At 43.2% G+C, this 144,179-nt stretch overlaps 3 protein-coding genes across 3 annotated transcripts; 2 read left to right on the top strand and 1 right to left on the bottom strand.

Moving 5' to 3' along the window:
* Positions 1–26,901: 26,901 nt before the first annotated feature.
* ASCL1 (achaete-scute family bHLH transcription factor 1) lies at positions 26,902–27,558 on the bottom strand. The gene has a single exon (XM_059473168.1). The coding sequence runs from the start codon at positions 27,556–27,558 to the stop codon at positions 26,902–26,904; it is 657 nt and encodes a 218-aa protein (XP_059329151.1).
* Positions 27,559–36,438: 8,880 nt separating this feature from the next.
* PAH (phenylalanine hydroxylase) lies at positions 36,439–72,872 on the top strand. Its single transcript, XM_059472509.1, has 13 exons — positions 36,439–36,600; positions 40,560–40,667; positions 51,302–51,485; positions 56,852–56,940; positions 59,519–59,586; positions 61,952–62,148; positions 63,039–63,174; positions 64,742–64,811; positions 66,428–66,484; positions 67,492–67,587; positions 67,908–68,041; positions 70,185–70,300; positions 70,864–72,872. The coding sequence occupies exons 1-13, from the start codon at positions 36,559–36,561 to the stop codon at positions 70,905–70,907; spliced, it is 1,341 nt and encodes a 446-aa protein (XP_059328492.1). The 5' UTR covers positions 36,439–36,558; the 3' UTR covers positions 70,908–72,872.
* Positions 72,873–74,694: 1,822 nt separating this feature from the next.
* LOC132073585 (tyrosine 3-monooxygenase-like) lies at positions 74,695–102,923 on the top strand. Its single transcript, XM_059472703.1, has 12 exons — positions 74,695–74,900; positions 75,778–75,952; positions 77,853–77,941; positions 79,956–80,023; positions 80,698–80,748; positions 84,358–84,503; positions 89,993–90,128; positions 90,697–90,766; positions 92,446–92,502; positions 95,448–95,543; positions 100,606–100,739; positions 102,764–102,923. The coding sequence occupies exons 1-12, from the start codon at positions 74,706–74,708 to the stop codon at positions 102,921–102,923; spliced, it is 1,377 nt and encodes a 458-aa protein (XP_059328686.1). The 5' UTR covers positions 74,695–74,705.
* The last annotated feature ends 41,256 nt before the right edge of the window (positions 102,924–144,179 follow it).

Below are 144,179 nucleotides of genomic sequence, written 5' to 3'. Positions count from 1 at the left end.
CTGGGCTTTTCAAGCACAAGCTGCATCTCTTGCTGCTCAGATCTATTGCCTGCATTCAGCCTCTCTGGTTGATGCCATGAATTAGACCCAAATGCTGTTTGACAGCCACAAGGCTGAAAATAAAAATGCAGTAATAAAGCCAAGCTTTATTACTGCAAGCACTATGCACAGTATCTGGTACTGTGTTTGTCATGGAGGATGATTGCAAAGAAATCTAAGAAGTTAGGATTGGTAATAAATGACAGGAGTGTCTTTCCCTGTCTCACATCTTACCTCACAAAACAACCAGCAAGCACAAAGGGGAGTGACAGTGGAGGGTCTTTCACTCTGCATGCTTGGCTGAGCCTCAGATAGGGTGAGAGAGATCATGGCTGAACTGTCAGGGAGCTCAGTGAGAGCACACACACCCTGTTGGCTCTGAATTTGCTAGTTCAAGGCCAGGCATGTGTTGACAGAGTGCTGAGCTGAGCACAAGTGAATTCTCCTGGCTGAGAGGGAAAGCCCCTGTGTGTGTCAGGCTGATAAAGCTGCTCATCCTGCTGCATGTGTGCCTGCGTGGCAGCAGGCTCTCTCACAGAGGAACAGTCCCCCAAGCACTGGGCTCTGCTGGGCTCTGCTCCCACTCCAAACTGATTTGGGAAATGAAAAATTTGCTTCCTGTAAAAGGGCGGCTGCAAATCTTTCTTTATCCCACCTGGTGCCCATTTAAACTGTCAGATCTATTACAGCTGTGAAGGGGTCGTATCTGGCACATCTTCACCCTTATTTCACATAAGCATTGCCAATCCAAGAGATTCTGGAGGTGTTTATGGGTGGCTGAACACCACAGAGCACTCTGAAGGGTCTCATGGTGACTGGACAAGATCCTTGCTCTGCACAGCATATTCACCCTTTCTATTAGATGTGTTTTAAAAATCCTAGAGGAATGACCACCCATGGTTATCTGGGAATCACAGCTTAACTGTTCCTTTAGTCCCACATCCTCAATTCTACAAAGCTCAAAGCTTGGCTGGGTGAATACTGCTGTGTAGCACCCAAAATCTGTTTCTGCTGGTATCAGGAAAGGGAGTGTTCATACACCAAAGAGTGTCTGTATAGTTGATCAAAAAAGACATTGAGTGAGTACTTGATGCTGAAGATGTTAGATTACATCTGGCATTGTCTGAGCTCTGTGAACCTTGCAGTACATCCAGACCAATGCAGTATGAGCAGAGCCTACAGCCAGTCACTCCCAGCATGCTGATGTCTCTCAGACCTGCCTACCAGCCATGAATTTCTACACATATACTGTATGTCATCCATCTGTGAACCTGCTTTTCCAAACATCACCAGCAGGCTCAGCCCATTCAATCTTGCTGCTGAGGCAGCCTTTTTAGAGCCCAAGTGGTGAGCACTGAGCCTGGTGAACTCCAGCTGTTGTGTCCCAATAACACCGAGCATGATTTAACTATTGCACATTCAGCAAGAACCACAACCACATTCACCTCAAAGAACCACAACCACATTCCCCTCAAAGCTAGGAGTGTCATCTCACCCAGGCCATCGCTTTTGAAGTCTTCACTGGCTAAGGGAGAAGCTGTTTTTTGGGTTCATGCTGGAGCATGGGGATGTACAGTGTTGTTATGGCTTGTATCACCACGCTGCTTACAAAGTATTAGAAATGTACCTGAGAACACATGGTCATCTCAGGCAAAATGCCTGTGCCTTTTCTGTCCTGAGGTGTGTGGAAACCCAGGCACCAGGAATATTTCTCTGTCTGCTCTGGGGTGCCCTGACCCCCAGGGGAGCACTGACTTTGCATCTCATTCATGGAGAAAATTTCCTAGACTTCAAGATAGACTGGAATCCACAAAAGTGTGGAATGGATTATAGAGAACAGTGTAGGTGCATCACTTGGGGAGAAATTTATGTTTTGGGATTTTTAGTATGTTGTGGATGGAAGCAAGATGGAAGGCACAGGGTGTCATCCTCGGTTTCTTCTTCATGCTTCTTCTTCCTCCTTCTTCTTCCTGGGTTTGGGTGGCATTTTGTAATTGGGCAGAAAAGTCTGCATTGCAGCTCTGTGGGATCAGTTATTGGGTTAAAAGGGAAAATAATCCAGGTGCCAGCTCTTAACTGGATAGTTTAGTCTTAAAAGACCTTGTAACAAGAGATTGTTGGCCATTTTGTGCCTTCTAATGAAAAGCTGCCGAACTCACAGTAGTGAGACTGTTTTACTGATAAGAAATAATAAACACCTGAGTCCAAACATGAACTACCATCTCAAGTGCCTTCAGTCCAGACCCAGAGCAACCCACAACGTGCAGCATGGAAATAAAGCTTTTCCTGACGTGCTCAGCCATAGGAATATTTTCCAAGTAGGCATGTTTCCCTAGTGTTTGAACCAGGTGGCTCTAAAAACATTCCCTTTGATACCAAAAGGGCTCGGCAGGGATTTTGACATCTGCATTTTGCAGGAGCTGGGGGCGTTTCCAGCGGGTTTCAGCCTGTCGCTCCCAGAGGAATTTAGGAATTTCCATGCTCTCCAAGCACGGCTGCCAGCCCTCCGGGCCGGGCCGGGCCAGGAGCGGGCGGTGGCGCTGTCCGTGGTGCTGCCCGTGCTGCGGGAGGCGTGCGGGTCCGTGCACAGGGTTGAGCGTGAATGTGCAGACGGGTCCTGACGGGTGGGGAGTTATGTGTTAGCAGCATCGTGGAATCACAGAATGGATTGGGCTGGAAGGGACATGAAAGATCACTTAGTTCCAACTTCCCTCCTATGGGCAGGTATCGTCCTTCAGGATCCTTCCTTTTCCTTCAAGAAACTCGGTCCAGTGCATCACCTTTTTATGATAAAAATTTTAAAATTGTATCATTGTGACCGTGTTCACAGGGGTCTTAGGATGAGGGAAGAGATGAGGATCTGACTCCATGTTTCAGAAGGCTTGATTTATTATTTTATGATATATATTATATTAAAACTATACTAAAAGAATAGAAGAAGGTATTTCATCAGAAGGCTAGCTAAGCTAAGAATAGAATGATAAAAGAATGAAAGAATGATAAAAGCTTCTGTCTCGGACAGAGAGTCCAAGCCAGCTGACTGTGATTGGCCATTAATTACAAACAACTCTATGAGACCCATCACAGATTCACCTGTTGCATTCCACAGCAGCAGATAATCATTGTTTACATTTTGTTCCTGCGGTCTCTCAGATTCTCAGGAGAAAAAATCCTAAGGAAAGGATTTTTCAGAAAATATCTTGGCTACAAATAATTTTGATATAATTGCACACAGTTGGGATCTCAGTGCAACTCTCACAAGCTCCTTGGAGGCCTGCAGTTTTCAAACCATCCACAAGGTTTGAAAGTGACCTTTATAAATCAGTATGGACAAGAGAAAACTGTATGAATTAGTATTGTCTTCATATCCCTTTACTTCCCCTGTTAGAAATACCATAAGAGACTGTTTTAAAGGAGATTGAAATATTTCATAAACCTTTGAGTGATTCTGATGTTTATTTTCTTCTCTGCTTGGTGCTTGTAGAGAGCAGGATTTGTTCCATTAGTTATTGTAGTATTTCTGTCATATAATAGTAATGTTGCTGGTTATTTTGAAACTTCATGAAGAAAACCACCCTTTTTGCTACAGTGTCCCAAGCTTGATTCATTCATGTGATTATGGGCACAGACACCTCTGCCAGTTGCAGCCCAAGTATGGAAATCTATATTTAATATTTCTGGGGTACCAGAGAAACCAGTAAAATTTTTGGGCAGGATGATGAGATATGTCCCATTGCTTCATTTCTGAGCAGCATTTCTTTTGCTACTCATCAGCTAGAAAACTATTCTGGATCTATTCAGGAGGTGTGAGCCGCTCACTCTGTCATGTTCTGCTGGTGGCAGGTACCCCTTGATGCTCATGCTCTTTTATAAATAGGTAAACTGTGAAGAATAACATTTAGCCCAGCAGGCTTTTCACTGGTAGCAGAATAATGTTTCCCACTGTTAGAATATACAAATGTGGATTTTCAGAAAAAATTTCTGAATTTTTCTGAAATTCCATCCCTCCTTGGGGTGGTAGGATGGTTCTTTGTGGAGACCTCATGATTCCCAGTGTTCCTTGGCATGTCACCCCAGGTGGCAGAGTTACCCAAATGCAATCACAGCTAAACCTCAGTGGAGAAGCCCAAAGCCTTTTGCTCTGTGTCTCTCCACGTGTTTTGATGGTGTCCTGAGAGGTACCAAATCCTTTCCCAGGATCTTAGTGCAGGGACAGAGGCACCGGGAGCTGTTTTGGCTCACAGGATGCCCACAGCAGCTGCTCCAGCTCTGGCCAGCTCTGGAGCACCACAGAGGCAGCTGCTTTGCACTCCCTGAGGATCTGGGGATGTTGTTTCCATTGCCTCGTGCTCTTGGTTTGAACCTTTCAGTGTCTGCACGCTGACCTTTGCGTACTTACCCTCCTCTTACTGGAGTGAAAGGGACGAGTAGTTCTTGCCCCTTTGTTTCAGAGAGCAGTTCATTGTCCACTCTGTTTTCTAACGCAAAATAAATAAGGAAATAATTTCATCATTACTTGTTAGTTTGGCTGTTTTTTAATGGGGATGTAGGGCAGCTGCATGGAGCTTTGAGAGTTTCCTTAGAAAACCCCAGGCCTTAAATACAAGAAGTGAACTGTTGGAGAGGGTACAGAATGACAATGTACTTTGCTCTCTGTGTTTGGCAGGACTGGCAAATGGATATACAATGTGTTGCCTAATCACAAGGAAATCTGCTGTGTGATCAATTATTCTTTAATTTCATCACTTTAATAATATGTCATCTTGGATTTGTGACACTGTTGGGCAACACAAATGGCCAATGAGGGGGATTTAGCCTGTGTCAGTGAACAGCATCTGCTCAGCCTCATGCCTGCAGAAATGCCTGAGGCAAGGTGAGAGTTTAACTTTGCTCCCTTCCTCAGCAGATTCATGTTTCTGGGCTGAAAACAAGTAGAGGATGTAAGGGAAATCATACAAAACTGAAAAATCCATTCTGATTTACAATTTAATTCAGTTGTTTTGTTTTGTTTTTTTTTTTTTTTTTTGTTAGAAAACAGGAAAAAACCAAAAGAACAACAAAAAAAATCCCAGCTCTTCTAGGATCCCTGAATACAGGAAAGGTATTAATTTAGCTGCTTATGTGGCCCATTTCCTAGAAACCTCACACTCCAGTGTTTGCTTCTCCACCACCACCAGAACACAAAATGGGTGGTTATCCTTACTTTACCAATGGAATCTGAAATACAAGGAGGCAAACTGTAAGGTCAAATTGGAGGCCAAGGCCCCATCTACTTGACTTTGCAGCTTGCCTTTCACTGTAACACACCTCAGTTTATGCCAACAGGAGTCTCTTATCTTCCCCCTTTTCCCCTTCCAGCTGCAACTCCTGTCAAAGGTTAGTAATCAGGGTATGAAAGGTAAATAACGCTTTCTACCAAAGATCTCTGTCGAGATAAATGCCTCTCCATGAATCAGATTGACATCAGGAAAACAGCTGAAGACACATTCTGAAGCCTCAGCCCCACAGGATCGTTAGGAATATTACTGTCCCGACCTAATGAGCTACCACTGATCCTAAACAATGTCTGGGACAAAAGACTAGAGGGGGATTGGCTCCCCTCACCCTGCTGCCTGCAGACTTCTGACAACCCATTAAGGTTATAGCTATTCAGCTCTGTTCAGACGGCCCTTTTTTCCTTCCTTTTTTTTCCCCCTAACAACTCCCAGCTAATGAGCAGACAGCGTTACTTGTATTTTGTGCGGGGAATGTATGGCTAAATAGGTGTCTGAGCATGGCTCTGGAAATTGGAATGAGGGAAGCAGAGCAAGGCAGACTGCAGGTCTTTTAGAAATGTCCCCATCGCCTTCATCTGTCGGGCGGAGAGCCTTGGCTGAGGAATCCTTCTCGCAGGGATGGGTGAGGGTTTGAGGCTGAGCCTGTGACACATCGGGCCAGCACAGACAGCAGCCCAGTCCTGCTGATCCCTGGTTTTGAGGAAATGGGCAGGGGAGGCAAAGCCAAAAGGCATCTTGGCATGTGCCGTCGGCTCTAGACACTCCTTGGACGCTGCCCTTGCCGTGTGCCTCCATCTATTTTTTCTATAAAAATTCCCGAAGGCGCCAGCCTCCCTCTGTCCCTGAGCCTGCCCCCCCCTTTCCCTCGTACTTTACTAAGTGATTGGAGTTGCCCTCTTCCTTTTGCGCCTTCCCACCTCCTTCAAGCTCCCTCTTCAGCGACAAGCAGCATCACTAATTGCTTTTTAGGGTCTCTTTTCTGCTCTCTGTTCAAAATTCATGGGGCATTCCCTGGCCCCATTATGCTCCTTTCTGAACCTTTTCAGCTTCTTTTACAAACTTAGCACTTTCTGTGCTTCTCTTAGCCTTTCCAAAAAAAAAAAAAAAAAAAAAAAAAAAAAAAAAAAAAAAAAAAAAAAAAAGTTTAGATTTTTTTTTTTTTTGGCAAGCAGACCCCCTCCCTCTGCGGCCCCCCCTCCCTGCCAGAAAAGCACACGCACGGGCCCACCTCCCATTGAATGGGGGGCTTTGTGCAGGGAATTTCCGGAACACAGCCCAGGGCTGGAGGCGCAGTGTGAGTGGAGGGGCTTTGGGCAAGGAGCCTCCCTTAAGCCCACCCCATTACCACGGTCACTGTTTGCCCTGGGCTCTCTAAAAGGACTATTGTTGCCTGTTGCCAGGTATTCCCTAGCAACACTTAAGCCAAGCTGCCTCCTCTATTTATGGCAGAAACTTTTCAATGGTCTCCAAAACACGTGCTTGTCAACTTCAGAGAATACCTTCAAACAGACACAGAGGGGGAAAAAGTAATCCCAAGCACTTGCTTTAGTTGAAATATGTGTGTTGGGGGTGTTTTTCGATTTCTTGTCATTTACCTTGGATCAGAAACCCAAACAATCACAATTTGAAAAAAAAAAGATCCCTCCCCATCACCTTCTCGCAGCCCCTGTCCCCTGCACTGCTGAGCCTTTCCACTGGCAGGTGGGTGGGGGTCATTTATTAGATGGATGAGCTTTTGCTGCACTTTGAATCTTTTTGCACAAAAGATTGCTTCATTATTTTGAGACAGATTTTGATTTCTTTGTGTGTGCCAGAGCCCTTACAAGAACCACCATACTTCTTGTGTTGTCCACCAGCAAATGACCAATTGCCAAGGGGGATGGAAGGTGGGAAGGAGGTCACTAATATAACTGTACAGCACAGACATGGCATCAGCAAGTCACATCACAGAATGGCTGAGGTAATCCCATGTAGTGGATGCACACACCTGTGGATTTATTTCAGGAATTACGTATTCCTGTGCTTGCATTTCTGCAGTCATTTTGTCAACTGCAGACAGTCAGCGGTTAAGTCAAGTTCAAACAGGAAACAAGCTGCTTCATCCCAAAAAAAGTTGTGTACGTATTTTGGTGATCAAGTGTAATAATGTGAGAGAAAAGCTTTTTACAGCAAGTCTCACTTGATAGAAATAGTCTTTGTTCTTTGTGTGATGTCATACAAAGAGTTCCAGCATAAATTGATGTCTTTGCTTCTATATCACATTACTTGCAGATTTTTACTGTTATAAACTACTGAAGGCATTGACACTTTTGGGGAAATCTTATCAGATTACCAGATAATGTAAGCAAGACCAAGATTTACAAAGACAGGTGTAGCACTGTTGCGCCCAACTCATTGTGAATTTCAGTGGACCATGAGCACCTCTGAGCTGCCCACCCACATATCCATGATAGCAGTGGGTGCATTCCCAGTGCTGTGGAGGACAACACACTGGTGCAGTATCAGCACCATGTCAGGAGTAATAATCTGAATTTTTCCCATCTGCAAATTCATACTGTGTTTCCTGGCATGTCCTTTAAAGCTTCGGTACATTAACATGACATCCTGACATTGGGACTTTTTTGTTATCTGGGACTTTTTTCTTACCCTCCCTGCTGCCGTGGTGGCCCTGAGGGCTGAGCTTCCCAGGGTCATGCAGGAGGGCAACCTGAGGCAGCTGCCTGTGTTGGGAGCACCATGGAGGCCTTCAGAGCTGAAGCAAAGCCCCAGGAGTGAAATGGGACTGACTGACAGGGAAAGAAATGCTGTGCTGCTGTTTGCTGCTCTCTCTCTCCAGTAGATGGCTAAGGTCAAAGTTGCCTTTCTTGTTCTGAGAAAGAATCTGAAAATATTGTATAGAAGAATCTGAAAATATTGCATAGATGCAACTCATTCTGTAAATGATTTTGGGTTGTGGCTCTCTGATCATCTGTGTCAGGCTTTTAGAAAGATTAGGGCACTTAACTACATAGTTCTCTTTCGTGACCTATAACTACAGAAGCTACTCAGTCAATGACAAGGTGTTCTTACTCCAAAATTACAAGCAGGTTTTATGATTATACATCTTTTCCCAGACATGTTGCCAGTGCCTCCACAGAGAAGTGAAATAAGTATGGTATACTCATCTATCTGCCCTGGTGCTTCTGCATTCCCATCTGCCATGGAATAGTTCTTCCTCTCAGCTCAATCATCCAAACTCAGTTTTGTTTCTGTTTCATAGAAGTACTGTAATTAGAAGATGCTAGATTTCCTCTGTTAACATGTTCCCCTGCAGAGCTTGACATTACAGTGAATGTAAATGGTTTCATGAAGTGCAAGATTAGGGCTGTTTAAATAATTGTTGTAATTGGAAATATGTGTATTATTATCTCTCAAGATGTTTTAGATTAAATTAATGAAGTTCACATCTGGAAGAGCAGATATTAACCCTTTATGTGTTTCTGATCCTTTATCTAGGTAATCTGAACCTCAGATTTCTGGTCCAGCCCCTATAACACAACTGTTCTTAGCTTTGAAAAATACTGTGATTTAGCTCTTGGTATTTATTCTATTCATCTCTGGATTACACTGCTTGTCTTAGAGCAAATACATCAAAATCCACCAGCTTGGTCTGTGGAAAGTCTGTCCTATGGTTCCTACTAAAACCAATGGAGTACACAGGACACAATAGAGATTTCTGCCTTGCCCTGAGTTTAGTCAGCAACTATATAGCAAAATTTTTCAGAAGGATGAGATTTTTATTTCTGGAACATTCACTGTTGTCCTTCTGCATGACCAGAGGCAGTGTAGGAAAGAGGCATTCATCTTCCTTTCCCAATTCTCTCCAAAGTTCTTAGCTATTTTAGCCTATGACCCCATTTAACCCATCTTTAGCACATAAAGGTGCTCGAATAACTTTAAAAAAGGCATGGAGAAAGGGATTCTCTATAGAGGGACTGATCACTCAATACTTTCTGTTTATTTAAAAGGGTTAACTTCTAGCTCCTGCCTTTGCAACTGGCTGACATGCATCCTAAATGTGATTCTATAAGCTGGGTGAAAATGATGGTTCCCAAGTGAACAGAGGGATACAACAACTCTGTTGTATACAACAAAGCTGTTCTTCTGTGGACAGGCTTACCTGGGAATAGCTGTGGTCATCCCTGCTTGCCTGTCTCAAATGATACAATTTTCACTTAAAAAACAACCCATAAATTGGTGTTTGCCATTGTCAGCCACTGTTTGCCAGTGGCCAGCACAATTGTCTCTTACACCATTTGAATCAATGATCTACTAGCTGAGATAGTCACTGTGTATTAGTTTGGCAACTACTCATTGATATATATGCCAGTGCTTGAATTGATTCTGGGTGAATCTGGGGCATATTTTTCAGTTTCTGATGAAATTCAGTGTTCTTGTTTCACTGCCATGTGTAAAATTACACACTTGCCCAAATTCTTGAGGGTACAAAATTTACTTTCATCAAAGGAGAAGTTTGTTTGTTTTTTTTTTTTTACTTCAAAGGAGAAGTATGCCTTAAATGATTCTCAGATTCCAAAACTCACTAGTTTGTGCCTGTAAAAGTCTCCAACTTCTTTAAGACTTGAATCCCCGTGCTTGAACTCTAGCCCTCCAGGAATACTGAGGCACCACTGAAGACCACAGTCTTTCCTCCTGAAGCACCTGGACTACAAAAAGGTGAGCAAAGCTGGAGTGATTCTTGTTTCTCCTGTATCTGTATACAAGTCATTCTTGGAATATAAAGTGTGTTTCTTGCATACCCAGACACCATGGTCTGCAGCCACCCAAGATTTCTGGGATTCTCCATCCAGTTCACCTTCAAGCAGCAGTTCAAACTAAGGTAACTAAAGAAACAGAGAAGGTGAGAGGTGTGAAATAAGGTTAAGCTCATCACACTGCCCAGCAAGCAGTTCTGTCTCACAGGAAGCACGTCCCACATCTGTAACAGCTGGTTCCAGTGGAACAGCCAAGGATGTGGCTGTAGAGGAGACTCTATGTCCATCTTAGTGCTGTGTTTTACAGAGGATGGGGGAGTTCTGATGCCAGTGGGGACCCTGGCCTTGTTCCCATCCAAGTTATTATCCATATGGATGGAAACATGCCGAGGAACTTTCACACACAGGAAGCAACCCAAGATGCTTTTAAATTAGCATTAATTTTTTCTTGACTTTTCCATCTTTCTCAGAATCACCTGTGGGCTCCCAGACAAAATCATTCCTCCATATAGGCCTGCTCTGATCCTATCTTTACCATGTGGAAAGTGCTTCTTGTTTCTTTGTTGCTTCTTGACTTCAGTGAAGTCAGAAGAGTCCCAAACAGACTTGGAGAGTCCATCTACCTGCGAGGACAGTCCCTGGTTTTCAAAGGCACAGGCCAGGCTGGGAGCCAGAGGCCATGGCATGCTGAGAGTGAAAGGTCTCTCTGCTGCTGCCTTTGCTTCATCCCCCGAGTCAGGAGAGTGGTTGTCTCACAGAGACCAATGATCCCACTGCAGCAGCAGGTTTTTGCCTCTCTGAGGCACTATCTTCCAGCTAGCAATGGTGTCTGTCTGTCCTGCCTAACCATAGGCTAGAAGAGCACTGAAAGGTTGTTGACCCTCATCTAGCCCAATCCTTTGCCCTGAAGGCAGTGTCAGCTACACAACCATTCAGAGGTTAATAGACTTACATGCACAGCAACACTATCATGGCTGTACAGCAGTCTGCTCACAGCTGATTTTATTTATTTATGTACATATTTGAGGCAAAGATTAGTTTAAAACCTATAAAACAGTAGGATATCCACAGTGCATGGCTGTGGGTTGACTCTTAGCATAAGGATGAAAGCCTGGATAAATAGAGGGCAAATGCTGCTTTACTTGCTTGTGCTCATAGCTGGGTGTTTCTTACTCCTTCCCACTACCAGTAGGAAAGGATTAGGAAACTCTAAGTGCTCTGAGTCTTCAAGTTGCATATTGTATTTTTCCTGTTTGTGCTATAGTGTTAAAAAAGTTTCTTTAGACAGGTGTCCTCTAATACATTGGGCTCTGAGGCTTGTTGTTTCCTACAATGGAATCAGAAAGGCCTTCTTCCCAAAGGCTTGGAGACATCTCTGTCTTCTCTCTGGACAAACTAAACTGTGGTTTATTTGCTTAAGCCTGGATGCAGAGAATCACTTACACTTGTACTGAAATCTGGGACCATGAAGCCTCTCTGCAGCCAGGGTCTCAGGGCATTATGAAACAGACTGGGAGACAGTGTTCTCATGGAACTCAGTGTTGTTATGAGGCTTCAATATTAGCACAGTGTTTAAAGCTCCCAGGCATTTCAATAATAATAAAAACATCAACAACAATAGCAATAACATGGACATGGATGGACATGGGTGTGCATGGATATGCTATATTGCCCCTCTAGTTCACAGTCCCTCTTGCCTACAAAAAAGACAGAAGCTAAAACTAGATTAATTATTAAACTGAATGTGAGTGTAACCCAGCCAGTATGAAAAATCTTTTCAGTTGTGGTAGAATTATTTGGGCATCATGTAATAACTAATAATGGAAACAGGAACATATTTGTATTATCCTAAAATTATTTTTCGGAAGAAAACTTATGTCTGAAACTCATATATAGATAAAGATAACTTATGTCTGAAAGATAACTTATGTCTTAAGGTAACTTAAAGATAACTTAAGTCTGAAAGACTCCATCAGTAGCTATCTTCACTTTTCCTTTTTCCATTTACTGTTATTTAAAACAACCTTATAAACAGAAACTGGATTTTCCAAACTCATGCTTATCAAGGCCTATGCTTTCAGAAAAATGTTTGTAAAGCAGTTTTCTACAGACAGTTTTTAACTGAATACAGATCCAGTTGAAGTCTATAAATAAATCCCGTAGCCTATTTTTGTGTAGAAACTGAAATGAAGACAAAGCTTTCACTTCAAAATCTGCTTGGATTTTCAGATTTCATTTATGGCATGGGTTTTCTAAGATTAACTTTTTTTGCTTTCAAACTGCATTAATAGCATTAGGCATCGATTAATCAGATTCAAAATTTGGAAACAAAGAAAGTATTTTGTCTGTATAATCACTGAGAGGCCATATACCAGGATCTTTTCTTACCAGCCTTTTTAATGATTATTTCAGTCCAGATTTTTTTTTAAAAGGAACCGCTAAAATCTAGGCTTTGAATTTTGTAAATGAGCCTGCTGCCCAACGCACTTCTCAGCAAGATAAGGGCAGAATGGCATTTGCAGAAATGTTTAGCTATCTCTCTAACAATCCTGCTTGGTTGTGGGCCCCTTGGTAACAGCTTGGCAAATCTGCAAAAGGAATGCGACTATATAGTTTGTGTGTGGATTGTTGAGTCATTATAGCCTCCAAATTGCACAGCAGATCATTAATCATAGGCCAAGATAGGCAATCACTGCAGAAACCTGATGAAAAGGCTCCAGAATAATGCCTGCTAAATCATGTTTAACATGCAGACCTTGCCTGTGCAGATATGGAAAGGGGGAGGTAAGGAAAAAAATTATTCCCCTTTTAGGAAAGAAAACTTCTACTTATCTTTGATTTGCATTCAGCCCTCCCTCAATAGTCCTTAAGCCTGTTATTTAATTCATTTTGGTGCCAGGTCCCATCACAAAGCGAAAACCCTAACCAGGACCTATGCAGTCTATGACCTCCAAACCCCCTGTCTTTTCTTGTCAGTTCTATGTCATTTGTGCAGTTGAACTCCACCAATTTGAAATGCTGACCTCTTCCATAGACAACCTTATTCTCCTTGAGTGAAAGAAAGGGCCAAGGCCTACAAACCACTCAAGCGAGAGATGGCAAGAAAAGAGAAAAGTGGTTGACTCGTAAATCAATTTCCACAGCCCACCCAAAACCCACACGAACAATAACGATGGTATTTTTTAAAAGTTGTGCTGTTGTGGTTTTCTTAATTGAGCTTATTCTTTTTAGAAAAAGTTTCGAGCAAAGCAAAATTGTTTGTTCAGGGTGGAAAATTAGGCCAGATCTTGCTGCCCATCTACTTCAGACCAGGGCATATTTATATCAAACCTTCATTCCCACCTGTCATCTGCACAGAAAAGGAGCACAGCCTCACAAGAGGTCTTTGTCTGTGCTGGAAGAGATGGCAATATCTAAAGAAAGGGAAATGTTTGGGGCATAATTATATCTGTGCAGTACCAGTGTGCAGGCAGAGCGATGGTACCTGCCTTTGTGCTGCAGGACAGCCTGCCCACATGGAGGGAGCTGTGCAACTCTGCTTTTGGGCCCTGCCTGCCCCACATGTGACTGTCCCAAGCCCCTGGTGTCCTGTGAGCAGAGGAAGAACATGCACGTGTAAGGGCTGCATCAAGCCAAGCACACACACTGTGCCGTATGGACACGTGAGCAGGCATGCAGGCAGAGAAGCCAGCGAGAAACCTGCCACCACACAGTGAGACAAATTTTTAAAGACCTATATTACACTCCCTGGGGGTCTGATTCTGCCTGTGTTGCTCTCTCAGGAAGGTTTCCTACTCCTCAGGTGGTCTCATTGGATTCAATGGCTGTGTCTTTGAAGAGCAGATGCAGAAATTGCCTGGAGCACACCATGCCCCAGGCCCCCATTCCCATTAGCATCTTTACGCTTTTCAGAGCTTGAATCTGGCTGTGCCGATTCTTACTGCATAGTCACATCTATGGCTTTAAGTCTGGGACATCCTTAAAGAGCATTACCCATCTTCTCATTGGGAAATAGCCCCTCTTCCCTGCCAGACCTGCATTTCTCAGTCCTGCTATTCCAAGATCATAATCTTTTGTAGCATGGAATGATTTGTTAGTCTCTCAGCAGAGGCAGGTCCAGCCCTTAGGTTGAACTTACAAATGAATCTTTTACATTTTCTCATTGACTGGGTTTAGTTTTATATACACACAAAGCTTAGAGTCACAACATACTTATGGCATGGCAGAAAAAGTCCCAGGGAGGAATTAAATACAATATCACTGCCTTGGCTCTTCACATCCTTGAGCTGTACAACACTAAAGGTAGTATCACCATGTGCTTCCATTTTTTTTCTTTTTTTTCCTTTTATCTCTGGCATTGGCTCTTTCTGGGCTATTCAAACTTTCCTTCCAGCCTCACTTTCTTGAAACAGAATGATGGTACTTTATGATCTGAAAATTCTTGATACCTTACAAGCAAAATACAGTGTGATGTCTTGTTTTGAATGTAGGAAAGTTACTCTATCAGAAAAGAAATACCTACAATGGCAGACTAACTCCCCCAAGGAACCTGGCCTATTGCACTGGATTTTCTCAACATTTCTGTGAAAATGCTGGTGGGATGTGGTAAATGGGAGGGATTTCTCATCTGGGAGAACAGATGCTCCAAAGGAATCTGCCTGTGGAGCCTGCTCAGCCAACATGCCCCCATCAGGTCCATGCCTGCTTGCCCTGGGGCTTACCAGCTCTGAGCCCTTGGGCAGAAGGGAGATTTGGAGCTGTTTATCCCACTTGACCCTCCATACAGATGACCTTCCATCATCTGGGGCCAGCTGATGCTAAGCAGTAAATTAAATTCAGTGGCATGCTGTCTGGGCTCTCAATGGCGTTTCAGAGCGAGCGCCGGGGCCCATAGAGCCGCGCTCATTACACGCTGCTGCAGCAGCTGGAGCTGGAGGGGTGTCAGGCTCATTACCTTTTATAATGTGCCCACCGATGGAGCTAGGTGTGCTCTAGATGGATTTGTCAGAGGCCAGCACTTTTGTCTGGGGGTGAAGCCTTGCGTTAATCTGACAGGCAAGGCTCCACATTATGCAAAGGGAAGAATTCAACAGGAAACAGATGCGTGGGGATAAAAATTAATCAATGTTTTTTTGCGACCTGCACCTCTGAATGCAGCGTCTGTAGCAGGAAAAAGAATATATTTTCTCCTCCCTCATATCTTTTTCTCAGCAAATCAAAGCTTATGGTAAGCAGTTTGCAAAGTTTGACTCCAGTTCTGTGAAATCCTTATGTGTTACTGAAGTTTTCAGCAATAATTCTGTTTATTTTCTTGGTACATCATTGTCAAGCCCAGCAATAAAGAAATTATTTTGCTCCTGAATTTTTGAAGTAATGCACCAAAATATGTATTTTACTGCTCTTCTCACTATTTTAGCATACACTTCCATTCCAAACTCACTTTCCAACACTGTTTTGTTTAGAATGCATTGCAACATGTTTCAGTAGTCAATGTGTGTTCACCTTAATTGTTGTACTCCAGAAAAAAAATACGATATGCCTGTAAGGAAGAAAAAATGGCAAAATCAGAGAAGAAAACTGTTGGTGCCCAGTCTCCCTGGATAGATAAGGCATATCTTGAATCCATTCATTAAAATCTAGATCTTTGGGGAAAAAGAACCTCGGATGTATAACAATGAAGTCAGAAGAACAGGGCCTGCAGAGAGTGCCTTGCTGGCTACTGTCTGTACAGCACAGCAGTGGAGAGCTGAGCTGGAAAATCTGAATATAACACATTTGTCATTGCAGACTGTCCTCCTGTGAGCTTTTTCTTAAGATTTTTAAGGATAAAAAGCTCTTTCTGAAATTCTGAGCTTGTTAGTACTTATTGATTACAGCCACTGGGTTACTGATGGTATACAATGTCTCTGCTAGAGTGAGAAAAGTTTCCAGAGCTAGGCGGAGGCGATCTCAAGGGAATGCACTGACATTGTACATTTTGTCCTTCCAGTGCCCCCTGCTTCACATTTCTCACATCCCTGTTAGAAGAAGTAGGCTGCTCTATCATAGGTGGGAACCTTACACAGGCCCAGCACTGGGGCCGATGATTTTAATTTCCTGTTTTCTTAGAAAGGAAGATGGCAAGGATATCTGTGAGTGGTCTCAATTACAGCAGCAGCAGCTAGCAAGCATGCATTTAACAGTGGTGTTAATAAGGCACATGCTCCTGGTTGTGTCTCACAGAAGTGGCTGCTCAGCCCCTGCTTCTTTTCATGCTGTGGTGTCATCTGGCACAGCTAAATCCTTGTTTGGGTTATTTAATTGCTTCTTTGCCTGCCTTATGCAAACTCCATTTGTAGCTGGGCTTTTGGGCACTCGGACCCATGACTGCACTGCATTTAGTAAGCACTCTGCTCTGTCTGTAGGCAGTATTTCACACAGTCACCCAGTAACTTTATTCGGTTTGCTGGTCCCCAACGTTATTGTCACTCTGCATCATTTACCAATACAATTTTCACAAACAAAATTAGTCATTGCAATGTAGGTGTATGGAAGCTGTCCCACTCTGGAAGGATTCATTAAAATTCTCATAATAGTCTCCTTGTCAGGACTCTTGCCTGCTGTCTGGGAAGTATTTCAACAAGTCTGTCCTACTGTTGTGTTAATTAAACATTGTTCTATTTATAAATGCTCCATTGGTCAGTAGCAGTTCCCCACACAGAGAGAGAGGAGTAGTGGTAACTAAAAGTGAAGTGCCAAGAAGATGGGGGTTGGCCATGCAGAGAAGCCAAGGGACAGCCCAGACTGAGCAAAGTGGCCCTCTTGGATGTGTCATTGTCCTCCTCAGCTGCCCTGGGGCTGCACTGGTCTTCTGGCATTTAACTTGGAGCAAGGGAGGAGGGAAGGAGGTTTGCTCACTGCTTTCTCCAGCAGCTGTTTTGTTTCTGTTTCTCTGTACAGGGTAATCTCTTTACAGTGATTTCCACAGGATCTTGGAGAAAGTGAAAATAGATCTGAAAACACACTCTATCTGCCTTCAGATAGAGACCAAGTAGCTGAAGTAAGGATAAAGCCATTATTATCCTGTGTTTGTTTCACACCCCTGCCAGCCTTCTCTACAAGCATCTCTACCTGCACAAACACATCTCCTCTGACATATGCATGAACACAAGAAGAGGGACCTGTGGGAGCCCTGGGGTGCTGCTGACTGCTATGGAATAATCTCCTGGGGCTAGGTGGCAGGAGGATCTGACACCCACTGCCTGGGTATCAGGAGGATCTGCTCAGCGTTGCTCTTCCTATACATGCTCCCATTTAACTCATCACAGCCCTGCTCTGTGCTGTACACAGCACTGCTGTTCAGTAGGGCCCCTCTCCCTGTCATGATTTCTGCCACAGTATCTTGCACTGCATCCTCTGGCACTGCAGGTCCATGCCATCCTCCTTTCTGCACATGTAGAGACAATTGCCAGCATTTTTACCCAGCATTATTTCCTACAGGCTTGCTGGATTCAGAGGCAGGAGAAATTGGCCACCATCCTCACCAGAGAGTCCCTAAGGGGCAGAACCCAAACCTTTGGTGAAGACCAGAGGGATTTGGGACTAAGGTACGTAGTACCTGCTAGCAGATTCTTCTGAAGGCTTCATCTGCGCTTTCTTCTTGGTTTGCTGGTCTCCTTCCAACCCACACTCATTCTCAATATACTGTGCTAGGGAGAGATGTGAGAATGTCTGCCTGAAGCGGTTTACAAGTGAATGAGTATTTACTCTGGGAGTTGGTTCAGGCATAACTCTCAAGATGGTGCAATCCCAGATATGAGAACTGGGAGACTAAAGAGGTAGAAGAGAAAGAAGCAAAACATTGAGAGCAGAAAGGATAAAGTGCTGCCAGACCTCTCCATGGGGCATCTTCATCTTCTAGAACCTTAATTGGCTAGGTTTGGCTCAAATCATTGAGCATGCAAAATCTGTGAACCACATGAAGCTCTGGAGTTCAACTGAGCAGCAACACAGTCAGGAAGAGATGGAAGTATGAAAGTTGTGCCTCTTTTTTTGTTTGATCGTAGCTCCTATTTGACAGGATAGGCACTGTAAGTGTCCTTGCTAAGTCAGGGCTCATAACTAGGCAGACCCACATGATGTACATTAGAGCAACCTAAAATGAGGTTTGCTATGAAACATAACACAAGATGAAGCAAAATGTGTCCCACTGCCCGTTTTTCAGACTTTTGAGTCATCTGCTCTGAATGGAGTCTGTATGGCATGGAGGAATATATGCACATTTATATATGTGTAAAACAAGTAAAAGAAACTGCGAGTAAAATGTGGGTCTTTAAAGAATGGCCTTCATCTGAAAGTCTCAAAGGCCTGGTTATTAGTGGGCAAAGTGACCCTTTGCTCGTAAACCAACAGTGTGATACCATTCCATTTATTCTCTTAAAGCTACTGCTATCCACAGAGACACAGCAGTGGCTGTAGACAGGACTGTGGGTTTTGTGTCAGCTGGCTCTGCCATCATTTGCTGCTGTATCCCCTGAGATGCAAAAGCAAAGCTCTCCAGTACAGAGAGACACTAAAGTATGTGCTTAAATGTGACTGCCATTTAAGAAGCAGGCTGGCTTCCCACCCTGCTCAGGGAAATCTCCATCACCCTCTTGCAGGGCCTTGGCAAAGCAGGGTGGGAGCCTCTCTGAGCTGTTGCCCATGCTGTGTTTGTCCTGGATGTGATGCAGGACTTTGCTCTCCTGCACTGTCAGTCAGGTGCCTTTCAGGAGCCCTGTGTTCACACCTACAAGGGCACACATGAATTATTGTTTACTCAATAACAAATCAAACAAATTCTCTTCTATTCAGACCAAACCACAATGATAAAAGGAAGCTGATTTCCACTATTATGAGCACCAATTGATGTCTTCCCTTCTCTTGACTGTCTTTATTTCACATACAAGTGGCTTTTCTTTTTCTTTTTTTTCTTTTTCCTTTGGAAATGTCATCACCACTTAATTAGCAATGTGTTGTTACCTGAAAGTAAGAACAAACCTATCTTAGGCCATATGGCAGGGTTTTAATCTGCACTGTCACGGTATAATCATGTCGAAATGGCTTCCCTTTTCAGTCAAAACTGCATTTCACACTTTACTAATATGGGGCTTTTCCTTTCCTCTTCCAGAGTGATGTAGCCCTGACAGTCCAGCAAGTGCAAATTAAAATAGCTCCAAGCTGTGGCCAGCAGCAGGCGGGGAGAGTGAGCAAGAGAGTGGTGTGACTGGTGGGGAGGGAGGAGGATCTCATCCCAAAACTGGAACCGGTGCTCCCTCAGTGATCTGCTTCTGCAAAATTGAACCAAATGAGTTTGAGCTCCATTTGGGAAGACAATTCCCCTCCCCTATTGCAAAGGCCTGGGTTATGCCATGGGAGCTGGTTATAGGGAGTCTTTGTGAAGTTTATCTTTCCTTCCCCAGTGCTATTGGGAATATATAGAAGCAGAAAGCAAGAAAGCCACATGTTTGTGCAAAGCAGCAGTGACCAGCAGAAAACTTTGCAATTGACTGCTGTAGTTGTTTATAGGGTCTAAGGAAAGATTGAAATACATGGTTTGTTGGGTAACATTTTCAAAGGAGTTTTACTCCTAAGCAACCCACAGGTCACATATGGTGCAACATACAGATGTTTAGTCTGATGTTTTAGGATATATAAGTGTCCTTTTCTGGGTGTTAGGTAAGGACCGAAAACTGGATTGAATCTTGTTTGCAATGGGATAAAAGGAAGCATGGATTGTCTGTCCCCCAGGAAAATAAGGCAGACTATTAGAATGCACTGGCTCTTCCCACAGCACCTTGCACGAAGCAGAGTCTGGATCACAGAGCCCCTCTCCCTTGCCAGTTTTCTCGGGTTCTCCCCAGACATCTGTGAGGAACTACTTGTGGTCTCTGCTTAGCACTTGTGGATCTCAGGCTGAAATGGATTGAGTCAGGGCAAAGTCACAGCCAGCAATGAACCTAGATAGCTTCGGTCCATGATCAATGCCCTTAGCTTCCAATGCCTGCATTTTTACCCATCTTACCCCCCTGTAATTAGGATGGTAAGTACCAGAGAGCCAGACAGAGGGACCCCTCTCCTACCAGTTGCTTGTGTTTCTCCAGGACAGAAGTGTCAGAGCCAATGAAAGTCCCAGTGTTCTGTGAGGCTTTTCTTTTGCATACATCCTCCAAGGGATATATTGGCTCCAAAGCCAGATCCCTGATTTCTCTGAAGGGGAGCAGCAAGTACCATTTTGCCTGGATGTAGTGTGCTGCTCCAGGGTGTGTATGGATTCCTGGGAGAGTTCCTGTCCCCAAGGTTAGAGTTTTCTCCCACAGGATGTATAGGAATCACACAGCTCTCTAACCATGGGTAGTCTGATGTCTTTCTCACGCTGTCTGAACTGTGTTTCTGTATCCCTTTACAGACATAACCCCTGGAACACCTCAGATTGGGTGGTTGGAGGTACTCCTTCCCTTCAGTTACTTTGTATTTTGCTGGAATTTCATTTTTTCAGCCCCTGTATGAAAACTACAATGCACAGAAGTAATCTCCTCCACTCTTCCCCACCTATCAGAAGGCTGAATGTAGAAGCTGCTCAGTGCTGATCTGCTCCTTATCACTTATTAACATATACATGTCTTTGCAATGAGACAACAGAGGCAACAAAGCAAAAGAAAAAAGAGTTTAAGTGGTGGTCTGAGGTTTTGCTCACAGTAAGAGATGAACCAGAGCTCTCTTGTTATTGAAATTACTGGTAAAACTCTGTGCTTTGGCCAGGAAACTCAAAGTCTAGATATTCACTTACAGAAATCAACATCAGTGCAGGGGAAGCTTTAAATATTTTAGTATCCTTGTCAGCAGGTATTTAACTAGGGAAAGTGGCTCAAGCATACAGGTAGTTGATCTGCTAGTTAAAACTGTACATTTGAAACACATTTTCCTAAAAAAATCCAAAGAGTAAGATAGCTCTGGTGCTGTACATAAGCACAGCTTCTCTGACATGAACTCCTTCAGCCCAGCTGCAGGTTGGCCACCCTCGACATCTGCATGGTAACAGAGGTGGAAACTTAGACATGAGACTGGAGGGAGAAGAAAGCAGAAAGTGGTAACAGCTCTGCTGGGCTGCTGTTTCATCAGGTACCTGGTGTGCTCTGCAGGGTTGATGCAGGAAAGGGCTGAAGGTGTAAAGGGACAGTCTGAGTGCATGCACGCATGTTTGTGTTTTTGTGTTTGTGTGTGTCTATTCAATGGTCCTGAGAACAAATATAATTCTGGGGCATGAAACAGAAGGATGAATATCAAGCGAGAACATCCAGCTGCAGGTCCTTTCCCCTTCTTTTTCCAGCTTTTGGATGAACTGCAAAGCCGAGGGGGACTGTTAACTGCCTGGGCCTGTCCATTTGTCTCTCTTTACTTCTCTGTCCCTAATTCCCCCTCCCTCTCCCTCCTGCAGCTCCGGAGGGTGGAGGTGCGATTCGCTATGCCCGTTTTTTATTTCCAGCACGCTTGACAGGCTGGGCGAGGAAGGCGTTAATGTTTTCTGACAGGCCCCCTCTAATTGTTGGAGCTTTTCTTCTCTGCCTTTTCTGTGAAATTCTGACTTAGGCGAGCAGCATAACAAAATGCTCTGGCATTGAAATGTGCGCTTGCACTACACTGGGCTCGGGGAAACAGCATTATTCATGAAGATTTTCAGCTGTTTTTGTCTTTTAACTAACCTTTGAGTTTGATCAGAGGCTAGCCGGGCTCCCTTTCTCAAAAGGCAGTCTTGGCAACCCGACAATGGAGCCAAACTGTTTTCCCTGTTAAAGAGATAACTATGCCGTTGAGTTGGTACATGGGGGAAATTAATCTTCAGGCGCATACAAATGATAGCTTTACCTCGCTCTGCAATCGCCTGCATGGGATTATTGATAGGACGGGGGTAAGGAGCAGGAGAAATTCAGGCTGGGGTAGGGAACTTTTAAAAAAAAAAAATTTGCAACCCCAAGCCCATCATCCCTTTTGATTGTATAAAGCCTGCGATTGATTCTTCACCACTTGCCTTTTGCAGCAGGAATTAGCCCCGCATTGTGCGGCCTGACACGCTAAGAGCCCGCTCGCTTGGGAGCTGAAGTCGCTGGGACAAACCGGGGTGGGGGGCAGAGAGGAGGCGACCGGGGGTGAGCTGGGGGCGCTTCTCCCCTCTCCCCTTTCCAAGAGGCGAGGAGAGGCGCAGAGTCGCCCCGCACTCCAAGCCGAGCTAATCCCTGAATGCGCTGAGTAATACGCGCTGCGTTATGGTGGAGCAGAGGGCCAGGGCGTCCCGTGTGTGTGTGTGTGTGTGTGTGTGTGCCCGGCTCTCCTTGGGCAGGTGCCCGGGCATCGCGGGGCGGGCGCGGAGCGGAGCAGGGCGGGCGGGGAGCGCGGGGCGCGGAGCGCGGGCGGGCGGGGAGCGCGGGCGGGCGCGGAGCGGGGCGGGCGCGGAGCGGGGCGGGGAGCGGAGCGGGGCGGGCGGGGAGCGCGGGCGGGCGGGGAGCGCGGGCGGGCGCGGAGCAGGGCGGGGAGCGGAGCGGGGCGGGCGGGGAGCGAGGGGCGGGGAGCGCGGGGCGGGGAGCGGAGCGGGGCGGGCGGGGAGCGCGGGCGGGCTTGCGGCAGCTGCGGCGGGCGCACGCCGCCCCCGAGCCCCGGCCGGGCCCCCGCCGCGCCGCCGCCGCCGCGATAAAGGCCGAGGCTCGACACGCGCGGGGACAGCGCTGCCCGCTGCCTGCCCGGCCCCCCCGCCCGCCCCGGCCGGCCCGCACACACAAAAGGCAGGACCTGCCCCGCCGCCGCCGCGGGGAGGGGCGCGGCAGAAAAAGGAAGGAGGAGGGGGAACAAATAAACAAATAAATTAAAAAAAAAAAAAAAAAAAAAAAGAGAGGGGGGAAAAAAATTAGAACAGGGGGTGAACCCCCCGGGGTGCTAGCGGGGTTGGGTGCGGGTCGGCGCCTCTCTGAGGGGAAGGTGAGAGCAAGGCTGGGCTCAAAGCGATGCCCACAGCCCTTCCCCACACAGGGCCTGGGGGGCTCCCCCTCGCTCTTACCTGTGCGGGACGGGCGGAGGGCCCTGCTCACGCATGCAAAGTTTGTGCATAAGATATCATCACGGGGGGCTCTGGGCAGCGGCGGAGCAGGGATGGGGAGCGAGGGTGAACCCCACACCTCGGGCAGGCTCCCCCCGGCTCCCCCCGGATCTCCCGGTGGGGACAGCGCTGCCCACCCAGCGCCGCTGGCCTGGCCGGGCTGCCCCGCCGCCCGTGGCTTGGGGAGGGCACTCACTCTGGCAATTGTTGGCGGGACAGTTTTCGTGTATCACGAGAAATAAACACACAGGTAGATAAATTAATAAACCCGTGGCCAAGCAGCCTTTATCTGCACGCACATCCCCTCCCCGCTCCTCTTCCCCCACCCCCCAAGCAAATCCTGAGTAGTTCTAAAACTTATAGTGCGCCCAAAGAAGTCCCTGATTTATGGAGTTTACTAATGCTAACTGAATACTGTCTGTCAGGCAGCGCTGAAAGGCTCTCCGCGCTAATACAAGAAAAGGCTTTGTGTTGCTAAGCGATTAGAGCAGATGTAATGAGATTTACCCCAATCCTGCTTTGCCCTTTCCCTATCTTCAGTAAAATTGTGTGTGTGTGTTTTCTTTCTTTCTTTCTTTCTTTCTTTCTGGAGGGGGCTGAGGGGAAAAGGGAGGGAGGAGGTGGTGAATTTCTGAGCCTGTCTTATACATTGTAGCGAACAAGAGCGTAACTTTGCCTTTAGTTTAATGAGTCTGGATATTTACTATTCAGAAGTGAGCAAAAAAGAACACCTGTCTACACAAGGAAGAGAAATTTCGCCTTTGTAACAGAATGAAACATTATCCTAATGTTATATTCATAGCTATAAATTACTCGCTACACTTTCTTTGCATACCTTATCTGTACACTTGCAAAAGTGGGTAAATAAAAAGGGAGATGCTGTAAAGGGAGAGCGGATGGCGGCATATAACGGTTATTATTTTCATAACTAAACATTAGTTCCACGAGCGCTTAAAACAATGAGTGTTTGTGCTAAAGTAATGAGGGATTTCGTGACCCCACCGTGTCCCGTCCCGTCCTCCCCCTCCTCTGCCCTCCCCCCCCCGCGATTAAATCACGTATTGATCATTTCAGGGCGTGGGGGGAGGAGGCGAAGGGGCAAAAGCAATGCAGGAATACACACGTGTAAGCAAGGGGCAAAAGCAATGCAGGAATACACACGTCCATGTGTGCATATGCGTCCCTGCATATATATATTTTTACATATATATATATATATATATATATATATATATATATATGGTTACACATACACACACACACTGAGGGAAAAACTGAGGGAAAATTCCAGCCTCCTCCACCAAAGTTTTTCCCTCCTCTTTTTTAAAAATAGCGCATCCCTCGCAACTCGACGGCACATTTGTAGCGGAGCGGACTATTTTTTTTTTTTCTTTTCTTTTTAACTCCCTACGATACACTGGCTCTCCCCACTCTTTGTTGGGGTTTTTTTTTTTTTTTTTCTTTTTTTTTCTTTTTTTTTTTTTTTTTTTTAAGATGCGTTTTGAGCTTTGCTTTCCGCTTGGCTTGGTGCACGCAAACTGAATTTGCAAGTGATGCAGGAGCCAGGCGAAAAGGAGGCGAATTCTGGTCACGTCCTTGCTAACTGACAACAAGCAGGCTAGCCAAAAAAAAAAAAAAAAAAAAAAAAAAAAAAAAAGCAGGGAATGGGGGGAAGAGTCCAATTTCTTTTTGAGTCTTGGTAATTGGGTACTTTTACAGGCAGATCACGCTATTTGGGCGGAATAACAAGTTTGGAAAGGCCAATAGCTCTACGCTGCCACCGATTTCTACTACTTCATTTATTTATTTAATTTTATCTCCCTTCGCCTCTCGCTTCCCGTCTTCCCCGCCACGGTTTTATTTACCCAGCCAGCGCTCGCAGAGGCAGCACAGCGCCCCGTGCTTTGGGTGGCGGTGCCATCCCCGTGTTTTCCTCCTGCCCCGATGGGTCAGGGCCGCGCAGGAGGACAGGGTCACACCGCATCCCCAAACGCGGGATGCAGCGCCCTCTTTTTTAGGACTTGGGCTTTAGGAGGAATTCTGTAATGTGCAGTGATTTCAGGAAGGACGATGCAATCATTAATCATCCTTTTGATTTGGATACACATTCGCAACACAGAAGGGCAAGGAAACAATGGTGATAGCGCTAGATCTTTGCATATTTATATAGAGATAGATAAAGATATATATGTTACATCCATCAGGTACAAACACATGCAGCTCAGCTCCGCTATAACATCGATTAACATTCTGTCCTTACATTCATCGTTGTCAATGGCAGAAAGAAAAAAAAATTGCATGCGGTAGGCAGCTGATAATTTTAATTAAAAAATTTTTTTATTATGAAACTAGTTTGTATAAAATAGGGTTATACAGGACCTTTGTCAGTTTGTAATAAAACAGTAAGAAAAGGCAGTGGTGGTGGGGGGGTTGTTTGTTTGCTTGTCTGGTTTTTCTTTCTTTTTTTTTTTTTTTTTTTTTTCCCAAAAGGCAGCACATGAGAACAAATGGCTACCGTTTTGCGTTTGGACAATAGCTGCATAAACTTTGTTCACTTTGAACATTGTTTAATGACATTATTAATACATTAACAAAATTTCTATAAAGTAAGACACATTGGTGCTAAAGTACATCTGGAGGAAATCCAAGTCCTTTACAAAACCACGTACAAAAATGGCAGTTGTAAGGTAACGTTGACTACGAGTCTAAACATGAAGAGGTAATAAGCATTACATATTAAAAAAAGTATCAAGATATACACATTTTAAACCATTTGTACAAAACCTCTATAAATCTCTCTCTCTCTTATATACAAAAATAGCTTAATATATCCCCAAACGGGTTTGGATAGATACAAATAGATTTTCTTATCATAAAAAAATTCACAAAAAAAAAAAAAAAAAGATTGGAAGCATTCTATGATGGAAACGAGAGGAAAAGCTTGGATCGAGGGGAGGGAGAGGCACGGGGAGACGGAAGGTAGACGGGGCTCCAGGGACTTCTTTGAGTACAGCATAGCTTAACTTCAGCATCTCCACAGACATCGGGAAACTAACTTTGTCCACAGGTGATGAACGCCAGTCTCTGAAGGGCCGCGGTGGCGGCGAGGTGCGGAGATGGGCCGGCCGCCTTTCTGCTGAGGAGGAGGAAGAGGAGGAAGAGCTCCTCCGCCGGCCGAGGAGCGCAGCGCCCTTTCCCGGGGCCGCCCCGCCGGACAGCCGCTCCGCCGGGCCGCACTCCGGGGCACTGCAGAGCCCGGCCGGTCCCCGGGCAGCGCTGTGCCCGCCCGCCGAGAGACGTGCCCGCACCGCCCTCCGACGGCAGGGGAACGGGAAACGCAACAGGTTCTTTTCTCTGCGTGGATTTTTGTCTCTCTGTGTGTGATCTGGTTTTGTGTCGGGTCTCTTTTTTTTTTTTTTTTTTTTTTTTTTTGGTTTTTGTTGGTTTGTTGGTTTTTTTCCCTTTTGCAACTGTCCTGTAACAATAAAAGAAAGAGGAGATCAGAGCCACGCCGCGACCAGCGCAGCGTCGGGCCGCAGAGCCGCTCGTAAGTACCGCGGGACACGCTGCGACCGCCCGAGGGGCATCCCCGGCTGTATCCCCTCCCCCGGCGGCTGCTGCCCCCCGTCCGACAGCCCGATATGCCCCCGATATCCCCCCGGGATCCCACCGGGATCCCCCGGCCCTCCGCGGGCTCCTACCCACCTGCCGGGAGGGCGGCCGGCGCTCAGAACCAGCTGGTGAAGTCCAGAAGCTCCTGCTCCTCGGGGCTGAGCGGGTCGTAGGAGCCCTCGTCGGAGGAGTAGGAGGAGACGGGGGAGCCCGCCATGGAGTTCATGTCGTGGGAGTAGCTGGGCGAGATGGTGGGCGAGAGGACGCCCGCTTGGAAGGCGGCGCTGACGGCGTCATGCTCGTCGAGCAGCTGCTGCAGGGCGCGGATGTACTCGACGGCGGAGCGGAGCGTCTCCACCTTGCTCATCTTCTTGTTGGCGGCGCCGTTGGGGACGTGCTCCCGCAGCGTGGCGAAGCCCAGGTTCACCAGCTTCACCCGGTTGCGCTCCCGCTCGTTGCGCCGCGCCACGGCGGCGGGCTGCTGCTGCGGCAGGCTGTACCCGAAGCCGCTGAAGTTGAGCCTCCTCTTGCAGCGCATCAGCTCCGGCGAGGCCGAGCGCTGCCGCTTGGCCGCCCGCGGCGCCGAGGGCTTGCCGCCCGGCGAGGGCTGCCCGCCCGCCGGGCTCAGCTGCGGCGGCGGCGCCCCCGGGGGCGGCCCCGGCGGGGCGGCGGCGGCGGCGGCGGCCACGGCCGCGGCGAAGAAGCAGGCGGGCTGCAGGAAGGGCGGCTGCCCGGCGGCGCTGGACATCCTGGCGGGGCTGCCGCTGGCCATAGGCGAGGGGGGCGTCCTGCGAGGCGGGGGCGCCCGAGGGACGGCCGGTCCCCGTCCCCCCACCAGCACCACAAAAAAAAAAATCAAAAAAATCAAAAAGAGAAAAAGGGAAAACTTGAGACGTTCAATTAAAAATTAAAAAAAAAAAAAGAAGAAGAAGAAGAAAAAAAAAAGCTAGGCGACAGACGGCAGGGGAAAGGGACAGCGGCGAGCGACGGGAGCGGACGGCGGAGCCGGGCGGGCGGCGGGGACGGCGGGCGGCTCTGCCCGCCCCCCTCCCTCTCGCCCTCCGTGCGGCGGCCGCGGGGAGGCTCGTGGCGCTCGCGTGTGCGCAGGCTGCTTTGCAAAGCCCCCTTTGCAAAAAAGTGGCTGAGGATTGTGTCTCTTATAAGGGGCGGACGGGGCTCGCCCCCCCCTCTTCTCCTACACACACACACACACACACACACACACAGGGACGAGCCTCCCCCCGCCGCCCCCCGCGCTCACACACGCACACCCTGCACCTTGCGCCTTCCACGCTCCCCGGCTTTGCCGGCCGCGATGCGCGGAGCGCTGCCGCCTTTTCAGCGCGGGACGCGCACACGCACACACAGACAGACAGACACACACACACACAGACAGACAGACAGACAGACACACACACACACACACACAGACACACAGACACACACACAGACACACGGGAGCCCCCGCGCCCCCCGCCGCACACGCGCTGGCGGCCCCGCCCCCCTCCCCCCCGCGCGCCGCTCCCCCGCCCCGCGCGCCGCCCCCGCCGCTCGCGGGTTTGTTGTCGCAAGTGCGTGCGCCCGGCGCGTGCCGCGCTCCCGGCCCTGAGCAAACACCCGCGCCGGGGCGCCGCGCGGGCCGGGGGCGGGGCGGGGGCGGCGCGCGTGGGCGCCGCGGGGGGGGCGGGGGCGGGAAAGCGTGAGGGGAAAGGGAAAGGGGAAGGGGAAGGGAAAGGGGGAGCCCGGCCCGCCCGCCGAGGGGTGCGGATCGCGCTGAGGGACAGGCAGCCGCTGACTCCCGGCGGAGCATCCCCTGTGCACCTGCCGGGATTTGGAGGGGGGAGAGCCGCGGTGCGGGATGTGTAGGCACGGAGCTGTCCCGTGGCGAGGGCAGCCAAAGCGGTGCGCGCCCGCGGGAGAAACGCCCTTGCCGCTGCGGGACGTGGAGCGTTCAGGGAAACTTCGTGTGCGGGACCTCGGCTTCTCCTTGTCCCTAGAGAGCACCGGGAGGCTGGTATTGCCCCCTTGGCTCACCGAGCACTGCCATGAGTGTTCGAGCCCCACCGCCGGGGGCTGGCGTGACCCCCTCCCCGCTTGCAGCGGCCGGAGCCGCGTGTGCCCGGCACCGCACACGCCCCGGGGCCGCCTGATGGCTCTATTAGCCAGCGACAACCGCGGGGGAGCCCGGCCGGGTGACAGGAGGAGGGCGGCTCGGAGCAGAGCAGGGTAGAGGCTTCTCGGGAGAAGTCACCTCGAATTACCCCTCTGGAATGCTGATCACCGCGGGGTCAGCCTGCCAGGAGAGAAAGAACAAACCTCTCCCGGGCACGTCCCGCTCGGGCGGTCCGGCACGGGGAGGGAGGAGGTTTGCCTCATAAAGTAAGGTGTGCTGGGCAGAGCTGGCGGGTGTGGAGCCAGCACACCTTTCCCTGCCAGATCCCATTTCCCAGGCCACACTGTCTGCTTGCTGGGCTCAGGGAAGCCACTGACTCCCCCGGCAAAGTGGAAATGGGGCACCAGCTCTGCAAGCAGGCAATGGCATTGGCTTGTAACTGTGCACTCAGGATGGACCTGGCCTGTGCAGGGGAAATTATCACTGCTCTCCGGTGAAGTCTCACTTGTGGTTCAGGAGCAAATGAGGCAAAGCAGCACTGAGGTGCTTAGAGTTTGAGGATGGTGTGCTTTGGGGGTGACACCGACCCATGGGGCTGCAGGGGTGTAGGCAGCCTGGGAGGCATGACCAGGTTCAGCACCGGCGAATGCTGATCTTGGCACTCTCCCCCTGCCCTCCTGCCTTTCACATATTTCTGAAATCTTTAGCACATTTTCTACCTTCTACTCTGTCTAATTTCCACTCTGTAAACTCAGATGTGTGTGCTCTCTAACCTACCAAAAAGAGCAGAGCCATGGTGTGATAGCCTTGCCATGGTGATATTATGGTTTTAGGAAGTCCCTGCTAGGTAGCTTTAATCCCTGGTACTCACACCAGCTCCAAAGCATGGAAGGAGTGGACCTGCACAGTCCATGTTGAGGTTTCAGTGGAAATGACTGCAAAAGTAAGTCCTGTACTGTTGTTGACCTCGATTGCAGCAGTCTGGAGCTGTAGAAATCAGTTCTGCTCATCTGCCACTGGATCTCTGACCCTGGCTGTGTGTGAGTTAAAAAAATGCTAACCAGAAACATAGCACAGAAGAACCTCAATGTGCACCTGCTAGCTAGTAATTGTATAATTTTTTAACATGTCAGCCTTTAATGCTGTGTCATGTTAAACATGTCAGCTTTTCAGCACGTGTGATGAAAAATGTGAAGTAGTTCTGTGTGGTCATATTTATTTTGGGACCTCTTCACTGATCTCTGACCAGTTTCTGACTTCTAGCTACTGTCTCATCACATAGGAAATGTTTTAACTTATTTTATCCACTTTTGGACAGGACAGCCAGACCTTAGCAAGATAAAAGGTTTGCTTGTATTTCCTGTTTGGGGAGCTCTCCTTCTTCAGTTCCAGGTCTCCTGGATGGTTTGTTCAATATCCCTTGTCTGATATCAGAACAGACTGCACTGGAAGCAGTTGTTGCATCACCAGCTCTGCATCATGACTTTGGGAAGTGCTAACAGATACATCAAATTGCAGCCCTGTAAACTATATATATATATTTAAACAGACTAATTCTTCTGGATCAGCCTGCTTCCAGAACTGGTTTAGAAACACCACATAGGGACATTCCTGCCCTTTTTCTTGGAAGTGGCAGAATAAGGCTGGAGTTTCTGAGTCCCTTCTTCTCCAGTCTCAGAGGGCTCTTAAAAAGGCAAAAAACTGTGAGTCCCAGAGGTCACCAAGTGTAACTCATGTAATTGTGCCTCTGTGGCCCTGTACCCATTTGGGTCATGGTGTGTGTTTGTGTGGGGGCTGGATGAGGGGGGCAGAGCCTTTTCCTCCCTTTTCTCTTTCCCCCACTGCCACCGGGGAAGGAACTCACCCCTTCTGTCTGGGGTAATTCCAATCTCACCAGCTCCTCTGTGTGCTCACTGTGCAGAGTAAGGGACCAGATTCCTAAATAATAAATATTGTCCCAAAGTCCCCTGCCTCCACCCACTCCTATGCACAGTCCTGCCCCTGTGCCTTGAAATTCTTCATTCTAATATAATGATAAATAGCCCTTGCCCTTTTCATTTGGCACTTTTATTTCAGTCTTCATTTATTTATTTGTTTATTTTTAAATCTTGGATTGTCACTATTTTCTAGTGACTTTTTTGTGAGCCTAAATTGTAGCCATACTCATGAGGCCTTTTGAAGTCCTTGCCTTTTTTTTTTTTTTTTTAAAAAAAAACAGCTCTGGTATGCTTTTTTTTTTTTTCTTGCCACTTCTTTTCTTTTTTAAAGGCCATTTACGTTATGATTAAATGCTGTCTTGGAAAAGCAGAACGAAAGTCGTTAATCTATATAGATCTTCAAAGAATCGATACATTCGGGACTTCTGTAGGATTTGTTACACTCCATTTTGTTACAGTAGGCAGCTCGTCTGGATTTGGGCACATGTGTTTCTCTCCCTCCCCTCGCCCTCCCCCTCTCCTTTCCAGCTTCCCCCCCAAGAGTGAAAATAAAGTAAAAGGTCTTTCATGGTAAACAAAACCAGCTTATTCTCCACATAGAACACATGAATAGCTGGAAAAAAAACTTACAATAAATGGTGCATTTTTTTCTCTGCTGGGTATAGCATTCAAGATCAGTCCAGTATTCAAGAAGCAGTCCATTTTTTGCTCAGCAAGAGAGTTTAGAAAAGAAGCGTGGGGTCTATTCAAGGATCTTTTCCCCCTTCACAATTGCTGGGCTTTATGAAACCTATCTTCCATGCCTTGTCAGAGTATTTCTGGGGACCAATTAGTGCTTTGTTGCAAGGCTTCTTTGCTGAATCTTTGAGCAGCAAGAAAAAGCTCTCTTGAGTCTCCCCTTATTTTGACTATTTCAGTCATTACTCAGTGTAATAATTAATATGACAACTGGACGCTGAAGTTTGTATAGAAACACCTCGGCTGCAGGAGAGAGCGTGCAGTGGGTGGTAACAAGCTACAGATCAGACCGAGAAGCCACACACACAAGGAAGGGGGGAAAAAAAAGAGAGGGAGAGAGAATAATGAATTAAAAGAAAGAGGGAAAGAATAAAGATAAATAAATAGTTGGTGCGGCCTGAAGAAACATAATACAGACTTGGAAGGGGGAAAAAAAAAAAAAGCACTTTGAGTGGAGTGTGGGGGGGTCAACCACAGAGAGTTAAACTTATTTTGAAACAGTTTCCATGTGAATATAATTTTCAACATTTGCTACTTTCAGAAGTCAGGAAAGAGATTTTTCCCTGAAAAGGCAAGATGGTCCCTCGGGTAAGTAATTTTTAAGGACCGTGTTTGCACTTTTGCATAGTTGATAAAGTTTAATGCCTCTTCCTAAACATCCCTTTATGGAAATGAGAACTTAACCATGAAACCTTATTATTAATTGTTGACCATCCTGCCCAGGGTGGCGAAGGTGGGTTATCGGGGTAGCGAGTTTGAGTTTTCTTGGTGTTGTATCTCTACAAGAGGAATAAAGCCTGTGTCTCAATGAAGAATTAAAAATGACGTTTGACCAGGGACACTGCTGAATCCTCCTCAAAAGGCGTCTTGGGATGAGCACTCATCACTTTGCAGACATTTCTTGGGCTGCCAATTAGGGCATAATAAATAATTAGAGGTTTTAAGCATATTAGATACAGCTCATGCTAATGAGCTACATCAGGTCTTGTGCTAACCTGAAGTGACAGTTTGCATATAGGGCTGCAAAAAAAAAAAAGAAAAAAACCCAAAAAAACCCCAACACACAGGAAAAAAACTCCAAAACCCCCAACAAAACATAAAAAAAAAAAAACCACAGGGAAAAAAAGCGGCAAGCAAACAAACAAAACCCCAAAGCAGCCGCCGAAGCATCTTTCCCCCCGCGGCCCCGTCCCGCTCGCCGCCCCGGAGCTCCCGCGGGTCCCGCCCGCTGCCCCCCTGCCCTCCGCGCCCGCGGAGCGGAGCCCTTGGCTGCCGGCTCTGCCGGGTGGCCCCATTGTGCGGCCACGAGCTGTGCGCCTGTCGGAGCCCCGGGGGATAAATCACACCGCGCTGCCCTCCCGCACACCCCCAGCGCCACTTCTTGGACAGCTGAATATTTTGCGTGGGGAGTGGGTGGGTTGTTGCCGGCTCCTCCGAAGCGGTGGTCCCCTGCAGGAGGGGTAGGAGAGGGTTTGGGTGGTGATGCCTGCGCAGGCTGCGAAGCGGATCCCCCGCTATTCCCGAGGAGGGCAGGCTGCGGGGACAGCCGGGGTCCCGGGTCCCCTCTGCCGTGAGGACACAGTGCCACCTCCCGGCCACCCGCGCCCCGGAGGGAAGGAACCGGGAAAACGAGGGTGGAGAGGGAGGGGGCGCAGCCTTGAGGTCTCGGGGAGCCCGGGTCTGCAATGCTGGGTGGCTTTGCCAGCACGATGCAGAGGGACGTGCGGGGAAATGCTGTCTGTATGGGGTGTAAAGGAGAGCTACAGTGCCCTAAGATCTCTGGTAAATGCATACACGGTGTTGATAAGGGGGATGCCACTCTCCCATGCACACTCACACACAAACTACCTAAGATACTCGTGGAATCCTCATCTGGGAATTTTTACCCCCAGCTTAGAAAATTCCCCTTCCACTGCTTACTGCAGCCGCACATGCACTGGGACATCCTGAACCAGCAGGGAAACAGAGAGCTGCAGGCCAAGGACAGGCCCAGTGCCCTGGCACAGGAAAGGACATCCTTGCCCAGACACAAAGACTCGGAGCTCTAGGGAAGCCGCCACTGTGCAAATGGGTGGCAAAGAGCAGCCTGAAAAGCAGCCAAAGCCCGTGGCCCCTTGAACTCGCATCGTGCCGGCCAGGGGAGCTTGCCAGCTTCGGTGCAAAGAGCCCTGTGAGCTGTGGCTGAGAGCACAGCCAGAAAGAACTGCATGTGGTGTGTGCATGTGTGTGTGTGCACCCAAAGAAGTGTGTTTTGGAGTGAGAACACGTGTTTTTAGGCAAAGGCAAGGTTGGACATCAGTGCATACTGTTGAAAGAAGAGGGGAATGCTTGGTGCAGCAGCAAAAGCCCAGAGCAGGACTAACAGACTTAAAGCCCAGCTGCTCACACCAGCCAGGGAATCAGGCACAAGAGGAAGCTTGAAACCCAAGTGGGAAAACCTGGCTGGCAGTGTCACCGCAGGGGGATGAACCCATGCTTGGTACACTGAAGTTGTACTTCAAAGAGGACAGAGAAGCTCCAGCAGTTTGGACTCTGAAATGGCCCAAGGTAACTGAGGCTGATGCAACTGCATATTCCTAAGGGGAATGTCACTGGGCATACACATGCTCACACACCCCCACACACCACTTTGCTCCAAAACACCAGACACTGGGAATTCCTCCTAGCAAGATGGAACTTTGTTTCCTTCACCCAGTGCCTTCTGCTACCAGGCAACCTCTGACAGTGCAGAGTGACTGAACAGTGAACTGGTGGTAATACACTGGTGATATTATTATGATTGTGTAACAACAAGGGTGAGAGATAATCTTGCAAAATAAATACAAAAAAACAGGGGCTAGGAGGCAAAATAGATGATTACAAGGATTTGGCATGAGCAGTATTTTAGGTATTTGATATTTCACTTTGTCTTGCCATTACCATTGGGTAGAGTGGACACATGTAAGGAAAGGCATGGAGAAAGGGAAGGAATGGAGACCAAAACCTTGTAAAAGCCATGAAGAAGTAAAAGAGAGATTAAAGATTAGTGAAAAGAGAAGGAGTTAGGAAAGAAAGAGGAAGGCACAAACAGAGGAAAGAATAGTTTATCTCACTGAAAAATACACCAGGTGGCAAGGCATGGCTTGTGGGGAAGCTAAACAAGACTAGTTTCTGGAGTCTGTCTTGTCCTGCACAGGGGCTATCCTCAGAGTTGTCACCATCTTCATCTCACTGTTATTTTTTCCCTTGTGCTGCACAAGCACAGGCCACAAAGTACTGGCTACCATAATGAATTTACTGGCTGAGTAGCTAAAACCCAGTAGTTTTTTTTACTGCTGGCAATTATTAGGGATACTTTCCCCCACTGCTCTGCCTTTCCTTGCCCCATCCTCCTGCCATGTGAGCAGGATCCAGTGTGTTTAGTGTGCATCACATCTTGACCTGCCAGCCCATACCACAGGCTTGCTGATCACATCAGAAATAACTTCCTACTCTACAGGCAGTTTCAGGATGCACAAAGAAGCAGCTCTTGTGAAAAAGGTATATATGTATTTGCACCCAAAGCACAGAGTCACTTCAGATGCATGTTATATAATTGATAATTTCAGTGGGATGGATTCTGACTCCACAGTAAGAACTATGGAAATGGTTCCACTCAGTTTCCCCACTCTAAGGCTGCTGGGTTTTGTAGGTATGAAAAATTTACAGTAAGTCTTTTCTAGTGTTCATCAATATGAGTTTGCACAGCTATGCATAGTAGAGCTTCCTTCAAGGACAAAATAACTTTAAAGAGAATTTGTCTTCATCATGAAAATATAGCAAGATTACCTGCCCTGGCACAGTTTGTCTTTGTAAGACTTCCCAAAGTAAAGACTTGCTATTTTCCCAAATAGCAAGATAGATACTTGTCAAACTCCTTCATTTTTTCACTTGCCCTCTGATATTGCGATACAGATTTCCAATCTCCTTTACCCCCTTAGTGACTCTTATTAAGCCAAATCTGGGCTTTTTCATATCAGTACTTTACTAACCTTTCCTGATTTATGTGTCCCACCCTGTTCCCCTTGTGCTTTCCATGGCTGACACCACATACAAGCACACGTACATCATGTGTAGTTTTCTACATCTTCCTGCCCTGGAGCTCTGACCTACTCTTTCCTGCTCCTTCTCTTCCTTTACCTTCCTCTCTTTCCCCATGCTCAGGCTCATATCCCAGTGTGAGGTTCATGCTGCTAACTCCTGTCTCATGTTTCCCCTGGACTGGGTGTCTCTCTCTGGTTTCTGGTGAGCAGAGTGGTGTTTCCTGCTCTCTGAGATCTTTGGAAGCAGCCCCAGAGGTCCTACTAAAGGATAAATCCCTCAGCTGCTGTGCCTTGCCAGAGCCGTCCGTGCCTGACGTTTGCCATCCAAAGAACACATCCTGGAGAATGTCTGATATCTGTCCAGAGCCTTCTGTGCCTGACGTTTGCCATCCAAAGAGCAATCCTGGAGAACGTCTGATATCTGTCCAGAGCCTTCTGTGTCTGACGTTTGCCATCCAAAGAGCAATCCTGGAGAATGTCTGATATCTGTCCAAGGGGAGTGACCCCAAGGTGAAACCCACCTGAGGCTGAACACACAGCTGCAGTGGGAAGGAACGGGCTGGAGGCTGAGCTGAAAACCATGTGTTGACTTGAAAAAAACTGAAAGCAGCTGATGTTGATCAGGAGGAGGAAGGCTGCTAATTCAGAGCATGCTGCTGCTCCACGTTGGGTGCAGCCAGAAGCAATCTGCTGGAGAGCGGCAGCGGCTGCTTGGTGTGCCAGCGGTGGGTGGGGTGGGCGTGCAGGGAGAACGCCCCCTTGGCATGCTGTGCAGGGGAGGGAGCTGGGGAAGGGAATGGCTTTGCCTTGCCTGCTACACTTTAAATACCTTTGCACAAATCTCTGCCCACTGCACTAAGTCAGAAGGCTTCACCTGTTCCAGTGGAGGGCCCTCCCTGTGTGGGCATTGCTGCCTTTGCAACATGGACTCACAGCACTGCAAAATGAATGGTGACGCTTTCCAGGTAAGTAATGGGGTCTGTGCCTGCTTTTTTCAGAGGTGAGGGGTGTCCTGCCTCACTCCTGCACTCCTATGCTTGTCCTTCCCTCTCTGAGAGGCAGTGTGACCCCAGAGGAGAAGAATCCAGGTGGCCTGTCCTGATGCTTGGCAGTACCTGAGCAATTTTGGCAGCTCTGTATTTGTCTGCTGTTAATTGTGCTCACAAAAACACAGTGAGAATACAAACATTGCAACAGTATCCTTGTGTACGTGGCAAAAAGACAAAGAATCAGAAAAGACCAGAAGCTAATTGGAGGTCTTAAATATGTGTGATGAAAAAAAGCTGTCTTCTTTGGTTAAAGGAAAACAGATGAAATTATGTGCTCTTCTGGTGTAACTTTTTGTTAAATTTGGGGCTATCTTGTCTTCTTTTTTAATGTTTACTGACTGACTGACTGAACTCTTTGCTTTGGGAAATACAGGAAGGACCTGAAGTTCATGCCTTTTCAATACAGGCACTGATGTTACTGCAGGGGCAAGTGATGTAACCTGAGGCCAGCATGGTTAATTATTAGGACAAAATTCTGCTCTTATCTTTCCTATGCAATGCTGCTGAAGCCAGAGACAAGCTGCATCAGATGTGCAAAAAAGGGCTTCTATTTCTTATAAGAGCAGAGATGCCAAGGAAGCCTCTATTCCTACTTCTTTGTATGCTGAGGCTGAACTCTCACAGTATTTCTCTAGAGTCTCACCTTGCTGCTTATCCAAGTTGTGTAATTGCTTGGTTCCAATGATGAGTGCCATCATGAGCATTTAAATGCCTTAACAAATTTGACTTGGAAACTTATTCCATTTTCACAAGTAACTTGGAAATATTTTAATTTGAAATATTTTCCCTTCCACCCCTCCCCCCCCCCCCATTTTGCATATCTAGTAAATTTGAACTTTACAGCAGTGAGGTGAAAGTTTTATATCCCTGAAATTGCAAGAAAAACTTTCTCTGGCTCTACCACTGCTGGAATTCACTCTGAAGGGCTTTAGCTAAATGTCTCATTGACCCCCAATGCTGCCAACAGTGTCAGAATGGCAATACCAATCTATGTGCAATGTGGCTAACTAAAAATGCAGGTTTGTGATTGTCTAAGGTCCAGGGATGGTTGCTCATGCTCTTCAACTGGTTCTCATGTTATTTCCTAGAAAAAAACCAGAGCTGGAAGAAAATTAGAGCCGAATTTATGCACATTATAAATCACATATACATATCACAGAGACAATATTGCAACACAATAAAATTGTTTCTTTGAGTCTGAATCATAATCACAATAGTAACAAAACTGTAGGACTACCCCAAAGCTGCAATTCCCCCATGTATGTTGAGGGACAAGTAGTTAAAGTCCAAAATGAGAATGGAAAAACTGAACAGTTAAAGCTATGCATAAGTACTACAAAAATCTCAACAATAATGTGAGTGCCTCTGTTTTTGCTGCTATCACCTCCAGTGCAGTGTTGAGGTTTATTATCTACAGTGTGTATTGATGCAGGCTCCATATACCCTGATAAGAACTGGGTACCAGGAAAACAATCATTTTAGTCTTCTCTCCCTTTGCAATTAAAGGTGTCACCTCTGTGACAGGCTCAGGCATGAGCTGATCCTTGTTAAAAGACCTTCCAGGGAGCTGAGTGCAAATGCAGATGTGCAAGAAGTTAGGCAAGTATGAGGCTGCTTAGAGCATCAGTGCCTACTCCCTACTGCAATATAAATCAACTTACTAGAGTGGGAAAATTACTGAGGACACATTGAAAGCAGCTGATCTTAAATCAAAGCTAGTGACCAATGAGTTTGGAAAGGTTTTTTTAAGAATTTTTTGTCTAATCTCATTGTACAAAGAGATAAATTATTATCATCAGGATTGCCTTGCAGGACTTCAACTTTGCATTATATCCCCTGCAAGTATGCAAATTATGAGTTCTTTATTTGTCACACACATTCAAGTCAATCTGTCATATAAGTTGGTTCTCACAGCATGACTTGGCAAGAATATTTTAAATATATAACTGATGTCTTTTAGAGCAGTTTCATTGCAGACAGTGAAAACCAGAAGCTTTCACTGTCTGCAACGAAACCAGTCTCGATCCATTGGACAGACAATGGTGGAGCCAGTTCTGTCCTTGAGATCAGTTTTGGCTGTGGTGGGTGAGAACAGAAGGAAAAGGCAATGCATGGGCACTATTTGAGATGACAGTTTTGGTCACACTACCATAAAATTTCAGTACTACAGACATTTGTTTTGTCTTTTGCCAGACTCCTGTCATTGTTTTCCCCTGTGGTTGCTGGAGGTGTAAATGGGTTTCATTAGCCAGCTGACACATCACTTCCAGCTGCTGTTCCTCTTGGTGTTCCCCATGTAGGAGCTGGGCTGGCTCCTGGCTGCCTGGGGACTCAGGAGACACAGAGATGCTGCAGGAAGTGTCACAGCTGAACAGGTGGCAATCTCCCTTCTGGTGCAGCACTTCTCCTGCAGTTTGCACTAGAGGTCCCTCATAAAGCTGGAAGATGTTTGGAAAACCTTTGCAGGCTCTGGAAACAAAGCCAGATAGAAAAATGTGTGGCCAGTCTGTTAGCAGCAGCCTTGGAGATGGCTTGGAGAATCAGCAATTATTTACTTTACAAAAGAAGGCAGCTCTTCACAGCTCTGCCTCAGGAAATGTAGGCCCACCAAGAGCTTCATGGCTTCAGGGCAGCTGGCTTTGATTGCTAATTTGTCTTCTACAAAAGCTATCTTTGCTGAGGACAATATTTGGGAACTGGAACTCTTTTTACTCTGATTTATATGTTCAATTGAGCAATAACCATAATAAGAGCAAGCTCTGCCCAAAAGGACAGATCTTTATAAAGAATATTTGAATGGGTACCTTGAATCAAGCTTTAGCCCAGCTCTTTAGCCTTCTGTGTTGCAGATGTGTGGTGTGATCTTTGAAATAACAACCACAGACAATTTGTCCAAGTCCAGTAGATGTTAGAAAAAATGAAATAAACATGCAAATAAGACATTAATGCGGTCTCCAAAAGTTTGTGATGGTTGTACATGAAATTTACTCTGATATCAGAAAAATTGAGTGATTGAAATGTCAGCAGGCATTTACCTGCCATGCCAAGTACCCAGCTTTCAAGACCTGCCTCCACTCCAGGGCTCAGTTTCCTCTTTCAGAAGTGGTGAAATAGCTCTTCCCTTCTTAACAGGGCTTTTGTGAAAAGAAACACATGTAGAGACATGCAAAGACATTCTAGTCATGAGAACTGTGAAAATAATGAAAATAAACTTTTTGAGAGTACAGAAAATTGCCTTTTGGAATTTGCAGAGCAGAAAATCAATGAGAGAAAGGGAACAAACATAAAAGAAAACACATCTTGCCCTGAGTCTTTACTCATTATGGGATTTAGGGAAGATCTAAAAGTTTGCTCCAACGTTTTTCTTTTTTATTTTTCTTTTATTTGATTGATGTTGGTATTTTGTTTCAAAATCACCTTCCATATCCTTCCTGTGGATACCACCTCTCTCCTGGGGATACCTGGAAGGTACAAGCAGAACTGAAGGGAAACACAGACCATGGTCTGCATCTCTGCACAGAGCTCATCCACATTTCTCTGCTTAACCCTGAGTGCTGAGGAAAAGGAAGCCTGAGGGAAAGACTTTGCTGGACTGGAGCTGAAACCAAAGTGCAGAAATGTTTCCAGTCATCCCTGAGGGGTGAGGTTTGGTATTAGGTTTATTTTCATGTCCTTTTTGACTAGCTTGCTCTCATAAGGGTTCTAGTTTGAGAGAAGGGATTTGTGTCTGTGCCATCAGAAATCAGAGCAGCCCCAGAGCTGTTTTATACCTTTGTATCACTGGTGCTGTGCAAAAGGGATATGGAGAAAGGCAAAACTGACTCCTAGGGTGAATGGTAGTAATTTTTGTTGTGTATTTTTTTCTTTCCTTTCAGGAATCTAGCTACATTGAAGACTCCCCCAGTAAAAATGGTGTGATTTCTTTGATTTTCTCTCTGAAAGAAGAAGTTGGGGCATTAGCTAAAGTCCTGCGCACGTTCGAGGTAAATATTTTCCTTCAGGTCTTTACAATTTTGTATTGCAGCCACACTTTCTCAGGGTCTTGTAGGTTGTGTTTGTGATTGTATTTCATTGCTATTGCAGGGGAAAGCAGCCTCTGTTTCTTTTCTGGGCTTAAAATCCCTTTAAGTCTTGGGGGAGAAGTGGCTTAAAAATTAAAGTAGTAAATTAAAACCGCTACCCCACATGAGGGTGGGATAAATGCATTTTTTCCACTTAAAGGGGAAATATTTAATCATAACTGCTTAGTAAAAGGTAAGAGTGACTTGGGCTGTGACCTAAGATTGGCTTATAACCAAATAATTTGCCTTACAACTTGTAAGGCAAATATAATTTGCATGTGAGCCATGTGACTCACAATGCACATTGCATGAGGTGTTTCTGCTGGGGGCAGCTTTTAGCTCTTGCCCACCCAAAAAATCTTATATCAAAGATTTTACCATCTCCCACCTGCAGTACTTCTACAGAGTGGGTAGAGGGTGCCTACAGAACAGCATAAAAATGACAGCACTTTTTTTCACACCAAAGGGACTCAGTAACTTAGGCTGGGTGATCTGGAAAATTTTTGGGGAAACAAGGAGCCATTTACCTTTCAGGACATTGTGTGCTTATTTATTCTTGCAGAAATATTTCCCAGATGTCATGAATGTTGTTTGAAAAGCACGAAATCCTTGCGGTTCAGGATGGTTGTGTTGCAACACACAGCTGTGTACTCTGTGCTCCCAAGCAAATACACTTTTATATTGGTTCTGTGGCTTTTTTTTTTCTTTTTTTTTAATGTAATAGTTGTGCCTGAAAACAGCAATTTTTTTAGAACACTCTAAGAAGTTGTGGCCTGCATATTTTCCATTTGTAAATTGAATTTACTAGGAAATGAGAGGTTGTGTGTTATGGCTACAAAAGAAAAATAATAATGAGTTTTAGGACATATTTGATTCATTAAGATAAAAGGAAATTCACCAACAGCAGGAGAACAAGTCTAAATCTGTGAATTGACTAGTAAAATCCTGCAAAATGTCCGTATGTCAGTGATGTGCGTGTGTGTAAATGAATTAATGAGACTGTTGATATTCTCTTATTAAATGCATTGATGTCTACTAAATAAATTGCTGTCAGCTCTAGAGAAAAGTTTGTAGAGGAGCTAGTATAGGAAAGAGAGAAGCAACCATTTCTTGGATGTGACTTTTCTTGCCCCAAAGCAGATACCTAAACTAGACTAAGAGAGTCACTTTTCCCAGTGGCCCTGACTGCACCTGAGAGGTTGGAGCTCATTGGTTTTCCACCCAACAAAGCCAATTCTTTCTGTGCTAAATCTCAGCTCCTCAAGAACCAAGGCTTGATAAGAGACCTTGCATAGGTGCTCTTGTATCAGTTTTACATTTGGCGATGGATGGATGGATGGATGGATGGATGGATGGATGGATGGATGGATGGATGGATGGATGGATGGGATTTAATGGTATGAGCACAGCTCCTCAGGGCTGTTCATTAATTCCTGGTGTAAACCAGAGCAGCCCTTGGGCTGTTGTAACTCCACTCCAAGAACTGCACAGAGGTGTAAGTTTTACACACATGCACAGCTGAGAGAACTTTCCCCCTTTTCCATCCTGGCCATAGCTGTGGTGCCTCAGAGAAACAGACTTTGTGCTCCCTGACATCACAGCCCAGACAGGGAAAGTGGTGATAGGCAGGTAAAGAGCGGAAACAAACAGGAAGAACTTGAGGGAATGTTTTTGTCTTGCTCTCCTTCACTGCCTAACAGCATTAGCTGAGAGCAGCTACTGGAGCTAGCTCAGACTCTCTGTGGGTGGGCTCCCTGGGCAGGGAGACGCCCAGCCTTGTCCCCTGGTTTGTGTCACCAGCTTGCTGCTGGCCTGTGGAAATGTGGTGGGTTTGTCTCACAGGGGCCTCACAAGAGGAGATGTGAGGGTGGCTGCTCCAGCTGTCATTGCCTCATGCAGTAGGAAAAGAGAAAACTGACAAAGCCGCAAATAGGATCAGGCTGTTTCCAGGAGCAGATGTGGAGCTGCAATTGTTCACCCCATGGAGGGGGTCCACACCTTGTGCAGCTGCTGGTGCTGATGTTTCATGTCTGAACCTTCTGCTCCTTGCTGGGGTGGGGGTGCCCAGGCTGCTGGCACCTCTCTGGGCACTCCTGCATGGGAATGCAGGCAGAGGACACAGCTCAACCCCCTCCTCCCAGCTCGGGTTTGGGAGTGGATATGGGACAGTGCCTCCAGCACTGGCTTTGAGGATTTTGCCTCTTTTCTAGACAGTCTGTGAAACTAATGTGGAACATGGAAGGGAGAGGAGGAGGAGGGTTGAATGAGCTGTAAATATTAAGGACTTTGAAAATTTGCCCTCTCTCCCAGAGAAGCAAGATCTAGGCTGAGTCATAGGGAACTGAGGGGATACCTAAAGAAAGGAGAAATCTTGAGGAGCCATCAGCACGCAGGATGTCTTTCTGTAGAGGAGGTTTCCGAATGGACATGGGAAGGCTCATGGCACAGAATTATGTCCTCTAACTGAGACCCCAAGTTTAAGAGAATTTAAATGTGTTTTTGTGGAAAAAGTAATGTTTGTCCTACTCAAACATCCCTCAGGGTTGCTCATGCAGTTGGCAGAGTACTGCATGCTTAAATTTGGGAGCTTTTTTTGCTCAAAGACCCAAACTCTAGTTTTCTGTTCAGGTCCCAGTTGCACACAAGTATGTGCTTACAGTGACAACTCTTGTTTTTTCTATGTAGCTGGAAGGGTTTTTCATGAGGAATCTTCTCAATGAACTCAGCTCTTTTTGTCTGCTGGCTTTAGGTCCAAAATAGACTTGCTTCTTTTTGCTTTTTTCTTATGTTTGCTCAGCAAGACCCATCTAAACACCTGACCTCAGCAGAGTTCTAATCTTTTCTGATCGCTGGCTCTTGTCTCTTCTCTCTGGTTTGCAAACCCTTGCCTGACTGCATGAATCCGTTCCTCCCGGACTGGCACAGCATAGAGCCCTGCCACAGCTGGCAGCGCAGCCCCTGCAGCCCCTTCCTCACCTGTCCTGTGGAGACGTGTGTCTGCAGGGCCAGATTCACACTGGGAAGTGGTAGCAGCTCAGCCATGCTCAGCAATAAGCAGATTGCTAAAGCTGAATCCACTTTGCCTCCACACTAGCTGCTCTGTTTGCATGTTGGGGATGTGGCAGACATTCACTTTTTGCTTGTCAAACCCAATTGCTTTGCACTTGAAAAGCCCCTTTGTCACCTCTGCCCTCATTGCAGGCTTGAGGGTGGCTGTGGGGACAGCACAAATCCACCAGCAGGGTCTTTACACCGACTTAATTTTAATGGGATCTGCTGTACACTGAGGTACTCCTTGGTGTAGCCCTGTGCTGTTCATTTGTGCTGTAGAAGATGACAGCTAGGCAGCAAAACTTGAATAATTACCTTCATCTGAAACAGAACAACACACACGAGTAAAGTATCATGCTTAAAATCAGGAAGACTGAACAGTCATGATGAAATTGTGTTTCTCTTTTGATTCACATCAAAAATGTTCAGGGTATAAGTTGAGGCCAAAAAAAAAGAGAAATCTTCCAGGTTTTGCTTTTTCAAAACTGAAAAAGCAAAACTGAGCACTTTGGGTTGACCTAAGTGTTACACTTGGTAGAAATATTTGTTTCTCTGTAGTGATAAAAACCTATTGAAATTGAGGAAGCTTTTTTAGACAACAAAGTTTATTCTGAAAAAAAAAAAGTGAAGAAAAACCCACATTGTTCCCCCTCAAAGATTGCCTTCTCTGTAAATTAATCATTAAAAATATCAGAAATAAGAATTTCCATATACAAAAAGAATTGCCTTCAGTTTCAATTGCAGATTCCCCACATGAATTTGTGAATGCACTAGTCCTCTCTGAAGTTCTTTTCCTGCTGGATTTACAAGTAGTAGATTGTCAGCTGTTTTAAGAGGCAAACGTTGGAATACATCACAAGTTTGCTCAACCCATTTTGAGAGAGGAGCCTTCTATCTTCTCCTCAATGATGGGACCTTCTCAGACACAGAGCAGGATTCAGTGCAAGGTGCAGCTACCAGTGGGTAGGGATCTAGCTCAAAAGCAACAAAAGAGAAATTGATTTGCACCAAGCACTCCCGCTCCCAGTGTAAGTTACTGTCCCGTGGGGGTGAGTTACTGTTCCATAGGAGGATGGGATGGGAGTAACAAGCTGTGCTAAATGAGACCTGCCACTTTCAGAGCCAGCAGGGGCAACTCTGCTCTGTTTCTGTTTAGGAACTTCATTTCACACAAAGCCCTACGTGACTGTAATCTCTGTGTGCCCTGGGAAGGCCCTGGCTCTGAGGTGGTTGGGGTTGTTTCCAAATCAGGGGAAGAAAATCACTTTGGCCAGGGGGGGTGCTGGGAGTGTCTGCACTGATAGGTGAGCTGGCTTGCCTCTACCACAAGATTGCTTTTTCATTATGCTGTACATATGCACAGCAGTGATCATTTCATTACACTGCTCCACATCCACATCTGTGGGGGTCCCAGTTGTGGGTTTCTTTGCGTCTGGATTGAAGGCATTTGGGATGGTATTTCATGTTAAGACTCAGCTGTTTATTATTTCTTATCAGTAAAACAGTCTCACTACTGTGAGTTGGGCAGCTTTTCTTTCGAAGGCACAAAATGATTCACAATCTCTTGTTACAAGGACTTTTAAGACTAAACTATCCAATGAAGAACTCACACCTAGATTATTTTCCCTTTTAACCCAATAACTGATCCCACAGATCTGCAATGTGGACTTTTCTGCCCAATTACAAAATGCCACCCAAACCCATGGAGAAGAAGGGAGAAGAAGCATGAAGAAGAAACCCAGGATGACACCCTGTGCCTTCCATCTTGGCATACCAAAAATCCCAAAACATAAATTTCTCACCCAGTGATACACCTACACTACTCTCTATAATCTATTTCACACTTCTGTGGATTCCAGTCTATCTTGAAGTGTAGGAAACTTTCTCCATGAATGAGGGTCAAAGTCAGTGCTCCCCTGGGGGTCAGGGCACCCCAGAGCAGACAGAGAAATATTCCCAGTGCCCTGGGTTTCCACACACATCCTTGGTCTTATCCCTCCTCTTCCTGTGTCCACAAGAGCAGGACTTGTGGATCTGATTGATCACCAAGGGTTTAAAGAGAGGAGTGCTCTCTTCACAGGTGCTTGTGCAATGCCACACGCTGTCACATTTTTGGTTTTCCTGCTCCACGTGTTTTGCAGCCAGATTCTGCTGCAAGCCTTGTGCCAAATTTCAGGGATGGAACAGAGTGATGGACACCAGGAGCTGCTCCAGGGCCAGCTGCCCTCTGGCACTCTTTGTTGGCAGGGACCTGCTCTGAGATGCTTTTCCTCCCTTGGACAGTAGAGCATAATCAGATGGCTGCCTTTGCCTTTGCTTTGGGAATCCATGGCTGAAAGCATTGCTGTAACTTCCTAAGTCCTCTACACTTTCTACACTTCATCTCTTTTTTTTTTTTTTTTTTTTTTTTTTTGGTAACACAAAATGCAAGTAAAATCTTTTCTGGGGAGATTTGGAGATTTTACCCAAATTCTCACTTAGTGTTTATTAGTGCCACCATAGTGTTGTTGAAAGTTCTTCATCTGGTAACAATGTGGGGTCTCCTGATGAAGCCAAACTTCATTAATGGCAACAGTCATGAAAACAAGCTGCAGCTGTATTTCACAGCTGTATTTAGTTTTAGAAGCATACATAGGAGTATTTAGTAATTAGTGAACAGAAGGATGTGTGAGTGTCATGGGAAGTAGTAACCTATAACATTTTCAGAAAGGATCCATCCATACTGAAAGCTTCCCTGTGTAGCTAAGAGCACAAAACTTTCCTTTTCCAGTGACCAGGCCATTAAACAGAGGGTGGGACTAAATTCTCTGGGTAGTGACCTCAGCAAGACTGCTGGTGTAGTGCAACACCAGTCTGGTTTTCTCCTGCTGGTGTGGGGCAGTATAGGTGGTGCTCAGTTAGGATGGAAAACCTGGAATAACCTGGGCAAGGGGCTGGAGCTGCTTCACAGACTCTGAGAGGGAGCCAAGGCTGAGATCCAGCACTGAGAGTAAGGCAGGGAGGGACATCTCCTCCCTGCATCCACCATTGCCTCTGTTTTAAATTGATATTTGTGTTTCTACCCCTTCAAACTCTGTTAGAATAATTCTAACCCATTTCAACCAAATTCTTCATCTTTGAGCTCTGAGAATGTGTCTTGAGACTTCCTTCTCTAATAGGCAGTGATAGAGGTACCATTGGCTTGGATATTAAAATAATGAAAGCTGAGTTTTTCCACCCCTCAGAGTGGGGGTTTTAAGAAATGTTTAAGGAAAAAAAAAATACAGCAGGCACATGGTTTTATGACAGGATGTGTTTATAGGGGAGGGACTCAACCTCTCCCCTGGGTCATAAATCTGAAGAGAAGGGGAGAAGTACCAACCTGCTCTCCAAGTTCCTTGCAGCTGCAGTAGATGGTGGGGTGAACTCAGCAAAGACACATCTAATCTCACTCCATGGACTCATCTGGGCTCTAAAATAGGAAAGGCAGAGGAGATCCATGTTAATAGCTAAGATGGGAACCCACAAACACGTGACAGTTGAGATCTTCCAAAGGTGTTAGGTTAGGAGTGAGGTTTCATCAACAAAAAATAGCTCATAAAACTGGAATAACTTTTATTAGCTGACTTGTGAAGGCATACATTGTCAGGATGTCAATCTCTACTAAAAAGCAGAGATTGAAAACTGCTTAAAACGTACAACTAAACAAAAAAAAAAAAATGCACCCATTCTCCTTTTTCAGGCAACTATCTGTCTCCAGAAAAAACATATCTATTGGGAGAACTTCGATGCAATAGCAATATCTGGCAACATCAAGGATACAAAAAATGAACAATGTGAAACTATGAGGATTAAACACTAGATGGAGTAGTTGGACTAGAATGAAATTGAGATTTATAAAGCAACTCTAGTAACAGAGCCACTGTAAATATTTTGAAATCAAGGGCTTAGTAGTGAGGCACAGCACATGAGAACACATTCTCCAGGAGAGCCAATTCAGGGAGTTGGATGTATGTTGCTGGATTCTTGCTCTATAAACAGCCACCAGGAGGGTTCTCCCTTCAGTGCCTCTGTTGTGAGGTCCAGAAACCTCAGCAGAAAGAGGTAATAGGCTGGCTCTGGACGTTGCTGAGTGGCAGATACCCCTCAAATAAACAGCAAAGCAGCTTGACACTCTGTGGGAAGGTTCTGCTTCTCTCAGGTGTAAGAAAGGAGGTAACTCTCTCCATGGGCTCCTTCCTCCATCTTCTTTTTTCCCCTCTTTTTCTCACTGTCTTAGGTTGTGATATTTGAGGAGTATTGATACTCCTGCTACCTTAAGTGTGTCTCATGCCCACCCTGCAGCTTATCTCTTAATTCCCAATCCTTGCATAATTCTGTTTATTTTGGGGGCATTGCTGTCTGTCCAACTGCTCACTGAATCTGACTGTAGAGCTGGTACAGCAGAAGAAGTCACCTGATCAAAAACCAGAGAGATGCAGTTTGAGGAGCCTTCAGCCCAGAAAAGAGAAGGTGCTGGGGTGAACCTCTTGTGGCCTTCCAGTTCTCAGAGGGGTCCTGTAAGAAAGAAAAATGGGTATGACGGTGTTCACAGGGGTCTTAGGATGAGGGAAGAGACGAGGATCTGACTCCATGTTTCTGAAGGCTTGATTTATTATTTTATGATATATATTATATTAAAACTATACTAAAAGAATAGAAGAGAGGATTTAATCAGAAGGCTAGCTAAGAATAAAAAAAGAAGGAATGATAACAAAAGCTTGTGGCTCAGGCTCTCTGTCCAAGCCAGCTGACTGTGATTGGCCATTAATTAGAAACAACAACATGGGCCAATCACAGATGCACCTGTTGCATTCCACAGCAGCAGATAATAATTGTTTACACTTTGTTCTTGAGGCATCTCAGGAGGAAAAATCCTAAGGAAAGGATTTTTCATAAAAGATGTCCATGACAGATCGGGACAGAGTTTTCTGCAAGGCTGTTTGTGATGGCGCACGGGGTGATGGTTTTAAGCTAAAAGAGTGCAGATATGTAGATATGCAGATGCCAGAGTAGGCATAAGGAAGAAAGCCTTTAGGATGAGGATGGTGAGACACAGCCAAGGCACAGCAGCTCCCTGTGCCTGCTCTCTGTCAGGAGCTCCCGGTGCCTCACCACAGGGACAGGACAATGGGCAGTCTGTGTGGGAAGCAGGGCTTTGGAGGCCTAAAACAAACTGTCCCCAGGGCCAGGGACAGTGCTGGCCATTCTCTCCCTGGGCAGACAGCCCTGTGAGGACGGCATCTCTTGAGAGCAGCAGTTGGTGAATGAGCTTTTGACCTTTTCAACTTATTGTATTGGTATCTAGCCAAACAATTTGAGTTCATCTGTAGTGTGCAATGCTCAGGAAACAGAGCAGTGACATATATGTTTCCTACCAAGGAATAAACTGCCTTTTGTGGAGGAATAAATCAGGCCTTTGCTGCTGATGGCCAGATGCCCTCCTGCACTATGCAAGCGCTGAGAGGAGCAAAGAAAACCCTAAAGAGGCTCAGAAAGAGGGATGTACAGTTAAAAAATCTTCCATTTTTCTTCCTTTAGGTCAAAAGTAGATCCTAACAGCGTTATTTTTTTGGATGAAATCCTGACCCCAGTGTAGCAGGGGGTTTGACATTGACACCAGCAGGGCCAGCACTTCACCCCATGTAGTTTGGAGTCTTCTTCAGCTTAAAAGACAAAAGCCAAAAGTTTCTCCAGGGATGCTGATCGCCATGTGACAGCCCCTCAGACTCTTCTGAGGGTCATGGTTCTATGATTCTGTGATCCTCAGGCCCAGATTTCCTCCAGGGATTTGTATATTCCTCCCAGGGGACAGAAGCCCAGACCTGGCCATGGCATCATGGCATGCTGTGTCTGCAGCAGCAGTGTGAGCCTGACAAGATGGTCAGGGGGCAGAATCAATGTCCATGGAAACCTGTTTAAAAGATTTTCTCAAAAAAAAAAAAAAAAAGAAAAGGAAGGAAAGCAGTATTTTCATATTCAAATTATAGTGCTCAAGACAACATTTGAGTTCAGTTAACAGGGGTAGATGTTCCTGGACTTTTGGGCTTTCTGGGTTTTTTTTCCCCAGACATTTTTGGTTTTCCTGGACTTTTTGTTTGCTTTTTGTTGGAAAAATAGGATTTCTAGCTGTTTGTTGCTTACAGATCAACGTGGCAGCATGTCTGAGGTCAGGTTCCACTGGCTATAGTCATCAATGCTACAGCTGCCAGTGATCTCTTTCTTCAGAGCTAGGAGACACTGCTGATGGTCAGCAAAGATATTTGGTGAGACAGAACTTGATTTGCTGTGCTAAAGAAAATAATCCTTCTCTGTGAGGGTGACTAGACTTGGGAGCAGTTGCCCAGAGAAATTGAGGAGTCTCCAAACCTGACCGGACGTAGCCCTGGGCAATGCTTAGGCAACCTGAGCAGATCATTGTACTTGCTGGTCTCCAGAAGCCCCATTCAGCCTCGCCACCTCTGTGATCCTGTGATTTTAAACACCCATCTTTTTATTTGCACAAACCTGGGCTGCCTTTTTTAGTGCAGATCCATGCTTCCCTTTGGATCTTTGCCCAACAGCTGCTCACAGCCCTGGTGGCTTTGCAGGTGACTGAGCAGAGGTTTGGCAGAAGCTGATCTCACAGGGTGCCCAGCTGCCTGCTCATCCAGTCTTCTCTCAGGATGCTCATCAGGACAGCATTCAGTTTCCCATGAGAGGGCACTCCACAGGTGGAATGCCTTCTTCCTGTGTTGGTGCTGGGGAAATGTCTCTGTCAACACAGACCAGCTCTCATTATGTGCTTGAGGGACTGCAGTTGCCATTTGCAATAAAAAACCTGCTTACAGCCTGTATCCCGTGACGGTGTTCACAGGGGCTCTTGGATGAGGGAAGAGACGAGGATCTGACTCCATGTTTCAGAAGACTTGATTTATTATTTTATTATATATATTACATTAAAACTATACTAAAAGAATAGAAGAAAGGATTCCGTCAGAAGGCTAGCTAAGAATAGAAAAAGAAAGAATGATAACAAAGGTTTGTGGCTCGGGCTCTCTGTCTAAGCCAACTTGGCTGTGATTGGCCATTAATTACAAACATCCAACATGGGCCAATCACAGATGCACCTGTTGCATTCCACAGCAGCAGATAATCAATGTTTACATTTTGTTCCTGAGGCCTCTCAGCTTCTCAGGAGGAAAAATCCTAAGGAAAGGATTTTTCATTAAAAGATGCCTGTGACAGTATCCTGCTTCCACCTTTCTCTAAGCCTTCAGCAGTGCCAAATCCTCGTGCTGGAGCTCTGTACAAGGGTGAATCCCACAAATTTCTCATTCTTCCTTTCTGCTTCTCTCTCTGTTGTGAAAGTCCTCAAGTCCAGTGGCTGCTTTTGAGTTATTTGGATGGTGCAGTATGGTTTGTTAAATGACACATGTATTTATCCAGTCTTTATGTCATATTCCTTCCCCCAAAAACTGCAGGATCAAAATTTCTCTTTCTCACAGGAAAAGGGAATAAACTTGACCCACATTGAGTCCCGACCTTCCCGCCTCAACAAAGATGAGTATGAATTCTTCATTAACTTGGAAGGCAAGAATGTCCCAGCACTGGACAAGATCATCAAGTCCTTGAGAACTGACATTGGAGCAACAGTCCATGAGCTCTCACGAACAAAGAAGAAGGACACTGGTAAGGATGTGCTGACAAGGTTAACACTGACATGGACTATTTATGTCGCATACTGAAATTACTTATTTTTCCTGTCTCTATTTTTCCTGTACTGTTAACTTTTTCATTTGGGATTTTTGTAGTGTAAATTTTTGCCATGATTCTAAGTCTCCTGTGAAACTAGGGAGGCTCTGCCACCCACTTTGGTGGGAACAGGACTAACTCTCCCTTACTGTAAGAAATCCCAGGGAATTGCAGTTCTGCCTTTGGAGGGAAATAAGGAAAGATTTTTTTGAGTTGCTCCTGCTCCTAATTCTCAGAGATTTGCTGGAGTTGAGGCTGCTTGGTGCAGTGGTGGCTGCCTAGCAGATAGTCTGAGACAGACTTAAATGCCTCCTCAGATAACAGATGTGATTTTAATAGGATTTCAGACTTTAAATACTTTAGGCCTGGATCTTCCTCTTCCTTCCTAGGAACAACATGAAAGGACATTAATACCTTCTTGAGATCAGTACTGGTAATCCTTTTACCGTTTCCTTTGTGTCCTACCCATGACATTACATTTGAAGATGAAAAAGGAGAAGGCAGATTCTCTTTGGAGTCAGTTTTCTCCATTCATAGACAAAGGGACAAAAGGTTGATTAGGTGATTTATGATCATGTCAGATCGAAGAGGTTCACTTTTGGGGGCTTTTTTTATTTCCAGAAGAAAGCTACAGGATCTACCAGGGCTTAACATTCATTTCTCTAGTTAGTATGAAGAAAGTAATAAAGAAGTTTATGAAATAATAAAGTGGTCTATAAAAAACTTATAGACAGAGTGTGTAGCGTATGCCAGAGTCAGACAGAGATACAGCTCTAAATATCATCCAGAAAGTCTTGCATGTGAAATTCTGACCTCACAGAAGTCAAAACTCCTGTGGTCAGCTGTAGGATTAGGATTTCACTGCATGTTACTGTGTTGATCAAAGGAGTTTTTGAGCTAGATTATCCTGTCAGCTTCAAAAAGGGATTTGATCCTCTTCTGTCTGAGAGGATAACTTGTGTTTGTTAGTTTCAGCAATTCAGAAATATTATAAAATGGGAACAATTTATTGCCAGGGAGACAGAGGAAGATTGATATTTCTTCTTGCCCTTTCTCATTTTTTTTTCAATTTCAACTCCTCTCATGAGCAATAAGGATCCAGTCAAACTGAAATCCTCCAAGGGCCATATTTTGAAAGGTCAAACAAGCCCTGCTTAGGGGATGAACTGTGGGTGGCAAATCCTGGGCAGAGAGAGATGGGAACAGCCCGAGCTGTAGGAAGTGTGGTGAGATGCTGTCCTTTATCAGGGATGGCATTAACAAATAACAGGCCTTGTGGTGCCTTTTGGGCCAGCTTGTCTTTCAAATGAATCCTCCTGGCAAATCTGGTCACAGTCCACAGATGTGCCTGTGTGAAATCTTATTCCCAAATCACAGAACAAGGGCGCTGTGCCTCCAGGGAGCACAGCCTCAGACAGATGGTTTATGGGGATGTTGCCACACTTGTCTCACACTTGGGCAGGTAAAGGCTGGGAAGGTTTTCTTCCAGAGGCAATCTGGGATCCCATGGGGCTGATTCTTTTGCTGCAGCCTAGGATGCTGTCATTTCTTCCCTGCAAAGGATTCATTTTGCTCCTGCTCATGATTTGAGAAAGAAAAACCATAGTTTTCTGTTTCCTCTGGAAAGAACACAGTCCCTTTTTTGGGGCACTGTTTTGTTGGCACTCAGAGGAAATTTCTGTATTCTGTCCCTTCTGTATATTAACATATAAATATATGTATGTTTAACATACATATATTATATGTATGTTAAACATGGTGTGTATGTGATTTATTGGGCAAGGGATAAGTGAATGGCCCCTTTCCTTTCCTTTCCTTTCCTTTCCTTTCCTTTCCTTTCCTTTCCTTTCCTTTCCTTTCCTTTCCTTTCCTTTCCTTTCCTTTCCTTTCCTTTCCTTTCCTTTCCTTTCCTTTCCTTTCCTTTCCTTTCCTTTCCTTTCCTTTCCTTTCCTTTCCTTTCCTTTCCTTTCCTTTCCTTTCCTTTCCTTTAACTGCTTTTAGTATCTTTTCTTAATGCAACATTTAATTGACACATTCCAATAGTTACAAATATCAGATTTGGATCAGCAGTGTAATTTTAGGTGAGAGCAGGCCAGCAAAGTGCTCTAAATCCAAATGTAGCTTTGGAGCTTCAGATGAGAAGGGCTGGCAGCTGCTGAGCCAAAAGCTCTTTGTGTATGTGGAAAGATTTGTTGTATAAACACAGTGCATCTCCTAGTGGCTCTTTTTGGGAACAAGATGGTAGCTGCAGTCCACTTGGAGCCCATGAATAAAAATAATTAAATATTATTCTGTTGCAGCATTAGGGAAATGCAGACAATTTATTGCATTTCTGAAACAAGCTGGGAGCTGAGGATCTGTAGGGCCCTTGTTTGCCAGACCCTGAGGCTAGCCAGAGCATTTGAGAGTGTTTAAAAAAGGGCTAAACCTGGGCCTTGAACTGCTATAAATTGCATAGACCTGTCTTTGACCCTCCTCACAATGGTCCAAGTGGAGGATTCTGCAGAAGTCCTGCTCTGCTGCCTCTCATTTAAATGGCTCATTAGCATTCTGCTCAGCGTTTGACCCCACAGTAATTTGGTCACCACTTGGGTGTCCAGCACCATCCCATACATGCTGCTGTTCCACTTACAGACAAATCAATATTTATTGCTGATCAGCCCACGTTGGCTCCTCAGACCCTGACAGAGGCCCAGTGTTGCAGGAGCTGGCCCTGGCAGTTCATTAATGGCTGTGCAGACAGACAGACACAGAGTCTGGCTGCAGGAGGATGCTGCAAACAGAACACGGGATAGATTCAGCCAGGGGCTAATTTGATTTCATCTTTTGAATAGTTTCTGGGAGGGCTGGGGACAACGTCCTGGCACATCACGTTTAGGCAGAAGACCCACCAGTCCCCTTTTTTCACCCTGGCCCTTGGTGTGAAGGCTGTATGGACTTGGTGCAGTGTTTGCCCCAGAACTGTGCTCAGTCTTTGATTCTTGTTTCCATGAGAGCTGAGAAAGCTCAGCACTTTCCAGGACCCAACCCAACAACTTGGGCTGGTGCAAGCAGCACTAAGTCTCCTTGGGATTTCCCTTCCTCAGCCTGCCATGTCCATCCAGCTCTGCAAGCTCAGAGCTGCTCTCATTTATCCCCTGCTGGTGTTTGGGTAGGCAGGATCAGGACTTGGTGCCAGGAAGATAAGTTGCTTCTCCCATTAAGGGAAAAATCAAATCACCCATCTCCACACCCAGGACTGACACCACATCAGCCTGGAGTCAGTTTTTCCTCGAGCCTTTAATGAAGTCTGCACCAAGTACTACTGCAATCTTGAGAATAAGATATTTAATGAAAGTAATGAAAGTCAGCAATGGTTCAAACCTGGCCCAGTGAGACCTTTTTGATTCAGGCCAGCAAAGCCCTACAGACATCTCTGCCAAAATCCAGTGCAGAATTCAGCCCCCACCAATTTTTCTACACAGCTTGGACCTTCCAGGTCATGGTGCATCCCTGAAAAGGGTGGTTTTCTCTCTAATACAGACGAATCCTTTGCTGTGGGGCTGCCAGACAGCCTTTTTTCCTCAGTGCCTAACATAAAACCTTTACCAGTGTGCCTCACCCCAGGCTGGTAGTGGGGAGTGCGAAGCACAAAACAGTGAAGCGATTCCCCACCATCACACAAGGGTCGGTGATACAGCCAGGAGACAAGCCCAGGTGGAAAGTGGGCAGGACATAGTGTAAGTAGTGACTATTCTCTATAAATCAAACACACTTTTTCTACTCTCCCCTGTGACTAGTTTAAGTGAAGGGGTTTGGGGTGCAGGAAACTTTCTGGCAGCGAGGGGAGAGAGTGTTTCTGGAGCAAATAGGATAACCAGCGATGCATCCAGCAGCGCAGAAACCCATCTGGGGACCTTCCCGGGTCTGCTGCTGCCATCTAGTGACTCGCTCAGGTCTGGATTTTAGGGCAAGGGAAGCGAGAGCATCCTGGAGAAGGGCGGACCAAATCCCCCTTCTGCCGGGCAGGGAAGGGTCCCTGCATCCCGGGATGCTCAAGCAAACAAATGTGCAGGCTGCCAGCACGGAGCCAGGCTGGATGGGACAGGATCTGTGGTGTGGGCTCTCTCTCTCAGCCTGGGGCCCCAAATCGAGCCCTGTAAAGCTGCTGCTGCTCCAGCACCTCTGTGCAGGTGCCTCGCAGGAACCCAGTGTGCTACAAGTGCCCTCTGTGCTGTGAGGCTCGGCACAAAGCTGAATACTCCTGGAGACAGAGATCTTCTTATCCTGCAGGTGGTCCATGAGGTCTGGGATGAGCCCCATCACCAGGGCACTGCAGGGAACTCATTCAGCAGCTGCTGGCCCAGGATCAGGTTCACTTGGCAGAGCCCCCAAAATAAGATGGGGAGGTATGGCCCGGCAGCAGAGCTCCCAGCTGAGCAGAGAGCCACAGAGGGGAATCAGCTGTTTGCCAAGCACTGGCTGGGCAAGCAACACCCATTTTCCACCAGAAAGTCTCTCGAGGAATTGCAAACTTTTTACTGATAGAGGCTGCCCCTGCTCAGTCCCCTGTATTGAATTGCCATGGAGAAGCTTGACTTACCCTTTTTATCTCAACACATCACATCTGGAAATCCCTGTGATTCTTCATTGCCTTGCACCTTATATCCTGTAATGAGAGGGTCACAAGTGCATTACACTCTGTGTGCTCACCATGGTCCCTTCTCACATGGCTGTGCCTGGGACAGTGGGTATAGCACATGAGTTACAAGTCAATAGAGAACCAGACCAAGAAAGTTAATCAAGTTAATGCATAATTCTGTAATGACTGCAGTGATACAGTGCTAGTCTGAGGTATTAGGATGCCATTTGTTGCTTTGTTTCAGAATCCTAGCACAAGTGGTGCCACCAAGTAGATCTTAGAAAGAGTGTTTCAGACAGTACAAAAATTCTTTATCCTTGTTGTGGAGTTTCTTGTGGTTCCTTTGGAGGGGATGATTCTCACTTATTGTGAATTTTTTTTGCATTTTGATAAGCCAAGACACCAGAAGTAATATACAGAAAATCATGAACATTACAAGCCAGCTCTGCACCAAGGTTCAGATGCTCTTGATGTTCTGTATTCTCCCAACAGTGTGAAACAATCACAAATTCAAGACAACTTGCTTGGTTTGTTCTTGTTTTGATTATGGGCAAAAGGACTGAAAGAACTTAGCCCCTTGCCTATGTTTCTTATATATATGATGAAAAGATGAAAATATCAGAAGGGGGCCAAAAATCAAGTAACAAAGGATACCAGTCTCTATTTCTTTTCTCTTTTGCAGTACCGTGGTTCCCAAGAAGTATCCAGGAGCTGGACAGGTTTGCCAACCAGATCCTAAGCTATGGAGCAGAATTGGATGCTGATCATCCTGTAAGAATTTTTTTAGCAATTTCTCTAGTTAATGGCACTGATGTTTCTCTCATTTAAGTTTGCTCTTTTTTAATACAGATCTAGTAGACTAAATTTCACTTGGTGCAGGACAAGAAGACTATCACATTTCTAGGGTTATAATCAGCCCAATCCCTCGTTATGGAGTAAATCAAACCAAAGGTTGCTATAATTGAGCAAATGCCATGAGATCTTAAAAGTTGTAGTGGTTTTCAGAGCACAAGGCCACCACAAGGACACATCTAATCTTCCCAGGAGGCTCTGATGTAGTGATTCCAGGCTCACTTTGTGTATCACTAACAAGGAAAAGAAGTAACATGGCATAGCACAGAGAAAGAAAGACTTTTTTGATTCTTGATTACATACACATGATTTAGCTCAGTGTATTGTTACGTGGATACTAAATCTGACATGGTACTTTTAAGGTGACATGGACATGACAAAAGAAAATGTTCTTGGTTCAAAAAGTTTATGGTTTAAATGGTAGCATCAGAAAGTTCTGTTCATTGACTTAGCTGATAAAAAAAATGTTTTGTGGTTTTTCAGTTTTGTTCAGATACAAGAATATTTTCTGCCTCTATTCCCTCTCCAAGCAAACAACAACTTACTTTCATTTGTCAAAACACACTGAGTTCCATGCAGCGCACCAGAAATTGCTGCTATTAGTTTAATTGAGATAGGATGATTATAAATAAATTACATGCAGTGCACCAAAAATTGCTGCTATTAGTTTAATTGAGATGGGGTGATTAGTCATTCACTACCTATTGCTTAATTCAAGACGTGTTATGTACCATGCACAATGATTCATGATGTTCACTGTGGTCATATGAGAGGCAGGATGAAAGGAGGTACACTGAGCCAATGGCCCCCTTGTGTGTCATGTGGGAATAGACCAGGATTGTATTTGAAAAAAGAACCAAGAAAAAAAAAAAAGAAAAGAAAAATATATAAAAAGAAATGAAGTGTCTTTCCTTCAGTTCCTAGAATTAGTTAGTGAGCACTTGTGCCTTAAAAAAAGCAAGCCAGCTGCTGGGGTAAATAGATGACAGTCCATAGAGTGCAGAAAAAGATAAATTAAAGGAGCCTGTGTTTTTAGTAAAGTGATGCGTGGAATTTAATCACAATGACCTCCCTGACAGGTTAACCTTGGACAGTGCATTTTTTTAGCCATTGGCTGTCCCTTTTTGATTCACACTTGTGAATTTACACTCTGCTTCAGCTGCCTCCTGTACTTGGCTGTGTTTTGTGGCCCCTCAGTCCAGTTGTGCCATTGAGCACTAGGAGATGCATTTATGGATCTCTGGATCACTGCATTTATGCTGCAGTGCCCAGGGAGCTGTTCCTGTTTGCCCTGCAGAAGGGCATCCTAGCTTGGAAGGGAGGATGTTTCTGCACTCCAGGTGGTGAAGGCACTCCTGCTCCTGAGGATCTTTTAGTCCAAACAGCAGGCACACTGGGGTGGGAGAAGGGTTATCCTAGATGAAGATTTAGAGGTTTTATTTCTTATCCTTGGTTTTATTGCTAATTAGCTGCAAAGGTCAAGCTCCCAGCCACAAGGTCTATTAGACATTCTTTGTAGTCATTAATTGCTTTCAAATGGTTGAATTTGTACTACAAATAGGGGGTTTTGGCCTGCTAAGTGGCTACTGATCCTCCAGAAGTTTGAAAATGAGCACTTTTAAGTGTGGTTCATGCTGAAAATATGCCTAAAAGGTCCGATTGAGTTGATGAATGTGTTTCTAATATGTTTTGATTCTGGTTCTCTAGAGCAGCTCGGCTGTGCCAGGCACAGCAACAAGCTTCAAGGGAAACCAGAAGGGCATGGTTATCCAAGTACTGATAATTCTGGGATGCTCTTGCCAGGGGCACCTTGTTGTTGCTGTAAAGGAACGTTTCCCTATCTTATAGGAACTGGAAATGAGAAAAAGAAAGGATTTATGGTGGGGCAGGGGTGGTGAGAGACTGTTGCTGCGCAGGGAGGCAGCCCAGGAAGGAGCTCTGCCCTGGCTGAGTGGAGCCTGGCAGAACAGAGGCAGCTTTCCCACCTGTAGCCATGGCATTTTCTGAAAAATCCTTTCCTTAAGATTTTTTCTCCTGAGAAGCTGAGAGGCCTCAGGAACAAAATTTAAGCAATGATTATCTGCTGCTGTGGAATGCAACAGGTGAATCTGTGATTGGTCTCGTGTGGTTGTTTCTAATTAATGGCCAATCACAGTGAGCTGGCTCGGACCCTGTGTCCGAGACACAAGCTTTGGTTATAATTCTTCCTTTTATATTCTTAACTAGCCTTCTGATGAAATCCTTTATTCTATTCTTTTAGTATAGTTTTGATATAATATATATCATAAAATAATAAATCAGCCTTCTGAAACATGAAGTCAGATCCTCGTCTCTTCCCTCATCCCAAGACCCCTGTGAACACTGTCACACCCACTGACCTTGCTGCCCTTCTGGGATGCACCAGCCATGCCTGTGGGTGCTCACTGATGGGAAGGCTCTTCACCTTTTTCCTTTACTGACCATTTTGCATGGACTGAGCATCAGTGTTTCTCTGCAGGGGTTCAAAGATCCCGTGTACCGGGCCCGGAGGAAGGAGTTCGCGGATATCGCCTACAACTACAGACAGTGAGTACCCACGGCATGGGACAGACCAAGCCCTCATCTCCTGCCCTCATCTCCTGCCCTCTCCTAGGCTGCTCACCCTGCTGCCTACCCCTGCTTTTCCACAAGCATCCTCCTGCTGTTGGCTTTTCTCTGCCACGTGTTTAAATCTTCCTGTTCACGCATTTATCCCCAAATCACAGCCAAACAAAGGTAAATTGTTCCAGGCACACGTTTAGAAGAGACATCATCTCCCTTCTCTCCCCACAACACCCCTCTTTCCCAGCTTTGTTGTCTAATTGAGCAGCAGGCTGTTGCTGCTACAAAGGCCTGAGCATTGAATAAATCTGGTATTCCCCATTAAACCAGGGCTGGGGGAGGAGTGCCTATCATTAACATTAAAGCAGGATCTGCATACACTATTAAAATAATGAATAACATATGGTTCTGATGCTAATCCAGCGTCTGTTACCCTACTTTTATCATGTCTAATCCAGCTGCAATCAGCAATTTAGGCTTTCATTTCCCAAGAAAAATAAATTAATAGAGATGATAAATTCAGTTAGAGCTTATTTGATTGCTTTCAATGATCAGATCTGGAGGAGAAAAAATTCTGTTTCCAGAGACACTTGTGTGTGTAGATCAGTACTACTGGGCTTGATTCTTCCTGGGACTGGTAAAAACTGTTTGCAAAGTAAAATTAACATATATTGTAAATTTTGGGCTACAATTTGCAATTAATATCTTTGCAAGATAGCCCTTGAGCCAAAGAGCTAAGAATGTAATCACAAAAGGAGAGACAAAATTGGATTGGTTTATGGAAAGTACAAAATGTCAGGTGAAAAAAGTCAGAAATCCAGTTTATAGCCAGAAAATTTGGATAAGATTTTTGTGTCTAGATGTGAGCAGATCTAATGTCCATTCCTAGATGTCCCACAGAAGATACAGAGAAGTGGACAGGAGGAGAGGCACAACCAAAGTTATCAGGCTTCACTGAAAAGGAAAGGGTTCTTAAGTTGTGAAGGTGCTACACAGCTGCCACAGTGAGATGGGCCAGTGGTTGCTTGCCTTGTATTCTTCCTAACATTAATTTAATCCTCTTCTCTATCCCTTCTTTTGCATCTGTTCTGTACTCTTTCTTTGTGCTGTTTGCCCCTACTTTGCCTTTGCTTTTCTTGCCTTCTCTCATGATAGATTAACCCACTGTTTTTTGTTGAATGCCCAATTTCCCTGATTTCTCTTTGCTTTTAGCTTCCCTCCTTCCTCTGCCTTACTTTGCTTCTGACCCCATTGATCCCTATAATTTTTTTAATTGAAATTTGAAAAGTTTTAAAGTCATAGCTTCCCCCAGTAGTCCTGGAAGGTCAAAAGAAACCACCTGGAAGGTGGTTGAGGATTATTTAGGAGTGCTATAGGAACGAAAATCACCCGGCAAGCCTCATAATTCAACATGATGTTTAAAGCTCCACAGATCAAGGAGAGCTGATACAGAGAGACAGAAGGTGATGGTTCTCCAGAGGAGCTGCCCTGAGGCTCAAGAAAAAAGAAACAGAGAAAGTGGGAGATGGTGGGGTGTCATCAAGAGTTTAACAATGGGTCTCTGGGGTTTGGAAAGCTTCAGCATTGTTCCAGCAGTGTTGTTAAACCTATTAAGTTACTTAAACCCCTTTGATTATCTCAAAGCTGCTGGATTCACCTATGGCCTTAACATTATTGCTAAGGAATTGGTTGTTCACAGGAGGCCAAACTGCGCTGCTTGTGATGGATAACTCCTGTTAGCTTCAACATGAGCTAAGCACGTGGAGGCCTGAGGGTGGGATTTAACTCATAATTGCTCCTTACAATTCTAAAAAGTCAAACTGGCTGGAGTCTGCATCTGTTACGGCACAGAGCACAGATCAGAATTTCTCTGTCACTGCAGCAGAGTTTTATGGAGCTGATGGTTTCATGTTTTTACAAAAAACATTAATGAAATGCTCACTAGAGCAAGAAGTAAAACAGCTTCTTCATATCAAGAAAGAAAAAACAAATTGAAACCAACAGCGAGCAAGTATTTTTAGAAGAACACCTTTAAAAGACAAATGAGCACTGATTTATTTTTAACACAATAATGCAAGGAGCTGTCTAAAGGCCATTATCTCAGCCAAGGTCATTAGAGCCTTTCCAGACACTTCCTAGGGACAAGTGAGGTTCCTTTTGCACTTGCACATCAACCCAAAAGCAGCTCCTCTCCTGCACCAGCAGCTCCTGCCCAGTCCTAGTAAGGCTGCAACATGAAGCAGAATAACAAAACTGTTTTGAAAATGGAAAGTGGGAAAGGACAAAGAGCATGTTGATGGCATAAGACATTTTCTGTGGCTGCTATTGAGGACATCCATTTTCTTTCTAGTGGCCAACCTATTCCTCGTGTCACCTATACGGAAGAAGAAAGGAAAACTTGGGGCACTGTCTTCAGGGAGCTGAAGAGTCTGTATCCAACTCATGCTTGCTATGAACACAACCACGTGTTCCCACTGCTGGAGAAGTACTGTGGCTACAGGGAGGACAATATTCCCCAGCTTGAAGATGTTTCAAATTTCTTGCAGAGTAAGTTTGAAGCCCCTAAAAGAACCAAATGAAATGAAAGGCCTCAGCTATCAGTGGGGGTGGTGCTTCCAGAGAAGGAAAAACAATCCTTGATTTAGCAAAGGTTCCCTAAGATGTTTGGGCACATCACTTAGCCTGTGTCCTAGGTCTTTCTCTAATGCTTCTGGGGATACAATGGGACAAATGCTCAGATACTGTGCTGGTGGTATTCCTGGGCAGAAAATTGCCTGGAATTAAACTCTATTTAACATAAGGAGGTGAGAAACAACTGCTCACTTTGAAAATTTAAAAAGATTTATTAAACCTTAACAAAAATGTAACAGAAGGACCATATAAGGAAAAATTCACTGGGAACTGCTCGTGTGCATAACATGTGGCTGGTTCATCTTCAAGACGGATGCTCAGTGTTTTATACCCCTGGGGTTGCATCAGCCAGCCCTGGCCCCTCCCAAAGTCTGACAGTCAGCTCTTCTTTGCCATTTATTAGTGGAGATGCTTTCTTGTACCTTGATTGGAGGTCAGGTGTTGCCTTTCCACACCCCCTAAGAACCAAGCTTTTCCATTCCCCACTGCCCCATGCCAGGGACACCTGTGCAGCTTCTTTGTACCTGTCCTGGACAAACCAGGGGCAGAAAGGGAACGATGGGGAGAACAGAGGACATCTAAACTACAATAACATAATTGTACATCATTAAAGCTTTTCTTAATATTCACACAATAGTTATCTTTAATTGCGAGAGCAAATAATCTCATTATCCATCTATAACAAGGAGATTAAAGAAAAAACCAAAACAACAGCCATCAACAAACTTTTCCCTCTCTAAGGAGTCTGGATGGGGATAAATCAAGCACAGAGCTGTTTTTAAGGTGCTGTCTGTCTGTCCCTTCAGGCTGCACTGGGTTTCGGCTGCGTCCCGTGGCCGGCTTGCTCTCCTCCCGGGATTTCCTGGCGGGGCTGGCGTTCCGCGTGTTCCACTCCACGCAGTACATCCGCCACGCCTCCAAGCCCATGTACACCCCGGAGCCGTGAGTACCCCGCCACACCGAGGGTGTCAGGCTGCTGCACACCACCAGCAGGCTCAGACCAGCTGGGAAAGCTGCCTGGGGCTCCTGGGAACAGGGCTAAGGGAGAGCAGCCAAGGATCTGCTTTCTTCTGGAAACGTTTATGGAGCGTTTCTAGTGTGTTTAACAGTCTGCATCCACTTCTGCAAGTTCTCCTGGGGCACACAAGAGAGTTTTGCTTGTGTGGTGGCTGGGATGCAAGAGAGCAGTGTGCAAGGGCACTTAGCTCTTAGCACCCAAGTAGTGCAGCAAGGACATAACCTGCTGCAAGCAAGCTTCTGGCAGTAAGACAGGAGAAGCCCAGGCTCCTCAGAAACTCAGAACCCATCTCTTTTTAATTTTGGAGTGTTTCTCTCTGTCCCTATCTGTTGGGAAGGATGAAACAGGAAACCCGTATTATAAATATGATTGTCTGACAAAAGATTTTGAGACTATGGAAACTATAAGTGAGATTGAAATGAAAACAAGCTTTGAGATACCTTAGTTGCTGAACAACTGGAAAACAATGGTGTGGCTGGACTGAAGGTGATTCCCTTTTGATGAAACAAGACCCTCTGCTTGCAGACAGGCCCAAGGGTCAGAGCAGACCCTACTAGCTTGGCAGAAGGGGTCCAAAGAGGAGTTTTTAGGGTTTAAAATGCGACACAGTATGGTAATGTAGTGATTCTTATAGGCTGTATGTAAATGCTATAGGATTTGTATCTTGTACTAGATTGGTTAGTGAGAATCAGAATATTCAACACAGAAGAAGATTTATGGTATTGTAATGGGAACTTTGCTCTCTTATGCTTTTGCTGTCTTACCCTTTTTACTCCGTTACACTCTTACTCACTTTCCCTCTCATCCTCTCTACCCCTCTCTTCTCTCGGGCCTGCTCCGAGCTGAGGCTGGCAGCTCCAAGCAGGGCCCTGCACCCAGGCCCTCTGCAATAAACCCCAAATTCCACAACCTGACTTCAGAGATCTCTCATCTCCATCCATACTGACTGTCCTACCCCCCCCCCAACGCTCCTACACCTTTCCGCTGTCCTTTTCCACTTGCCACTTTAAAAGCAGATGTCTTATTCTGTTTCATATTGTTGCAATTCTTCCTTGTTTTTTTTTTTTTGCTTCCTACTTTCCACAAACTCTTTTTCCTTTCTTTTATCTTTTTTTGATTATTCTGATTTTCTTTCCTGCTTTTGTTTACCCAATTGTCAGGCTGAAATGTCTTTTTTCTTCCTTTATTTCTTTTTCGGACATGTTATCCCCTTCTTCTTCCCATCTCACCAAATCACTTGTCCGTATTTGAAAAAATCTAACAGTCCCTGCTGCTGAGGGATGTATGATGCAAAAACACAGAAAACCCTGGGGTTTGCAAGCATTTCTACCACAGAAATAATTTCAGAGCAAAATGTTTTCCTAGGAATGATATCTGCTGGTAGGAGCAAATGCACTGTGCTCTTGACAGTGTGCTGGCTCTAGGGCATTCTTCCAGCATTGCTGGACTTTTCCTGAATCACAGTTATTCAGATGTCATATTTTCCTGCAGTGATATTTGTCATGAGCTGCTAGGACATGTGCCTCTCTTTGCTGATCCCAGTTTTGCTCAGTTTTCCCAGGTAAGTTATTCAGTGGTAATATTATGTACATAATTAAACACACAGTAATTTAGAGGATGATCCAAGAGCTATGAAGGGTGGTGCAGATTCACCTTTAATCATACTGTGTAATGAGGCTAAGGTGGTTTATTTATTGCTTGAAATCTGGACACAATTCACAGAGGTAAAAACATAAAGTCCAACTCCAAACATGATCTTGTGTGAGTTGCTTTTTGACAGAACCTGTGAAGCAATAATTTTAAAACCTTCCTGCAGATGTTGATCCTTCTGAGTGAAGTCATATAACTCATGAGTCAGATGGATTATTACCTCATGATGACATTCAAATGTTAGGGAAAATGGAGATTTTGTTTTGTTTTCTGTTAAAATGACATTGGGGGCTGAGTGAGGTGTGGAACTGTCTCAGCTGTAAGCAGGGGAGAAGGCTGGAGAGGAGAGTTCTTTTTGGGAGTGTTAATGTCTCTGGAAAAGAAGCCAAACCCTGGTGAAGCAGTAAACTTTTGGCTGCATCCTACCAGAAAACATGGAAATACACAAAGAGAAAGGCATAAAAACAGAAAACTTGGAAATACACAGAGAGAAAGACATAAAGGCTGAAAAAGGGAAGGGAGGAAGGGAAGGGAGGGAGGGAGGGAGGGAGGGAGGAAGGAAGGAAGGAAGGAAGGAAGGAAGGAAGGAAGGAAGGAAGGAAGGAAGGAAGGAAGGAAGGAAGGAAGGAAGGAAGGAAGGAAGGAAGGAAGGAAGGAAGGAAGGAAGGAAGGAAGGAAGGAAGGAAGGAAGGAAGGAAGGAAGGAAGGAAGGAAGGAAGGAAGGAAGGAAGGAAGGAAGGAAGGAAGGAAGGCTGGCTTGATGTAACATCTCAAAAGACAAAAGTCAGTTTGATCTCGTTGGCAAGTTTTCAGTATTGCCTTTAGGCTTTGCCCTTTCTCAGAACTGATGTTTCCTCCCAGATAAGCCCTGTACCTTGGCTTACAAGGATTTGACATGGTGATAAACTGCTCTAATGCCTTTGGTGTGTGTGGGAAGAGCCCTCTGAGTTCTGCACTATGCAGTCCTCACTAGAGCAAATCAAGGAAGGAACCTGGCTATATGTAGTCTCATGGGTTTGTCTTTTGAATTCAACTATTGCATGCCTCCTGGAAAAATCTCCATTAGCTCCCAAGGTATGAATAAGCTCTTTCAAATCATGCCCTGTCATTCAGAAAAAATAGCTCATTCAAGGCTCCAGGAAAACTCCTTTAATCAGGACCCATCAAAACAAAGAGAAATACATAAGGTGTGTAGGTGTGATTGATTTGCCTCCTTTTGTCCCTATCATTCATTGTAGGCTTGATCAAAAGCCTGTCAAAGCAAGAGGAAAATTTTATTTGACCTCAATGGGCTTTGTACCAGGCACAAAGGATCATGCCTTGTAAATGACATTTGGACAAGACCCTTTGTTCATTTTTGGAGAGATTTCTGGTTTAAAATTGATCTTGCATGATAGCAACATGTCCTGTAAACATTTGTGTGTGGTAGTAGGCAATGGTAACATTTAAAATGTGAGCAATTACATAAGATGGGCAGGAAGAATGTTTGCAATAAACAGCTTGAAGAATAATGGTTTATTGTTACAGGAAATTGGACTGGCATCTCTGGGAGCTCCAGATGATTTCATCGAGAAACTTGCCACGGTAATTTAATAAATGAGGGCTCAATTTTCCAAAGCTCCCTGTGCTGTCTTAATTCTGCTGCCACTGAAGTCACTGATAGAACTCCCATAGAGCTGAATGGGATCAGAGTGAAGACCACGATTGGAAAACCCTACCCTGAAACAGTTGCACTAAAGGAAAAATAGCTTTGGCACCCCTTATTCAAAGTGACAGTTGTGATTAAACACAGAAGCCCAAATGAGATTTCCTCCAGCACAAACACATTGGGCAAGAAAAGATTGTATGTTGCTACATCCCCACAGGAAATTTCAAGAAGCAGCTTCTGTAGCTATTTCACCTTCAAGCATCTCTTCCACTTTGCCAACACAGAATACACTTTGTATTCAACACAGATCACCTGGATAGCTACTCTGAGACTACTGAGACCCAGAGTTGAAAACTGTGAATAAAACTGGGGGTGTTGCTCTGAGTTTAGTGCTTCCAGTGCCAAATGGAGGGCACCTGGGCAAAGAATTCCACCAGCTTTGACACTTGTGATAGATGGGGTATTTTTTTCTGAGCCAGGGCAGGTATCCTTTCAAAAGGACAGACCCAGGAGTCAAATTAGGCCGCTCACCACCTTCCTTCTCTATTGCACCAACAGCCTGGTCACGCCGCTGCTGCAGTCAGATTCCCTGTGTGAAACAGGACTCAAACTTTTCTAAAATAAGGTTCAAACTTCCACTGGGTTGGCCAGCCAAAATAAAGCTTTATTGCTATAATTTCATTGCTCCTGCTGACAAAGATAAGCACAGTAAAACACAGCTTTGTTTGTCATGGAACTGAACTGATTCTCAGGCACAGAGAATCTAGTACTGTGCTTCTCCTAGGAGAAGAATTTCAGTCTGAAGGGACATTTATTGCATTTATTCACTTGAATTTGACACACAACACCATCTTATATAGAAATGAAAACTTTAAATGTATTCAAAATAAATGGTGTACTTTTTATCTAGTAATAATAAGTTTCTGTCTCATTTTCTTTCCAGGTTTATTGGTTTACCGTTGAGTTTGGGCTTTGTAAGGAAGGAGATTCCCTCAAGGCATATGGTGCAGGGCTGCTGTCTTCATTTGGGGAGCTGCAGGTGTGTTCTAGAAAATATTTCAAATGTGTTTATAATTATTCAAATTTATTTTCTGAATATCTTTGGGTCTTTGGTTTTGCTTCATAATTTGTGCACAGAAGTAGGATGAAATGTAGTACTTCATTGTAGATCTCTGATAAATGTGTAGGTGTATGGATACACAGGGAACTCACAGCTCCTTCCTTCCCAGTAAGTGACATTATCACTGTATCCCACAGGAGAAACTCTTCCCTGTCTGAAATGGAGGTGCTCTTGATTTCTTTCACAGCATGTTCAAGCACTCTTACACTGAAATTAATTTCTTACCTTTTTGTTCATAGTATTGTTTGTCAGATAAGCCTGAGATTCGGCCTCTTGCCCTGGAGAAGACTTCTGTGCAGGAGTACTGTGTTACTGAGTTCCAGCCCATCTACTACGTTGCTGAAAGTTTTAAAGATGCAAAAGAAAAGCTAAGGTACTCCAGTAATTCCAGAGAAGAACTCACTCTTGCCTGCTGCAAATACAGAGGATCTCATTGCCATAATGGGTCTTGGGTTGCCAATCATGTTTTGAGAGGCATTAGAAAAATCAGTGCAATGCTTCATGATAATAAACATTTTATATCCTTAGAATCTTGGGCAAAAATGAGTAGTAACAGGAATATACCTTATGCATGAAACCAAGAATTTGTGCTTAATGTAACCAAGGGCTTTGTCTGTCTAACCAAAATGAAACAAAAAAAATTATTTGTTCAATTGCAGTGATACTAACATTTGAAGTCAAATCTGGCTAATTAATGCAAACCAAGTAACTTTACCATTACTACAAATAACAGTTCTTGTAAAAAAAAAAATTCACAGTATCTACTCCTTTTCCTCTGAAGTTATGTCCAGGTTCAGTTCTGATTCTTGGAACAGGAATTGCTCAGCCTGCATTGGGGTTCAGCTTAATTTTCACCTTGACAATATTTCTATTCCTGTTAAAACACCAATGCACTGCCATTATTTCTGGGTGTTAGTCAAGCTATGGAGTTCACGCTCAACTTATTTCTCACTTGGAGATGCCACACACAGGCTTGTCCCAGACCTGCAGTCCCTTATCTTTCTACCATTCAAAAATAAATTGTTCTGTATCCCAAGATATTCTCCTGCCTCAGGCTCCCCTGCTCTGAGGCCTTCCTAGCTCGCTACCCTGCTGCTTCCTTAGTTGTCATAAATCTGCAGCTTTTCCTTGTGCCTTTTTCTCTGGGAAAATACCTGGGAAAGATGCTCTTCTCTTCTGGGCTGTGACACTGATATACAGCACACAGCTTCTGTCTTCTCTGTATATAAGCAAGCTCCTTGAGAAGGGGAAAATGCTGCAACAAAATACCTTGGAGCTTTTTTAATTTGCTTCACTGATCAAACTGAAAAAAAGGGGTTAAATTGAAATAGAAGTTCTGGGGTTTGGTCCAGTCCCTGTGTTAGAGGCTTGCACCTGGACTTGTGTGTTTGTGAGTAAGAGAATACCTTTCTGAGAAATTATTCTGACACTGACCTGAAAGATCTCAGCTTAAGGAATTCATCTTCTAATTGGGATCTTGCCTTCAGCTGAGATTTAGCAAAGCCATCTTCTAATGTGATCTCTCCTCTTAGAAAAACTAGACCAACGCTGCTAAATTCATCATAACCAATATTTTTGGGTATTCATCATGTCCAATTCATCATAACATAATATTTTTTCACTGCCACACCTTGTGGCCTGTTCATACTGGGTCCTGTTTGAGACAGTGTCCTTAATAAGGTTAATTATAAGGCTTATACTGAAGAAGCTCTGTGAGGGTGGCATCCAGTATATTCCACAGTTCTGGGCGTATGGGATTTACCCTGCTGAGTCACAGTCTGTGTACTGGGGCTCCATAATCAACTCCTGCGTGCTTCCCTTCCTCTTTCAGCAATAACTCCAGTAACACAAAGCAGATCTATAAGCCAGTATCCTGCTGGGGTCCACAAGGAGCCTGGAACAATAGCCCTGACCATCTCATCCCATTCAGAGCCTTTCTTTCCGCAATTCTGTGGTTATGCAAATTAATATTTTCCCAGGACACCAAAATCTCAATGCTTTTGATATGGAATTAACTGTTTTGCAGAAGAAGATGCTGCTTTACTCGAATAACTATAGTCTAGCTTTTAAATTACCTGCAAAATACCAGGTAATTTAAGAGCAAGACAATGACAAAAGTTTGGTGCCTCCTTGCTCCTTGGCATGCCAGGATGATGTAGATCCTTGACCTTAATTCCCCAGAAACTCAGACTTGGATTAGAATTCCTACCTTTTGCACTAATGACAGGAAAATGAGGTTTTCAAGCTTGGTAGATCCCAGTTGCTACACAGTTGGCCTATACCAGGAGCAGTGTTGCCATGCCAATAGCTTAGTTCTGTTCAGAAAAAAAAACAGAGGTGATAAGGACAAATGCAGTTTCAAGTGTGTTGTAGGTCTCAGATCAATCAGTAGGAATTTCAGTTATTTCTTCCCATGGATTTTCTTATCCCCATAATCAACAAATGCACACACCAAGAAATTAGTTAGTGGAAAAATAAAAATTAAACTGTACATTTGTTTATGCTTTTTCCCTCAGGAAATTTGCTCAAACAATCCCTCGTCCTTTCTCTGTCCGGTACAATCCCTACACACAGAGAATTGAAGTCCTGGACAATGCAAAGCAGCTGAAGAACTTAGCTGACACGATCAACAGTAAGGAACTCCACATTTGTTACCTTGAATTCCTCAAAACTTGGGTCAGAAATAGGAGGCACAAGGCAGATTCCATCTGGTTGCATTTTATGCTCTGAGCCTATCCAAGATAAGGCAGCCATATCTCCTTTCTCATGAAAAAATTACTTTCCAATTCTAGCCAAGCTCTAACAAGCATTTCCACTTGACTGTAACTTGCTAAATCTGAAAAACTCAGTTTTGGGGGAGCTGCTAGGAAATGGCAGATGGCCTTGAGGTGGATCCTGGCTGTTTTCAGTAAGGAAGAGAAGGAGAAGCCTGGCTTTGATCACATTTTCCCCCTCACATTGGCTAGCCGGCTGAGACCCAGCTCCTCTGATGCTGTGAGCCAGCCTTCTGTGGCTGATGAAGGCAAAGGGATGACTGCAGACACAGCTCCAGTAAAACCCTAATAAACATGTCCAGTTCAGCACTTCTGTGCTCACCTTGTTCTGTAAGAGAACAGCTGTAAAGGGAAAAAAACACGCAGGAGTGTTAGAATGGGCTGGTTCTGGAATTAACTGCTCTGATTATTTCCTTTGCAGGTGAGATTGGGATCCTTTGCAACGCCCTCCAGAAGATCAAATGAAGATTTGCTGTAACTTGCTCGTGACTAGAAGCTGCCAGTCTTGATCTAGCCTCAGTCTATTATCTTCCAGTGAACTGCATCAATAATTATGCTATATATCTTAATTATTAGAGATTAGCAGAGAAACAGACATCTATAGGTGACCCTCAACTCTTCTGGCCTTCGCCAATCCATCTTTTTTCTCACTGATGTATAAAAATTACCTTATTCCTGGGAACCTGGGGGAAGTCTGCATATGTTTTGTGCCAAAGGTTAGCAGAAGGAGATCTTCACCATGCAGAGCATAATCTGCTGCACCTGTGAGGTCTGGGCCCAGGGATGGGGTGTCAGTGATGACCAGAGTGATCCACCTTGCCTTCTCTCACAGTCACTCTCCACTCAGTGCCCCGCAGTTGTCCAAGGTTCCCATGGATCTGGAACTCTACACCTTCCAGGGTATGCAAGGAGATCTGTCAGGGTGCAAGGGGAGATTTCTCTTAGCAGGCAAACTCACAGAGCATGGCTGATGTGTGAAGGCTACATTTTTTTTGCGAATGTCCTTCCCTGAGAGGTGTCTCTTAACTTTCTGGTCTCACAGCCTAGAAGGTGGGTACCAGCATCTGGAAATGGAGAGGAAGTGCCTTTTATAATGCAGCTGGAAATGCTGGAGCCTTCCAACTCCTAACCCACCGTGTCTGTGGCTAGAGTCCCCACAAAGCCATGGAAGGCCTGGCCCAGCTGTGCCCCAGTCTAACTGCCTTCCAACCCAAACATGTTATCTTTCAAGACAGGTCCTAAGTAATGACACCTTTTTGTATCTCCACTGCCCATCTGAGCGTTAATCTCCTTTTTTTCTTTTGGTGAAAGCAGTTTTAATTGTCCTGGAGTATATCTCAACTGTGCCAGCAAATGGAACCAAAGGTGGCTCCAGCTTAACTCAACAGCTGAGCATGGAGAGAGAAGAGTTTTGCTGTTCAGGAAGCTCTTTCTGTATTTACCCAATAAATTTCACTCAATCAGCATTAAGTGCCCTCTTGGACTGGTCCACATTGTATAATTCTTGTAGCTCCCTGGTTGAAGGAGGGAACTCATCATTGGAGCAGAATGGAGCAAGGCAAAGCTGAACTGCATTTCCAGCTTGAAGCAATTGTGCATCATGACACTAACATGGCTCAGGGGTCACATTTCTGTCAGAAGATTGAAAGATGGAGAGGGATTTGAAAACCCACGAGTCTCATACCTGTGATAGTACTAATTTTGTATTTATAGTTTGAGAATCAATATGGCTTTCATGTAAGCATCATCCTTTAGGAAGATAGAAAATACAGTTCTTTTCATTATATATGGTAGGTAATAACATTAATTTAAGGAAACCAGCTGGAATCCTTTTCAATAGACATATATTTATGCAAAATGGTATCATTTTGGTGCTTTGAAGTAACCTTTTTTATCTCAGTATCTTTTTATTCCTTTTTTTCTCATCACAATGTCTCTCTAGATCTTTCAATCCCACTTGACATGTATTTTCAGTGTGAAAGTAGCCCATATTTTTCTCTCTTAATATAATAGGACCCATGAGGTAACTGTATACTACAAAGAGGCAATTTCATCCCAAGGGTAAAGTCTTTCAAACTAATCCTCACACAGCTTTCCAAGCTCCTCTGCTTCTGGCTTGAATGACAGCAGCAGTAGTTCTATAGTGATATTGAGAGCTCAGGATTCATGACTTTCTTTTATGTGCAAGTGGAATAGTTAGAGAATATTGATGCCACATGTCTGATTCTCTGTGGCTTAATACAGGTTTAAATGAGCAATAGTTCCAGCCAAAGCATCATGGCATGGCTGCTCAGCAAGAGATGAAGAAAAATTAAATGTCCAGCATTTTAAAAGCAGAGGAAATGTATGAAAAGTAGATTTTCTTGCAGAACAAATAATCTTGTACCTAAGTACTTTAAATACTACAAATAAATCACATTTTAAATAGTACTCCTTAATGGGTGACTTCTTATTTTTTTGTCTAAAGTTCCAGCTGTGTAGGAAATGCTTTTTGCATTATCAGACTGGTGTAAATCCTCCTTGTATGGTAAGCATCCAAATCAACCAGAATTAAATACTCAGGTAAGAGGTAATACCCATCTGAGGTGCTCTCCAGGACAGAAAAAGGCTCTCCTGGGCTGGGTGACTGTCACTCATCCAGCCAAGATTATGAAATTCCCTGATGTGTGCCATTGACATGCACAACCAAGCCCAGCTTCCTCTACATTTGCATACTCAGAACTTTCTGGGTGCTGCTCTGACTAACCTACCCCAGGCTAATCTTTTAGGTCACCTTCCTCACTTCTATCCCACTGTGATCACATTTCTTGGTGTCCTCATGCCCAGCTCAGTTCCAGGTGATCAAAGAAGCTTTTTGTGAGGCCCTTTCCTTCACAGTGACCTTGGCCCAGGTCAATGGCTGTGATGGAGGGACGCCAGTCTGCACTGGTGGACACCTCTGGGTATCTTGAGATGCCTACATCTGACAGCAGTCTTGGAAAAGGGACATTTTAGTCCCTAAAAATGCAGAAATTGTCGAAAAAGGGTTTAAGCACAGGAGCAGTCCACAGGAATGCATTGTTTTTAAAACTCCCTCTGCTGCTTCAGACCGTGCTGGCCGCTCTCAAAGACATTTTGATGTTCAGATGTAACCATCTAAATCAACCTAAATAAACTAAAAATGTTAATGCAACATCCATCTCAAATGAGTGGCCCTCTGCTCATACAGGATAAAGATACCTGAAATGGTACCAGATTAAAAAAAAGAGCAGGTTGCTTGTGGTGATCAGATGTGGCCTTCTCCTGTACCAAACCTTGCCACCACTGCTGCAAAGGGAGGACAGAGGGGTGGTCTGATCTCTGGACCTGCAGAATGACCTTCACAGGGGCTCTGGCACACTGTGACTTGAGGTATGAAGATATGGGTGCTCATATCCAGAAATAATTCTTTTTATGTCAAGTTTAAGGGAAGGGAAGATGTGCCTTCCCTGTCAGGAGCAGAGCTAAATCCCCCTGGAACTTATCCTGCCACCCACATGAAAGATGTGACCCTGGTCTTTTTGAGAGCCTATTTCACTGGGAGAGAAAATAGTGACAGAAACAGGTTCCAAGGGAGGAATGTAGCCTGGGGGCAGCACTCCACTCTTGGAGGGGTAGAACAGGTTCAGACCCTGTGGGTAGGAAAAGCTCAGAAACAAGCAATGGATTCTGACTCTGGCTGAGGTCTCTCTGGCACTCTCAGATCTCTGTCTGTGCAGAGGAGACAACACTCAGAATGGGCTATGATTTGGGGAAAAAGCCCATTGGTTCACTGGGGATGCAGATAATACAGAGAGAGCCCCAGTGAGGTGAGACAGAGTGGGGATGAAGGGCAGTCTCAGACTCTGTGCAGGCCAGTCCAGCCTGGGAGATGTAAATGGACCTCAGGCTAATCCATTGCCTCTCCACAAAGGAAGCCCTTTCCAGGGCTGAACAGCTTGCAGACACCTTCAAACAGAGCAGGAGGACTGCACTTTGAAGTCCCCAGGGGAGGAGGGCCACCTTGGCTCTTGCGCACATCCTACGCAGGCGGCTTCCCTTGACGTGCCTGGCACGGCCACCATAAATGTCCCTACACCCTACACAGAGCAGCCAGCCTGTGTCCCTGCTCCTGGCACCTCTGAGCTCACCACACACTGACACACTGCTTCTCCAGTCCCACCAGCTCCTCTGGCCATTGCTCCCACGCCCTCAGGCAGCTTCCACTCAATATCTGGCTGCGGCAATCCACTCCCCAATCTCCCAATGAAGACTGATTTGGTGGGGATGTCAGGCCCAAAAGAAGAGGCCAGCAAGGAGGAGATGTGTGGCATACAGTCACTGGACAGCCAAGGCAGCCTGGATTCCAGCAGGGAGGATGATGGAGAGTCTCTCATCCTGACCCTCACGCTCTACAACGTGAGGAAGACTGAGCTCTCCAAGGCAGCCGAAGTCTTTGAGGTACAGACCTCAATATTCCCTTCTTTGCTGAGCCTCTTTTCTGTCTCTACTGCCTTCATGTCTCACATCTCTCCCCCTCTCACCCTTCTCCTGCTCCTGCCTGCCTTACACCTCGTGCTGCCTTCCCCCTTTCCCCCATCCTGGTTTTGTCCCAGCTGCTCAGAGAGGTGAGCTGGTCTCGTGGAGGAGAGGGAGAGGGCTCTGGAGTGGGGAGCACCTGGGCACAGTCTTTTAGAAGAATCACCATTTCATGCCAGGGCTGCTTAGAGCAGATACCAATCAGTTGTTTCTTGCTAGCAGTTGTGGTGGCCAGCGTTTCAAGCACTCAGACTGTGGGGATGTTAGGAGCCAGTGAATTTTCTCTGCATATTTGGCAGGAGATACAAAGGCTATGAGAGCTGTGAACCACACAGGCATTATATAGTCTGGACAATTGAAGTGCCCCTACCAGGTGCTCACTCTTATCTGGGAAAATGAATAACTCCAAATAAAAGTATTGTGCTTGTTACTTATTTCTCACCATTATTTAATGATTATGGTGCTATTATACATCAATAGATCTGCTTTCATTCTGGCAGGGTTTTAAGTTACCCAACCACTCATTTGCTATTTCTGCACAGATGAAATTCTACAGTCAACAGTATCTCATCTTTCATCTCCTTCTTTCTCTCCCCAATGCAATAGTGTTTAATCCTTAGCTCTGTCTGTATTTTAGCTCTTTGTAAACCAGTTGTTATTGGACTTCATTGCCTAACATGTTCTTCTAGTTAATCCCTCTTTTAGTCACCTTTTAAATACATTGTAGAAATGTATCTAGACTTACCTGGATTTTCAGTCTTTGGAGAAGCTTCATCATATGAACACTTGGCTCTTGCAGATGTTTGAAACTCAAATCTATCACTTTGAAACCCGTCGAGCCAAAAAGCCCAAGAACTCTGTGGATGATCTTGACATTTTTGTTGAATGTGAAGTTCACAGTGCTGATGTTGGTATCCTTGTCACCTCCTTAAAGAGAGTAGCAAAGGATGTGAAAACCAGCAGAGAAGACAAAGGTAAGACATGTATGCATCTCTTAGTGCAGTTCCTTTGGAGTAACTTTTTTTAGCTTTAGCTTCAGCTTCATAATAGTAATTCAATTAGTCTGGAAAGCCAGTCAGTGTGCAAATTCATTATTTGTCTCTGCATGGCTGCTTTCCATTGCCATTGGTGCAGAAAGGGAGGCACTTCATCATAGCCAGTGGAACTGAGGTGAGAAATGCTCCAGCAAAGAGGGAGATGGGAAGGACAGAACAGCAGAACAAAAAATCTGAGGAGAAACTAGAAACTCCTCAATGACAGGAAAGAGCCTTTTGTGCTGAAAGCTGTGCAGAGAACTGATTGCTTCAAGACAAACACAGAGCAGAGGGGTATTTTTCCTGTTTGCAGGCAGGAATGGGTGAATACAGCCCTTAGAGACCTTTGGTACAATCCTGAGGATGACAGAGGAGAAGACTGAGGGTCCAGTTTGCAGACTGAGCTCTCTGAGAATTGCCATGGGGTTTCCCTCTCTTGCCAAGGCCAGACAGATATTCCAGAGCACTTTTAACTTCCACAGTCCTGTTTGGGCACCTTTGGGTGTTGTTTGAAATTCTCTGTCAGGCTAACATGAGAGGCAGCCCTCGTCAAGCTGCTCTCAGGATCTGTGGGCATTTGAAAAGGGCATCACTGTTATCAGGGAAACTGCAAAGCCAAAGAGGGATTTGGAGCTGGGGAAGAATTTCTTTAGGATTTCCTTGGGATTTGAGAGGTTTCAGACGTGCCAGGACTTAGAACTACAATAAAAACTGTTAAAAGAGGGAGTGTTTATGGGGTTTTTTTCATAGGCAAGATGTGTATGGGGGCACACTGGGGCAGCTGTGGTCAGGTACATGTTTTGAGGGGATATGGAAATAGATGGCAGGAAAGGTGCCTTGCATGCAGAACCACTGGTACAGCCAGAGAGAAAGGCTCAGAAAAAAATTCTGGGTGCACATCAGGCATCTGTCAGACTGGAATTTCTTCCTACTTATCACACAATTAGTTGTAATGCATGAAAATTACATAATTTCCCCAACATCCCTGGACATTTTTAGATTTGTACTTCTCTAAACTGGATGTTCTTAGATCTAATATAATACAGCAAAAGTTAAATTTACCACTCAATAGAGAGATTTTGATGTCGTGTCCAGTATGAAATTAAGGTTTCCCCAAATGGACCTTTCTGAGCTGTAACACAGAAAGTCTGATTACAGCATCATTCTGACCTCAGAAAGCAATATCAACCCTGTGTTTTTCCAGCAATTCTTTTTTAAAATTAATTTCTCATAAATGCTGGCATTTAAAATAAAATGATCACGTTTTATTTTCATTTTAATCACTGGAAAAACTTCCCACTTAATGAGAAAGAAGCTGTTTGGAAATACAGCTAAAGAATATTGTTGCTGGAAAAAATAATGAACCAGAAAGAAAAAACTTGAAGATTCTTCTTAATCTCTTTAGTTTCTAGAAATTTAATAAATATCGCATTTTCTTTTTAAAATATTGCCTTTTAAAGGTATGAAAATGTAAGACTGCCTTTTAGACAAGATCCAAATATATTCTTAAATCCAGAATGTAGTAATAAATTTGTTGTCCTGTGTCAAACAAAAACCACATTTGATCTAAAAAATATTTTTGCCTTTAAAAATTGTTTATACTAATTAAAACTGAGAGATTACCACAGCAAGTTAATTTCAGATAATTTTTCATCCAATCTGCCAGTTTGGTCAGGAAGCAAGTCAACTACTGAAATGTATGACAATTATGGTAACATATAGATACGAAAATTCTTAGATATTGATAAAAACAAAGTTTGTAATCTTCAGCACAGCTTTTATTTTTGCTCTAAAATTTCTTTGATTCTCTCTCATTAAACTCTTTCTGCTCTCTCTCCAGTGCCCTGGTTCCCCAGAAAAATCCAAGATCTGGACAAGTGTCACCATCTGATCACTAAATATGACCCCAGCTTGGACCATGGTCACCCTGTAAGTTTAACATTACTGTAATTTCATTTTTAAAAGAGAAATTCTCTGTAGGGAGGTTATTCAGGGAAACTTCAGGAGTAAAGAAATACTCATGAAAAAAGAGGAAAAAAACCACAGGGGCAGATAAAAGCTCATCTTCAGTAGAATTAGGAACTGCAGAAATCGACCAAAAAAGGGTTTTATTGTAACATCTTTATGTGTGCCCTCTTAGCCACACCCTAAGCACAAACTCTAGGAGAGGGACAGAAAAATGCACTGTAGAGTCCTGCTCTAGAGATGACAGTGAGGCAAAGTACTGGGAACAAACAAACAAACCAACAAACAAACAATCTAACACTTATTTGTCATCAAAGTTTCCCAGCTTTAGTGCAGGTGAGATGTGAGTTAGGCACAGACAAAAAAGGGACCCCAAAAGGCCATTTGTCACAAGCTAGGTCACAGAAGCATTTTATTCTGTCAAGCATCACATAGAAGCAATCCATGGAAAGCACAAAAAGAAGAGATATTTTTCACTGATAAATGTAGTGAAGATGTAGATGTGTGTCAACAGAATCTACAAGGAAGATTTTGTCATTCCCTTCTCTACATGGCTGAATTCTATCTAGTCCCTTTCATTAACCTACACCAGGTTTTCCTGTGAGCTATGTACAGTCTTGTGTAATGTGAAATGGACCTTTCCAAGTCTCTATCTTCTATTTTTGAGAATCAGTTCTTCACTATATGCTCTAGGAGAGCTTCATGTCCTCCTTAACCAGGACATCTTTCATTTTCCTTATTCCTTTCTGGTACAAACAGTCCAAGTGTTTGTAATTTTCCTGAGCCAGCTCTTAGGCTGTTTCTCATTAGACAAATGAACACACATAGGGAGTTCTTTGAACTGGACTGAGTTCCCCTCATCCTTTGCCAAATAGAAGGTGTGAGCACTGAAGAGGTTGAGAGAAAGCAGCAGTGGTGCCGAGTTAATGAAGTATTGAGTGGGGATAAATTTAAATTGCAGAATATAGTGCAGTTTAGAAATACCTAACAAGTTGAAAATAAGCATTGAACATCACTTGTCTGTGGCAGGAGAGAGCACAGTGTGGGCTGATTTACCAGGCTCAGAAATGGAGAGGCTGGAGGAAAGCACAAAAGAAGCTGATGCACAGGGAGCTCAGATTTTGCAAACGCATTTCCTACCAAATGGACAGTTTGGGTTGTTTCTCTCCACACCTTCAGTTTGTTCTTTACTGGCCAAAACAATCAAACTGGCATCACTGTGACACCAATTTCTGGGCTAGCCTGCCACTGGCTGCCCAGAGGGTGGGTACAGGGACAAAGCTGGGATGTCACAGCATCTGTGTGAGTCTGGCCCAAGAGCTTTTCCTGTGTTTTGCATGGGCTTGTTACAGCCACTGACAAGCCCCTGAATGAACACATTACCCACAACACACGACAAAATAAACATGCTCTCAGGATCCAGCCCTTCCCTCGGATTCATGCATGCAGCACTCATTAACTGCAGGGTTGCTGGTATTATTGCTACGCTAAAAATTATGTGAATAAACCCAAGGGACAAATTTGGCTTGCAGTACACAAAGTGGTTCCAGTAAATGCTGAATAATTTAGAATAATAAATATTTGTACAGTGATGCTGATCAATGCTGTTTTATGAGTTATATTAGCACACAGTCCCAGATTTCAGTTTTAATTCCTAGTATGAATGATGTAAAATTAAAAGGAATGTGATTCCTTGTCTGTGTGCATATACAATATCTGGCAAAGACTGCCTGAAGTTTTAATTTTAGTAAACACAGAAGGAGCAGAAAGAAAATGCTGGTATTCTGTAGGTAAACTTCCCCCTTAAACAGATATCACTGAGTCTGTCCCTATCACAACATAATAAAAAAATGGGCAGGAGGATTGGGTGGGGATCCTGCACTTCCCACAGACCCAGTGGTGGTTCTGATGGTTTCTACTTATGCCCACAGATCTCTCATGATGTAAAACTTTTATTCCTGATTCTTTTCTAACCCAGGGATACTCAGACCTGGAGTACAGCAAGCGGAGAGCATTCTTTGCTGACCTGGCCTTTAATTACAGAGTGTAAGTACAAAGCTGCTGAGGGGAAGTACAGTGGCCCACACTGTCAGGCTGCATGTCCAAGACATGTCAGAGATGTCATATTTTGCCCATATATCAGTGGAGCCACTGATTGATGTTGTTTGAGACAACAAAATTCAGCCACCAAAGCTTTCACTCCCTCTGGAATAGACTTTTGTGATGACACAGCAAATACATCTTAAGACAAAAATCTTAAGATTGCATTCACATATCCCAATCCAGTGCTGGATTTTGTTTTAGCAGAAGTGATTGCAATATTATTTATTTCAATTTTTAAGTTCCTTTTAGGATTTGGTCCTGAGCTGAGGCTGAGGCTGATGTTTTTCAAGGAAATTTCAGGAACGATATTTACGAACATGTTTTTGATGGTGGAAAGTGATTTACTATTTTTGTTATTTGCTTTTTAAAATGTCTATGCACAGTAACTACCTAAAAACATGAAAAGCTCTCAGTTGTCATGTAAGTGATGGAAAATGTTTCTACCTTTATGTCAGCAGAACTACACTGCTTTCTGATGGGGTTAATCAAAGGTATAAGTACAACCTATACCATGGATTTTCAGCCTCGTGGTGTCCAAGAACTGGTGGAGGCAAAAAAAAAAAAAGCTTGGAAATGGAACTTGAAATCTTAAAACATATTTCTTCTCTTCATTACAGAGGAGACCCTTTACCTCACATTGAGTACACAGCACAGGAAACAGCAACTTGGTGAGTTTGGTACTTATGATCCAACTGCTGGGCCATTCCACAGCAGTCCCAGGAACGACTGGCAATGTGACACAGCTAAAACTTTTTTAAAGTGCTCTTCATCCACTCCACATTTGGTTAAATGTCATCTTTTGGTCATTTGTTTTGCAGAAAGCCATTCTCAGGGCACTAGAAAGTGAACAGTCTTAACTATTCACTTTCTAGAGCAAAAGGCATTTTCCTGATTGTCTTCCTGCCTGCAGATCCCATCGGGATATCAGAAGCCAGAAAACATCTGGGCCCTATAGAATAACTGCTAATAACTGCTTCTGACTGACCTCTAATTCACCATAGCTATGGTGCTGGCAGAAATAACACATTTTCAAACTCATTATCAGGAGAAAATGCCCACTCACAGGACAGAAATTCACTCAGAGGACATGGCTAATTCAATATTCACAGACAGAGGAGCCTTGCTTGCTCTCCTTCAAGTATTCCTTGCTTTTAACATGAATATGTATCATTTTCCAAACTGAAAGTAGAGGAACTTTTGAAATACCTTTCTAATGACACATTATTTACACTGTAAAAAAGCCTTAGATAACATATAAATAATAGAATTTAAAATTTAAAAATCTAAAAATTATAGAAAGTTACTATTACAAGGGTGCAATATTTCTTCACTGGGGCTTTGTGCTCCTGAAAGTCTGCCACTCAAAAAAAAAAAAACCAAAAAAAACAAAACAAAACAAAACAAAACAAAAAAAAAAAAAAAAAAAAAAAAAAAACCAACCAAACAAAAAACCACCAAAAAACCCCAAAACATAACCAGTGAATGAACCAAAATATTCAAAATTTGAAAGGGAGCAGAACTCTTCTTTCAAATCCCTCTGTTTCCACTTTTTTTGCCATCAACTTTAAGGTTTATCAGTAAGCAGCAATAATTCCACATTTATGTGATACTACAAACCATTAATTTGTCCAAAAGTCTCAAGTAAGAGCAGAGTCCTGAGATTGTGCAAGGTGGCACATAGGAGAGAGTCTTTGTTCAGAAATTTAAATAGAAAGAAGGACTAAAGGTGGGGGAAAGGAGGAATGAAGACCACATTTTCTACTGTGCAACAGAAAGCCCTAGAACTTGAGTAATTTGCACTTAAATCACATGCAAGGTTTATTCCAATGCCAGGACTTAAATCCATAGAGCTAGATGTCTCATGCCAGAACCTCTCTGGCATCCCATCTATTTCAATACTTTAAGTAAAATCTACTTTGCCACAGAAAGCCACAACCACATAAAAACCTTGCATCCAGCTCATCCAGGAGGACATGCTTTTATTAAGATCTAATAGGTTTTTATAGCATCTTACAATAGTCAAAGATTGATGGTCGGTGTCATGCTCATGATTACTACCACCAGCCAACAATCTTGGCATGAGGGAATGTTGTATTTAAGAAAATTTAATTTTGTGTTCCTTCCTGTTCTTCTCTTTTATTGCCAACCTTCGTCATTCCAGCTCTTCTCCACCTCAAATTAGACCCATTGTGGCAACAGAATAGACTTTTAAAGGAGTATCTGCCCATTTCCTTAAACAGCAACCCAGGTTGTTTTATTCTGTAAAGCTGTTCCCAAAATCAGCCTTCCCAATGGTTATCCCAGCCCCCCGAGGCTGTGCCCTGAGGTCAGCTGCATTACAGCACAGCTTAACTGGGCTGTGCAATTGCAGGGGAAAGTTGTAGCACAAACTAAACTAAATTCCCTTGGTGTCACTCTGAGGAGCTGCTGGATGCCTTCAGTTTGCAGCAACGTGGTTATAAAAATGAAAACCAAGGCGGCGAAGAAACATGACTGTCAGAAAACAGAGGGCACGGATGATCTGGGCTTTTGTTCTCAAAGCAACTTCTTGGAAGGCCCTGAAACTAAGCAGTCAGAGATGCCATATGGATAAAAGCTGTGTAAGAAAAATGGAGAATTCAGGAGAAAATTATGGGGATGCACCTGCCACATGTTCACAATGAAGCTGAATAGTGCCACTTTTTTTTTTTTTCCCTGAAAAATAAGGAAATTTATGTAAAATTAGGTTATTATCTTTAAAGTCTTTTTCAAGCATCTGGCTCCATCTTTTGTTAGGATGCTCCTTTCTAGAGTGTTTCATAAAGTTTGCTTCCAGCAGTTCTTTCATACCTGCTCCTCTCTTGGCTTTGGAGAGTTTGCTTGGATTACTGTCTTAGAGGAGCACTGAGCTTTGGGTAATCCATCCCTGGGACTGCCTGCATTTCTGTGGTGGCCAATGTTTGGGCACCCAGAGCAGAATGACCCTTGGATAAAAGAGACCAGATGTGCACAAGTGTAAACAAGGCTGCTCTCTCTGGGCTCCAGCCTGGGCATGAACCCTGCGCTGGTTCAAATCCCACACCACCCCACGAAGCCAGGAGCATTCCATGAGGAAATAAGCCAGGGCAACACTTGAGCTCCAGTCCTCCTCATTTTTTCCTAATTCCTCCATGGAAATGGCCCAGTCTCCTGTGGCTTTTGCAATAGTGACAGCAGCCACTGTTTCCCTCTGTTCTTTTAACTTTTTTTCCCTCCTAAGGTTTTCCTCCCCCACTTCATTCTGGTTCATTATTGCTCCCACACTGTGTAAGACATTTGTACAAACAAAGAGCCATTACCAGGGACTGGCTATCACCTCCATAGCAACAACAGCATCACAAAAAGGAGAATAATCATAATAACGGTTAAAAAAATATTACAAAACCAATGAAAGGTCATTTCCTGCACCCAGCATTTCCAAGAATTATCTCAATTTGCATAAAACAATGTTTCTAAAGTTGTTGAGACCCTAGGGCCATGTCTGAACAAAAATAACCATTTCTATAAGGTTCTTTGCCATCCTATTACTACTTGCTTATTTTGCAACAGCTAAATATATTCCAAACCACAACTCTAAATCCAAGTACCATCAAGTTTGTGAGAAGCTTAAAGCCTGTGCCCAGGTTACATGTATTATTTTCAGCTGGTCTCTTTTTATATAGTGGGATAAATGCTTCAAGAAAGCTGGCATATATTTCAAATACATATCCTGTGCCAGGCATTTGGAACTGCAAAAATACAAACCTCTTCACCTGTGCAGATATTACACTTCAGTATCAGAAAAGGTGCTTTTCCCAGAGGCTTTTAAGAGGCAAATCTAGGCTTCAGTGTGGAAAAGGAGGGACCAGCATGCCAAGTTGTACCCAAACAGAGAAAGGAGGGGAATACCTGATTTATTCCTTTTCTAAACTGAGAGACAGGGTATCCCAGATTCAGCTCTCTTCCTGGGATTTCCCTGGTGCCTCCAACACACTCAGCAAGAAGATGCCTAATCAAGAGACACTTCTGCATCATGATTACAGTTCTGCATCATTATCAGGGTTCTATAATATTAAAGGACGCCTTCTGAAGGAAAAGCGAAACAAAAAGCTCTTATGGTTTGCTACATCCAGCCAGGACCAGCTTTCAAGCAGCCAGCTGTCCCAAGCTCACATTTTTAGACCATGACCCCCCTGCTGGGGCTTTACCTCTCTCTGTGGATGGCACAGGTAAGTACTGCTCTATTGAGGTGCCTCACTCTGTCCAGTTTTGATTTTCAGGAGAGAAGTCTACAGGAAGCTGAGGAGCCTTTACCCCACCCATGCCTGCACCCAGTACCTGGATGCTTTCCAGCAGCTGGAGAAGCACTGTGGCTACAGAGAGGACAACATCCCTCAGCTTCAGGACGTCTCCAGATTTTTAAAAGGTCAGTCATTACGAGCCATGGTTTATTCTGGGGTTCCCTGCACATATTTGTGCACCACAAGCCATTTCCTAGGAGACAAGCTGGTGAGCAGAGCTGATGAGCTCCAGCACAGGGCACTCATTCCAGGCACATGGAATGAAACGCAGCTGGAGGTTTGTGTGTGTTCTGTGAGAGGCAGCAGCTGGGGTGGCACTACCCAGCTAATCCCTGTACCAGCAGCACTGCAGTCACAGCAGACACTGCTCAGCACTGTGGGAATCCACAAAATCAGAGGGTTTTGGGAAAGCCGCAAAAGGCAGGCCTCAGAGGCAGCAGAACTGTGATTAGAGCTATGCAGCAGCCATGAGATAGGTCAGCAGAAAAATTATTTGAAAAGTAGAAAAAACAAGGACAAATAGAACAATGGTCTGTGTATTAATGCTTGTCTAGAATAACTCCCTAAGCTACAGAAAAGTTTATCTAGCAAGGTGTTAGGAAGTTTGAAGCTTAATAATGGAGCTCTGTGCATTGTGTTTTAAAGCTTATAAGCAGGTATTGTATTTGAAATAAGAAAGCATTGTTTTAACCAAAGGTACCTGTGCTTACAGTGGCTGGATGGAACTACTGTCAATGTGCTTTTGCTTTGTGTGATTGGTCAAAAAACTTATAAAGTAAGTTGTAACATTAAGTTCTTAGTCTGCTGCCTGAGATGTGAGCTGATGGCATCTTCCCATTGTCACAACCATGTAATGAGAGTGATGCTGGAAAATAAAACAGCTCAAGGCACATTCCACAGCAGCCCCACCCCATTTGTGATTTGTTCACAGACCCCTGGCCAGCGATAAGCACGACTTCCACCCTGCCTTTTTGTGGGTTTGCCTCTGTTTTAGGCTCCTATGGCCATGCTGACAGCAAGACCCAAACACAAGCACAGGTACCTACCTCTCAAGTACGCTTTGTGCCTGATCCACCAGGCAGGATGGGAATGTGTGCTGGAGGAGATGATTTCCAGGAGATCCTGCTGGTCAACCAGCAGCTGCCTTGGAACAACTCTGCTTCCTTCTGCCTCTGTGGCACCACTTGTCACACCAAACCCTTTGGTGGCTGACAGGAGGGCACAAAGGCTGTGGTGCTGGCCCAAAAAGGCATGAAGAGGTCACCTTAGAAAAAGGACACACAGGTTTGCCAGGCTGACCTGTCAGCTAGCAAGGAGCAGGAGAGCAAGGGGGCCTGCATTGTGAGGCCACAGGCTGCATGGATTCCCAAGGGCAGGTGCTCTGTGTAAACCACCTGATTATCAAGAATTGCCAATGAAAGTTGATCTTTAAAGTCTCCTCCTCAGTGAAAAGGTGTGACAGAGAGAGGTCAGCTTATCACCATGATGAAATATGCAATAAAAAATATGGCTTAGCTTTAAATAAATTGTACTTAAATACCCAGAAAATCAAGTGTCCTGCTCCATATAAGAGTAGGGGGTACCCATTAGCTTAAATAAGCTTTCCGTGTCTGAAGAGTTTTCTAAGACTTTGGCATTTCTCATGAAGATTTAGCTGTTTGATGACAAGGTTTTTATTGCACGTTTAGTGTGAGAGAAGGGAGGGTTGCCATGTGAAAAGCATCTTCCATGAACACCCTTGCACCCAGCTGTAGGAACTTTTCTGTGTAGGCATTATGTATTTTCCCATGTATTCTCACTCCTATTCAAGTACACATCTTACTTCCCTCTTATAATAACTGGGCTCATAAATATTTTTTCTCTTGAAGTAGTTGATCTCATTTAATTTACACAATAGCTGACACCAGGGAGCTCCAGGAATTATGATTCTGCCTTGATTGCCACAGATATTCATATCCTTTAAGTGTATCAGGTGATTTCAAAGTGGGAGAATTTAGGATAGTGTGAGACTATGCTGCCATAATCCTATTTTCATTGCTCATGTTAGTTGACAGGATTTGATTGCCTGGAGTCTGCTCACTTCCTTTACAGGCTCTGGTTCTAAACATTCCCTGTGTCACAAACAAAACAAAACAAGCTAAACAGCAACTCTGAAAAGCATGCCAATAATGTTTGAAAAGATGTTCTCAGTGATTTTCAACTCATTTGCAATAAACATAAAGTGTCTACTATGAGCTAATTGTATGAACTACTTGGGAATGAGTATCAAGCATTCCAGAGATATTTTATTCCATTCTGAAATGGACAGCTAAGGAAAATGTGGAATTATTCATAGTACTTGAGACCACTGGTCCTACCCTCATTAAACTGTAGATTAAAACTGGATTACTTTAGCCTACAGGTTATGCATGAATGAAACAAATTTTTTTCAGAAGAGCTGTGTTAACAGCTAGACACAATTAAGAGTGAGGAAAATGTTTTAGTCCCGTTATGTGAGTTCTCTTTCCTCTAACAAGGTCATTTTACTCTGCAGAATACTTTCTAGAATAGCATGGAGATTGACATCATTGCAAGGCCCAAACTCAGCCTGAGTCAGAAGCATCTGCAAGGTCTAAAATCTGACCAAAAGTTTAAGCACATTGTTAAGAGCATTGACCAAACTCCTCTTAAATGCTATCAGGCTTGGGGCATTGATCAGTTCTCTAGGGAGCTTATTCCAGTGTTTGACCAGCCTCTCAGAAAATAAATGCTTCTGAATGTCCATTCTGAACCTCCCCTTGTACAGCTTTGAAAATAACAAACCGTGGGAGGCAGAGAGAGACAGAGATTAGGATAACCCAGAAAGAAAGTGGTCATGTTAAAACCAGCTCACACAGACAGATAAACTCCCATCTTCTCTTTAACTTAGCAGTATTTGTGAACACAAGAAAACAACTCCTTTTGATTTGGTATGAGATCTGTCTGTTATTACCTATTAGTGAGGCTGGCTTGAAGAGAAAAGGTCTGTATACTTCATAAATATTTCACAATTACTTAAAGGGAATTAAGTAGTTAACAGTGTGATCACTTGCACATTGGCAAGCGTTTTCCTAAAGGGTTAACTGGATGAACCTAGGCACATCTTTCTTTCTAGGAAAGATGTTTGGATTTAGGCAGTCATTGTGCTCCACAGCTGGAAGAAATTACAGCCAGTGAACTCAAGCAAGCTCACACTACAATGCACAGGCTGCCTGTATACACCAGTTTTTGGGCCAAGAATTAAGAATCAAGCCTTGCGGATCACTTTAGGTCAACTGCTCGAGACCTTCTCTGCAATGCACTTTGATTTCCCAGGTCCTTGGGCAGCAGGTCCAACCAGCCACAGCCCCAGTTCTCTGCTGATTGCAGGTTTTGTCATGCAGTCATGAACCAGGAGTTCAGGTTTTGCAGATATTACCTTCAGCAGATAACTTTTTCCTAGGGCTTTTCAAGGCAACTGGCCAAGTCTGTTCCATCAGCAGACTGTCTGATTCACTGGCCTCTGTTTAAAAGGACATCTCAGGGAACACAAGCTGTGATTTTCATTTTCCCTCCTTCTCCTCCAACATGGATGCTAAGGCTATATAAATTTCCCTAGACTCTTTCATAGTCTTTCCAAAAGTGAGTTACTAAGGTATTGGTTTTCATATAATGTATTTTTCACCTAATGTAATTTTCACTTAAAATTCACCCCAAAGATTACCAGATTCTGAAATTTTCACATTCCTCTGGATTGGACCAGCAAATCGACAATGGTTCATACATAATCCCCACAGGTTTTTTTTTTTTAATTGTTCCTTTTTGAGGCAATTCTGTACTAATTACCTTTAAATTCAGTGGAGCAATAAAGATATCTGTGGCAAATGCCCACCACCTAGTCCATCACAATGCCAGGAAGAAGCACTTCTTTCTGTCCTCTATTTCTTCATACATTTTGTCATTTTTTTGACTTTTTTCCCTTTTTTTCTTTCTCTGGGTGTTTTGTTTTGTTTTGTAATGGGAGAAGTACTAATAGCCTGACAGAGTAAGACAAGAAATTCTGGAAGAAACATGAAAAAACAAACCAAAACAGACCTTGTAAATGGCTTGGTTTCTGGGTGGGATTTTTTTGTTTGTTTTAAAAAGGAAAAAAAAAAAGGTTATAGGCTTCATGACACAATAGAATATGGAAGAAGAACTGAGAATAAAGCCATTTCTGATTTTTTTGAAAATGCAGTTTTATGCTTTAAAGAAGACGAGATGTCATTTACGGGAGCGGAGAATGAAACACAGATTTTGAATATAGGACTTCAAAAAGATTATCATTGGCTCACTTTGAAAGCGGTGATTTTCAATTTTCTTAGCTTTGCAGACCACCAGCATGTTTCCCATGGACATGCAGAGTGTGTGTTCTGTTGGCCACCAGACTGGTTATTTTTTTGGTTATCTCTCACAGCAATGCAGGGTGCTCTGGGGTAACACTGGATGTACGAGCTGAAATCACAGTGCAAAAGTGTTGCATCCTTCTGTGTCCTGGTCCGTGGACATGTGCAAAGCAAAACACCTATAATCACATCACTGGGAGGCTGTGCAGCAGGTTCTAGACAAAAATAATGGTAAAAAAAAAGCCAAGAAAAAAAAAAAGAAAAAACACCAGTGTTGGAATTTTAGGCTCTTCCTTGTTCCAAGGTCAAGGAGAGTAATACTAGGAAATGTTTTTGAAGCCTCAGTCTGAAGTTTATTATTCGTATCTATTACAAACTCATGAGGTGTGAGTTCTCCCTAACAAGTTGAGAAAGTGCCCTAAAATGGTGTTTCTTAAAGGCTATTTAAGTCCTAATTACCCAATAAACAGTTGACATCTATATTATTTATGCTTCTAACCTGATTATGATCACCCAAAACTCGCAATGTGGACATCTTTATTCTAATTAGAGAAAATTGCTCAGATCTGTCAGGAAGAAGAAAGAAGGTGAAGAACAACTTGACTCCATCCTAAAACCTCCATCTTGCTTCATGTTTATTTCTATATTCTAAAACCCTAAACTCTAAGTTTTCCACCCTGGGATATTACACACTTCTAACCAGCTACACACCTGTCATCCCAGTGCCAATAATCAATTTTGGAAGCCTTCTCCAAACAGCCTCAGGTCAAATGCAGTGTTCTTTTGTGGGTCTATGCCTTTCACCACAGAAAGATTAAAACTCCCAGCATCCAGGGTTCCAACACACTAGGTGCAGGTTCTGTTCTCTGGTTGATTTTAAGGACCATGTGAGACCTCAGATGCACCCCTGTGGTGTGGAACGTAGAGAATTGTGTGTATTTGTGCAAAAATGTGCATTGGGGTGTGCAATACTCCCACACACCTCGTGACTCTGCTGTGTGACTGCCCACAGGATGGATGGACAGGTGATTCCATGTGGCAGGAACTGCTCCTACACCAGTTCCTGCAACAGGGGCACATCAATCATGGTAAGCCAAGGTGTGCCCGCTGTGCATGGTGGAGGGAACTGTGCCAACAGAGCAGGAAGCATCCCTGAAACTGCTTAGCTAAAGTAAACCTGCTGTGTGGTTGACCCTAGAAACAGCTGAATTTGGTGTCCCTTCCCTTTGCAGAGAGGACAGGTTTCCAGCTGAGGCCAGCTGCAGGACAGCTGTCTGCCCGTGACTTCCTCGCCAGCCTGGCGTTCCGTGTCTTCCAGTGCACACAGTACACAAGGCATTTCTCCTCTCCCATGCATTCCCCAGAACCGTAAGTTTGATGGCCTGACATAATTCCATCCTTCTGAGTGTGTTGGGGATCATTCTCTTGGGACTGGCTCTGGAGTTCCATCCAGTAGTCTGCAGAATAAAACAATTTGAGAAACTGGTAGCTGGAGAGTTGGAAGGGGAAGTCATGCATGAGAGGGTGTGGTGCTCTGTCTCTTTTGCAAAGCTGTCTGGGGAAGGAAAAGACTAAAGAATATTTGGTTTAATCTTTTCATCCTGCCTTCAGTTACCATCTGCTGGGGTTTGATTTCCTGCTGTGAAACTCTCCCAATAAGTGCTGGCCAGACAGCAGCAATTACATTTCATGAGAAATTACAAGTTCACACAGACGCTTTTGTTGTACGCTGGGACAAAACAGGGACCTTCCAAAGTTGTTGTGACACAGAAGGTTAGTGCCCATGCCATCCCAAGGAGACAATAGACAGGGGCAGGAGGGAATGCTCTGATCCTTGCAGAGCCAGGCCAGGTGTGGAGGCAGCACTGTGGAGCAGCACTCACACCAGGGCAGGAAAGGACGTTTTTAACAAACAACAAGGTCACTTCTTTTCCAGAGACTGCTGCCACGAGTTGTTGGGTCATGTTCCCATGCTGGCTGACAAGGAGTTTGCCCAGTTCTCACAGGTAAGAACATTTCCTGCTGACCCTTTAACCAGCTGCTCTGGATAGCAGGCCAGAGCGCCTTAAATACACACAGCTCACCATGCAGCGCAGCGCTAAGAGTGGATTGTGCCTGAGCCGTGGCCTCCAGGCATGGTGGGCTGGCAGCCACCTGGGAGATGCTTCCTCCAAGGGAGTGGCAGCACTGCTCCCTACAGACCCAGTGTGAAAGGAAGGGCAGGCAGAGCTTGTGGGGCTTCTCTGTGGGAGGGCTGTGTCAGTCTGGGTGTCTCTGTGGGGCTGGAGGCTGAGCTCTGCTCCCCTGGCTGCCTGTGCTCCAAACATGAACCTACGCAGCTGAGCCTCCGAGCTGGGTCCGTCCCTAGATGTACATTCTTGTCTCACAAGAAACTTTAATTGTGTCCATCACCATGCCATTCATCAGAGTTGTTTTTCCCTTTACAACTCACCAGATTCTCACAGCATTGCTCACACTGGTGAGGAGGCTCCAAAAAGCAAACAGAGCTTCTTTGTACAATAAGGGGCTATTTAGTACGAACAATCAGTGTCAGACCCAACTGAACTCAATGACCTCTTATAATTAAAGACTTCAGAACTTTGAGTGTTCCTCAAAACCATAGCAGAGGAGGAGAAGACATCTCATTGTTCAGGCTTATCAATCAGTGGCCAGTGGGGAAACTAGGGATAAGATCAGAGGGGTAACATGATGTAGGTCCCAGCATGACCTAGGTCCCTGAAGAAATATCTTTAAAACAAAATCAGTTCACTTCATATGATGTGGTTTCCAGTTGTATCAACTTAAATACATGCCAGTTACCATTTTGATCCCAAATATTGGTTATTAACAGAATCAAAAGTGTAGTACCTTAAGCAGCCTAGTCATCTATAATTTATTCTGGAAGAAACCTATTCAGTTCAGTTCAATACTGGAACTTCAGACACATTAAAAATAAAATACTACAGCAATTTCAAAGCTTTCAATTTTCTTCTTTTCCTATCCATAGCACAGACTATACAACATCAGATCACATTCAGTGAATTTTCACATTTCACTTTTTTGTCCCCACAAAGTATTTTCACTGTTGAAATTCACCCCATGAAAATTCTTTTTTACCCCATTCAATATGAGACAATGAATGGTGAGAATACCCTTATTTTGTTTGTTTGTTGCATGATATGGCTCCTGGGATAGCAAAAAAAGTGACATCTGGAGTTTCCTACTGTGAGAATAACCTTTAGCAGGGAGCACAGATGAAAGTAAACAGAATCATCCCTGCACAGATCTGGCCTGCTCATAAGGGCTGTCAGAAAGAGTGAGGGACAGAAAGGTAATGGCAAAGACAAAACCCACCTTTGCTGCCCTTCCTTCTCATGCCTCCCTGTAAATTTTTGCCTGGTGTAGAATAGCCCAGCATTAAGACAAGAGATGGTTAATTTTACACAGAGAACACTGAGGATTAATCACTCATCTAATGTGGCTCCCAGTGGTATGTAGCTGGGGGCCAGGGAGAGGTAGGCATCCTGGAAGCCATGGAAGGTCATTTTGGGTGACAAAAACAATGAATAGTTCATGCTATTCATGCTAGAAATGATGGGGCCCTCCCCCTTCCCCTCTTTCTCTCCCTTGGGCTGAATAATCGCACTGGTGTAACACTGTCTGCTTGCTTGCTTGCTTGCTTTAGGATATTGGACTGGCTTCTCTTGGATCATCTGAAGAGGAGATTGAGAAACTGGCCACAGTAAGTACAGATGGCAGTTTAATATCAGAGGCAAACCCCAAACGATTCCCTGCACATCCCTTGCTGTGCAGGGAAGGCTTTTTGTGCCTCAGATTGACTGCAGAAATGGGAGCATCAGCAGGATTGTCCCCTCTCCTCCACAGGTTAGGAAGGTGCTGGAGCAGGGACTGGAGTCCCTCTGGGGGATCCCAGAATGGTGTGATTCCACCTGAGGAAATGCTTGCATTTCTTGATTTTATAAGAATATATTTCTTAAGCTAAGGTTTTTACCTTAATTTAAATTAATTTCAGACACAGGACGGTCCCAACTCACATTCCAGACTCACCTAAAACATTAGATACCCAGTGTGGTACCTGTTTTTTCTCCTACACGAGGTGCAGAGAAACATCACAATTTGGTTCACTCCACATTCATTAACCTCACCAAACAGGTGAGCACTTAAAAGCAATTTGGGAGCAGGTACTGCCATTCAGTTCTGAGTCACTAGGCTCCCTACAACCATCAAAACGATTTGTACAGCCCCTTACTGCCATCTTAACTTGTTCTGAAAGCTGTCTGGAGGCCAGGTGATTTTTTTCTGATAATGGCACCCATTTACCAGTCCTGATGATTTTTTCAGAGGAGGAGAGGAGCCTTACCCTCACCTCATTTAGTACAGGTAGGAAATGAGAGGAGGATGTCACTCCTAAAGTTCCTCACCCACTCAGGAAGGAGGTTGTGGCTCACCTAAAATCCATCTGCACATATCCATCCTTGGGTTAGGAATAAGTAAAACCATCATTATTTCTGAAGATTGCAACAAGTGCTGAATCCTTTGTGACTTCATCCAGGTCCTGGACTGGTGATGTGAGGAGACAGTGACATTCCACATTTCCTCTTCCACTGCCTGGGTCTAGAGAGGCTAGAGAGGGATTAAGATACATGCTTTTGCTAGGGTTAAAAAATGCCAACCCATGCTTTTGCTAGGGTTAAAAAATGCCAGAGAACTTGCATCATTCCCCAGGAGTTGGTGAGACTGGGTTAAGGCCTGTGGTTTATAAAGCATTCCTCTGCAAGCACCTCCTGATCCTGAACTGAACAGGCCTAGACAAGGATAAGGTTAAGATCAGAAGGATAAAGGGTCTCATGGCTGAAAGTTTCCTAGCATCATCTAGGGTTTGGTGAGGTAGAACAAGGGTACCTTTTAAAGGGCTCCCTGCAGTTCAGGGTCTGTGAGAATACAATTTTGTAAGTGCCATTCAGCTATTCTGAGCAGTAAACATATTCTAGATTAACATCCCAATAGTCAAATGTTTAAAATTTCTATACCTAATCTAGGCTTACTCTTTGAGCTCCTTTTCTAAGAAGTGAAGATAGAGGAGATCCTGAAGTGTATTCATTACCCTGACATGAAAGTCCAACATGAATTCTAAGATTATCTCTCAAAGTCCCTGTCATTCCCTGTTCTTCATAAGGAGAATTTTGGTAACTAGCTTAGAAATTTCTCTAAAGAATCTCAAAATTGTTGCTATGGTCTAAAACATTTGTAAGACAAATTTTGAAATGCCATTATTTCGTTCAGCCCTGTGTCTTCTCTAAACAGGTGGATCCATGCACCAGAGATGAGAAACTGCCAGTGTCCTTCTCATCCAGAGTGCCACTAATACATTTTTAACACTCTTAAAACAGTGAGAGCTTGAAAGAACCTCGCTATCCAAAATCCAAACACAGGATATCTTAAGAAACACTAAAAAGACTTCCATCTCCCATGTCTCATTTTGCAGTCAAAAGAGCCTCCTGCAAAATGAAGAGATACCAAAAAGCCTTTTCATTGTGAGATAATAAGATTCAAGATTATTAACAGAATACAAACACATAATTATTTGCTGAAACTCAGGATCTTGCAGAAGAAAAGATCCTGGCATGTTTTTTCTTCAGTGATAAATTTGAAGGCTAAAACTAACTCATCAAAATGAAAAGGTGTGTAAGAGAGGCTGAGAGAAAGAGGCACAATGTATGAAAAAGGCAAAATAGACAGAATAGTATGGAACTTTAAATAGTTTTACAAATTGTCTGTGGTTCTTTAAGCAGGCTCCTGAGAATGCCATACCTATGAAGTCAAGGTCTGTCCCTGTGTATGAGGCAGCAAAGGGCTCAGTGTCTCTGAAGGAACCTTGAAAAGTTGTAAGACAAAGCCATACTCTTGAAATGCCTCATTTTCCATGTTTTCCCTTTGCACAATGCCTATCCAGCTTCCCAGGGCTGTGTCCAGGACTTGTCCTCCACTGTCATTTTCCTCAGATTTTATAGTAAGAGAAGCACTAAAAGTTTGGCAGAGCCAAGAGTTCCTTTCGCCCCACTGTTGTCCAGCAGGTAAGGGAAGTGTGGCCCTAAGGATGCTTTTATCACAAGAGATGTCCAGAGAAATATATCTTTGTTTTCTGCTGGAGCATGACTAAGATATAATTGGCACAATATGGAAAAAGGCATCCTTCAATTCTTCTGAATGAGATCACACAGACAAAGGAGGAGGGATGCTCTCCTTCCAAGCACCTTTGTAAAGGTATTGAACCCTCTCTCAGGATCTTCCTGTCCTTCTGGGACTGTGGTGGAAATCTGACAGCTCCCACTGACTGCACTGAGGCTCTGGGCTAAGGGGTTGCAGGGTAATTAGTAACATCTTCCAAAGAAATAAAAGAATATAATTTTATTTACCCATGTATTATCATTCCAAATTTAATTTTTTTTTCTAAGTGGGACAACAAGTTCTGAAAAATTACATGTTAGTTTAGTGTGTGTTATATGCTGAGGGAAAAAAAAGTTATTTTCTTAAAATATGCAACTATAATATTTGAAGACACAACGGTATTAAGAAATGAGGATAAAATAAAATTAAAGGAAAGACGAGAAGCTTAAAAATTCCTGCCTTTTCAGATTCTTTTTCACAAGTTGTTCTTATTCCCAGCTTTACTGGTTCACTGTGGAGTTTGGCCTCTGCAAGGAAAATGGATTGATCAAAGCCTATGGTGCAGGACTGCTTTCATCTTATGGGGAGCTGATGGTATGTGTCAAATGCTGGAAATATTGAAAGATCTCTATAATCCACTTTCCTGAACTCTGGTAAAAGCAAACTATGTTTATCTACAAAAATCAGTATGATTTAAAATTCAGATTTTTATTTTGCAAAGAAATAATTCTCCCTTCACAGAAGCTACTGCACAGGGGAAAAACTTCTGTGGTATTGTACCTGTCTTTAATCTAATAAGATGAAATGCAATGGAAGCAACCATGCCATAAAATAATAGATTTGTTTCTTCCTGCTTCTGATGCAGCTGACTTTGACACAGCACTCAGGTTCCTTTCTGCATTACTCACTAGAGGGCAATATTATGCCTATTATGAGCTTGGCTATTTTTCCATGCTATTGTCATTCACATACATATGAACCAGAAAGGCCCCGATTGACTGGACCAAATGAAGTGCAGAGAAACAGGAAATAGCATGGACACTGATAAAAAGAAATTGCTTTGGCATTTTTCATTCCTAAACACATTTCAGAATTTATGTAAGCTCTAGTTTTACATAGATCAAAATCTGCGAGCACAGGTTTCATACTGCCTTGCTTAGGTATGTTTGCTGTAGAAAGAGGATTTGTACACTTTTACAGAAAGTGGGTTTCCCCTCCTTTGACCAAACAGCTGATAGGAGAAATATTAATTTCTCATTAATTTTGAAGATTTCTGATGCAGATGATCCCTTTTTAATTGCAGAAGCCCTAAACTGTTATCAGCAGGGCTCTAATCCTTCAAGCTGTGCAGATATTGGATGATATTTTTTAAATTGGTAAGAGCCAAAGGAAAATAAATACTACTCCTTTCAAGCATTTTTATAAACCAGAAACCTTTTTTCTCTTTCATGGGAGATATATTTCATGTTTAACACATAAACTCAGCAGCCTAACAGCCAGATCATGATACATTCACATGGAATTGTAGCTGGATTAGCATAGCTTGGACTTCCTGAACTGGAGATGGTTGGGTTGTCATGATAATAAACATTTTACAAAACCCTCCCAGTTGTGTACAGGTCAGCCCACTTCCCAGTCAATTGACAGGAGGGAAAAGACAACATTTTGATGTCTCTCAAGGCATTTCAAGTAGGAATCCCCACAGAAGGGCAGCTGAAATTAACACAGGGAAAGGTGAACCTTCTCAGACATCAACCTTCACTTTTACCACTTGCTGAGTTCAGCATTGCTTTTCCTCACAACACTTGCAATTTGGAGATGTTTGTGAGGTAACTCTGTGGAGAGCTTTCTCTCTCGATAAGCTGAAAGATCTGCATGTTCATTAGCCCTCTAGAGGAATAAACATGACTTTCTTTCTACATAGCAACCTGATCCTGGCCTGATTGCTCATCAACTTCACACTATGTGCTGCTGAAGCTACTGTTTATCTGGGAATCCTTCAGTACTCCTTATATTTACTGACAACCAACAGGAAACATAAACTTGTTTTCATTTACCCAGTAAAACCAGAAATGTCCAATCAAAGCACAATTCAAGGCCAAATTTATTCTACTCTGCCTGGCTTAATACTTTATGGTTCTAAATCAAGTTCATTTACATGTTAAACAGGATACTAAAGGGCAGAGGTAATAATATTGCTGATATTTATGTAGCTTTCATAGCAATATGCATGACAAAATCCATTTGATGTGGTCACTTCCTTTTTCTGATTAAGGTTTATTCAAATGAAGGTAAAAATCTCATCAGAAATGCTCACTTTTGGTGTCTGGAGTCAAGCTCAGCAGACTTGTACTCTGTCTTCTCTATTTTCACCCTTTTCCTCCTCAGGCACCAACAAGCTCTTCTGCTTTTGGTTAAAATCATAGGTGAGGACTGCTTGTGCACAAAACTGTGCTATCTATATAGAACAAAAAAGTACAATCTCAAACTCCCTACCTCTGAGCCTGGAAAAGAAGACCTAACTGTTCCTGAGCTGAAAAATGGCAGGTTTTTGTCACTACTTTTATCACTTGAAATTATTGGGTAAAGCTACTGGATAAACTTTTGATAAAGCTGGGTCTATCTCTGTGTTCATCCATCATGTCAGTGAAAATACATGCAGGAGTGATAGCATCTATATTCAACAGGTAATGAATATGATTATCCCCCTTTCAGCATGTTCTTCTTGTATGTAACACCTAAATCAGAAGATGGTCAAGCACCCTGCAGAATCCCTTTGTGAGGTCCACTGTGCATCTCCTGGGACAATGGCTTACTGGTTCTGTGCAAGTCACCTTGAGCTCCTGAAATTTGTTGTACACAAGTTAATTATATCTATAAATTTAAGTGCTGAAGTTTCCTTCTTTAGCTGATTTAATATCATTGATTTTTATTTAGAACAAAGCCAAAATACAGAAATATTTCCATTTATTCATTCCAGTCTGCCTGTGCATGTGATTCTAACTTCAGTGTAGGCACTGGCAGTGCGGGTGAAGTGGTGAGATCCAATGCCTGAGCACCTGTTAGCAAATTGCAAACCTGTACCAGCTGCTTCTTTTACAGCTGAAGAGAGAAAATGTGTAGTGCAGTGCCTGTTTAGAAATGAAGCAGTGTCTAGACACATCTGTCAGAGAAGATGAAGACTGGAAGACAGTGAGGCTCATGATAGACTTGAGTTTATTGCTCTAGATAAGTTTTGTTGCTGCTTGGCAGAAAGCCATTATCCAACCTAATAATTATCTGCCAGCCTTCTCAGTGGGACCAGACACACACTCCTGCATGGAGGTCCCAGACTTGATTCCCTATCTTTTAGCTGATCAACATATTTGGCACAGGCAGTGGAGTTTTGGCACTTTGCTGGCAGTGAACAGAGCAAATCCTGTAGGAATCTCAGTGTAGGTTGTGTGTTGAAGGAGGCACCCTGCAGCAGGCAGGGCTTTCCTTGGACCTGAAGACTTTTAGGCCAGGAGCAGCAGAAAAATTCAGCCACCAAGGAGGGAATAAGGCCATGAGTTACTAAAACAAGAAGATAACAACTAACCAGTGGCAGAGAGCAAGCAGCTGTCATCCAGCTGATGTTATATGAGAACTCAGCACCAGCAAGAAGCCTGGGAACATCCCTGAGCTGCAGCCTGGCCTGACTGGCTGTGGGTGTGTGACTGTAACCAAGGGAACCACATCCTGGCTATGAAATGTCTAAAACATTTCCCTTTTCTACACAGCACCCACTCCTACCAGTTTGAAGTCAGCTTCAGGTAGATGTTTTCTGTGCATGAGTTGATCCTTCCCAAACTCTGGGCATAATTTGGGGGTAAGGCAGAGGAGGAGAGGAAGAGCTAGGCACTCTCTGCATGAGCCTTGCACTTGAATCCCTATTATCTAACAAAGCATTTAGTAACAGCAGCTAGGTATCAGAGGGATAACCATCCCCAAGTCTAAACTGTGCAGTTGTAATGTGTCTGACTGCTGGCCAAACTTGCCTCCTCTGAACTGTAAGAATTCCTCCCCAAAAGCTCTCAGTATTGCACTGTTTATTTCACTATACACTGTCAGCTGTTCTACATTATCCCAAATGCTTCTTCTGTTAACACTCAGCTGGACTCTGTCCTACATACTGTAAAATCTTATGGCTCATACCACAATTCTGGCAACACTCAGTGCTACATATGCTTTTCTTGCAGCACACCCAGTACTTAACTTGTAGAGGCCTTTAAGGCCATCTGGTTTCAAGCTGAACTTCCACTGAAATCAATGGGATTTCAGTTCTGCTTCAACACTGACACTATAGTGGGACCCTTGTCGGGTTTTGAGTTACTGAAATCTTTTCCCATTCGTTCCCCAGAGCTTCTGAGATTCTAAGAGCAGCCTCGTGTTTGTGTATACCAACCATCTTAGATTGTATGAGTGCTATCCAAGGTTTACTCTTCAATTACACACTGCAAATGAAGAGCAAGGAAAACATCATCTTTTATATATTCTTGGGAGTTTTGGGGTTTTGGTTTTTTGGGTTTGTTTGTATTTTTTTTAAAGCCTGGTATTTATTTCTGCACCAGTTCATTGAAATGTCTAAATATGTGCTTAGGAGCACTGTCTGAATTTTTCCAACTAGAAGATTGAATTGAGCAACATCACCCACTGTTACCAGTTATTTACAAGTAGCACCCTGAGAGTTGACATTTGGATTATAAAAGGGTGAAGGGAGTCTCCTGAAGGCTGGAGAAGAAGAGAGAAAGGGAAAGAGACAGATCTCAGAGAAGGGTGGGTACTAAAAGAATATCCCTAGGTGAATGGGGCCCACTGTCCAGTCTGAAGGTGAGAAAAAGGATCTCAACATTGATGGGATGAGCTCCTTGCCTTCCCAGGACTCTGTGCAAGTAAAACTGGTGGCTGGTTGAAAAGGCATTTCCGATATTTGTAAACAGACTATGTAGATGCACCTTTGACTGCAGTGTGGACAGAAGTGGCTTCTATAAAATTCATATTTGCCTGGTGGGGACAATGTAAGAGAGCTGGAGAAAAACATATAGAAGAACCTCTATGGGTTCAAAAATACAAATGTACAGATGCAGTATAGTGTTTATTTATATATTGGATTTCAGGGAAGATTTTAGGTTGCTATATTGGCCTGGGAGCTGTGCATACAATTCCAGAAACATTCTGCCTTCTGATCTTCATTGCAGCAGGAAGCATGAAATTTGTGACAAGGGCTAGGGGACTCTAAAGTAATGCTAGACAGGACTGTGAAATTTCTGTGATACTATCTGAAAAAAAGCAGCATGATATTTTTTTCTTCTGGATATTTATATTTTGGGGGTGGCATAGACTCTCCCCTCCCTGTCAGAGGACATGGCTGTGCTATCCAGTTGTACATCACTGTAATGCAGGCTATATATATATACACATATATGTATATATATATATATATATTCTTTTATATTAAAAATCTTTATTATTTGGTTTAATAACTGCTAATTATGAAAATTAGCTCGGACATATGAAAGAACAGGACTTTCTATTACCCCTAACTATTCCCCAAAGAGAATTTTACTGCCCAGCAGGGACTAATTCTTTCTCTTTTCATTCACCTGCTCTAACTGGTGTTGTTCCTGCTCCAAAGTATGCTTTGTCAAAGGAGCCAGAGTACAAGCCTTTTGATCCAGAAGTGACTGCAGTTCACCCCTATCAGGATCAAGCCTTCCAGCCTGTCTATTTCATTGCAGAAAACCTGGAAGATGCCAAGGTCAAGCTTCAGTAAGTAAAGTGTTTGTGGGTTTTTTCATTGAGGGGCGCACACTGGATTGATTCTTAATCTCAAATACTTCTATTTACAAATTATTGCAACAACCATGCCAGGCTATCTCACTGCACCTGCATAGTGGCTTTTGTACCACAAAGTAAAGCTTATCTCAGAAAAGGTTCACAGAAAGTCAGAATTTGTTTTTGCTATGCCCTGTCCCCTGCTTCATCTTAACAATGCTTCATTTTAGCACCTTCTGAAGTAAATTCTGTAACTGAGCTGTGAGAGTGCAATCCCACCCTATGTGCTAGTCCATACAAACAGGAGGTCGTGAAGAACTGATTTACCCAAGGTCACATAGAAATTTCATAGCAGTCTCTGGAATTAACAAGGATCAGCAGGAGGCTTGAAAACAAGATTGCCTTTCTGCTCTGATTATATCTGCACAAGAATCCAGAATCAACATTCACGGGCAACCTAATTTCTACAAAGTAGCTGTCTGCAACCTAAATAACATTATTTCAAATTAGCTTGAGGTGTTTCTAAACACATTTCCTCAACTGTGCGATGTTGTGCAGTAAGGATGTTTGTTTCTTTTTCCTTTAAAAAAAAAATAAGCAGGGTTTAAATTCTGACCTTCATCTCCAACATTTAAAACAACATGACCAATTCTGGCTGGAGGCAGGATGTTGGTTGTGGAGCTACTGGGGAGCATGCAGGAGCTGAAATGAGGAATTTATTAGAGGAAGGGAGCCTGAGCCAGACTTCTTCCCTACTCTCTTCTCCTCTTCCCCAGAAGCAGTGTCTGCTGGGGCTATAGCCATGGCTAATTAGGCTCATCATCTTAAACCTAAATGTTCACATTAAATTTTTAATATATGTAAAAATGAGGGTGAGAACTCCCTGGCAGAGGAGAGAGGACTTGCAAAGCTTTTGACTCAGACAAACCTGCAAAGAACGTATGAGGACAAGGAATACACCACTCTCAGGCATGGAGCTTTTTCATACATTTTTTTCAAAGCAGTTGCACAGCCAAGGCTGCTCAAAATAACTGTAAGCACAAGAATCTGTCAGCACGGAAAACATAAGGCAACATCAGTACAGGGGGTTCCTACCAGCGTGCACTTAATGGAAATATTGTAGAAAATGGCAAGCAATCGTGTTTTTTCTTTTAATAGAGACAGAAAAATAGCCCAGGATGCCTAGTATCAACAGGTTTTTAGAATATAACACAGAAAGAGCTGCTCCAGGTTATTTCTTGGAAGTGAAGGCGGCAGACATGCTGTGCTCCTGCATTCCTCAGCTTGTGGTTGTAATAACTCTGAATTGTGTGAAGGCAGAGCGGTGAGAGCACAGACGGGGCCCAGCAGGCAGGCTGACACCAGGCACTGCAGAAATTTGGGGCTGCAAGGGGCTCAAACTCAGCCAGGCAGGCTGACACCAGGCCCTGCAGATCTCTGGGGCTGTGAGGGGCTCAAACTCAGCCAGGCTGACATCAGGCACTGCAGATCTCTGGGGCTGTGAGGGGCTCAAACTCAGCCAGGCAGGCTGACACCAGGCCCTGCAGATCTCTGGGACTGTGAGGGGCTCAAACTCAGCCAGGCAGGCTGACACCCGGCCCTGCAGATCTCTGGGGCTGTGAGGGGCTCAAACTCAGCCAGGCAGGCTGACACCCGGCCCTGCAGATCTCTGGGGCTGTGAGGGGCTCAAACTCAGCCAGGCAGGCTGACACCCGGCCCTGCAGATCTCTGGGGCTGTGAGCGGCTCAAACTCAGCCAGGCAGGCTGACACCAGGCCCTGCAGATCTCTGGGGCTGTGAGGGGCTCAAACTCAGCCAGGCAGGCTGACACCAGGCCCTGCAGAACTTTGGGGATGCGAGTGGCTCAGCCCTGGGCAGGGTGTGCTGCACCAGGCAAAGCTCAGGAGCAGCAGTGGGGAGGTGTCACAGCAGCCTCTGCTCTATGAGTGCACCCTGAGAAATGAGGTCCTGCAGGTTTTGCTCCTTTTGAAGCAGAAGCTCTGTCCTGTCTCCCCACAGGAGCTACGCCATGAGGATCAAGAAGCCTTTTGCTCTGCGCTATGACCCCTTCACCAGCAGCATAGAGGTTTTGAACACACCACAGAAAGTCAAGAGGCCACTCCACCAGATAAAAGAGGAGCTGGAAAACTTCTGCTTGGCCATTGAAAACCTCTTTTAAAACCACAGCAGTACATCTCACCTGCCACTGAGACACTTGTAGGTGGTGCTAGCACTTGGAGGCTTAGTGAAGTTGTGCTCACAGGCAGAAATCTTAAATGCACAGACCAGCTCAGTTCAGGTAATCTTTCCACTGTAATTTAGGCTGCTGACTTAGACGAAATAATGAGCTCCTGCTTAGAATGTTTCAATCACAAACAAGCCTTACTCCAATTTTTGGTAGGTGATATGAGCATACTTATGTGTTATGGGACTCTTACAGGTTTTTTTTTCCTTCCCTTGCCACCTTTTCAAGTTATCTGTCACAAAACAGCATAGTAACTTTTCATCCACACAGCATTGTACTTGCTGCCTTAATGGTATGATCACAACTTCTTAGGCTGGCTAGCTCCTTGCTGCAAGTAATTAGCATCACCTATTGCCCACAAACTATGAATGGTCCCCTAAAATATGCAAATACAAGAGTTTGTTAGAGGAGCACTTCTGCTCACTATTAAGTACTCATTCAGTAGCCTTGGAATACAACAAGATAATTTCTTGTCATATTTAAGATCACAGAATATTTGTACCTTCATTGAAAGAAAAGGAAGGCTCTGTCACATACAAGGATGCTTAATTTGAATGGGAAATCTAACTCCTGGGAAGGAAATTCTTGTGTAAGGAAAGGTTTGTAAAAAGCCCTTTAGCAAATCAGCTTCCATTGCTTTTTTCATGGAATTCAGATTCCCCTGGATACCATTAGAAATCTTTGCCTCTTGTTGATGTCATGATGATTGCAGTAATCATCAAAAGGTCAAATCTATGGAACACCTGGTGGAAAACCTAAGATCAACAACTAGCAGCCATATAGCTTTGCAATAGAAAAAATATCTGGTATATTCCACAACTCGTCTTGTCTCCCTCTCCAGCTCCTGAGATGTACCTGGAATTTATTTATGTTCCACAGGTCACATTTCCCAGAATCAGTCTTATTATTGCCCAGTCCAGACTTTCATGCTGTTTGTGTCCCCTTCCTTCCTCTACAATGCACAAATAGAGGAAAAGAAGATGATGGTTCAGACCAGAAGGGTTCCCTCTCCTCTCAGCAGCAGTGCAAGCAGAGGGGGTTGATGCAGGTTACAGCCATGAGAAGGGAAAATGTGGATCTCATGGCTCAAGCTGGGCGATAGTTATCTACAAGTGTAAAAGAATATTTATCCTGTGCCACTTAGGAGCTCTACTTATTTATTCAAAATTGTATTTAGCATGTGGCTGCCTTGTCCACCGCTACCCACCAGCTGCCCAGTACCCAGTGTACAGAGCTCTGGGGAAAATGTGATGTGGTTTGGCTTTTGATGGAAAAGGAGTTATCAGAAAATGAGCTACCATCTCTGCCTGAGCTTCTCACTGTGGGATAGGAACACGTACACAGACACCACAGAGCAATCCACAGGCTGTTATTTCATACAGACCTTATCTCACTGTCATTTTTCCACTTGTCAGGCTCTATAGAAACTGTCTTATTGGAAGTTAATAGAATGCTGGTTCTTAAAGCTCCATGTCTACAGCACTTCCAAAAATTTTCCCATGAGCAGCAATATTCAGGATCTGTGGATCTGCTGCAACTGCTCCTCTTTATTAAAATGTGGTGATGTCTGAAAAATTTTGAAGTATCTTGGCAAAAATGGCTTTGAGACCCCCTTCCTCTTAACAGCAGGAACATCCCAATCTCCTTTTTTATTTTAATTTGTTTAAAAATTCTACTCCAGGAGAACACTTGCATATCATAAACCCTGTTTTGCTAGAAATTCAGCCAGGGACAGAGCTGAAGTGAGTTCCTTTGCTTCCAGTATATTTCTGCTGTGATGGAAGATGATCTCTCAGCATGCTTTTATGGGTTTAATTCTACTTATCCTGCTCATAAACACACACACACAAATACCATTCCTCTTCAGAGCAATTTGTTTCCTTACATATTGTAATAATTTATCTGTCTGCTTCCTGCCAATTGGTGCATAGGCAAAAATATTTGATAGCTCACAACAGATTGTTTTCAGAAGTATTATTTTCATCAATCAGTCCTTTTACAGTGAAAATTAAATCATGTGCTCCAGTTCTGTGTGTTTTCCTTCTCTTTCTTTTTAAGTGGAAGATAATGCCAGAGCGGAAGAGCTATCAAAATATTTTCTATAGACGGACTCTCTGGGCCATAGGGTCTTTTTCATGTATTCCCTCTGAAAGGGCTGAATGTGGAATTTAGACTTGAGTTTGGCTATTACTCAGAACAGACCTATATTTGGAAGAAATGAGAGACCTGATGGATTTGTTTTGCCCAAGGCCTCACACTTTCTTTGGAGGGACTCCAGGCCCGCCCACACATCCTTGTCTTTTCCAGGTCCTTTAGCAAGGAGAGAAAAAGAAACCATTTTGGAGCCAGATTCTCCCACCCTTACACATGCTGAGTAGCACCCAGCCTCTCAAACAGTCCCAGCGACAGCACTGAGCCTGTTTGAGATGCTGCACACAGGAAATTTTATCAGCAAGATTATCAAAACCACTGTGGGTGTACTTGCTTTTTCCTCGCCTTAGTGATGGTCAGCTGGCACACAGGGCTGGGGCAGGCTGCAGTGGAACTTGGTGAAGCTGCAGAACTAGTGGATTTGGCTACCTGAACTTTTAAGATGAGTAAATATTTTTCCAAAGGATGTAAATCTTTCGCTCCTTGTTCAGGCAGAGCCTACCCCAGGCTAGCCATGTTTGACACTCCCCCCCAAGAAGGTCCAAATGCTTTTCTTTTGATTCAGTGGAGCGACAAAACAAAAGCCTTCAGGGTTACAGCCTTAGGAGTTACACTGATCATTTTCTGCTCCTCCAATAGTCATTCTTTCATTTCCTCGCAGAAGCCAACAAATACCTCATCCTCCTGTCAGTCTGAGGCAGCAGTGATGGGAAAGGCAGCGATGGGGCCTCCCGATGAAAATAATGGCACAGAGGAAAAAGCACCAACCAGTACAAATATGTCTTTTTGTCAGTTTGCATTTCAGCAGTTTCATATTAATCTTGCACAAAAAAGGTTCCATAGCCAAGTAAAACACATCTTGTGACTTGAAACTGAACTGATGAACTCCCCATGGGCCCTTTGCTTATCCCGATAAACTTATTTTTCCTAGATGGAGTGCATTTAGAACCAAATAGTGTATGTTATTAAATCTGTATTGTGCTCTTCAGTTATACATGGGAGAGTTAGCAAATTCAGTTTGTGGGTTTGGGTTTGTTTTGTTTTTTGGCTAACCAAGTCTGTCCTCTACCAATTTTGGTCCACCTTCAAGCCTCCAGCTGCTTCACTGCTTCCCTGCAGATTTGCTAGTGATGCCAAGGGTACCACTGTGTTAGGAGAATACACAGTTATGCAATTTGGGGGATTTGGCAGGACAGCAAGGGGAAATTTAGGCTGGCCTCCCACCCACTCCCATGAGAAATAGTATTGTATTACAAGGCAGAGCTGTCATCCTCAGAAAGACCTTCTCAATCACTTCCCTCTGGTTCCCTTAGCATTTTGATCTTTGTACTACCTGGTGAATATAAACCCTTCTTAACCACTTCAAGAAAGGCTAGGGTGAGGGGATAAGGTGAAGGAGGGGTGAGTAGAGAAAAAAAAGAGAAAGAAAAAAGGAAAAAACCTCCCAAGAAAGGAAACCTCATTACCCTCAGTCTTCTTTGTCTCTGCTGAGCCATGAAGAAAGAAGAAAACAAATCAAGCTTCCATGTAAAAGATAGTGTGCTCCCAAAGAAACCTACATCACTAAATTCTTCCATGTACAACTTCAGGCCTGAAGATCTCCTTACAGCCATCCTGAAATGCCATAACTCCCCCAGTGAATCATGGCCACCAATTCACCGTGCACAGAAGTGTTACACGACTTCTGGAGTCAGGAAATGAAGCTACCAGGAAAAACCCTGCAGCAGCTTTGCCTTACACACCTACTGCAAAAACAGAAGGCTCTCCAGAGCCTGCTTCCTTAGATATCCTACAGTATGGAGAAATTCCAGTTGGCACAGAAACAGAGGGGTACAGACACACATCCCCAGTAATCTCAGCCACCACTAATCAGGAGTTTATACGTGGGCTTCAAGATTTAGTCAGAGGACATTACTTTGCAGCATTCTTCAGCTGGCACATGATCAGAGGTTGGCAGAAAAGGTTGTTGGCTGCATCATATTAAATATACATTAGGTTTGGGTAAAGCTGGTGGCTGAGCCCCAAAATGAAAGCAAATCTCTGGCACCCTCTCCCACCACACAAACTCCCCAGGGGAAAGAAAGGCAGACTAGAAAAGGAGCAGAAAGGCTGACAACTGGCAGAGCAAAGGCATGAGGAACAGAAAGGACCCATAGATATGCCTGAAACATGCATAGGCTGTCTCATTATATTTGAGAAATATTTCTGTCTGAACAGGAGTTTTTTAGCATAAAGGACACAGTTTTGTACCTGTTAGAGTGTGAAGGACTCAAGGTCACTTATGATTTTTTAACCTTGCCAGAGGAATGTTAGCTTTATCTGAGGCACTTCACTTTCAACATGGGATATAAAAGATAGAGAACAGAAAAAGAGATCTTTAGAAAATAGGTTTTTAGGTGGTGTGTGGAAAACAACACAAACAAGAAGGGCAAAAAGTCTTGTGAAGAGTCTAGAAAACATCTTATGTGGAACAGCTAAGGCAGATGATATTGTTCAGTATCAAGAAGAGGAGGCTTGGGGGGACCTCATCACTCTCTACAACTCCCTGTAAAGAGGCTGCAGGGAGGTGGGGTTTATTTCCTTCTGCTGTGCCTGCTGTGAGAGCACAAAAAATGCCCTTCAGCTGAGACAGGGGAGAGTCAGACTAGATATCTGAAAGATTTGTTCCCTGCTAGGGTGGCCAGGCATGGAAAGAGGCTGCCCAGGAAGGTGATGGAGTCACTGTCCCTGGAGGTGTTTAGGGAGTGTCTGGATCTGGCACTGGGAGATGTGGTTTATTCGTTCAGGAGTTACAATGGTAGTGCTTACAGTGGGACTGGATGACCTTGAAGGTAACTTCCAACCTTAACAATTCTATGATTCTACAATTCTCTGAAAGCTGAAGCTGACAAGGCCTTGCTGCCTTGCAAGACACAGGAGTCCTAAATTTAGAGTGAAGGCCGCATTAGGAAGGAAAAGGGAGCAGCTGGCCAAGCCCTGCCCTCTCAGCAGAAGGTGGTAAAATTATTGTTGCTGTAACTGTATACCAGATGCTTTTACCCTGTTTAACCATTTTGTCAAGAGCTTTTTATTTCCATTGGTTTATAATGTTATTTATTGATGCCTTTGATTTGTGCTTGCAAAAGGGGAAAATAAGCTCATTAAACATGAGAAAGTTCAAGATTATTTTCCCAACGTTTTGGGTGGAACTTGAACAACACATGGACAGTTTTAAACACAAACCTGGCCCTTGATGAGGCAATTAAGACCTGGCAAAATGGTTACACTTGGGTAAAGAAAGTGACAGCTACTATTTGATGTATCCAAACCAAATCTCTGCTCCCATCCACAACCAGTGGTGTTCATCTTCGAGGTACATCTTCCACAGCATTAACTGTGATAGATTTAACATAAACACCTAAATATAAAACATAACACCTAACCCTTGTCATGTACAGTTACTAGAAGAATCCTGCCTTAAAACAATTTTGCATGCCATTTACTATGGTGTGTTCTGTTTCAGCTGTTGCTGGAGCTGTGGAGTTTGGGCATGGCAGGCAATAAAACAGGATGTGCTGCTGACTTCAGTGAAGCCAGTCTGACTGATCTCACTTGCAGACTCAGATTCTGCAGCTAAATTTCTGTTGAGCAGGCTAATAGCTAAAATGTGGAAGTAAAAATAGAGGATCCATTTAAAGTCATATCACTGTGCAGATTTAGTAGTTTCCTATTATATTTACTGAGAAAAAAAACCCCAACTGTCACTATTATGAAATATTTCTTGAAGTGGTAGACTGCAGACTTTAGATACTCTGCTATAAACAGACAATTAAAATGAATTCATAGAAGGAAAATATCTTTCAATCTGTTAATCAACAAATGCTGTCTTTCAATAATATCTCACAAGATGACATAGATGATCAATGTGTTTTGTACAAGGCTGTTAGGAACAGTCTCACTAGAACCTGTAAAATAAAATAAAAGAAAAAGAAAAAAAAGAAAAAAGGCCTGTTTTTAAGTATTTCCTGAATGAATCCCAAAACTGATGGGTTAGAAATGGAATGTGTGTTGGATGATGATATGAATTTTGTACAGTGTTTAATTCTTCTACTTCAGACATTTCAATTTGGTTCTGACTTTTGAATTAGTTCATATTTCTTGGTTTAACTCTGAGTAAACAAAATTATTTAACTCTATTCCTGTGTCTCTGGTGTCTTACAAAGGCAGGCTTTGCAACTGAATCTGAGGTTTAGCCCCTTTGTGAAATGCTGTGTGAGCTGCGGGGAGGATGGGGAGGAAGGAGTGCTGTAAATGAAACTTGCTAGACACTGTTGCTTAGTAACTTTCCTCCAATTATAATCCTTATCCTTGGGCAGAAAACAAATTAAAGGTCACCAGAGTGGGTTTTCTGTGACAAATGTGTCATCCAATATTGTTATCACGTGCATACACAGTTTGGGAATAATTCCAGCCCATTCCTAATGTGGTACTGGCCTTCTGATGATATTGGCTGTCTGGGCAATTTCTCTGTACTTTGTGATACATCATTAATTTCTGTACTGCTATATTACTCTGATAAATGGAGCTAAAGATAGATTAAGAAAAGAAAAAAATCATGGAGAAAATTGACTTCCTATTGCCTTGACATCTCTATTTGTCCAAGAGCTAGACTGAAAACATGAAGCAAAGAAGCAATGATGTCATTGCGCAGAAAGCTAGAGAACACATCACTCTTTGCTGCTTAAATGGAAAAAATGGGCTCTACAAAGAATTTCCTGATGAACTTCTGCAAATTCATCCTCACATTCTAGAAGTTTACCAAAGCCTTAGAGTGTTGACTAACAGTTGAAGACACTATAATTATTACAGAGGACTGTGGGGCCCTGTATGATTCATACCAGTGGCTTAGTTCTGTATTAAGCTGATAAAAAGTGGTATTACAACAGAATTTCAGAAGAGCTGTCCTAGGCTATGGTAATGGTTCGCTATGTTGCCTGAGAATTTAGGCAAGGAAGTTCAGGTCTTTTGCTTTCTAATATAAAAGGTTTGATATTGTGAAATCCTGTTTATATTTGTGTGCAACACATAGCAAGATAAATTGTGTCATTTAGGAACCATGGAGCGAGAGGAAATATTTTTTACATAAAAAGCAGCATTCATATAAGTGAGGAAGAAGGTGCTCATGTAGCTGAGGGCACCAACAAAAACCACCAAGAACTGTTTTACTCTGAATTCCTCCTACAACACCATCACAGTCTTCTGCTAGCAACTTCTCTGCAGAGAAACAGGTTCAGCATTTGTCACATTAACAGACTTCCACCCTCAGCAAAGGAGTTATTTTGAGCATGACATGAAAAACTTTCACTAACAAGATCTCGGTAGATGAAATTAGCACATCCTCAAGATGTGTCCTACACAACCTGTTACTCCACAGCAGCTCTGCTGTTTCACACCATTGGTCAGTGGAAGAGAAAAGCAAAAGCACAGCAGGTGGGAAAAATGGGAGTTCTGAGCAGCAATTTTGCTGTGCTTGGAGCAGAGTGAGGGGTGCGTGATCTGTTCCTGAATTAAAGGACCACTCTCACACACAGCTGGAGTGGAAGAGTGCCTGCAGTGCATATTCTGCCCTTCATGCCTCAGGCATACCCTGTGCTTATGCCACATGAAAAAATAATTTATATTTTGGTCTTTTCCATGTCCTTGCTGGACAAGCTGGGGACAGAGATGAGCTGTGATGCTTCAATACATTTCCTTGGGCAACAGGAGAAGTAGAGCACAGAAAACTGCTGAAGAGAGCATGGGCACTCACTCATGTCCCACAGTAACTGTGGGCTGAATGTTATCCTGAAAGCAGAATCAAAAGATAGAAATGGTTTTCGTCTCTGCCAAAAAGGGAAAATGAAGTTGTACACAGAAGCATTGCTCCTATCAGAACTGTGCCTGGAATAATAAATATGTCACTGTACAGAATCACAGAATTTGGAAGGGACCTCTGGAGATTGTCTACTCCAACACCCTACACAGAGAGGGTCAACTAGAACATGTTGCTCAGTATTGTGTCTACCTAGGCATTGAATATCTCCAAGGATAGAAACTACACAAACTCTCAGGGAAATGTGTTTTAGCATTTGACCATTCACAATAATTTAAAAAAAAATTATTTAAATTTGAAAGGAATTTCAGGTATTTGATTTTTGTGCCCATTGTCATGACTCCTTTCAGAGGATACTGCTGAGAAGAGTATCTACCCTTTTTACTGTCTCCATCAAGTATTTATACAGATTATTCAGATCCCACTGAGCCTTCTCTTTCCCAGGCTCAAAACAGTCCCAGTTTTCTCAGTGTCTTCCTGTACATCACATGCTCCAATCCATGGATAATCCTCATGTTCCTTCATTAGACTTGCCCCTGTATGTTTTTGTCCTCATCCTTGTGGCTGTGGGACTCCAGACATTGTTCCAACACTGGTGAGCACAAAGGAGAGCTCACCTGACTCCTTGTGCTGCATCTTCCTGCCATCCAGGATGCTGCTGGCCACCTTTGCTTAGAGGGCAGATTCCTGCCTCGTGGTCAGTTTGCTGTCCCCCAGCACTCACAGACCACCAGGTTCTTTCTGCCAAGCCACTTTGCAGCTGGTGGATCTCCCTGGTGCCTGGGGCTAATCATCATCAGGTGCACTGTTTCACCAAGATTCTGGTTGTCCCATATCTCCAGCTAAAAAGTCATCAGTCTTTTCCAGGTCTCATTCAGCAGCAAGCCTACATCCCACTCCCCTGCTCCTTTCTTTTTATTTTCCTGTAAATACACTCCTAGAGGCCCTTCTTGTTTTCCTTTACATCCCTTACCAGATCCTACTGCAGCCGGGCTTTCATTTCCCTAACCTCATCCTTGCACGATAAAATGTGTCTGTATTCCTCATGGGAGATCTGAAACTAATTCCACCTCTTGCATGTTTGTTGTTTTGTGTTTGAGGTTTGTCTGGAGCTCCTATTTCATCCATACAGGCCTCATGGCATCTTTCCTTGGCTTCCTGTCTGCCAGGATGGATCATTCTTGAGCTTGGAAGTGGCAATACTGAATTAAATGCTCAAACTGTCTTATGAAAATGTAGAGGATGGGGGAGGTGAGAGAGAAGGAAAGCAGAAAGGATTTTACTGCCTTCCACTAAGGCAACCTGTAGTCATGTTGGAGAACCAAGTTCACATGCTCGCTCCGGCAAAGACCTAATTTACCATTGAAGGGGACTGCTCCAAATGAAGAGCAATTGAGAAAGAGCAATTGATGTTACTTATTCTGTAACATCAAATTAACTGGGCTTATTGGACAGGTTCTTTGGGTGTGGAAACCCTCAGTAAGATTTTGCATCTCATCCTGCCCCAGAATGTGGCAATGACGTAAATCTGGAACTCTGGCCTGTTGACTAACAGGAGGCTCAGTTCCCCAAAAGCTTTTAACTTGTGCCAATCATAGAATCATTAAGTTTGGTAAAGACCTCCAAGATTCAGCCTTTTACCAGCTGTCACTGTATCAACCAAAGCACACCACTAAGGGCCAGGTCGAGTTTGGTAAAGACCTCCAAGATTCAGCCTTTGATCAGATGCCACCATATCAACTAAAGCACAGCACTAAGTTCCAGGCTGAGTTGTTCCTTGAACAATTCCAGGGAAGTCTTTGGCACATAACAGATGTCAGAGAAACACTTGTTTTTCAAATCCCTCTCTAGTTAGGTGTGAGGAGGCACATCAGACATTACATCTGATTGTGCAGAGTCTCAGATGTTCAGGGAGATTCCTTCAGTTTTAGTGAAAAGGAAGATAATGTTTTGAATAGATCTTCTCTTGGAATCTGTTAAGTGCCATGGGGTACTAAATCCTGAAGGGATGAAGAGGATACCAATACTATTCTTATTAACAATATATTCAATAACTTGACTTTTAGGTGGCTTTCTTATTTCTATCATTCCCTGAAGCACAGCACAGAAATTCAAGAGAGCTGCAGCAATCCTGGAATGTGGAGAGAAGACCACGGAGGTGTTGGTACTCCAAGGCAGCACACTGCCAAGGGACTTGTCAGCGCAGTTAGCAGGTGGAAGCCAGTCAAGAAGCTTGTGAGGAGCTCTGAGGCTCGTGGTTAAGAGCAGGCAGATCAGAAGAGTTCCTTTATATAAAGGCATTGGTACTCCAGTATAATGGGAACATGATTTCATCCTACTTGCTTCTCTTTATATCCCGCAGCAATACCATATTGCCGCATCCCTTTGCAGGGCACCCCTCACTTCAGAGCTCCAGCAGATTTCCACAGTCTGCTCGGTTCTCCTGGCTGATCCCGAGGTGTCTCAGGCCGGGGGATGCAGGCTGTGCCGTCCTTGGGCAGCAGGGCGCCCATGGTGCTGTGTTTGTCCCCGTGTCCCCTGCGCCGGTCCCTCCGCGCTATTTACCTTCTGCCCACAAGGTGGTAGCGCAGCATCAGATTAATGGTGTCAACACGGGCTTGGCTGAGCTCCTGCCCTCCTACCTGACACCTCCCCGCTGCTGGATAAAATCTGGGCAGTTTTCTTCCTGCTCGCTAACTTTCTAATTAAAGAACAGCGTGATACATCTTTAAGAATAAATATTTGAGGATATCTATCCATTCTATTTGAGATATCTATTCCATGCCCCAAAGGGCTGTGTGGAAAGAATGAGTGATAGCGATAAAATCATGTAAGCCAGCCTGGAGATTTTGACTTGTTTCCAGAGCTGGGGAGGCCAGATATTATCAAATGCTGCTCCGGGGTGATGAACCAGCCTGGGCTGCAGTGGTCCCTATCATCACACTCGGGTGCTTGCAGAGTGTGACAGATTGTCCTTTCAAGGCCCACCGGAATCCATGTCCAGCAGCTTGTAGGACAATAAGCTGGGCATCTCTCTAGTGAAATATTTGAGGTCTTTTCTAAAACTACTTTAAGTGACAGCTTTGTCCTTGGCACTACTACTGCTGCTACCGGTTTCAGGCAGTCCCATCTAAAACCTTCTCTGACTTTCCACCACTTGCTGCTACACAGCACACCTGGCAGCATAACTGTGACAGATCAGGAAAATACTTTGCCATTATTATTCCCTCCATTATTATTTCCTGCATTATACAAACTGCTTTTCCTCAAAACCAAATTCCAGCAGTGCAATGGTGGTTCAGGAACTGCTTTGTTTGTGCCATCACAAACAAGTAGACATTCTACTCACAGCAGAGGGTCACAAGTGGGAGAAACACATTAAACCAGAGCTAAGCCCATTAATCCATTTTATCATGGACCTATGCTTAGTTTCTGATGGTGAACAAGTTCTCCTGCTAGCATCTGTGTCTTATTTTTCAGTCTGCTTTACTACATGAGGTAAATTTCCCTTTAGAACATGTAATTCCCCTTAATGATACAGAGATAACTACTTAGAAAGTTATTTAATAACAAAATATCTATTCATTTTCATGTCATTATTAAAATAACGCAAATGAACACCTCATGAGGATCCATACATGCTGAAATCCTCTTCACAGAATTAGGTCACAAAATAAAAATAAATTTTAAGAGTGTTTTTGTGCAGTCCCCTGTTCAATAGAAAATCAGAGTAAAGCCTTTGAGGTGATATCCTACCCCAGAAACTTGTGCTCAATTCTGGGATATGTAACTTAATCAAGTAGTGATTTTTGCTGGAGACAAAGAGGTAGAAAGAGAGTTTTACCTCCTAATAAGTGTTGTCTCTCTCATCATATCACATAAGTTAGGGCTGATTAGTAGGGCCCTCTCTAAACTGTCTAAATTGCTCTCTAATTCAGCAGGTCACCAAACAAGGTGTCTCTAGCCTCAAAGCCAGGCTGCTGGGCTTCCTACACAGGGTTGACAGGATATGGTGTCTCAGAGAAAGAAATCAAAAGCAGGTTTTCAACCTGGCTGGTACCAAAATGTAATACTGGAACAAAATTCCCTTGTTTGAGTTTATTTACCAGCAGTTCTAGGTGGTCTCCCACCAAAGTGCTGGAAAGTCCTCCTCAGTGTCATGGTGACTGCCCAAAGCCCTTACAACCAAGACAAAGTCTTGCACAAGCTACGCAGGCTCTTTGTTCCCTGGGGCATCACTTCATACCATGGGGCTGACTGCAGCCCTTCATCTCTTACTGTAACTGTAGTAGGAGGCCTTTATTTATGTCAGAGTACCCTTACAGTGTGCTGATAAAGTATTACGAAGTATTCCAAGGAATGGACATAGCTGTCTCCAAGAAATGGAACTGCTGTTCCAGTCTGGTGAAACTATCCAGTTGAGTGAAAATACTTGCACTGATAAAAACAGTTCTGCCAGCATGGTCACGCCACTGTTGGGGATCTCACACTCCTGACAGACTGAGCCTGGCAGGAATTTGGAGCATAGATGGGACCCAGATCAAATGAACAATTTGGAGTTAGAATCATATAGCAACGATCCTTTCAAAATGCTTTTATTTACAGAAAACCTCAACTGAAATAAAGTCTCTTAACAGGAGGTCTTGATTACTTTTCCATTTCCAAACCACACATCATAATGGGGATGGAATGTGGTTACCATAAATTGTTGGTTTACAAATCATCACTGACTTGTTAGCAACAGCTAGGATGTTAGAGTCAGAGCAACAGTTTGGATGTGATAAAATAGCAAGGGCCCATTTTTCATGGCATTGTTGGAATGAATATAAATGAATTCTTCCCAGAGATTCATTGTGGTGGTTGTGGTAAATAACAAACTGCATATTTCCTGCTGATGTTGAAATCAATGGGAGTTTTATTATTGGCATCAGGAGAAGCAGGATTTGACCTTAATAGAAAAGAGAAGAGGAAAAAGAGAAAAAGATGAGGAAAAGAGAAGAATGAGATGGAGAGTTCTAAAATGACTAGTGCTTCAGCTGCCTGGGTGGAGGCACTTCAAAAGAGGAGTCTGAAAAGCAGAAAACTGGGGCCCCTTTGCATTTGGATTTTCTTCCAAATTTTCCTTTGAATTCTCTGTTTGTGAACACTGAAACTGAGGAAAAACCAGTAATAGTCACTGCTGAAAATGCAGATTTTCAAATTTTCCTTTTTCTTGGAAATGTTTCTGCCTCTCTAATGGCACTGAAGGGTTCTCCTATTGAGTTTTGGATGAATCCTTAAAAAATCTGAAAAGGCATTTTTGCAGGGAAGGCTGCACAAACTTCCTTCCATACATGTATTTGTGTTATGACACAGATCACTATCAGTCATTTAACCTTGCTCAAGTAAAATAGATATTTGTTAATAGACAGAATTAGCAACCTTGCCTCTGTCATAGAGGTAAATCTTTACGAGAGAAATTCTACATTAGAAATAGAGAAACTCTGACCTAGCCCAAAAGAGGTCACTGCTCTCATTTAACTTAAAGGCTAAGCTATAAAATAGACTAAGCTATGCAAATTCATTAATTTCTCCTCAAGTACTCTATAAAAATAAACCAAACAAAATAATAATGTATGCATTCTCACCACATGGAATGACCCATTACAAACTTTCCTTATCAAGTGAATTCAAAGCACTCACCAGCATCACAACTCCTAAATATAGTTGTTTGAACACTTAAAAGAGCAAAACCTGCTCTTCTAAAGTTGACAGAAGAATTTCCAATTACTTCACAGAGACCAGAAGAGATAACTAGCTGAGTAAAATTAATATCAGTGATGTTATGTTAGTCTATATTAGCTGAACAGTTAGTCCTTGCCCACTTAGATTTTCACACAACAAATATATAGCATCCTTTCCAAACTGTAGATTTCCTTAAAAATAGCTAATGGGGGTTGCCAATAAATATACAAAGAGTAAATTCAAAGAATAATTCTTCTGCCCAAAAGAAGTATCTGTCCATTTGATTGATGTTTTATCCTTCAATACCCACAAAAAACGTCTCCTGAAATACAAGTCTATATCCAAGGACTCTGCTCTTTGAAGTTCACCAAACTACTTCTCATGCAGTTATGCAAGGCAAGATGATTTTAACCGTTGCTAAAACCCCATAGAATTTGCAGTATAAATTAAATGGATTCTAGTACATGGGAAGGGAGAAACCCAGCCCAAAAACACCTTTTTTTTTTTTAATTGTAAAGGGCTAATGGAGTTCATTATTTCCCATCTGACATTTTTTTTTTATTATCTATGCAAAATTTTCACTAGTTGCAAGACAGCCCTTTAAATAGCATATGTTGTCCCAGTCAGATGAGGAAGGTTTGCAAAAGAAAGTTGTGTCTAATAAATGTAATTTTTCTTTAACAGATTCAGACACTGTTGAACTTTAGCATGTAGGAGCAGATGATCCAACTGAGATTATCACAGGAAATCCAAGAGGAATTTAATCCAATCCTTTGAACTTTCAGTAAGATTACTTAACTGTGAAGTACACAAGGAACTATGTTGACCATTGTCATATTTGGCTAAAGACCCCTCATTTTACCAAAATCTTCTCTAGAAAATAATCCTTTATCCCCAGAGTGCCTTTGCTGTTGGTTGCAAACACAGTTGAGACTGATATCGAAGGAAATGCTCTACTTGAAGGAAATGGAGTGTTCTAGAAAATCCTAACCAGTCAAAATCTCACCCTCCCAGAGCAAAAGGTAGTTCGTGCTTCTCAGAAGATGCACTTAAATTTATTAGCTCCATTTAGCTTTTGCCTGGACATCTTATCCCTAATCTAATCACTGGAGTACACAAGGTCTCTACTGCAGAGGCAGCCATTGCCCATTTCACTAATGTAATAAATTTGTTTCTCATTCCTCCAGAGTGGAACAGAGGTCTTGGGTCCAAAATAGCAAAATGCATGAATTCCACAACAGGACAGCTTTTCCTTGTCAGTGCACTGCTCTACAGAGGATTTCAGAAAGAAGCATTTCAGGTTCACTACTTTCCCCTGATCACTGGGATGTTCAAAAGAGAGGCATTCAAACTGGTATCTTGGAGGTGTGTGGTCTTCTTTATTTGGAAATGGATTTGATTGCACTAGATTGAGTTAATTACTGTGACTATTCACACACTGAATAAGTCTGGACTATGGTTTTACTAGGTGGTACAATTTCCCAGACTCATAATGAATAAAGGTACTGCTATTAGAGGAATTTCTAAATGTTTCAACATTTCTCTACGTGGCAGATGGAATGGTTTTGCAATGTAAACTTATCTAACCTAAGCTGCCTTGCTTGCACACCGGTAGCTGACTCACTGTGCCAGCAAGGAGCTTAGTCAGGGCTAATTTGCCCATCTTGGGAGAGTTTTGCAGCCTCTGCTGAATTTCCTGCTCCCATGACCAGAATTGCCCTGCTGGCACTCATCTGCAGCTGCAGGCCAAGTCTGCCACCTCCACGTTTCAGAGGAATCACAGCTCACTCAAAACTCACTCCTAAGACGTCCTAGTATGTGCCATACTAATACCAGTTAATAAAGTACTTGCCTGACCTACATCAGTTTTATTAAGAGCAGAACAACACAAAAAAAAGCAGGCTTGGGAGTCCAGGAAATCTGGACCAGAATATTTAGAGGCTGTGCAGACCTTCCATATCAAAACAAGTTGTCTTTAAGTGCACAAAAATAAAAGTCATTTTCCTTAACAAGGTGTTTAGGTTCAGTTTGCCCTAATTCTGTACTTTCCATATGTTTATTTGCTAGTACCTGAGTTGTTCAGATAATTACCGTATTTCAGGATTATCCTTTTATCCACAAGCACTTCCACATCCCCCTTTCAACTACACTTTTCTCCTCGGACTCAATTCTTCCTTAGAGAACGCCCATATTTCAGCATTCTGGGGCTTAAGAGAAATGTGTGAGTGCTTCTTAAAAGCCACAGTTAATGCAGGGAGCTGCTCCCAGTCAAGCAGTGGGCTGAGAGGAGAGCTCAGTGAGACCTCACGTTTGAGAGGCACTGAGGGAGGCAGCCAGCACAATCCTGAGGATGCCCAAGAAGTTGACAGACTCTGTAGAAGCTCCTGTGGAGATCAGAAGATGCTTCAAACTGAGTGCTTCTCACATCCTGCTCAATGGATAGAATAGCAACTGTTCAGGCATCTGGTAGCCTTTGGCTATGTGCTTCCAAAGGAGTGTGTGGTGCTGCACACTTGTCAAACAGCACAAAGGCTCCTGGGTCTGTGGTTTATAAACAATGCACAAGCCAGAATGTGGTATTTGGAAAGCTGACGTGTTTCTAATGTATGTAGACGTTGTTGTAAGTAATATCTAAATTATAAACACTCCCCCCTCCTCCACCTTCCAAAGCGAGTCCAAAGTACCAATCCTTGCCAGGGACAATAAAGTAACCCAAGTTTGGAGCTTCTCGGTCGAGATAGTTTTGAGTCATGACATTTCTTTAAAATAAACATCAGGAAACTGTCCAAAAAGTGAGATCACCCCACTTTGTAAAATATCTTTTTATCTCCCAAATATTTTGCCTAGCATCAGTCACGTTTTCCTGGAAAACTGTGGTCTGACATAGAAGTTTCCCTGTGCAATTTCAGGTGGATTAATTTCAGCTTGACAAAGTCAGGGTGGGGTTCAAAATCAACCTTAAAATGGAAGATCTTTCATAAAGCTAAATTATGGAAGAGCTTCTCCATCTCGTATTTTCTCTCAGCCAGCTCACAATAACTGTGCCTCTACTACTGAACATCTGAGCCAAAAAACAGAAAGACAAAAGCCAAAGCCAAACCAAAAGACAAGAAGCAGAGACAGCAAAGAAGACAGGGAAAGAAGAAAACAAAACTACCTCACATAAAGACCTTAGTCTGAAAGCCCAAAGATAAGAAAAATAGCCTCTGTAAAAGGCAGTTTCAACATTAGGAGATGACAGAAGCAGCAGAGGTGGCAAAGCACCTAACATGACCTATTGTCAAGAAAAATGAATAAAATAAAATGGGAAAAATATGGCAAGCTTGACATTTTAAAAGGAAAAAGTAATTTTTAATACTGAGAGTATGCTAACCAACAAAATACTCAGAAGTTGGACCAGATCCATATCAAAGTAACTCAGCCTATAATGGCATGAGGATCAAAAAACAACAAAACACATAATAAAGATACTGCAGAGTACTTTGTCTTTCATGGAGCAAGCCCATTCATACAACCAAATAAGGAAAAAAGTTAAAAGGAGTTCAGCATAATGATTACCAAAAGGGAACCATAATGGATGGGAATGGGCAGAACTGGGAAGGAGAGAGGAAAATGTGCTGCAATTAACAGCAGTAGTGAGTGAAAAAAATGAGGCAGCTGTGTATGAGACTGATACCTGAGAAAAATCGGTAGCAAACAATCACATCTTGAAGAAATCCCCATATCTAAATTTGCTGAGAAAGATAGTATCTCACATCAGTACAACTAATGTTAGGAAAAGAATAAGCATGTCTTCAGAAAAATAGATCAACCCTCAGGTGTGAAATGGGGAAAGGATTTGAAATGCCCTGAAGGTTGTTTGAATTTCCAACAATACAACTTGGTATAACAAGCGTACTACCACTTCCCACAAAATTAATTTTGCCTGTACACTTAATCCCTCATAGTTATATCAGTAAGTCACTAGGAATCACCAGAACAAAGAGTCAGATATAAATTGATCCATCTGCACTGAGTAAAGTGATTGCACATCTAATTTCATCAGCTGATAAACCACTTCAGGACATGCCCAGCAGCAATCCTTAGTCCTAATTCCTTGACAGGGAATGCTACCAAATATGCTCATCATGTATCTTTGCTCCTATTGAAGAGAAAGGAAACCTTAACATGTCATTTTGGTGGGAGCAGGATGAGGCCAGCTTTGAAAAATCATACCTATTTCAAAGAAAAAATTCTGTGCCTTATAGATATAGCCCATCATTGAAGAATCAAACACCAGAGTACATGACTAAACTCCTTTTTTTGTGTACACAACATCAAATATTTTTCACATATCTTCATTAGACTTTGAAGTGTATATCAAAAGAAAGGAAATGGAAAACAGGAAAGGAAAATTATCACTATCTATTCTACCCAATGGCAAATGGAAGGATCAAACCCTCAACCAGGTAAAGCCTACTATGTCTTCAGTTTGCACATTTACACAAAAGGGACAGCAACCTTCTGTCCCCAGAAGCAAGCTCTTTTTCTTCTGTAGACACCCCATTTAATCTTGGAACATCAATAATAATCCTGAACTTCCTGCATTTTACCCTAGATCTACTGCTGTCAACAATGGGACCATTGAAAGAGGAAGGCATAGGCACTGGGCTGAAGCTTTAGGCTAAAAGATCTAAGTCCAAGTCCATGTAATTTTCTGTGTCTGAAAAGTGCCCACAATTTTATGGGCAGCCCATAAAAACAACTGAAGTAATTGTGGTGGTCCTACATTGTTTAGATTGTTTTCTTTCCGCTCCCCAACCTCGCCGTGAACAAAGCCGTGACAATGATCCGTGAGAGCTGGGGCCAGACTCACTACACAAAACTTAGCACGACCTGAGAGCCAAAATGCAAAATGCAGCCCCAAACACCTCAGGGGTGAGGTGAATTCTTTGTCTATACTGTATCCTAAATGCATCCAAATTATTCCAGTATCCATATATCTATGCGGACCACTTAACTCCCTCTTGAACTCTCCTTAGTGCTTTAAATTGCTTGTCAGCCACATGTGAAAATATCTAGCTCATCTAAAATTTACATTCCAGGGCTTTCTATCACTGATTTCTCTCAGCAGTAAGGTTTCTTCTGATCCCAGTGCCACTGAAATGGTGGGACTGAATTTTGCACAGACACACAGAACTGTGTGTGGAGTAGAAATGTAACGAGCCCCGGGTCAGAATTTCAGCAGTCCCTTATTTAGGGCACCAGCATGGGGGAGGGCTAGCTGAGATAACAAGGTAATATGATTGCTGCTGCTGGCAGGAGCACAGATGTCAACATTGCCTCTCCTTTTCACGGAAACATACCTGGCTTTATGAAGAATAGGTTAGCAAATATTTTAATACAAATAGCAACCTCAGCAGAGCTGCCAAAGCAGGCTCCAAAGAGACTGACTTGTTTACAGTCTGGACCAGTGCCTTAAAACCTGACGTGCTTATTCAACAGAAAATTAACCCCAAAACGGGTATCATCATTACTGTAGGGAGAAGCTCCAGAAAGATAATATCCTAACTCACTCCAGCTGAACTCAGGACATTGTCCACTTTTTATCACATCCAGTGCCCTTGTAGTCATTCAGAATAAACAAGCAAATAAAGAAGTGAGGTATATCACATGTGATAGCTTGGGTCACTGGGACTGCATAGATGTTTGGATCCAGCCCAGCCTCCTGCCTTTACTTGAATTACTACTGGAATCTAACTTCTTGCATTGTTTTAAGAGACTAAATTGTTCTCTCTATGTACTTTGGTCATCCCAACTCAGATGTTATCTTTTCCTTTCCCACTCTAGTTTTTGGCCACAAAAAATATACATAGAGTGCTGAGAAGAGCCTTTTTTTCCCAGCTGCAGAGTGTGTGTGTGTGTGTCTATGGTACTGTTCTCCCCAAAAAGCCTTTGACCAAAAGTGTCATTTATGAGGTCATTTGTTTAAGAGGTTACTAGTGATCCTCATGAAAATGAACACTGCTATAGATTTGACCTTGGAAGCAGCATTAGTAACACCAAACTGGTGTAGGTTAAAAAGGAGAGAAGAAATTGTTTCCAAATTTACTGTAGACATGCAGTGACAGAAGAAACTTTCACAGGGAATGGTCACTGCTCTGGAAAAGTCACTCTGCAGAGGTGTCATAATCTTTAGCTATCAAATTTCTTGGAAGATGGAAAGACTGATCCTGGAATTATTATGCAAAGGCCTGTAACACTGGATTTACCAACAGAGACCTCGGTCAGCTTTCATTGCATAAGTCAGTTCATTTTGAGCAACCCCAGGGGGGAACAAGAGACAGAGCTGAAGAGAGAAGGTATGAGCCAGGGCTTTCCTGTGTGACCTGGTGCCAGAACTATGTCTGAGACCACACATTGCCCTGCATCTCAGGTCTTTGTGAGAAGCCAACCTCAGACCTCCACATAACCTGGAAACTAAAGTAACTGGATTTGGATTTCATGCAAGACTTCATTTTTTCTTGCAAAACTTTTCCTGAAACTAGAAAAAAAAAAGGGTTTTTTCCTATCCCAGACTACTGGGATAATACCATTAATATTAAGAGACAGCGGTTGTGATCTAGAAGAAAGGGTGAACACAGGGAGTTATTGCTTGGGGTGGCCAAAGGTGATGATAATTTGTGATGGCCACCCTTGATGACCAACAAGGAGGAACATGACTAACTTCCTTGTTTAACTGCTCTTTCAGTGGATTTGTAGCTGGACATGCAGGTTTCTGCACGCAGCATCATGCCATTTCTTGTAGAGATGGAATAACCATCCCTGTCAAAGCAGTGAACTCTTTAAGAATGCAAAACTGAAGTAACCTGCAGTTATCAGGTCACAGGAAGTTTTGTGGATTAAGCACAGAATCCAGCTGGGATTTAGTGAGAACTGAAAGCACATACTCTCTTCCACTGAAAATACCTGCCAGCCCCTCCTTCATGCTGAAAGTGGAACAGAATGCAATGAGAGCTGAAAGGTTTCTCACAGTAACCTACTTTTAGGCTTTTTAAAAAATTGCATCCCTTTTGTAGAATTCTGTAACTGTTTAAAAACAAAACCAGAAAAAACCAACACTGCTTCCTCTTGAGTCTGTATTTTTAGAGTGCTATCCACAGAAATTTACTAGAGCCAACCCCACTAAATTCCTTACAATTGTCCCACAAGGGTGGTTCTCAAAGTGAAAAAGGAGAAGAATGCTGGCAGTTTATGTAATGTCTTTTTCACTTATACAATCTGAGAAGATATCTAGGAATTTTAATGGTGTATGAGTCTCTGGTGACAAGAATCAGTCTGGAGAGCTTTCTCTACAAATTCAGCCTTGTTTATGTTCCTGTCCTCTTGTACACCCTTGCCCCATCTCTCTGCTCCTGAGAAGACAAAGAAAAAATACATTCTTCTGAAAATCAATCAACTAGAATGCAATATTGAACAACTGGAAAAAAAAAACCACATAGATTTTATAAGAGCTGCTTCTGGGTGTGTTTTGCTTGAAATAAATGTTTGCCTACTGAAAAGTCTGGTTGGGTTCAAGTGGCATAGTAAAATGCACCCTAAATAATCCTTACTCAATTCCCTACAATTCCTGTAAGAAGCCCAGCTTCTTTAACCTTTTCTATCAAAATTCAGGAGCATAGTCCCTTCCTCTCACCCTTGCACCATACCTAATCAGGAACTCTGGACCTTGAAATGCCCAGCTTGTACCTTCTTGCTGTTTAGTGCATTAATGACTCCACACCTGTGCTATCTTTCTTCCTCACATGTCTGATACAAAATGTTAAGCATCCTTGTGACCTCTAAACATCCTGCACAATTCTCCAGCTCCTCTTTACGTGATCCAGACTCATCTCCACCTCCTGTTAGAAAATCCTCTGCATGCACCTGGCTTGATTACATCAGCATATCTGCACACAGCTGAGCCAACACATTTCAATGAATCTACTGCAGAAGCAGAAGGAAATTAATACCTTTCCTTCTTTCTGCAAGCCAACAGTTGCTCCACCATGGTATTAATCTGGCTTTAAATGAGAGTTGTCTAGAAATGCATTTCACTGCTACCTGAATGCCATGATGTGGAGCTGGAAAAAACCAGCCTGACAAGATTTTGATGGTGGTCATTAAAACATAAAACTGTTTAATTTCTCCAACATTGAAACATCACCTCCTTTTGGTGTTATTTTTTTCCTGCCTTTTTTACTAGATGAAGTAACCACATATTCCAGGAGTAATATGTGAGTAAAGCAAAACTTGTATGAGGGACAAATACCATTCCCTGAAAGCTGCTACAGAATTAACATTACAGGCAGACAGCCCAGCAGTTGTATTTCTCAAGGACACTGCTACACATATGGCACTTTTCAATATTATTTTACTGTACATGAGTAGGTGATGCCTCTTTCTTTAACCTGGACAACGAGCATGCAGAAAACACCAGAAAGAGCCACAAGGGTCATATAAATGTATACACACAGCAGCACATTTGATCTGTAATCCTGAGCTTCACTGTGCATACACAGACCTTTTTCCTTCAAGGGTAGAGGGCTAATGGATTGCAAGGTTCTGTAAATAACTTCTGACTTCTGCTGAGCAGGAGGAACCAGTGGACAGAAACACGTGTTCATCACAGGCACTGGTTAGCTGAAGAGAGCAGCACTGCAGGAAAACAAGTGTTACTAGGAATAAAACGTCTGCTCCAGATTCTTGTTCTGAACTTGACACCAAAGTACCAGGAAAGTCTCTGTGGGGGAGTTTGGAAGACTCCAATTCATGTCTGGTGGAGCAAACAGCAGTTGTAAAATCTCAAGAGATGAGGGCCACCCAGAGTGTGTCAGTTTATCAACTGGACAGCTGTGGTGTGTCTACAAATGCCAAACCATAAGCACATTGGCAGGGGAAGCAGGAATTGTGGCCAGCACACAGAGAAGTGGCTCCTGAGTTTCTGAATTGCCTGCCTCTCAGAGCACACTTATGGTGCAGGCCAGCCTGCCAGCTCCAGCAAGGCTACTGTGCAGCAGCCCAGGGACATAAACACACTTCACACCTGGCTCCACAGCCTTTGGGAAGGGCTCTGGACTAGAGAGGATGGCACTTCGGGAATGCTGCAGCACTCAGCTCAAGTCCCTGCATTGGACAGGGCAGCAAGGTAACAGGAAAGGAAAGACCTTACAGCCTTATTGCTAGCTTGAGAAACAGCCCTTTGGGAGCTATGAACAGCATAAGAAAGAGACCCTCTGGTGATGGAGAAACCATTGAGAGACTTGACCAAATGCTCTGGGATCACAGGGCTGGGAGCAGAGCAGTAAAGCCACCTTAAGGCACCAAAGTGGTCTTACCAAAATAAAAAAAAGAGACCCATGTGTCTTCCATGCAAGAGTCACTTGTTGCTGATGGCCATATTTTCTACCCACTGGAAAGCTGAAAATCAAAACAAATTACTCTGGAGACGAAGGCAGAGAATTGTGCCTCACAGAGAAATTTGGGCTACAGTGACAAGATAACCAATGTCAACAACAAATGCCCAAAGAAAGTGAACGTGGAGTAACAATTGAATGAAGTGTTATCTAAAATATACACGGTATTTTATAGCAGTCTTAGTTGTCCTTCAGATATTTTATCAGCTGTAATATTTATGATTTTGGTGTTTATAGTAGTAGCAGTAGCAGCATTAATGTATCAATAGGCTGTGAAGACATAAACTCTATTCCTTGTGTATTCCTAATGGAGTTCTAGTAAGTCCTAGAGCATTCCAACTAATCCATTCTGAAGTCATTGACTAGGGCTTAGTTTGTTAGGGTTTAAGCTTCTAACACTGGAAGCAGGGGCAGAGGATTATCCAGGCTTCTTAAAATCCTCTAACCAGTTAAGTGTTAGGCAAAGGCAAGGAAAAATGGATGCTGTTTTTGCCAATTCTCTGCTATCTTCAGGCCTAGCTTCATGGGCTGTTGGATATTCTGGCCAGAACCTTCCTCTTGCTTTTCTCTATTTTCTTTGGAGAAGAATACATACCAGCAGGCTGGGATGCACCCTGGAAATGCCTGCAGCTCTTCTGAGGTTTTTAGGAAGGAGGTTTTTAGGAACTGACAAGATCCAGCTTGCCTTTCCACTGACTTTGCTTTCCTTGTGAAGAACCAAGAATCCTTGAAATAACATGGACACTTCATCCCTGCAAATATGGAGATACAGCCTTGGGATATTATATCAAGTAGGAATCAAGGACTGCATCCTATTGATTAAAGTTCACAGCAACTACTCAAATGTCCCAAACTATGGTGACTATCATGACCACAACATAGAGAACAACACAGGCTGATTTAAATTTGTTTCCCAGAGAGATGGTGAATCAACATGTGATCCACATCAGGTGGGTTGAACTAAATCACCATTAAAGGTCCCTTCCAATCCAAACCATTATATGATTCAATGATCTCTGAAGTTTTTCAATATGCATTCTGGAGGTAACAATTTGAGAGATGGGCATTGGGTCCCATTGGGACTTGTGGCTACTGAGATCAGACAGAGCAGACAATTTTGCCTAAAAAGTGTAAAGAGAATGAACTTCCCCTTTGAAAATTTTATGGGAATATCCAAGCACTGTCTTGCAAAAGAAGAAATATCAATTTTATTAGCCACAGTGCATAGCTACAGATCTTGTTAGGACAGCTCTAACAGGACAGAAGGGGGAAGAGGTTGATGATTAGTCATTAATGAAATGCAGCCACAAAGAAGATGACAGCTATGACTCTAGCATGTTTTGCTGAAGAAAGGGAAGCATTATTGTCATTCCAGAAAGCTTTGGCAAGCCTCCCCTCTGAACACAATACAATTCTGACCACCCACGTGTGGCAAAGATGTGCTGAAAATGAAGCAGGTACAGGGAATGGCCACACAGCTGATCAGAACCTGCCTTGTGGAAGAAGCCCTAAACCAGCTGGTGGTTCAGCCCAGCAAATCAAAGGCTGCTGGATGTCCCAATAATTAGAAGTTCAACAAACAAGAAGTGTAAAACTAGACAGAGAGAAGAAATTTGAAAATCTAGACAACAACAATGTCAGTGGTTGCACATTGTCTAGGACTAAAGTTAGGCTGGAAATTGAAAGGCTTCAGGTTTCTGTAAGAGTAAGGGGAGCTTTGGTGCTCCTCTCCCTGCAATTCCCACTCTCTGCTGTTCATGGTTTCACTGAGTGGCTGTTGGTGTTTTCTCCTATGTAAATATGAGCCAAGATTAAAAACTGGCTGTCAGCCTCCAGGTTCCATGGTGCCCAGGCAACCACATTCAGTGAGTAGCAGCTGTCCTTCTGTGCACTAGGAGTGAGCAGGTTTTTCCCTATCTGTTAATCCATAGCAAAGCCAAAGGGCTCACATTCCAACCCACTCTTTAACACAGCATTCAGATTTACAGAGCAGAACAACACCTTTTCTTTTTTCCTAAAAAGAAACCCCACAACTCTTAATGGCAAAACCACAATGTTTTTCCCTATAACAATGAAAAAGACATAAAGAAAACCAGACTTTTAAGAAGGACATATAACTCAACAGAAGCACTGAAGATGAGGCTGGATACTTTAAAATTATCCACCTTCCAATACAAAATATGTTTCTTACTAACTGCTTCATACCAAATATTAAAATATCATTCATCCATTCCACACACTGCTTTCATCTATGTTACACATTACAAAATGTAATACCAAAGATAAGAAGCCATCAACAGCAGCTCCACTGCTCTCAATAAATCTGCTTTCTACTCCTCTAAGAAACAACACCAACATCTGGATTAATCTTTAGTTATTTGCAGTAGCAAATCCTTATCTGAAGCCTGAATTCTGGAATAAACTCATATAAACAAAGACTAGTGTAAGAATATTGAAATGCATTTTATTTATCTGCATGGGAACATGCTATTTTGCCCATAAACAAGAGAATTGTCATATTTAAATATTTCTCTAGTTCAGTAATAAATCTCTCATAAATGAATGTCTGAGCTCTCTCTTTGAACTTTATCTTGCCTTTACAGAAATGTATTGTCTATGATTTGGTCTTTTGATTTATTTTTTTTTTTTAGTTGTCTGCTTGCAGTTTTGTCTGGTGTCTGTCTTGCAGTTATCTGTGATTTGTTGAGTAATCCTATGGTACAAGTGAAGGCACTATGTCTACAAACATAGGTATATAGGAGGATTTACACTGGGAATACTATATACTCATACTCTTGACACTCATCATCCTTATCACAGGTCTAGTGAAGTCAGAAGCAATTTTTACTCACTCTATTTATTTTTAATTAAGCTTTCTAAAACAGACTGGCTTTTTTACCCCCTCACATCAATAGAGCTGAGGTGTAACGTAAAACTCAGAATGGTTGTTAGAATGTATTCCATAGGTCTGGTGAGATGTTTATCTCCATAGCTTAATAATATAGAAAAGAAAAGGAAAAAAACAAAATGAAAAATCAATTTCACTAGAGTCTACTGGGTCTTGAAAAATCTGGTACTGAAATCCAAGAATTTCACTCATTAGGCTGTGGTACTATTCAAAATACAGCAGCAAAAAGTTAAATGGTGATACAGTGCCATTTATTCTATACTGCACCAATAACAAAAGCCTGGAGAGCCAGCCACTTCTGCAGGAAGGTTCTCCTCTAATCTGTATATGCTATACATCTCCCCTGAAGTTTCTGAAATTTCTATAGGGAGGTAACATTTTCACTTTCTCTTCTGCTGTCCATGATCAAATATTATAGTGCCAGACGTCATTGCTGGCCATGAAAGGATTCATATGTTCATAAAATGAATGGATATTATTGCTGTGAGACAAAAAGCTGAAGGAGGGAAAAAACAACTCTATTAACAGCACCAGAGAAATTAAATTCTCAATAGCCAGTATCACTGTAAACCCTGTTTCACCACAGCTTTTAAAAGGGCTGTATCACAAGACATTAGTCTTTGCCAGAGACAATCCCCCTCGTTATCCGAGCCGAAGCCTGCAGGGAAAGGTTGGACAGACTCTGCTGGCTCACTGAGGTAAGTGCCTTGTTATCCATTCTGACATAAAGGAAGTGGGAGGGATCCCCCAGAGAAGGGCTCCAGAAGACAGGCGAAAAAATCTGGCGGAAGGAGCCCTACAAACAGACAGGCCTGGGGAATTGGCAGAATGTATGCGAAATTATTGCTAATGCATGGATGAGCAACAAAGAGCCCAGAACAGATGGACTCTTGGGATCCAGCTTCAGATCCAATAGGAGTACCATTGCCCATCCTCTAATCCCATGCCACCCATCCCAGGCACTTTGAGGGCCAGTGGGGTTCTCTTCCGATGTACTTGAAGCGCATCCAGCCATTGTCACTTTCAATACCTCTTTGTGATGTCTGCAGCCCCAAAGTCGCTCTGTAGGAAGCAGCTGCTGTATGAAAAGGGAACGAGCTTCCACTGGAAAAAAAACAACAACTTCTGCTATTGAAAATAGTCATTACTTCACCACTCAGCATGCTAAAACATTAAATACAGGAAATTGCCTCTCTCAAATCTAGTATTGCTAGACATATCAAAAAATACATAGAATTTGCAGGGATCCATCTTTGCTACTCTCAGTTTAAAAATCAGCTTGGATCCCCTGTGGAGGAAGCAAGCTACTCAATGAGTACATCTAATGATATAGAAACTAACAGCAAGGCCAGTAGTCTGCAATGAAGAGAATCATGAAGGCCACAAAAATCTTCATTAAGGAGCAGGTCATTCCAATGGTGACAATCATGCCTTCTATGGAAGACCAGAGCCCAGGACAACCTTCATGCACCCATCTGTGTGGGTCATTAGAAAAAAATGGGGTGATGCAACAGAAAACCCAGCAGACCTCCTAGATCATCTCAAAGGAATATTGTTCCTACAGAATTACCAGTGCCTTATCGTGACGTGGAGATCTTTCCAGTCATGCTCTCTGAGGAGTATTTACCTCAAAATGGTTATTGCAAACTACCACAAAGCACAAGCCAAAAACTGTGAAAAAATGTCAAAAAGAATTTTCCTCAAAAGGCACTAGAGCCTGAGTAAGAAATCCTTGCAGTTTTCTTTTCATCCTTTTCTTTTGGCCGTGTTTTTCTGTCTTTTCCCTGGACATGTACTGTCCTAACTCAAAGCCAAAGAATAAATAAATGTATGTACACATATGTAGTAGGGTTACTGAATGTTGAGGAGGGGAAGGAAAATTTATCAGGTCAAGTTTTCAAATCAGAACTAGATCTCCTCCTGAAAGATACCATAGCAATCAAAATTGAAGAAATATCGTAAATAAAGCAATTTCTAGGGAATAATTTATGGCTGGGATCATAGAGGAGAAGCTTCAAATGAGAGGGAAAGATTCAACACAGGTCAGTAAAGGGGGATCCAAAACCATTTGCCTCTCAAACAGGGAAGATTTCATCTTCATTAGAGTTGGGGCATATGGTAAACTCTGAATTCAGCTGGGTGCAAGAGCCAATACCACTCAGCTGGGATATGGCCTCTGGCCTGAGGGAGCTTCTCCTGAGCCCCAGATTCCTCTGAGGTCTCTGTCCAGGGAGAGGGGCAGCCAAGCTGCTCTGTGCAACATTAGACTACATCTTTTTTTGGGCTCGTGGGTTTTGAGGTGGTTTTGCCACAAAGGAAAGCAGTAACTGGGCCTCACATGAGTGCGCTGATAAACACAAACACAGTCCCACAGAAGCTGTGCCAAGCCCAGTAGCCTGTCTCTGACAGTAAATGCCTGGTTAACTCTTTAAACCAAAGGGAAAGTGCACTGTATCAAACTCCCAGAGCTCCTTTTAGGCTCTGCATTTGGCAAAAAAATGTTCTGATAGTGTTGTTCCTCAAGAAATACAGAACAGTTCATATGGGAGAAGCAGCATCTCTGGGCCAGGATGTGTCATTTCCTCTGCATAGAAGGTCTTAATGGGAGCAATCTTTGAATCATTGATGTTCTGCAAAACTGGGATACTGCAAAAAAGAGATATCTCAAAAGAGAATAACTTGTATTTAAAAGAAAAGGAAACCAAAACATACCACAGACTCCACAAACTTCCATATTCCCCTGAAATACTTGCTGTAGGAAATCTGATTAAATGAACAGAAGTTGCTCTTTCTGCTCTTCCAGAATTAAAATCTGTGAATTTCTATTATTTATTCACCTTTTCATCATTAAATGTGTAGAGGGGCTTAAATCTCAGAAACCTCAGGAATATTTTTTATCGAGAGACAAAAAATAGTTTCAGTTTCTTTACATATAACTCAGTAACACATCTCAATATTTCTTGCATCTGATCTCCATCAGTTCTAAGTCAAGGGCCAAGTCTGTAGTGGGAAAAATAGAAATCACTTTAATCTATACTGGAAGAAATGGATATTTGTTCTAGTTGACAGACTGGCAGGAGCTCAGTAGAACAATATAAGAGACAAATCTCAGAGAAGGTTATTTATTCTTATTCAACCACAACACAAATTTCCTGATGAAGCTGGAGTTCTGGAATGCTTGACCAGATCTCTGTGAACCTTCTTACTAAGGTTGAAATTATCATGAATTACTGTTGTACTCATTAGTGGAAGTTCTCAGAGACATTAAGTCACCTACTGGCTGACCTTCTGAAGTAGTAGATTAACAAGACTCAAAAAAACACCAACATCAGCATTTAATCTCTGAAGATTTTTATATAAAGCTTGCCAAGTTAAATCAAAGGATTGAATCTATCAGTCTAAGAGACCAGTATTCACACCTGCTCAAAAACCTCATTATTGATTAAATTTTGCTAGCTGGGTTTCCTTTTAATAGATTTATGCCAGGTTAAAAGTGACAGCAATCCCTGATGGTATAATGCGACTTCAATCATTTTTTAAAAGACAGTTCATTTTTGCATGCAGGCAAATAGCCAAAAAGAGCATTTGTGTTGGGACTAGAAGCATTTGAAACATCAGTGGCTAGTTTTTACTTACATCTGAGAAAATGACAGTGTAGGAAAGCTGAAGAATGCCAAGGGTAAAATCTCAGCCATACTAAGGTTAAACGAAACCAGAATTTCTACCCTGAAGAAGTTTTTTCAGCAAAAACTCCCTCAAAGTTTTGTGAAAATTAAAGTGGTGTGGTTATGACAGTTACATACATCTTAAGAGGCAAGAAGCTTGCATAAATGTTTGAGGGTTTGGGCTAGATTCATTTGAAAGTAAGTAACAAAATTGGAACAATGATTCCCTTTTCTTCCAGATCTCAAAAGTTCAGGCAGTAGCTGGAGAAGATCAGCTCTGACCCTTATTTCCACCTTCACAATGTAAGTTCTAAGTGCACCAAAGAAAACAGCACTGCTCTTCATTATGGTGTCCTAACAGATCCTTTCAATAACTAATCACATAGATTTCCCAGTGATTTCCCTATTTCTTTTCCTCAAAATGCCTGATGTAACTCTGCCTTTAACTTACCCATAATAAAATAAACAGGACTCCTCTTCCCTGCTGTTCATTTTTAAAATTCTGCAGCTTCAATCTCATACAATTCTCTGACTTTCAAGCTACCAGCAGAATTTCCCTAGATGTGTACAGCTACAGCTACAATATATTTTGTTCTTCATTTGTGTTGGACATGAAATTTTAGTTTGGTGTTATGCATTATGGAGAGTCTGGAAGGGAAGGTTGTTCTCTTTGCACTTGGCCCTGAGGGTTGGCAGCAACACTGCAAAATGACTTTATCCCCAAACCAGATGTTCAAGTTGTTTTAATAATATCTTATGTTTCCTTCACAAAATAAAACAAAAACTCACTGTATCAGAATGTTCCAGTGTTACAGCAATGGGATTTTTGCTGTCTGCATTTTGCCCACCAGATGGTAGCACTGAAATGAAATCAGAACTTCTCTTATCTAAGCGCTTATCACTTGGTTGGACAAAATTCTTCCTTTGCAGCAGTGGTAGGATTTAATTGCAGGTAATTCCCTAGGACATCTGTATCCTACAATCTTCTGTATTATCTGATACAAAACAAACATAAGTAAAATGGTGTAAGATGGACCCTCTTCTTACATGGATTAGGTGTTATCTAGTTTACTTGCAGTTTACATCCTTCTTATTTTTTCTTGTCCATTGCAATTTTGTTTTTCTTCTTTATAAAAGAGACTAGCACAAGGAATGCTATAATGTCATGGCTAACATTAGCAAAGTTTAAATTCAGTAGAGTTGAGAACAGCATTGATTTTCTATGAAAACTTTGTTCTTGGTTCAGAGAAGGTTAAAGGCAGCCAGAGGACTGCTAAATCACACAGAGTGTAATGTGTTGTCTTAGAGAGAAGCTACTTTTTATCTCTGTGTTTCCTGTTTTTATGTCTTATTCATGGACTAAAGATGCTACCCTGGATCACTTTTGTGATAAGAAGATTGCTCAGATGCTGTGGAGGGCAGATTTTCTCAGTTCATAATGGATAACAGGCAGCAGGGACCAGAGGTAACAAAACTTGTACCTGAGATCCTTCAAGCACATCTATGCATATAGGCTTTCAGAAAGAAAGAACTTCTAAATACATCTAGTGAATTCAAATTCTTAGTTTTTGTTTTGAATGCTTCATTCAAGTTTCATCATTAGCAGATTTTCCCAAGAAGAAAGGCTTTATTGAAAACATATTTTTTCACCTGACTTAATTCTAAGCTAGTGACTATCTAGCTCAGGCTTAAGCACAGTACCCAAATTCTATGAGGAAAACAGTGCAAAAATTTCCAGTGAGATTTGAATCAGGACCATTTTCTCTTCAGAGGTTTGTTCTTTTCCAGGCTTTTGCTCTGTGTAAGTGGCCAATATATCATTTTTGCAGACCCTTATCTAACACCATTAAGTTTTAGCAAACATATTTTTAGTCCACAGTAAGGATCATTGTCTCATATTTCACCATGAAAACAAGGCTCTGTACAGAAGATGAAGCTGACAACTATCAAGTGCTGCAAGAACAAGTCTTCATGAAGTCTAGCTCTACCAAAATTACTGATTTGCTGCATTTCTACAGTCTTGTCTTTTACAGGCACTGTGGGCTGATGGCATATCATTAAGGAGAACTCTTGTATTGTATTTAGTTTAGACCTTAGCATTTTGTCTCCTTTGTTGGGGCAGACCTGCCTAAAATTAAAATTCTTGAGAATAAAACTCCAAGGAACACATGGAAGTCATGAGTTTTCTGGTAGGATCAACACAAGTCCCTGAGGTTTAAATGTAAATGCCAAAAAAAAAAAAAAAAAAAAAAAAAGAAGAAAAAAAAAAGGGCTAAGAAAGCTTAGCAAATGGTTTGGTGGAGAAGACTACAAATGTCTGGTAAGTATCTTGGTACTATACCATTTGAGGTAGCTGCTGGATTCCTGCCAAGCTTTGAAAGTGAAATGAACCTAGAGTACAGCAGGTTTAAAATATTTTGAATCTGTGCCATCAATCTGGAACTTGAGCAGTATTACTCAATTTTCCATACTTTCTTTCTGAACCTGGCTGCACAGTAAGAAAATTTGAAGTGGTTTTCTATAAACCTGGGTGGCTTCATGTTTTTTTATATAGAAACCATCTGAAGTGTTGTTTTCCCTAGGTTTTGACCCCAAACCAGGCAAAAGTTGGTCATTTCAGCTGAATTTCCTTTTGAGGTTTTGGATTCCTTCCAACCTTAAGCTCTCATTCAGGCTGCAGAAGGTTCATATGTGCCTTCTTTGTGAACCTGCTGGGTTTACTCATCTCACACAGTCAGAACTCAGAGGTTCTACCAAGAAGTGAAGGGAAAAGATGTACAAGGAGCAAACAGATCAAGCCTGTAGTCCCTCAACATGCAAAAATTCCATTAATTTTGTTGAGAGAACCATGCATGGCGCAGATATAATCACCCTTCATCAGGAAGGGTGATGTCACAGGACAAGGACTCAAAGTTCAATTCCTGTCTCTGATGCAGACTTCCCCTACAGTTTTGGACAAGTCGGCCAGGGTAGAAATCCAGGTCACATGGAAATGAATGGCAAAATTCTTATTGACATGAGGGCAGGATTTCATCTTAATCTGCTTGCATTGGAGCTCTTGATCTCCCGCCTGAAGCCCTTTGCTTCATCCCTGGTTTTGTCCCAGCCATTTGTGCTATAAACTGAGTAATCATGAGTCTCTGCACACTACCTGGAGTCAGCAGGAGCTGATCTCAGGTGGGGCCTCTCAGTGCTCCTGTCATGCAGATGACAGACAGTAATAAATGAGGAGCTCGTGCTCTTGACCTGAATGGAAACAGATGGAGAGCGCAAGGCCAGAGGATTTCACTGGACAAGATCACAGCACTGCATGTGCTCCATTGTTAAATTCTCCAATGTCCTGCAAACATGCAGGATCTTCCTGCAGGCTCCCCTTGCTAACAGGGCAAAGCAACACTTCTGGCACAACAGAAGATTGTATTCATTGACAAAGTATTCACATTAAAAGCTGTTTTTAAACAATAATTTCTGTTAGCTGACTGGTTGAATCTAGGCACAGGGGTACAATTTAGGTAAGTCAGTAAAACAAAACCATTTTTAAATATATTAATTATAATTTTATAAAGCATTTTTCATCAACATCTGGACTTTAACTAATGCTACTAGGCAGTGAAGAACGACCTGAAAACTGTGTATTTACTTCCAGGTCTAGTTGTACCTAACATCCAAGTACCTCCATCAGATCCTCTGCCAATTTTCAGATTCAGCATATGCACACTTCCCACTAGATCCATGTTTCTTCTAGACTGCATGTTCTGCTCACAGCAGCATCATTCACTATATGTGCTTTGAATACAGCCATTACAGAGGATGATAAATAAGAAACACCAGCATTCCAGAGGATGATAAACAAGTAGCACTGTCCACTCCCATGTCTGATGTTCTGCCTGCTTATAAGCACAGAAAAGACTGCATGTGCTATCACCTCTACAAATACAGCCCTGATATTTTCATCAGGGTGGGCAATGGTTCCAGCATATCCAGATACAGCTCTAGCTTCAGTTTAGCTCCCCTCCTCACCCTGCTCTTCTAGTTTTGTGGTTTCCCATTCTTTCATTGCCTGGAGGTGCTTCTACACTTTTGTGTGTACCTTGTCTCTTCCATTTCACATGCTTCTTCCAGAAGGCTTCTAACTCTGCACCTTTTTCTATCTAAAGGAAGGTGACCTTGTTCCAAGCTAAGGAGCAACTGCATCCTCTCTTTTAAAGAGAAGAAACAATGCACTCTTTGGCTGCATCCATGCTAGTAAACTAAATGTGCTAAGGAATGTTCCCTGGCCCACAGCACCATCTGGCACAGAACAGGCTGCCTCAATCCCATTCACTTCCTTCACCCGCCAAGCTGCCTCCTGGGAGCTGCCCTTGGCATGCACAAGCTCCCCAGACATTTTTGGGAATCATCTAGGACAGTGCTACCTGACCTGGGTCACAGTGTGGCCAGCATCCATGCTAAAAATGTCACAGCAAAAAGTGGTCTTCAGCTCTCAGGAACATTCCCTGGCATGGCTTAATTTCTAGAGTCAGTCTAGGCTTGATTCCTGTGCTGTTAGCTGAGCACACACAGATGACACTGTGCACAGTCCCATCCTTCCAGCTTCTGCACACTAAATCCCCTAGTGATAGGGATGGATATCAAGCCAGCAAAGCCAGAGGTACAACAGCATGGAAAGGGAGGGAAAAATGAGATTGTCTGCAGTGGAATAAACAAACAACAGAGGAAAAATAAAAGGGAAAAAAAATTGTTTCAATGTATGCCTTTCACCTCAAAATACTCCTCTCCTCAATTCACTGTTACATTTCTCTGAGCTCCTGATTCTTTTCCCATCTCCATGTGTTTTCTGCAGCCCCTGCTACTTCCTCTGTGATCTTTTTCCTTCTCTTCACACCTACTCAAAGCTATTATTTCTGAATCAAATTTGACACACATTTCTCAATTCATTACTTTTCTTTCCTATGTTATGCCTCTCTGGTTTAAATTCTCCTCTCCTACATATTTTTCCTCCTTCCTCAAAGCTACCAAAAAGCTCCTCTGTTTGATTCACTTACTCCTTTGAATTTTCCTTCATATCCTTGATTGCATATTGCTCAAAATCTAGAATAATTCTTGGACTTCCTCCTAATCTCATAGTTACTTGCTGCCTTCTCTTGACACACTTTTCCTGCACCCATCCTTTAAAATTCAGGATATCACAAAAAATCTTTTCTGTTTCTTTCATAATCATAACCCAGTTCCATTGACTCTTATCTCAGCACCCCTTGACTCTTCTCCCAGACTTTCCATCATCCATTCTCAAATAAAAAGCAGCAAGGAAGAGCACCTAAGTTATTTGCAGCCAAGGGGAGCAGAATAGATTTTCTCACAGCAATGCCAGTGGTTCCATCATGATGGGATGGAACTGGTGCTTGCCAACTGGCAGGTGAGGAAACTTGGCCAACCTGGAGATTCTGCAGTAAGACCTCATGGAGAGCCTGACCCATCCACAGCCTGACATCTATTTTCAACCAAGACCAGCAGTTATTTGCTGTCCTTCTTTGGGGTGCTGCTCCAGATGTGCAGTGAGCATTCATGCTCATTTCCATTCAATCTGTTGATTATGCTGGTTGATTCTGCCTTCCCAGAGGCACTGACTCCTCTGACTGATATCTCACATTAACTGAGGTCCTGAGTCAGTAAAATATTTAAGCTTGTATCTAAAGATATCTCTGTTCAACAGTGAGAACAGCTGTACAGAGACCCAAGGTGCCTCAGGCAGGAGTTCACCTGCAGCAGACTGAGGTTCAGTACAGACAAAATGTCAAAGCATCTACCCAGGCGCTTGTGTTTTGCAGCCTCAAATCCTGGTGCCAAAACCAAGTGTTTCTGAAAGAGCCCAGGTATGTCTACATGGAAAATCAGCCATTCCTGTTGAATGTTGCTTTGTGAGGTTTGAAGAAAATACAGAGCACTCCTATAGCTCTCCAGTCCTTATTGCACAGTGGCAAGATTATCAGTCAAGTTTCAAGTGGTAAATGACAGCATCTGCCAGCCTTTGAAATCTCACAAACCAAAGGGAGGTCGGCAAGCACTACCAGAAGTCCCACATTTGTGGGCACAGTAACAAAGCTCAAGCAGGAATAACTGGTAACATGCTATAGTCTGCAATCTTCAGGAAAACAGAATAATCTGATGGCCTGCAAAAAACATTCTGACATTGTTCTTTCATATGTGGCTTGACCTATGAAGCTTTTGTCAAATTTTAAATTAAATTTCCATTTTTGAGCCCATTCTTCTCTTCTGGACAACATTAATTTTATTCAGCAGAAAATCTAATCTGCAAATTTTAAAATATTTCTCTATTTGTAATGTTGGAGGCTTTTCAAAGCTGAGAAATAAACAAGTAAAATCCCCCACAAAACAAAGAAAGAAAATCTTAAAGAAAATTTCAGGAATGAAGAGTCCCTAGACATTGCATTTACATTGCATTCAGAGACAAAACAAAGTAGGGTACAGGGAGGGAGAAAAAAGTATTAATAGAAGAACAAAATATTTGTTTCCAATTGAAAAAAAAAAAGAAAATTTAGAAGAAACTGAAAGCTTTTCCTGAAAGTTCTGGTTTTGGAAAAAAGCCATTTTATATTGAAATGTTTTACTCCAAGTATTTTTTCCATCAGCTCTAGATTAAACTGTTTGAGTTGAACTTTTGCTTCATTAGCTGTTTAGCTGTTTCAGGGCAAATCAACAAGACACAGACAAATCTTAGTAATCACCCCAAGTATTCTTTTGTGGTCCAAACAAATTAACATTTTCTTCTTTGTAGGATTTTACCCCTCCTCTCAATTTTAAGAGCATTTCGTAGATTTCATTTGATCTCTCTTGGTCTTTGGGCTCTCCGAAAAAGATTTGTTGAAACTATGTGATAGAAAATTGGGGATTTGGCAAGGAAAACAAACAAAACCAACAACTTTTCACAAGGATACTTTCTGTAGAGGATTTTCTTTTTCTTAAAAAAAATATTAGAAATGCATCCAATTTTCTGGCCTGAAATCTTTAAAGGAAAAGGCTTTTCAACAGAGCTACTTAAATAATTTCAATGGTGAATTTTGGATAACTTTTATAAGTTAAAGAATGTGTTTCAGCAATGACAATTTCTGTAATAAGTCATGCTTTCTTATTTTTATAAGCAACAGAGTCCCAGCAGAGATCTACTGAACACCCTCCATTTCAACTTAACTGGGGAAGAGGTCTCAGTCATACTACAGCTCCAGGCATGTACAGGAACAGCTGCTGGCTTTGCACAGACCATGGTTTATTTGCAAATAAATTACCGCTCTTGCTGGTAGTGATACCAGCACACAATGGAGGTGTGAGAAATTCTGAGGGATCATAACAGACTCAGAGCAAACCCTTCTGAGATAAAGTCAAATGTGACTTTCAGAATCACGCAGCTTATACAAACTGTTGACTGCAAACTCTGCCAGTCTTCTGTTGCATTCACTTTGTCTTGCACTTGTTCTCTATTGTCATTAAAAATTATGCCAAAGAAAATTTCCAAGGAACCTGGGGACTGCATGCAATCTGAGGAATTTCAGGGTGGAGTTAAATAATTTACTTATCAGGGCCTAAGATCTTATGCTTGGCTGGTTGCTCTTCCAGAAGTGTACTCTACAAGGATGGAGAGGCCTGGGAAGGTCAGCCTACATCCCAATTCCCTCATGTTCTTTCCCCTCAGCCTCAACACATTTTGTGTTATTTTGTGTTTATTTACTCTTCTCATACTTTGCCCAGAGGTGGATACAGCTGCAATATTGCTGTAAACACAGTGCCTCAGTCCTTCTTCCCAACCTTCAGATCAACCACAGCCTGGAAGGTAATAGTGAACAGAACAAAGCAACATTCTCCCTCAGAAAGAGCTATAAACCCTTGCTTCTTTTGCAGATACACAAAAGTTTAAAGAAGTGAGAGTTATGTGCCTTTCTTACTGTATCGTCTCATTGCAAACACCAAATGTTTATGATCTCTCCCGCTTGCTTACAGATCCTTTGGGACTTTAACAACCCAGTGATATACTCACTTCAGTACCCAACATGTAAAAGTCTTGTCTTTATGCCTATGAGTGAGACCTTCACTCAAAACTTTGAATTTTTTTTAATCAAGGGCATGGAGTTGCTGATCCTATCTTGCTGATTTCTTTGCTTGTAGCCTGAAACCTTTTCTGGCTTCCTACCCAGCCAGCCAGCATTTATTCTCTCAACAGCAATAATCACATCCAAATTAGATTTGCTGTTAAACAAAATCCCATTTCTTTCAGAAACAGGAAAAATGAAAACATGTATAGGAAAGCCTTTATTCTTATCCACAGCAACAGGATGTGGGGTTACCATGGGTCATGCATATGGTGCAAAAGGTGAATATTTGTTGAGAACCTTTGCTGTTGAGATCAGAATGTAGAAACTGCATTTTCTCCATAAGGGTTTGAGCACTCCTACTCGCAATGGCTGTTTAAATTCACACAAAAATTTGATTTTGGGCCGACTGCAAATACTTATTTATTTTGGGTTCAATCATTGAACCATCTCCCACTAGCCTCAAGGAACATTTGGAAAAAAAAAATGTCACAACAACTATAATTCTAATCCCGAATGTACTTCCTAGGTCAGAGTTTCACACTGCTTCATCCTTCTAAATTAAGGAGTCATTGATCTTTTCTTCCTTTTTATACCCAGCCACTTTTGCTCTGAAAGTTGCAGGCCTACACAGGGACTTGGATAAGAGAATTTGGGTTAGTCTCTGCTGTAGACATTTCTGATAAAAGAGTTTCTGTTACTAAGGTAAGCTCTAGGCACTGGGAGAATAGAGGGATTCTGTACAATTACCTTCTCCAACATGCTTCTCTAAGCACCTCTCTCAAAACCAAAGAACATTATGAAGTCTCTTCTCCTGACTTTTTCTCAAAAACATCCCGACAAAATAACCAAACCAAGAACTAGAAACAGTATAAAAAGAGATTACTAGAAGAATTAGAAGCATGGGGTAGCCTATGTTTGAGAAGAAATCTATAGCTCCTCAGCCTTGAAAGAGACAAATGGAGGGGGGGGAAAGACATGCAAGGGCTTCTATAAAGTCACTTTTCCCACTGCTCATAATGAAAAAATGAGAAGTCATCAAGAGTCTTAAGTAACTAATTGAAGTAAATTAAAATTATTTTGATTAAGAAGGTCCAATTTAACTGTGGAACCACTTCATCACTTCTATTTACAAGCAGAAAATACAACCTGAACTTTTTTGTTTTCTAGGACTATAATGACTACAGTTCTTGACTAGAATGTGGGGCTTACACTTTATTTAAAAATAAAGGTTTTCTTTAAGGGTGAATGTATACACATACAGAAAGAATGAGACTTCAGAGTTCTGCAGTAGACCATGAAAGCACACTTTAAAAAGCAAGTTTATTGGAAAATCCTGATCAATAACCCAGGAATGTTTGACATGTAATAATTGCGTCCTAATATACCTTGAAAAATTTTTTAAATATTTCTAGGCAAAGTCATTTGCCTGAGAGCAAATATTTGGATCTGAGAGCTGCCACAGACAAAACACCACTGAAGAGTTAAATCTGACTGGTTTTTTTTTTCAGATAGGTACATTGCTTCTTTGAAAAGGGATGTGAAGTGCCAGAGGAATTACTGAGTTCATTCACACAAATATTTGTGGTAACATGACACCAGTAGTACTCTGTGAGTGGGCACCAGTAGATTACCCATTAAGAGAGCCCTATTAGAGTCTGGAAGGTGGGCAAAGATTCTGAGCTGCAAAGTAAGCATCTCAGCCTTTAATGCTGTTCATAAAATCACTGCTTATGTGATTTATCTGAGGAGCTGTTGAAGGATTGTTTAATTCAATGAAAGAAAATATTCTTTCAGCATTTTAGGCCTTGCAATGTAACACAAAGGAGAGCTGGTATTTTCTGGCATTAGCCATAGGATATGGGCTGGGTCATTAAAGACCCAGCCACTGGATTTAGTAGCTAAATTATATCCCCTTACTCTCCAGATATTTTTTACTCTTGGAAAATTATATAAGAAAAGCCAAAGTTTCAGCCCAAACTAACAACTACCATAGAAGAATTCAAGCAATTAGTAAGGAATTAATCAATAGCCATAGAAAAGAAGACAGCATAAACTCTCAGAACTCCCCACGATCATACACAATCATGTAGTGATGACTTTGAGATCTCTGTTAGCAGTAATCACCTGTGTTCCTCATGGTTTACCATTGCCATGCACTCTGAGGCTCATGAGGCTGCCCAACCAACTCTTTAGGTGGGATTACTTCTGGAGGTTTCTGTGAGCCAATTCCTGTGGCTTTCCATTTCTAAGGGCTGCATTGGCTTTATATTTGTTCTCAGGAAACAGAAAGCCAGTGACTCCTGAAATTCTCTTCTGAGAGCATTTACCATCATGAGTGCTTACAAGAAAGGGCATTGTTACCATCATCAACTTATTCCCTCAGCAGAAGTCCCATGGATTTGCCTGAAAAATGCTCTGAGACATTAATGGCAACTATTGTACATTCTTGGAGCTTGTTTTCTGCCCTATCTGTCATTCTTGATGTATAGTGCTTCTGGCTAACCACAGTTAACCACCTTTGGTTCAAGAAACCCATTACATTCTGGCACTGAAACCTCTGTTCTTCTGCCCTGAAGTCTCTAACATCATCTCTGAGCAGCAAGATGTATGATGTTTTGCAATAGTGCTCAATGTGAATAAATTTGTTAAATGCTCCAGAATATATTCTCATAACCAAACTATTTCTGCTAACCCATGCAAATATTCATAAAAGGTTGGCTGAAAAAACTAGAAATTTATGGACTGCTGAACACAATTGGTTATTAATTCATCTGGAATCCTATGGGGGGGAAGGGAGAACATACAACAAATTCATAAATGGTTATTTTCTGAGATGTAACATACAGCAATTTAAATTTAACAATACCTTTCTCATTAAAAAACAATGTAATCCAAAATGATGAATCAAAAGCAAGCAAGATCTTCCTATTGTTTCAACTTTTTGTTTGTTTATCAGCATTCTGTTTCTTAGAAACCTGTTAATACTTGAACTCTGATAATGTACTCAGGTCCTTGGAGCAAAGAAAGCTACACATTATGAGACCTAAGGAGCAGAAAAGATTATTTAAAATTCCATTAGCACTTCTCCAACAGTCAGCACAGGGACATTTTGACACTACCTAGTGACACCCTCCTGATCTCAGCATGTTCCATTTCACTTCCAACACCTTTGCAAAAATCTATGCTTAGGCAAGGATCTCCCTGAAAAGAGCCCTCATAGACCACTCCATGCTTCCTCTCATAATCATGCATATTCTAATCATGCCCTTTTCAAATGGAAGGCTTTTATTTTATCAATTTTGTGATAAATGGACACTTTCTGAGGCTAAAAGGGTGATCTGTGGAGTAGTTT

Source organism: Ammospiza nelsoni, chromosome 5, assembly GCF_027579445.1.
Source record: "Ammospiza nelsoni isolate bAmmNel1 chromosome 5, bAmmNel1.pri, whole genome shotgun sequence".
In the NCBI taxonomy this organism is placed as follows: domain Eukaryota; kingdom Metazoa; phylum Chordata; class Aves; order Passeriformes; family Passerellidae; genus Ammospiza; species Ammospiza nelsoni.
This window is presented reverse-complemented; position numbering and strand designations above follow the sequence as displayed.

What these genes read in the sequence shown, in the direction of transcription:
- ASCL1 (XM_059473168.1), bottom strand. Translation starts at nt 27,558, where the DNA reads ATGGCCAGCGGCAGCCCCGCCAGGATGTCCAGCGCCGCCGGGCAGCCG.
- PAH (XM_059472509.1), top strand. Translation starts at nt 36,559, where the DNA reads ATGGACTCACAGCACTGCAAAATGAATGGTGACGCTTTCCAG. An exon ending in AAGTCCTGCGCACGTTCGAG is followed by an intron (nt 40,668 to 51,301) that starts GTAAATATTTTC and finishes TCTTTCTCACAG; the next exon opens with GAAAAGGGAATAAACTTGAC. An exon ending in CTTAGCTGACACGATCAACA is followed by an intron (nt 70,301 to 70,863) that starts GTAAGGAACTCC and finishes TTTCCTTTGCAG; the next exon opens with GTGAGATTGGGATCCTTTGC.
- LOC132073585 (XM_059472703.1), top strand. Translation starts at nt 74,706, where the DNA reads ATGAAGACTGATTTGGTGGGGATGTCAGGCCCAAAAGAAGAGGCCAGC. An exon ending in CCCATGCATTCCCCAGAACC is followed by an intron (nt 90,129 to 90,696) that starts GTAAGTTTGATG and finishes CTTCTTTTCCAG; the next exon opens with AGACTGCTGCCACGAGTTGT. An exon ending in CATCTTATGGGGAGCTGATG is followed by an intron (nt 95,544 to 100,605) that starts GTATGTGTCAAA and finishes CCTGCTCCAAAG; the next exon opens with TATGCTTTGTCAAAGGAGCC.